Genomic DNA, 144179 nt, shown 5'->3' on the forward strand with positions numbered 1-144179 from the left:
GTCTCATTGGCAATCATACCACATCTTCTTTTTTATATGTTATACAAGACTAAAATACCTAGTATTATCAAATGAATTATAACAATTGTTAATAGTTGTCAGACTTTTGTTATCAAAAAGCAGCTACTGTACATGTGTATAATCAAGATGTACACATGATCACTGGTGTCAGATGTAAACAAGAGTGACTGTGCAAATGCTGAAATGTCATCTCTGCTTTGCCTACATGTATGAAGGTTTTACTACATGTACAAGTATCACATAAACTTTCAATTTTCATTAACCTTTGAAAATGAAGTTGCAGTCAAATTAACCATGCCAGACAGATGATGTACACCCTACAAACTGACATTCCATACCCATGATACCCAAAATTTAGTGATTTAAACTGTCTGTGAAATAGACTTAACATTCATAACATCCAAACCATGAAAACTAACTTATGAATATCCAATAATATGCCAAAAATAGTGATCCTATACATGTCATGCATGTACATGTAGTTTATACTGTAGCATCTGAGAAACATTTGGAAATAGATCAATCCACAAAAACTAAGCATTGTTCAATGAACCATGTAACTGAAGTGACCTTAATCACTGATCCATGAAATGAAGTCAGGATCAGGCCAACCCTGCCTGACAGACACTGAGACATGTACACCTTTCAAAATACCATAACAATTAATCCAGTAACTCAATTAATATACATACGTTATACATTTAAGACTTCAAGTGTATTTCACTGTGACTGTTCAAACAGTAATATTTTTTTGTAAACAGTTACATGTACATGTAGTGTACCATGAAAACTAGGTGAAGTGCAATGAACAAATCAATAACAGAAACTTCATAACATTTTAAAGGAAGTATCCAGGCATTTCAGCTTCTAAAATGTATCTGGTGAAGCTTAAAAATACAAAACGGTACGCTGTAGCCACTGCCAGATTGTAATACATATTTCTTGGCTTGCATGCATGTACAGTACGGGTAGGGACTTATTTTTATGGATGTCTTAATCCGTCTAGTCGGATATGAATAATCGGACATTTTTATGGTAGGTAGTATGGTCATTAATCAACAGATCCAGGTGTGATGGTAATATACTTTTCCTTTCATCTTAATCCGTGCTACTAGAATTACGGTTCACTGATTTCAGAATTAGGTTACCTGTAATTTTAACCACTCAGTCACTTTATTGATTATTTAAGTTCTACATCGTTTTTGACATAAAATATTTTTACAGGTGAAGTACTGGAGAACATTTTGTTTTAATAAAAATAGCGCATTTCTTTTATTTAACGGTTTTTATATTGCAACTGCTATATATTTTCTTTGTTTTTTTCTCAAAATTATTTTTATTTGTTGATTTGGGTTTTTTTTGTTTGTATCTTTTTTTTTATATGTTTGCATAAAAAATTTAAATATATTTTTATTCTAGAAGGTTATTTTTGTTTGACTGATTTATTTCCCATGTCATCCCATTGATTAGCAGAATTATTTGCGTACGTTTTAGTTTGACCCGGTAAATGCAAAATATTGCAAAGTAATGCAATTCCTCACATTTAAATAATTTAACGGTGCCGTATTGACTCTTAATTCATAATATTAATTTACGCACAATCCATGTATACTTGTATGTTAAATCTAAAAAAATATTTGCCTTGAAAAGACAATTCCATGATGCATATATTTTTAATTCACAGTGTGTCCACGTGGTTAAACTTTAACTTGACCTCACTCACAATATTGAATGCTAAAAATAGACATATTAATACAGATCGATTTTGTCCCCTGCACAAGATATTTATATGGCGGGAAATATCGTAACAGTAAACCCAGGTGACCTTACTGAACGACCGTGGGAAAATCATTCATGATTAAATTTGATGTGGAATGATTGACAGTATTGTGCGGTCTCTGAGGCTCTTGATCGAGCTCCATTAACAATTGATTTACGAGATTAGAAATTTAATCCATTTACATTCATGTAGCTGTAGTCTTCTTTAACTATTTTATGTTTATATTTATCAGTCATTTCCCGTATTTCCATTTAAATAATATATTTGGAGATCTGCTTTGAAGTTCGGAATAAACACGGCGTACGTTATATATATTGTATTAAAAAAAAAGATTGTTTCAAACAGATTAACGGGAAATATACATTGATACTTGTATAGTTTGACGTTTCTTTAATACTAGTAGTCAAGTTGTGAATTTTCCTTCTTTTTTTTGTGTGTCTGCCGGCGTAAGGTTGATGGTATAGTATTACTGAATAGAACGCAAATAATAACTCAAGAAGATTACGAATCAAGACCCAATATGACAATTTACAATGTATTTGAATATGGAATAGACGATCTGATTTTTTTTGTTTCTATGTCGTAATTTTCTGTTTTTTTGTCGTCGGTAGAAATGCAAATATTCTATTTAAATAATTGAAGAACAAGAATGGAACAAGTGAATATGAGATTTAATTCATTAATAAAACAAAATGTATGGCATGTAATGATGATGATATATTACACAGTTTAAACATTTTATGATTTAATAATGTCACACATTTTTACACGTTTTTAACACTTCCTGGTGGCTGGTTGGACTGGTCGACGAAGATACTGGTTCAACTTCTCAACGACTAAAGCATGATAGGCTGACTCTGTGTTGACTGATGGGAAGAGTGCAGTGACATACCTCTTAATCACATTCTTTCTGTTGTCTTCTAATGGCCTTTTGCTAAGTTTACCACCGCCCCTGTACGAATAGTGGATACGTAGTTGATCTGAGGTGAATAATTCCGGGAAAAAGTGCTTTAGCAATAAAACCCCAAACGATCCAGGGTTTGTTCCACAGTTGGAATACTTGCTGAAGTCATCTTCTGTTAGACGCATGTGCTCGGGAATGTCATTGAACAAATGCATAGGCATGACTATGCGTTGCATAATTGGCTGAGGTTGAGGCGAGTCTGGTAACGATGATGTAGGTGTAAGTGGCAAATCTGGCAGAGGTTGGGGAATTCTCGGCGTTGTGGGTGTAGCTGGAGTAGTTGGTAGTCTGATTGGAGCGAGGATTGGAGTTATTGGTAAAGGCGTAAGATGGGCAGTTCTCTGCTTTGTAGCTAGCTCTTTTATAATATTGCCTTGCTCTTTAATAATATTGCCTTGCTCTTTAATTATATTGCCTTGGTTTATCATTAGTCTTTCCATCTCGGCTATTCTGGTGTTGGAGAGTTGCATCTGTTTTTCAATAGCTTGAAGAGACTGCTGTATTGAAAAAGCAGGTGGGTCCTTGTTGGTTGGTGTTGTTTGAGTAGTAGCTGCTTTACACACTGGTGGCGGAGTTGCTGGAGTAGTTGGTGAAGGTGGTGTTGGAGCCAAGAGATGAGGTGGAAGTTCCGGCGAAACTGACGGCGACCTGTACTGATACGGGTCGCTGGTCCCCTCTCCTGTGCTCAGCATGACAGCAAGTTGTTTGACTCTTTTAACCTTAGGTGCACGACGAATCACCCTTTTTCTTTTGCGTATAGTATACTCTGTATCTGGTTGCGAGTCAGGTGAAGAAGCTGCTTTAGCTGGCGAATCTGGTGATGATAGTGGCGATGACGGAGCAACTGCATGCTCAGTTTCTTTCTGTTTCATAAGGATGTAATCACCCGTGTCTAATATCTCAGCTGTTTCTGGGTTGTCGGAGCTAGTGCCATAAATGACTGGGTACCGCTCGCCGATGCGGACACGGCCTTCTGTAACAATCTTTATTCTAGGACATGTATAGATAGTGTCATCATCATACTTTACAAGAAAGTGACTGAATTCTCGTGTAGCAGCTCTGATAGCCATACTGATTATAATGATTAATGAAAAAATATAGTTATATTTATATTAAATTATTATAAATCTTATTAATGAAAACAGCTCAAGTAAAATAAACAGTCTTTGAGGAAAAAATAAACAATCTTTGAAATAAAAACATTCTTTGAAGTCAGAATAATATTATGAGTTCATTTCAGGACATCAAACAATCGCACAGCTTGTGTGAATTTCCTTTGATATAATTATACTTTTATTCAATACTTAATTTCCAATTAAATTTCAAAAGTTGATTATTAATTAATAATTATTTAAGTATTTTTTATTTTAGGTCAATATTCGTAACACCTCATTTAATAACTCATATATGGAAATTGTTTCATTTTATTGTCGAAGTAGGTAAATTGCTAATAATTTTCAGCCTTTGATATACGCCAGTGACAAAACTTATGTAATGTATTTATGGGGGTCTAAATGGAGGTCCTTTGGTTTAATTTTTAATTCCATTAAATTTGTATTCATTTTCTCTATTCTTTAAATTTTTTGTCCATTATTCTTTATTCTTTATATTTAAGGACCTCATAATTCTCAGAATATCTTTATATTTATTTCTTTTTTTGTTTTTCCCCCGTTTTTATTTTAATATATATATATTTATAAATTAATTAGATAAGAAAGATACTTTCTATGTATATTTATAAATTATACATAGAAAGTATCTTTCTTATCTTTTAAGTTAAGATGATGGATAATGAATATCTTAATGATCTGAAATTAATATGATCAATTAAGAGTGAAAACAATATAGATTTATGAGTAAAATATCTACATCCACGCATTATAGTTTATTAATTTATTTAAAGTATATTTAGTTGTTTTGTTGTGTATCCGTTTTTTATGCATCTTTAATTGATATGAAATATTCTTTTACAAAAGTCGTATGGGGCTAGTGTCAGTAACACACGATTTGAAGTTCCAACTTTCTTTCTCACGATTAATTTGACATGTGTATTAATGTAACCAGATGATGGTCTACAGGTGTTCACCCAGACAAGTCGACTCCTGGTCATTTCCCGTGCAATACACATGCCATGTTAGGGGATGCATTTAAATAGCATTTGTAAATTTAACTTATCAGTATAGTTCGATATCTTCACATACCATGCCGAAGTTTAAGCTTACACATCAAGACAACCTAGAAATCATCGCTTTGTATAGACAGAGCTGGCCAGTTTATGCCATTGTAAATAAGCTAGCCGCCAGAAGCATAGATGTTACCTGGGGTACCGTTAAACATGTCATTAAAAGATACCAAAGTGGCAAGATAGGCTACGACAATTTGAGCAAGGAAGAAGAAAAATTACCAACTTTCCAATATATCACTGATCATGATGTCAACTTTGTAAAGAATGCTTTGGCTAAAAAACCTACTCAAACGTCTACCGACATTCAGCGTCTTTTAGCAGACAAGGGTACACACACCAGCAAATCAACTGTCAAAAAAGTCATTAAAGCAGCCGGTTATACAGCTTCCTCACCTAGATATGGACAGATGGTTCGAGAACCTAACAAGTTGAAACGGGTTCTGTTTTCTAAGGCGGCCATTGCCGACAACGATAACTTTGACAATATAATCTTCACTGACGAATGTTCCGTGCAACTGCACGATAACAAGGTTATCATCTACCGAGAAAAAGACTCCGTTGCTCCAGTTCTACCTAAACCTAAGCACCCACTGAAGGTACACGTTTGGGCTGGTATAAGTCGTCGGGGGACCACAAGTATTCTGATATTTGAAAACATCATGACATCAGACTTCTATATCAACTCGATACTGGTGACAGGCCTAATACCATTCATCAACCGATTATACCCTGACACTCACCGATTTCAGCAGGATAATGACCCTAAGCATACTGCAAATGCAACAAAAGACTTTATGAGGCAGCACAATATTAACTGGTGGGATGTTTGGCCAGCAGAGAGTCCCGATTTTAACCCAATAGAGATGGTGTGGAGCATGATGAAGTCTAGATTGTCCAAAAAAGAACCAAGAACAAAAGAAGATCTCATCAATGGCATCAAGTCTGTTTGGAGAGAAGATATGACCATAAACATCTGTAACAATTTTATCGACCATATCTTCAAAGTACTACCGATAGCAGTTCAAGTAGACGGGCGAGCTACGGGAGATCTACCCAAGAAGATATTCCCAGAGAGATCCAGTGGCAAGTCTCTCAAGTATTTTGATGACAAGCTGAAAACACCAGAGTACCAACTGAAAGTCGTGGGCATGAAGCTGAAATGAAGATGAATGCAAGATTACATCAATTCAAAACAGTCCTTTTAAGGGCTACTTATATTGTACGAAAAGAGTCTAACAATTGTTGTTTAATACATATCAAGTACCAATTTTATTTTATTAATTCTCATATCCACGATCATGTCTTTATTCGGACACCTCTTTTTAAGTTAATTAAGTTCGGAAATACCCATCAGCATGAAATTTAGTTTAAATGAATAATTCAAATACATTTTTTTTTAAATCCGCTAATCATGATTAATTTTAATTCCAACAAATAAACATCAAAATTAAAAACATTCGTGTATTGATTGGCACAATTCTTAAAAATTGATTTAAAAAAAGATTCACGTGTCAGCAAAATTGTTATTTCCATTACATGTAAATTTAGTAAAGTTTGTTTAATTTTTTTATAAATATTAATGTTCACGGCTAAAAAGATATTGTAATAAATAAAATAATTGTTTAAATAGCAAGCACGCCTGATCTGGCTGACCAAAATGTTTAACTTTCGAGTAATGATTGACAGGTATGAACTTTGATAAATAGATGTGGAGGCTCCGGCGGGGAACGTAATGTCGAATGGAAAATGATAGTTTAATTAATTTGTTTGTTTATAAACTTTAGAATACTACAATCAGCTTTTTAAACTTTTATATAAATACTAGAATCCGAAATATGTTCAGGGCTTTATAAATATTGTTATAAAAAGGTAATTGTTTTAAAGGTTGACGGAAAATAAGTTTAATAGTAAGTAAGCACGCGGGATCTGGTTTTAACATGCGGGTATGGTCATTGATAAATAGATGTGGAGGCTCCGGCGGGGAACGTATTAATGTCGAAAGGAAAATGATAGTTTAAGTAATTTGATACTGCAATAAACTTTTAAAACTATAATACGGGATCAAGTTTATTTTTGATTGATGGCTCAACATTTTTTATGAAAACTTCCATTGAAAATCGTCCTGGTTTTTATTATGTTGAATAATATGAAATATTTACGATTAGCAATACATTGTTAAAAATCGTATTTTTTCCATTTGTATAACAACTTCACATACATGTACATGTAAAAGTTATATATCTTATTCAATTTTCATAAGTTTATTGAAGTTTTATTCAATATTTAACATTTATTTATCCTCTATTAATAATAAAATATATGTACAGGTAAAATTCAATTCTTATCAAGGTGGGACATATTTACGACCCTCCACTGATATTGCACAGGTAATATCACAGCAGGTGTTTATTACACAGGGACTACTGTCCGACTAGTCTGACATCTAGACGGATTAAGGCTTCCATAAAAATAAGTCCCTACCTGTACTGTACTTCAACTTTTGTTGCAGGAGGGATAATAAAATTATACTTTAATGTACGTGCATGGTTTATTTGTTTCAAAAACCATGAACACTTGGCCACTCACATGACTAATCATGCTAATTAAGATTTTTATTTAATTCTAATTCAGACTTTAATAATTTAAGTACAGCAAGCAGTCATTTGACTCTAAACAATTGACACGGACTGCACGAGACCCTCATAGTTGGTTAAGATCTTTTTACACACCCTGGACATGCTGGCGGTAGTTAACAATTGCAATGCCAACATAAACTTCAGATGTGATATACATGTACTGTTTTGTTAATTTCACTGAAACTAGAAATTCACATTATCCATATTGTTATTATATTAAAATGACTGATTATCGACTAATTAAAAGTATTCATGAATTCAGATATGATGCACTATTATTAGTAGTATTCACTGAAACTATGCATTTTCATTATTCCAAATTGCTATTTCAAATGAATAGTTATCCTGGGTATTCTTGGAATTCAGAAATAATGTACATGTATGATTGCACTTTTAATATTCACTGCAACTACGAAATTTTGTTATTCCAAATTCACAATTGATCATGATAATCCAAGGTAATTAGTCCTCCAGTAACGTGGTCCTCCTTTAATACAATTTGTAATTTTCCTATTTGTACAAGGCACAATTTTCTTCTTGTCCAATTTAATCAGAACATCACATTATCATCATGGAATAATGCTGCACGCCATATTCATAATTTCCAAAAACAATAGATACCTAGCATTAAATAATGAATTAATCCATTGTTTCACAATTTGCAGCTATACAGCGACTCAGTGACATCTATATTTTCTATGCATCAAAGTGCACATGTACTAGCAGGTGTCATATTCTATTAAAGTGGGAATCATGGTCAAACCAATACATATTCAGTATGATTCTACAAAATAAAATATACATTTAGACTCAAGTACAGTAAATGTTTAACTAATAATAAATATATAATACTACATGTATATACATTGTGCAATAATAAGAAAGTTAATTACAATAACTGTATTTACCTAGATAAAACTAGCACTTCTCATTTGATTGACCAAAAAATTCTAGCACTAATACAATTCTATTTTCAAGTCACTATTAACAAGAAAAATAAATCTTTTAAGGGGGTCTAAATTCTATATAGTGTTGTCTTTTTTCCTGCATTAATGATTTGTTAAGTGTGATTGTGTACTTTCATTGAAGGGTTACTGTCTCATTGAGGCTCACACCATACTTTTTTTCATCAATTCTTTAAAGTCAGACATCATGGACATAGTTATTCCTCTCTAAAACACAACAGGTTATTTCTTTTGTTTATTTTAATTATGTTTATGATTTAATATGAAATATATTGATACTACAAACATGACAAAGAAAAGTTTAAGGAACGAAAAAATAAAATAAATAAATGCCCTGTTACTATATACATGTAGATGATATTGACTTTACCTTTGTCCAGTGCATATAATGAATAAACCTTTGTGATGTAAAAATATTGTTCCAAGACTTAACCATCCCAGTTAATGTTTTAAATCCTTGAGTTTAATAATTTTTACATCTTTTGTGTTACCCTGAATACTTTTTACTTATTCATTTGTTATAACAGCTTGCATTAAATAATGCTTTGCAGCTCACTTTTTTATTTAATTTAGTTATTTACCCAATTTTATTTTAATAAATCAATATTCAGATTACTTTTAAAATTTGCATTTTAATATCCAAAATAATATATATCCTGCTGTTTCATATTTTTCTTAAATTATAATTTGTTTTGAAAAAGTTATCAAAATTTTGAAGAGGACAATTTTAATCATGATAATTTGTGAACATTATTATAAAATTGTATCATTATACCAATGACAGATTAAATATCATCCCCCAGGGCAATAAACTATTGTGTCTTAATTTGTATATTAGCTAGATCATGTATATAAGAATTTCTGATTATTACCTATCGCATATCCAGTGTTAACATCCTGATTATTACCTATTTTAATGTCACATTTGCATGGTCATATTCAGTAAATACAAATATTTTAATTGTTAATTTTGAATTTGAATTAAAAAAAATTGTTTTAGACTAAATTAGTAGATACAACACATACAATGCAGTTAACACAGTAAATTTTATGAGAACTTACTGGATAATACATACTATATCTATAAAAAATATTTTGAGCTTCATAAAATACTTTAAAAAAGTTTATACCATGTTAACATAAAAAAATATGCATACAGATAGATTTTTTTGTTATGTTTTCCTGACATATTGAATGTTTACATAAAATAATTATCATGATTATGTAAAAAATGCAAAAAATCTGCAGTCGTATGTGAATGCACATGATCAAAGGAGATGTGGGATATATCAATGATGCATCAACCCAACAGTTTAATAGGCAACAATAAAGTAATCAAAACACAATTGAATGCGTGTCGAAAAATATATATGACTTATGATTAGAAGGTCCTTAATCATTGCGGAATAAATATAATGACCATTGAATGTTACTACTTGTAAGTTAGATAACATGTATGGCACAAATGAATTTTGAAAAACAATGCTAACAGGGCACAATTTATATAAAAATTTCACATGAAAATACATAGTTTGGGTTCAAAGTATTAACAAATTATAGTGATTTAATATAAATTCTATGTTAAATCTAAAAAGAATAAAATTATGATGCTAGCTTTGCTCTTTTAATATGTGTTTTTTAAACAATGTAGTACATGATAAAACAATTACTAATTGAATTAGCACAATTTGTTTAATCAACTGTGTTTAAATGGCAACTGTTTATGACTCTGTGCCTTGTTTCAGGAACATTAATTTAATAATATTGTTTTATTTTGATGATTAATGCTATTTTAAACCATTTTTAAAATGTTTATTCACTTTCAATGCCTGGCATATGCATGCTATTATCAAATATATTAATGTTTTGTTGTCCATGATTTGAGAATTATTTAAAATCTAAATGAAAATGGACACTTGCTAAATAAGTCACTATTTAATCTTAAAGGTAATAATTTTCTTAACATTTTATGATCATATCATATGTGTTTGTACTATGCATGTTTTTTTTTTTTTTTATCGAAATCGTGACGTCACAATGCATTCTAAATAGAACAAAAACTATCAGCTGATAAAGCAAAACTAGGGAAATACTAGTAATCCAGCATAAGCATGATAAGAAACACATTTATATGGATACGTACATGTAAAGATCGGTTGGTTGTTGGTTATAAAATGTCCAGTGACAAGTATTTCATGCAAATTTATGACCCGAGTTAGCAATACATTAACATACAATATGTACACTACATGATGTATAGGTTAGCATGGTCAGTGGCAGATCCAGAACTTTTCATAAGGGACAGGGCCCCTGACTGCCCTTAGGGCACGGATCCAGTCATGCTTGAGTGATTCCCTATATAATCGACCAAAGGGCGGTGTCCTTCATGACTTTCAATGATTTATTATGAAGCACAACTTTAACATTGAAGCTTAAAGGTGGCTCAAAGCTTATATTTTCCCTGGAACATACAACTATGCACGAGTGTGGTAATATAGAACGTCGATTCATAGCTATATATAGCCTATCGGAGTATCTCAATATAGATTCCGTAGGATCAGTGGCGGATCCAGCCATTCTAAAAAGGGGGGGTCCAACCCAGAACGAAACAGGGGAGGGGGGGGGGTCCAACTATATGTCCCCATTTAAATGCATTGAGCGGCCAAAACAAAGGAGGTTCGAACCCTTGGAACCCCCCCCCCCCCTTTGGATCCGCCAATGAGAACACATTGTAAGGTCTGTAAGCCGACAAATGTGCACATTTTCCCTTCAAAATTATGAATCCATGATTATTCGATAGACATGCTTTAAAATATTGATAATTTCTACTCACCAATTGTATTTTCCAGCTCAGATTATTGAACATGTGGTCTAACATCTGTAGTTACCTGTGTAAAAATATAGTTTGCCGACCTGAGGTCCCGGTTTTTTTGTTTTTTTACCGACAAAAAATTAAAGTGGATAAATCGTTTACGGTGAAGAATTGTTTTCCGTTTTTAATGAAACTTGACAGATTTTACTAATTATTTTTTTAGTCATCGGAAATGTCCCTCTTGGTGTAATTCGAATTAAAACGGGTTTATTATGCTGTACAGTATTGGTAACTTAGTCATAATCTTTAAATTTATTTCAAGTACACCCTTGTACATTTTTCTATTGCGCAGAATTTATCAAATATGAATTTGAATGAATCCATTATCATCTTCTCATTCTTCTGCAATAATATTAAAACTCTATTTTAAACGAAAGCTTCTGGTTTTTAAAACCAGTTATGAACGAAAATGTTATAAAACAGATATTATAAAATAAAAAGTAAGGATATCAAAAGGATTATTTAAAGTCAAACGCACATGACTGTCAAAAATGAACGGACAATGCTACGGCAATAAATGTAAAACGACAAAAGACAAACAACGATCGCAAAATAAGTGAATAAACAGCAAAACAAGTTTACAATCGCACGATAGACGATAATAGTATAAGTAATGGACTATTTCACAACAAAATCAAATCTTGAGAGCCGTGTGAGACGTGATTTTTTTTTTACACTGATGGACTACCGTTACGCTAAAATATTTGTATTAAAACATTTACCGACTGTATCAACCTATGAAGTGTTTGTTTTAAACATTTAACGACTGTGTCAACCTTTTATAAGTTGTAATAAACATTTAATGACTGTGCCAACCTTTACAAAGTTGTAACAAACATTTAACGACTGTCCCAACTCTAAAAACGTTGTGACAAACATTTTTTGACTGCATCAACGTCTGAAAAGTTGACAAAAACAAATTTTAACTGTCCCAACTATTAAAAGGTTGGGACGGACATTATGCAACTGCCACAACTATTAGAAAGACTGTAATAAATAGATTTTGACTGTGACAACACCGTAAACCACTGCAACAGTTCTGAAATGACTGATGGTAGAATTTTTTGACTTTCACAACCCGTAGAAAAGTTGGGACAGACATAAATGAACTGTTGCAACGAAATATGACATATTTGACAGTCATTACTTGTCTTTTACAGACTAAGACAGTCGTACAACGACTGTTACTGGTATGGACAGTTGTTTTTTCGTCCAGTAGTGTAAACAGTTAATGTATTAATATAACAATATCAATGATAATTCATGTCAGCACAAGCAGTGCTGACTGTTGGGCTTGTGATACCCTCGGGGAAGTAAATCTCCAATAGCATTGGCATCGACCCAGTATTTATAAATAAACTCATCATAGACACCAGGACTAAATTTTATATATATACACCAGACGCGCGTTTCGTCTACAAAAGTCTCGTCAGTGACGCTCGAATCCAAAAAAGTTAAAAAGGCCAATTAAAGTACGAAGTTAAAAAGCATTGAGGACCAAAATTCCTAAAAGTTTTGCCAAATACAGCTAAGGTAATCTATTCCATGTATTCCTGAGGTAGAAAAGCCTTAGTATTTCAAAAAATTCAAAATTTTGTAAACAGTTAATTTGTAAATATAACAGTATCAATGATAATTCATGTCAGCACAAACAGTGCTGAGTACTGGGCTTGTGATACCCTCGGGGAAATAAATCTTAACCAGCAGTGGCATCGACCCAGTGGTTGCAAATAAACTCATCATAGATACCAGGACAAAATTGTATATATACGCCAGACGCGCGTTTCGTCTATAAAAGACTCATCAGTGACGCTCGAATTCAAAAAAGTTAAAAAGCCAAATAAAGTACGAAGTTGAAGAGCATTGAGGACCAAAATTCTTAAAAGTTTTGCCAAATACAGCTAAGGTAATCTATGCCTGAGGTAGAAAAGCCTAAGTATTTCAAAAAATTCAAAATTTTGTAAACAGTTAATGTATTAATATAACAATATCAATGATAATTCATGTCAGCACAAGCAGTGCTGACTGCTGGGCTTGTGATACCCTCGGGGAAATAAATCTCCAATAGCATTGGCATCGAACCAGTATTTGTAAATAAACTCATCATAGATACCAGGACTAAATTTTATATATACGCCAGACGCGCGTTTCCTCTACAAAAGACTCATCAGTGACGCTCGAATCCAAAAAAGTTAATAAGGCCAAATAAAGTACGAAGTTGTAGAGCATTGAGGACCAAAATTCTTAAAAGTTTTGCCAAATTTATATATCTCAGAAACTAGTTATCTTTTATACTCTAAAAATAGCAACAGTTATTCATGTTTTATTGACGCAAACAAACTTCATATTGTTATAATGTGTTTGATAATTGCATGTCACACCAGACTTAATCAGCATTTTGTTGTTTATTATGATTTGTTCAGCGGATCTATACATAGTAATGATTTGTTATGTGTCATTATGTAAAACACGTAGCAGGTCATAAATCAATGATTTACTGGTATTGCAACAATACATTGTGTGAAGGCTTCAAAAGATCTTAGAAGGACAATTTGCATATACAAAATATCTCCTCAATTCATTTTAATGAAGATTTGGAAATGAGATTTTGTTGAGAAATGTAAAGGGCATATCTCCCATGAGTTGCACGACACTTGTGATTCAGCAGGAAATAAAGTATCACATATATCATCATTTATTTTGAATGAAGACATATGCTCTTATAAATTAAACATCCCAATGTATGATAGTCTAAGAGTCATTAAGCTATAACATTGCTGAAAATATAATCACTATTTGAATTATGCATTTCAGTGTTGGAATATCGTAAGTATCTCGTAAATTTTCAGTTTTTTAAAACCGGTTTAAAAGTATTTTTACAAGTTTGATACATGCAACGTGTAAATGATGTTTTTTTTATTTTTCTGTATTTCATTATACAGTATACGGACTTAATAAAACTGTGTTTCAGATTCATTACACTTATAAAAGAAATCTCTCTGTTGTCAGTGCAAATAACGATTGACGATATAATTTAATACATTATTTTTTTTATATATCACATATTCAATTGTATATCACTGTTAAATTCCGTGGTATTGTAGTGATGTTATTTTATTTCAGTTTGGGGAAAATAAATCCATCTTAAACTGGCCAATATCTTCAGAAATAATTGCAAGAGAAGACGGGGGGAAAATACAGTCAGTTAATTACAGTTATTAAAGAATAAACTTAATAACATGGATGTTATAACGACACTCACTTAAACTGGCCAATATCATCAGAATTTATTGTAAGAGAAGACAGGGAACAAATACCGTCAATTAATTACAGTTGTGGAAGTATATACTTGATTACTTGGATGTTATAACGACACTTACTTTCGAAAATATCAATAAAGGACTGCAAAATGATGTGATTTATTTAGTCGTGTTAACATATGTGATATATACGGATTGTTGCGTTTTATGTTAACTGCTTGATACTTTTATTTGTCATAGTTTTTATTACGGATTTTTATAAAGACAAAAAATGCGTAGGTAATAATGAGATATGACAACTTAAATCAATTGCAAACGTTATGTTCGAGACATAGTCTAAGAAGTTCATGTCAGTGATATATAGCAATGTTTTAAACATTGGTAAGTATTAACTTTATAGTCTTTGAAGGAAGCATGTTGCTCTTTTATCAATGATATGAAATATTATAATTTGTCATTATAATATTTTCATCGGACATCTTTAAAAGATTCATTCGTTTTTGTCGATTTTTGTTTTCTTTCCAAATATCAAACAAACTTTAATTGGTATAGTTATTGTACACATGCATGTCAACTCTGAAGTGACAGTGCACGCATAATTCAACATGACGTAGTAAATACAACTTTGTTTATTCAAAATGTGTCTATATTTCACAGTTTTTGCCTAAGTATTTCATGATCATATCGTTTTAATTTTTTTATAACCAAATAACTTCCGGATTCAACGATGGAAAGATCTGAGGAACTTGGCAAAGCTTTAAATCTATCTATGTACTAAACATATATGCCATCTTCATTGTTTACCTTATCGTCGCTGGGCTTCCAAAATGTTGTAAATTCAAGAAAAAAATATCTCACACACAGGTTTTGAAAATATTGACAAAATGCATGCTTCCAAAATCTCGTATATGAACTTGAACATTTCTGTAGATAGCAGTGAAATGAAAACGTTGACATTTCCGGATTATCCGAGAACTTAAATTATTTTCACAAAAATAAAACAATGTACAATTGTTTGATTCCCAAAGCCATTATACAAAGATTTTTAAGTTTTCATACACCATTTTGGAAGCAAACTTTAAAAATAACTGACATTGGCAATTTTGTAATATGTCTTATCTCAAATGTTTTGGTTGGTCTAACTGTATGCTTTTTTGTAATATCAGAGATTTCCTCCCGCCCAGACCATTGGTGTTAAAAAGTATTTTTAGCCAAAAAAGTCATATACGACATTTTGGAAGCCCAGCGACGTTATGTATTATTAACGTACTGCATTTGATTAACTCAACTATTGCATTTGTTTTGATTTTGTATTTTTCTCTGTAAACTTGTATTAAGTTTTTTTTTATAATAGCATATCTATCTAACTATCTATCTTCTTAACTTTTTTCACGATTTATCTATCCCAAATCACAAATATAAAAAAACTGATAGCTAGGTCAATATCTATTGTTTTTTTCAGAGGCGTATTATATCGATTTATTTTCTAAATGTGTAATTTACTTCTTAAAAAGGCTCATTTAAGTTGTGCCATAGAAAACAATTATTTCCAAGTGTATACTACCGATGATGTTCTTATCATTGTTTTCTCTTTGTACCTATATTTTCTTTTGACTTTTTGAATCTTGTACTTTTAACACACTGTGGGCAACAATTGTATACCGCTATTCAAAATTCATAAATCGATTGAGAAAAACACAAATCCGGGTCAAAACTAAAACTGAGGAAAACACATCAAATAAAGTGGAGACCTACGATCAAAAATACAACATTAAAATGTAGCACACATAGAAACGAACTGTTCTATAACAATGGCCATTTTCCTGACTTGGTACAAGACATTTTAAGACCAATGTTTTCTGATTTGATTGACATGTTATGTCCAAACAAATCTACTTGTCCATTCTCAACGTTTTTTTCGAAACAAATAACTAGATTTTAACTCATGATCTAGCAGCAACACTTACAATGTTTCAATAAGGAAGATGTGGTATGAGTGCCAATGAGACAAACCTCTATTCAAGTCACGATTTGTAAAGAAAAACATTATAGGTCAAAGTCAGGTCTTCAATACGGAGCCTTTTCTCACACCGAACAGCAATTTATAAAGGGCCCTAAAATTACAAGTGTAAAATTATTCAAACGGAAAATCGAACGGTCTAATTTATATAAAAAAAACGGGAAACAAAAAACATGCATGCATCACATCAACAACCAGTTCTTTGTTCCGTTTTGTGGAAATACTGTGGATCAGTGTTATTCCTGCATACATTTTTCATATCCCAGCATATGCACATGTTGTTGTCAGCAATGAAATCCTTAATTCATTTTGGTGTACTCATCCAAACAATCAAGTGGTTTAAACATGAGCTAAAATAGTGATAGCACAAACATGGACATACATTCTGGTGCATAAATTTAGAATTTCAATTTTGAAATCTTCAGGCGTTATTAATTTTTTGAGTTTCATTACGTTCAGGGTTTATTTAAAAAAAAAAATCACCAAAAACTAAAAGACTCCATTGAATGTCATTCTGAAAGAGGCTTTTTGTAATCAGCAATATTTTTTGTATACTTATAAATTTTCTTGATTATGTTTCGAATAACAAAAAAACAATAGTTTTGCTATCGGTGTTAAATTATAAGACGTTTCTCTTGTATTGCAAGGTAGAAGTGTACGTACAATTGTATTATTTTTCTCATCTTTCATGAGGTCACATTATTTTTTGGTTTTTCAATTCAACATATTGAAATATATTTTTCATCATCGACTACAATATGCCAACTCAAACCATGTAGAATAAGGATACGTAGTATGATTGACAACGATCAAAACTATCCAACACAGTTAAAATGAAGTTGAAGTTAAAGATAACAATTATAATCAACTTTCGGCCTTCGACAATGGTCAAACACTCAGAATTCAGAGTCAACTTGTTAAGGGCCCGCCAAGTAAAATATAACAAACACTAACAACCTAGTTTATGACAAAACAATTTACGAAAAGTAAAACTGTTGTATAGAATATTACGGTCTTATATTCAAATATTTTCTTCGTACTTTGTATCATTTTTTGTTGAAAAAAATCATGGGAAATATACCTGCTAAACGGTCTCCCACGTTGATTGTATATAGTTAGATTTTAATATGCAAGTTCAAATTATAGATCCAGATCAGATTTAGAAAGCAGTCAATATTAATCTTATGCATTATATATTATATACTGTATTTCATTGAATGTAGGACCTGTTTCAGTTTTAGCGTATACAAAGATAAGAGTGTATGTAGACAATCCCTCTACATTAAATATACATATCAAGATGACGTTAATGACAACAAATCCGACACTACAAATCTTATCTTACTTTTATATTGCATTAAAAGATGCCAGCAAAAATCTATATCCTACATGAAGATCCTTGATTTCAATATGACTTAGGGAATACGACACGAATCGTGATATGATACTTAACATTTTTTTACAAACTATGTGAAATAAACGCATATTGTCAAAACAAACATGTCTTGTCTTTTATTTATCTTAACTGTGTATCAATGTAATTGCTATCAAATAAGTAAAAATAATTATCATTATCATGATTATCATGTATGATTCTCATGAATAGACATTAGTTGAAAAGACCAAGTCAAATAGACACTAACAAAACCGAAATTAAAAGAATCCATTCCAACTTGTATTGATGCTGTAAAATACATATCTTTAAATGCAGTTTTGTGCAATACAATAATTTATATACTACATGTAAATATTCACACAGGTGTGATCATCACTGTCCTTTTCGATAGTATCATCACGAAAATAATGCTGGACCTACTAGTGAATTGACTATCCCTTGTCATCCAAAGTCTACTTAACTGTTATTAAGCTCCAATGATATTAGAAACACAGTGCGCTAGTGAACTTTAACGATAAATATGAAAATACCTGCGCGGATTCAGTACGTGATACTAACTAAGTAGAACTTTGACTATTAAAATCTTCTTAACTGCTACTGGAGAAAACTGTTAGTATCAGACAATAACCCAAGCCAAGTTATAGGTGCTTCCCACCAATATAATTTTCATCAATTTTCTTTGTGTTTTGTGTTGATAAATGAAAAAAAGCATGTCTCTGTAATACATATCCTCTCGTTCCCGAAAGCAATTATTTGATTAAATCGATTATCGTTTTTTTTTTTTTTTTCAAGAAATAAAAATGAACAAGATTCATCATCTAAACCAAAATTATTCGAATACTCCTTTATAGTATATTCATATAAATCAAATGAATTTAAAAATTAGAGTTTTTGATAATGCAGTTATCTCAAATTGTAATTGAAAAATGTTTACAAGTCCTATTTAATGATGTATTCTTTATCATTGTTTATGTAATTTCCTCTCTTTACATGAATTTGAGAATGTTAGTCATTATTTATACTTATATAGGTATCCGTTTTGTGACATTTGGTGATCACATAAAGCTGGTCAGTCAAGGAAGTACATACATCTGTTTGATTTCAGGGGGGGGGGGGGGGTGAGAGAGACAATAATGGTCATGAAATGCATATCTAACATTTGACGGACATGAATGGGATGACCAAATAAAACTAACGACCCTGAAAGCTGTGTCTTTCCAATTTTACCGACATTGGTGCAAAAATCTATGCTATTCTCTCCTTTAGTGAAACAGCTAAACGTTTAAAAAACAGTAAATTGTCGTCTGCTTCATATGGAATTAAAACTTTTATCATTTCTATGGAAATTATTGGATAAAATATTGCCCTAGCAAACGTACAAAAGGTACACATTTGTACATATGCCAACATTTCTAGCAATCAATGACAATATGATGGCTAAATGTTGTCTAAAAGTTAAGAGCAAAATTCCCTCTTAAAATCCAAATGATTACATGGCTTCAGCGTTAATTATGACGTCACAGAAGGCGTCAAATTAAGAAAATAAATAAAAATAGCCTTTCAAAGCGTCATCTTTATTTGGATTATTTTATTGCCGATTTGTCTTTTATCTTAATGTTTTGGTTTTTTTTTTTTTGTTATAAGATTCTGTCAAATATTTCATTTGCCAGCTGATAACATTCTCCATTCTCTGTGTTTGGAGTTCATTCCATGCATATGCATTTTGTTAATCTTATTACGCATTCTTTTAGAAGATCTACTAGTTTTGACAATCAGGCCACTTGTCATTCTAAATTAGTAAAATTGTTTTGTAGATTTGAAAGTTATGGAAACAATAAGTTCTTTAGTTATATACTTTAAGTATATATATTGTTAATTCATTGTTATGATAAAATACATATTGGACATCAAACCAATCGTTTAACATATCGTGGGCACAAACCTACGTTTTTATCACTTGAATCATTGTATTACCGGTATATCTCACTTTTCATAAAGAATATTCTTATCTGTATTCAGGCCGGTGTTTAATATAAAAAAATAACGTTGTATTATAGTTCCGAGCTTGACAGATTAAATCCAAATGTAATTGATAACCCTTTATGAATAATGCGATATGATATGTTTCAGATCTTGTTTCGGAAGAAACATTGAAATTTCTTTGTGAAACTTCATAACTGATACTGAAATTCTCACTTAAAGAAACAACGATTGAGATTTATGTTAAGAAAATATTCAATTTATTGGCGGCGGGGGTATACTTACGTTCTAAGTAAAGCTTATTATTGTATTTTACTGCGACTTTAACACACAAGAGTGTTATAAACAATAGATAACTAAGCTTTAATCTAAATAGAAAACTTAATAATTATTAATCGATGCATGCATACGATACACGGTGTATCTCTATACAACACACAAACATATATTGAGGTTCTTTATTTTGTTAGTGTTTTTGGATTGTCTGAAGATCTGTTTCAATTATTTTATCTCTTCGTACTTTATCTCGGCAGTAAAGAAGGAGAATGTCGTGACCGCCATAGGGTTTGGCGATATAAAAACGTTTTTTTTTTTGTTGTTAAATCTAAAGTACAAATATGTATTTTTTGTCAAATTAGGTTCCAGGTGCATATTTGATTGATATTTTATTACGTTTCAAGGTATCAATTTTAACTGCTTCTGATAACGATAATCTATACAAGCTGTTCTAATGCACAAATCACGAAATTCCAGATAGAGAAATAACTTATTACAATCAATGTTCGTGGCGGGGTTTTTTTTTTTTTGTTTGCTTGTTTGTTTGTTTATTCGTTTGTTTCTGGGTTTACTACTTTTATTGATAAGCATATGACCATATATGTATATATAATTCCAATAAGTTTACCAAATTAACTTTGCCTTAATCTATATTAGCAGGATATAAACTGGCATAACGGCGTTTGGCGTTCAATATATATTTTTGTAGCTTTTTAATCCATGGTAATGATGTTTCTTGCTAATGAGAGGATGTTCAGATCCGTGTATAAGTGCGTCGTCATTTCTTCTGGCCATAATAATGGGTAAATTCGTGTACAGGTGTCTAAAATCAAAGTGCAGTCTTCCGTTTTATATATACATAATTTATAAATAATGTTTAATTACTTCGATTTTTAATGTTAGCTTGTATTATTACTGGGGCACTTGGATAAATGTAGGTCGTCTGTAATGCAGGGTTCACACATTGCCGATTATTGCTCCCGTTGAGATCAGACAGCGATACGACACGAAAAATGAAAAAGTTGAATAACTATCCTCAATTATCTGGAATGTCCTACCATTGTCTGAACGCAGTCGTTTAAGTTCGTAACAGATTCCTACGGGTCAGCAAGGTTCCGAAAAGTTTCGCGAAGCACCCCGACAATTAGGTGCGTCCCGTAGCATTCGGAGAAACTTAGCCGATTTTGTCTAGTCGGAAAACAATCGTGTCTCTGTCGTGACAGATTCTGCTGTATCAGATCAAAATCCTAACAATGTTCTGTGTATTCTGGACGGTGTCCTGTGGAACAGGAATGATCAAATTATAGATCCAGATCAGATTTAGAAAGCAGTCAATATTAATCTTATGCATTATATATTATATACTGTATTTCATTGAATGTATGACCCTGTTTCAGTTTTAGCGTATACAAAGATAAGAGTGTATGTAGACAATCCCTCTACATTAAATATACATATCAAGATGACGTTAATGACAACAAATCCGACACTACAAACCTTATCTTACTTTTATATTGCATTAAAAGATGCCAGAAAAAATCTTTTATCCTACATTACGATCCTTGATGTCAGTATGACTTATGGAATACGACACTAATTGTGATATGATACCCTGTCTAGATGATACCCTATTTAATGATGTTTTCCTTATCATTGTTTATGTAATTTCCTTTTTTTACATGAATTTGAGAATGTTAGTCATTTATTATATATACTTATATGGGTATCCGTTTTGTGACATTTGGTGATCAAATAAAGCTGGTAAGTCAAGGAAGTACGTACATCTATTTGATTTTATTTGAAAGTCGTTTGAGAGGGGGTTGAGACTCAATAATGGCCATGAAATGCATATCAAAAATTTGACGGACCTGAATGTGATGACCAAATAAAACTAACGACCCTGACAACTGTGTCTTTCCAATTTTGCCGATGTTGTTGCATAAATCTATGTTATTCTGTCCTTAAGTGAAACAGCTAAACGTTTGAAAAACAGTAGATTGTCGTCTGCTTCATATGGAATTAAATATTTTATCATTTCTTTGGATATTATTGGATACAATATTGCCCTAGCAAACGTATAAAATGTACACATTTGTACATATGCACACATTTCTTGCAATCAATGACAATCTGATGGCTAAATGTTGTCTCAAAGTTAAGAGCAAAATTCCCTCTCAAAATCCAACTGATAACATGGCTTCAGCGTTATAACGTCACAGAAGGCGTCAAAGCAAGAAAATAAGTAAAAATAGCCTTTCAGGACGTCATCTTTATTTGGACTACTTTATTGCCGATTTGTCTTTGATCCTAATGTCTTGGTTTGTTTTTTTTTTTTTTTTTTTTTTTGTTATAAGATTCTGTCAAATATTTCATTTGCCAGCTGATAACATTCTCCATTATCTGTGTTTGGAACTCATTCCATGCATATGCATTTTGTTAATCTTAATGTGCATACTTTTAGAAGATCTACTAGTTTTGACAATCAGGCCACTTGTCATTCTAAATTTGTAAAATTATTTTGTAGATTGAAAGTTCTTTAGTAATATACTTTAAGTATATATATTGTTAATTCATTGTTATGATAAAATACATATGGGACATCAAACCAATCGTTTAACATATCGTGGGCACATACCTACGTTCGTATCACTTGAATCATTGTATTACCGGTATATCTCACTTCTCATAAAGAATATTCGTATCCGTATTCAGTCCGGTGTTTAATATAAGAAATAACGTTGTATTATAGTTCAGAGCTTGACAGATTAAATCCAAATGTAATTGATAACCCTTTATAAATAATGTGATATGATATGTTTCAGATCTTGTTTCGAAAGAAACATTGACATTTTTTTGTGAAACTTCATAACTGATACTGCAATTCTCACTTAAAGAAACAACGATTGAGATTTATGTTAAGTAAATATTAAATTTATTGGCAACGGGGGTATACTTACGTTTTAAGTAAAGCTTATTATTGTATTTTACTGCGACTTTAACACCCAAGAGTGTTATAAAGAACCAAAAGATAAAAAGGCTTAAATCTGAATAGAAAACTTAATAATTATTAATCGATGCATGGTTACATCTTCTGACATCAGACTCGGACTTCCTTGAACTGAATTTTAATGTGCGTATTGTTATGCGTTTACTTTTCAGCATTAGCTAGAGGTGTGGGGGGAGGGTTGAGATCTCACAAACATGTTTAACCCCGTCGCATTTTTGCGCCTTTCCCAAATCAGGAGCCTCTGGCCTTTGCTAGTCTTGTATTATTTTAACTTTTAGTTTCTTGTGTATAATTTGGAGTTTAGTATGGCGTTCATTATCACTGAACCAGTATACAATTGTTTAGGGGCCAGCTGAAGGACGCCTCCGGATGCGGGAATTTCTCGTTGCATTGAAGACCTGTTGGTGACCTTCTGCTGTTGTCTGCTCTATGGTCGGGTTGTTGTCTCTTTGGCACATTCCCCATTTCCATTCTCAATTTTATGGATACGATATACGGTGTATCTCTATACAACGCACAAACATTTATTGAGGTTCTTTATTTTGTTAGTGTTTTGGATAGTCTGTAGATCTGTTTCAATTATTTCATCTCTTCGTACTTTATCTCGGCAGTAAACACGAAGGAGAAAGTCGTGATCGCCCTAAGGTTTGGCGATATACAAACTACAGCTGTGTTATACGATTGAAAAAATCTAAAATTTTGTTGCAATAAAAAGGCGGATACTGTCATTTTCTAAATACAAAATGCATCTTACGTAATTGTATTTGAATTTGAGGAATATAGTACTTAATGAATTCAAAACATTTTGTTTTTTGTTGTAAAATCTAAAGTACAAATATGTGTTTTTGTCAAATTAGGTTCCAGGTGCATATTTGATTGATATTTCATTACGTTTCCAGGTATCAATTTTAACTGTTTTTGATAAAGATAACCCATACAAGCTGTTCAAATGCACAAATCACAACATTCCAGATAAATAAATAACTTATTACAATCAACGTTCGTTGCGGGTTTTGTTTGTTTGTTCGGTTTTTTTTTTGTTTGTTTGTTTATTCGTTTGTTTCTGGGTTTATTACTTTTATAGATAAGCATATGAACATATATGTATATGTTATTCCAATTAATTTACCAAATCAACTTTGCCTTAATCTATATTAGCAGGATATAACTGTCATAACGGTGTTTGGCGTTCAATATATATTTTTGTAGCTTTTTAATCCATGGTAATGATGTTTCTTGCTAATGAGAGGATGTTCACATCCGTGTATAAGTGCGTCGTCATTTCTTCTGGCTATAATAATGGGTAAACTCGTGTACAGGTGTCTAAAGCCAAAGTGCAATCTTCCGTTTTATATATACATGTTTTATAAATAATGTTTAATTACTTCGATTTTTAACGTTCGCTTGTATTATTACTGGAGCACTAGATAAATGTAGGTCGTCTGTAATGCGGGGTTTACACATTGCCGATTATTGCTCCCGTTTGAGATCAGACAGCGATACGACACGGAAAATGAAAAAAAAATTATCTGGAATGTCCTACCATTGTCTGAACGCAGTCGTTTAAGTTCATAACAGATTCCTACGGGTCGGGAAGGTTCCGAATAGTTCGGCGAAGCACCCCGACAGTTAGGTGCGTCCCGTAACATTCGGAGAAACTCAGCCGATTTTGTCTAGTCGGATAACAATCGTGCCTATGTCGTGACAGATTCTGCTTTATCGGATCAAAATCCTAACAATGTTCTGTGTATTCTGAGCGGTGTCCTGTGGAACAGGAATGATCTGGAGACATTTTTCATTGCTGTTTTTTCTGTCGATTGAATCCAGATTGCATCCAGATCTTGTCGATTGCGAACCGTTTTTGACGAAACCGTTCCGGAACAGTCCCGTTATAAATACGAAAATTGTCAATGATACCCACGTCAGAATCTCGAAAATTACAGAAAGTAATACGACTTAGACCAGACATAGGCGTTTGCAATGCGATATAGCGGACCGTGATAGGATTACATTCTGACAGTACCTGCTCATTCCGATTATGCCGACAGTTTTCGAACGGATAACATACGTCAGCGTCGGTTCCCTGTCTGGTCACTGTCTGATCTCTGTCTGATTACATTCGGTAGAATCGGGACGCAGTCGTAACAAACTCGGTCGAATTTTACCTGGCGAAAGATACAAATTGGTTTAGAAGTGGATTGAGAACGGGACTATCGGGATAATTTCGTTTGGAATCGGTTGAATGTCGACGCTTCCTGAACATTAACTGATTATTGTCATGATTAAATTATTCGTTTTACAAATTTTAATTAAAGTTTGAATTTCCATCCACGATTCACAGGATCTTGATCAGACTTTTGACAAATTTTAATCGGGAAAAGGTCCTGTCAGGTACGGCAGTAAAAATTGTGAATGTGTGATCCCAGCTTAAAACGGAATAAATCTTTAAAACAAATGTAGTGCGTTAGAGGCAATTTTTTGGAATAACCATTTCCAACCGCTATCTTTACCACTTTTCATGTAATGATGACATGTAAAATATTTTGCAAATAATAATATTTAATAGTTATCAAAAGGTACCAGGATTATAGTTTAGTACGCCAGACGCGCGTTTCGTCTACATAAGACTCATCAGTGACGCTCATATCAAAATAGTTATAAAGCCAAACAAATACAAAGTTGAAGAGCATTGAGGATCCAAAATTCCAAAAAGTTGTGCCAAATACGGCTAAGGTAATCTATGCCTGGGATAAGAAAATCCTTAGTTTTTCAAAAAGTTCAAAGTTTTGTATACAGGAAATTTATAAAAATGACCACATTATTGATTCGATGACCTGCATTTGTTACATCCATCCTTGTTCTTAGGTCTATTTGCCAGTTCTTGTACGATTGACAATTAAACAGAATTTCCTTATTTTCATTTTAGGATTGATATGTTGGTTACGACGATTAACTTAATGTTTTTATCACTAAAAGTGATGATTTATTAGCACATATATTAAATATTAATCTTTTCCAATACTAAAATTAGCACAAATTCCGTACTTCTTTATTTCTTGAGAAATCAGTTGTTATTTTATGTCTCAATATGTCGCTGATCAAAGCGCTGGCACTTTAATAATTATGTAACATGTATTTCTATTAGCTGCGAATGCTTATTTGAAACATTCAAGCCTCATAAAGTCAATGACACCAGTTGTGTTAATGCTTTCAATTACTGTCCCTTTTATGCAGTCAATTAATAACGCCATATCGTATTTATACTTTTGATTTGAATACAGCACAACTCTTTATTAAAGTGAAATTGAATTCAAACGAAAAATTAAATCTAAGTAGAAAATAAACATGTTGATACAATCCATCCCCTTTTACGTCAGTTAATTGAAAAATGAAACTATTACATATGCCAGTTGCATATTAGAAACTCAACTATATCATAGATTTAATTCTGAAAGGAATCACACATAAGAGAACATATCATAACTAGTGTGCACAAACAGGTTAGTTATTATGCTATCTTTTTAATTTTATCTTTTTATTGCAAATACTGATTTTGTGTGCTACTAAATTTGTTTTTACAACATTAAGGAAATAATTTGAAACTAATGAATTTTAATTGTATCTCCATTATTTAACGGTATGATTCCTTGACTTACTTTGGATTGAATGTGTTCTCGTTTTTTGACAAGCTTTTTGTGCTTTAAGTGTTATATTATCATAAGATTTTACCTCCCCTTATCAAAAAGGCATTGTTAATCGTTATACTAGTAACCAACCTGTGCTGGGAAATTGGTACCGTTTATGTTGTTTTATTAGCCTATACGTCTGTGAACAGTGTTTACTGAAACCAGAATTTCTTATGACATAAATTTGAGAATGGAAATGGAGAATGTGCCAAAGAGACAACAACCCGACCATAGAGCAGACAACAGCAGAAGGTCACCAACGGGTCTTCAATGCAAAGAGAAATTCTCGCACCCGGAGGCGTCCTTCGGCTGGCCCCTAAACAAATATATACTGGTTCTGTGATAATGAACATCATACTAAACTCCAAATTGTATTATTGTTTAGTATATTACTTTTTTATATGGTTCGCGATGTGTCAACCTTTGAATATAGTGGCTTCCATTCTGTTATAATATTATCATAACAGAGAAAACATGCCTTCACTAAATTATATTTAAATAACAACACGAACACTTTTCTTTCATTGACATTATTTGTAAATAAGTTCTACGTTAACTTATTCAACACTGCAAGTTACATCAACACTGAGTCGATACCTCTGCTGGTGGACTATCGGTTCCCGAGGGTATAATCAGCTCAGTAGTCAATACTACAGTACTGACATAATTTAACATTTTTTTCTAAAATTGTCTGTTTATAAATTATAAATTATTAAGAAACTAAGGTTTCAACTCCCTCAGGCAAAGTTAACTAAAAATGAATTTGGCTATCAATTATAGGTATTTTTGTCATATATCTCTTCAACGGTTTCGGTACTTTTACATCCTCGGATTTCAAATGTTTGGCTTTGAGTGTTCCTGATGAAGGTAAATCCAGAAACGCGCTTCGGACGCATTGAAAGTATGAAACGTGTCGTTTTCATTTTTTTTTTTTTTTTTATATATAAATAACACTCTTTTAGGGAAATATGTAAAATGATGATCGCCAAAACTGTATTAAGTCACATAACAAAATCCTGAACGCCATAGAAAATTCAATTCGAGAATGTTATTATTCAACGGTTTAATCAAAGGCTCAACGATGTCAAACGAATGGAAAACAAATGTGATATTCCTGAACTGTTACAGACATTTTCTTTATAGAACATAGTGGATATACTCTGGTTTGATTGCTAGCTTAACCTCTCACCTGAATGCCAGTTGCATTGAACTCTATTTTATGAACAATTCAAGTTTTGATCAATTTTAAAATTGTGTCAACCAATCTAAACTGAAGAAACAACGGTATATAACGTTGATGTTATTATAATTGGTGTCAAACAATGTCCGAGTAGTTCCATTATAAAATATCAAGTAATTATACAATGTTTATATTGAACGTTAAGTTTTTCACGTAGCTTAATCTGAATCTGTACTATCTTGGTCTTTCAATAGAATTCTAGAAACAATCTTTGTCAGCTTTTGGATTCAAATTATCAAATGAAACATTACTATTTAAGGAATGACTGTAATATTTTTTCTGTTTATGAAGAAATAACATAAAAAATTTGGTGCACACACGCGCTTAGCGGGTTTTTTAACAGTGTGCACCACATTTTTTAGGATATTTCGAATAGACAGAAAAAATATTACAGTCATTTCTTATAATTTAATTCTAAATTCCATTTTAAACCGTAGAAAACCATGAAAAAACGTTGATGACATCACGGTCACATAACTAAATTATGTCTATGGGCTCATAACAAAATAACGTCAGCCAATCAGACGACGCGTTATATCCAAAATTAAATCATTCTGATTTGTATCGTCTCTAGCACAATATAGTCGGTCAGTATTCGTTATATTTTTTGAATTGTACAGCCTTGATATAGATTAACTTTTGTGTGACTATATCGCAAATTAGTATTGAATTTACCATAGATCTTAATACTCATACTCTTAAGAAAACATAAGGGAACACATGTGTCGGTGGTATCTATCAAAATGCCACACATTTAATCAAATGCTTTTCATTTATAAATTGAACAGTATAGTTATTTATAACAAACATGATTCATGGTTAAGCAAACTAGACTTAAAGGCGAAATGTACGTAATTAAACTACTCAATGGATTTTTTTTTTTAAATTTCACATATGAATTCTGCTTGTAAAATTACACCAGAAAATAAAATTAAAAAAAGGGGTAACCTTTTTCGTTTTTGAGATACGAGCCGTTGAAATTAATAGCATGATACGCCAAAAATACAAAGGATATATAGGGGAAAATCATCAAAATTAGCAGATATTTTTACATTATCAAAATTTTCTATTTTGTTGATCAACAGATTTTTTTTTTTTAAATTGATATATGATTCAAAAATGACAGACGAATCCATCGGTGCAAAAAAAAAAGTCCTGAGCAACCGTGCTAGTTTTTACGCTACTCCTTGATGAAGTTTGATTTTTTTTTGCCGGAACATTGAAATTAATCGGCGACGTCATTGTCTACAGTAACGTCGCCCCAACTTCTTCGTCGTAACTCTATTATACCGTACAATGTCTTAGCAATGTTGTGCATGTGAATCATAAATCTTCCTTTGTATTACAAATGATCTAGCGTTGTAAATTGATAAGAAAATAAACTAACTAATTTTAAAGAATATTTCTGTCTCAAAAAAATTGCAAGTTTGTAATCAAATTTACCGCAAATGAAAGAAAGTTATCGTAGATTTTATTCTTTTCTATATAAGAGTGGTTTCCATACCTTTTTTAAATGCATGCATGGATCGTATTTTTTTTATGAATCAAATATCGAGTTTAAATTTGTCCCGGTTAACAAAGTGTTGTCAGAATGAATCAATCGGTTTCAATATTAGGATCAAATGTTCGGCCTTTCATGTTCTATATCAAGCTTAATCCAGAAAAGCGCTTCGGACGCTTAAAATTTGAAACGTGTTGATTTCATTTAATCTTCAGAATTTTTTAGGCCGTAATGCGGTTAAAAAGAAGGACTCCCTAATACCTTTTAACAAAATAGAAAAGAGTAGTTGGTATAACTTCCTGTCGCAAATATTTCATACATATTCAAGATGAAAACATACACCTAATCGACTTACTTGGTGCAATTACGACAGGACCATACCCAGTACTGTTATACAATAACATTGTGTATAGGGAAATGCTTAAGCAATGTATATAGTGTAATGATTTTAATTAACTGGTGTAAAATAAATGATATAGAAGAAAAAACCAAAGGCAACCTTATGGGAATGTATCATGTTCGGTGCTTTAAAAATTAACCTAATGAAATTTAATAAGAATTTACTCAGTGTAATGCACGGCGATTATTCATAATGTTTGCTACACGGGTTTACCTATAGCGTAGTGCCGTACGAATATTGTTTCTGAATAATGCAAATGCATAGCTTCCCTATTTATATAAAATGAAAAAAAATAAAGAGATGTGGTATGACTTCCAATGAGACAACTACCCGCCACTGATTAAATCAATTCGATGTAAGCAAACACTATAAACAACCATACTGTTTTCAACAATTGAAGGAAAAAAAATAATGTGTAGGCCACAAAAGACTCAGCTGACAAAATCCACCGCCTTATATAAAAATATTTACAGAAAACTAATACCATGTTGTGAAGTAACATAATTAAACCAAAGTGAATTACATTCAGCTCTATGATTTCGCCTTGTTCATGATCATACAATAATTGAGAAGACTGTGGTCTTATCGAATATTTCTATTTTATTTATTTATTTTTTTTTGGGGGGGGGGGGGGTTCAACATTGATAGTAAAAAAGAAATAGACGACAAAAACCGTTGAATATAAATGATATGAACTTTCCTGACCTCTTTTCTTCAACCGTAATAGAGGGAGGCGGAAAAGAGGGGTCCAGAACCCGAAATCCCGGGCTTATAAACCTGATATCCCGAGGTCCCGAATTTAAATAAATTTAAATCCCGACATCCCGAAATTCGGAAATAGAATTCCCGGATCCCAAAAGGGTCAATCCCGAAACCCTGAGTTTAAAACACCCGATCCCGGAGTCCCGATAAAGGTCCTATCCTCGTAATACTATACTCTATTCTCATTCATAATCTTGAATTGAGACTTTTTACTTCAAAATTGCATTCTCTAATTTTGAATGATGCACACAGGCACAATGAAAGAAAACAGATTTCGTTTAATATATCTCTTCGAAATTTGAATTTGATAAAGAAGAAATCACATGTTATATTTTATCTTATATGTGTACTTTCAATTTCAATTTGGTTCTAAATTTAGATTGAGTATTCCCATAAATTGCGGACGGAATAGAAGACACCTGTTTATTTTCTGCACATGTAGAAAAAGTTAATAACTAGGAGTTGAATGCCATAGTGTTTACTTATTCTAAGATAAATGTTAGAGTGAGACAACTTTTAAGTTGCTGAGTAATTTTTTGGGCCTTATTGTTTTCCGTCTTTGTTCTTCTGACTTGTAAGTGTTGCACTAGTGATGAAATTATTCTCTTGGTATTGTCTTATTCCTTATATGAATATAAATCATGTCCTAAAATTTTCAATTGCACAAAATACGAACGTCTATTTAATTCAACAAATAAATGCAGACGCTTTTTATCAATTATTTTTAACCTATTATAAAACTTTACGTTGAGTACTGTGTTTTTCGTTCAAAACTACGGCTTTTTAAAACGATATTGTTGGGTCAATTCAGGTTTCATTTTAATTTTAATTAATTTGATATCAATAGAAGTAAAATTGTAACATGTTTATTTGTTTATTTGTTGATAATTTTCTTGTGATGTGTTTTTTTTCTTTCTGTTGATATCATAAACACGAAATGCCTTCTCTTACGCGTCTAAAACAACAACAAAAAAACAGTATTTTAACAGCTGCACACAGAACAACGTACATAATGCTTTGATTTCTAATTGGAGTAATTCAGATAATTTCTATGAGGTTTTGAGACAGCACGGGTGTGCTTGTTGCATTCATGATGACCGCAAAAAGTAGTTTCTCTTTCGTGTGTCCTTTCTTGGAGTAAAGGAGATAACTTGCGTAACTAACGACAGACGTTTTTCATCCCGTATTCCGCTAGAGGCTTGCAATTACGTACACTTCGCCTTAGACAAAATGAGTTTCAAAAAGTGTAAGTAATTTTTTAAAGTAAATTCCTTACAAGAAACCAATAAACGTATTGTCTAGTAAACGTGAATGTTATCCCTTGCTTGTAAATTCCAAGTTTTCGAATATTTCCATTTCACATTTTGTAAGAATTATATTTTGTATACCATGATTTTTTGCATGTATTTATAATACCTGTTGTATCATGTGTATATGATATGAACATTGGGAAATAAAATCCATCGATAGCACCACAATTGCACAATGTATATACCGTATAGCGGGTTTTTTTCGCGGGGTGTGAATTTTCGCTTATTTTCTCGGATAAAACAAAATCGCCAAAATAAATTCCGCCCAATTAAAAGTGAAAATCCAAAGGTATTAATAAAATTTTTGAAATCGCCAACATGGTAAACCTCAAAATATTTCGTATACCTTATTCAATGGAAATCGCGAAATTTTACAACCGCGAAAATAACCCGCTATACGGTAAATATGTAAGCCAGATTGAAAGTGCATTAATTTTTCCCTTTACAAGAATTGTTCAAGGCAAATACTGTGTTTGTCTTTAATATTTGATAGATACAATTACTGTTACCTTTTGTCTTTCAAAATATGACATTTATAATCATAATAAGTATACACATACATTGGGTTTTTTAACAGTTTGCCAAAAAAAAATCCATTAAGGGTCAGCAGAATACCATTTAACTTACAATAATACTACAACTTATCATCAAGGTGAAAGTTTAAAGTTCATGTGTTTTCGTGAATAACAGTAGCGTATGTTTTTGCATTGTTGATATTAACTCAAGAAATGATAACGGGCGGTCTTTAAGTGGCATTTTGATTAACGCTATTCCTGTAATTCACGTTAACATGAGTCTTCTATGTATTGAATATTATTAATGTTTTTATATTTTATATTTACATCAAAACTGTCACTCGACATTGACTAAATCTAAGTGATCTGAAGTGGTTCATATATTTATTTGTGTTGCCGTTATACATATCATTAGAAAACCAAATGCTTTGAATTAAGCAAAAGATCAGATGTCTTTTCCGAAGGAAGAAACAATTTGATATACCACGCACTTTACTTCAAGACGTATGGTAACCCATACAATTACAATTGACGCAGGAATTTAATTTAACACACCATTGTTGTTGGGTTAACGATGGGACACAATCAATTTGAATTACTGTTTTCTTTGCCTTCAAAAGCGTAGTAAAAATCTTTACATGTTTAATGTACGTTTGTAGCGAAAAACCTTGTAACCTCGTACTTCTAAGGATAGACTTTCAGAAACATTCCAGGCCCCGTTTACAAAATAAAAACATACAACTGACAGTGAAAAATATTTCACTAACAATTTAGTTTTCTTTAAAGCATTGTAGTCGTTATGTTCACATTAAACCTAGACATTTTACACACAACTTAAAACTAAAGCAAAAGAACAACATTCAATGGACATATTTCATTTGTTAAACATTAATAACATATTTAAAGAATTCCATATCTATCAACACGTGACACACACTGGAAACGCTAATAAAGATTTTTTTTTAAATGCAAGACATGTACTTGTTCACGGCCGTAAAATAAAGTATCAATGAAAATGTAATGAACAGTTATTTTGGTAAATTTTACATAATTAAAGTTGTTGGTGTCAACAGGAAATTCACGAATTTGCTTCATCAAATACATTAGAATCATCCCAATTAAATGATTCCCCTGGAGGACATGGAGTCAAACGTACGCCTATGCCGTTACTATTTAATGTTCTATGTTGTGTCTTGTGTACTATTATTTGCGTGTTTATCATTTTTTTCTTCTTTTAAGCCATAACGTTGTCAGTTTATTTTCGATCTATGAGTGTGAATGTCACACCAGTATCTTTTGTCCCTTTTCTATGTTATCTTCTAGAATTAAATTTTTAAATTAATTTCTATTTCATCATTTGACACAGATGGTAACTTCCAGAAACAGGATACTGGTTGCAGATCATTTTTTATTTTAATGTTTAGAAATATTGTTTAAGCACATGCCCACGATTTGTCTTTGAACAAGTGATCTGTCAGTAATGCAATGATAAGGTTGCAAATATGATGCAGTAGTATTTGTAAAATCTAAAATCTGATAATTCATTTAACAGCATAGTGATCTGTGATTCAACAAAGTATCTTTTAACAAAAACACAACTGTTTTCCAATATCTTCAAATGTTGTAAAAATCTCATAGGATATTGTGTTTTTCAAAATTCTATTAACCAACAACTCAACTGTCCAAGAGATATACTGTAAATTAAGAAATTATTGCGATAATTTTTTTATTATTGCAAAAATGCGACAGGGTAACAAAAGCAATAATTTAAACTCGCATTTTGAATATTTTTTATGAGTTAAACAAAAAAAACAAATTCTTATCGCAAAATTTCAACTATCATTTTAGTCTTAAATGACGAAATCCTAATCATAAATGCACGTAATAATTCCTGAATTTCCATTATATTATATGACCTCAATGACTTAAAAGGAATCACACAATCGCTGTTTGATTAGAATGCATTCAGTGTCTACAATTTTTATTATTTTTTATTTCATTTGTTTGTTCTCATGTTCCAACATTCCTCAGTCAATCCACGATAATCATTGTCGTTCATTTCTAATAATAAGCTAGAGTGTGTTACCTAGTAAAATGCTCAAATAACTAACCGTTTGATTAACTCACTTTTTTTTTGCACGAGTAACAACAAACAGCTTGATCGTTAACTCCTTCCCTTTCATATATTTTTAAACTGTTTCATGAATGTAATTAATTCAATATTCATAATAAAAGTAAGATAACAAAAATAATACCAAACAATACCTAAAATTGAAGACAGAAAGTCCCTTATCAACCACTGGGTCGATGTTTTAATTCCCCGAGGATTCACCAGTCCAGTAGTCAGCACTTCTTTGCTGACATAAAATATCATTGATATGGTCATACTTATAAATTAACAGTTTACAAAACTTTTGATTTGTTTAAATTCTAAGGCTTTTCTACCTCAGGAATAGAATATTTTCAGTAAAACTGTAGTCCTTCTCTCAACAGTATGTGATTGTTTAGTATATATCTGTGTTAGTTGTTCAGAATGCGTCAAAATATTCGTCTTCCCTTTTGTTTGGGTTTGTTCGTAACAGAAGATTTCAGCTTTCTCCAATTCAGCCAAATACATGTTTTACGTTTACAATTGAAATCGACTTGGAAAAAATTCCGTGAACGTGTATGTACGCCCCCTCCCCCCCTTCTATAATAAAACGTGACACAATGATGTCATTGTTACATGAAAAAAAGCTTTTTTGAAGTTATATTCCTCTTCATCTCATGCATGATATTGTTATTGATCATAACGTCCATTTTTAAGTAAAGTCATATAATGTATTTGTTTTATTCAAAATTGTGGACATGAAATAATTTATTGTATCAATTTTGGGCTAACTGTCCTTTTACACATATAACGGATATGTTGCATTCTAATTTTGAGTTGTTTCCCTTGTTAATATGACAGTTGTTATCCATTCGTTTGGTGTGTTTAAGCTTTTGATTTTACCATTTGATTAGGGACTTTTCTTTTTGAATATTCATCGGAGTCCAGAATTTTTTGTGATTTTACTTTTGTTGATCGTTAGTTATCGAATATTTTCATTTCAGAATTATCAAGAAATCATATAACATTTTTATTAGTCAGTTCATTTTTTTTTTTTTTTTTTGTATGTATACTTTGTTATCAACACTGTTTTTTTTATATAATTTTCATTTAAAATGCTTCAGAAGCCAGAGTTAAGAGTACAGTAATGTTTCTCATTCTCATTAAGAAAAAATTCACACACCTAATTAAATGGGCATTCAAAAAATCAGAATGTGAATATATATGTTCAAACTCTTTTAGGTCATTTTTTAGTAGCAATAAACAAAAAAACTATGTTAATTGGACATGCTTTGATACTATATATGCCCTTGAATTTTTACTAGATAACATTTTTGTTCGCTTTGGAGATTCCGTATATCGTCAGATTATCGGAATTCCAATGGGGACTAACTGTGCACCACTTATTGCGGACCTGTTTTTGTATTGTTATGAGTTACAATTTATGACAAAAATAAGCAAAGACCCATCGAAACAACATCTGATAAACAAATTTAATAATACTTTTAGATATTTGGATGATATTTTGGCTCTCAATAATAACGACTTCAGTATGTATATTAATGAAATTTATCCTGTTGAACTTACTTTAAATAAAGCTAATACTAACAATGACCACTGCCCTTTTCTCGATCTTGATATCTATATCACTAATGGAAAGCTGAATACTAAAATTTATGATAAAAGGGATGATTTTTCATTTCCTATCGTTAATTATCCGTTTTTAGATGGTGACGTTCCCTTGTCACCATCTTACGGTGTTTATATATCTCAACTTGTACGATTCGCTCGTGTATGTAACAATGTTTTCGATTTTAACGAGAGAAATTTATGTATTACTGAAAAATTATTACACCAGGGTTTTCGATATCACAAACTAGTCAAAACATTTACTAAATTTTATCATCGGTATAAAGACATCATTCGTAAATATAGCTCAACATGCAGACTTCTAATACGTTCAGGTATTTCACATCCAATTTTTTATGGTAATATTCTTTATAAAGCACAAAGGTGTCAGTATTCACCTCAGAAACTTACAAAACCATTGAATAGACTTATTAAGAAGGGATATAATTACGATACTGTTGTCAAGTCATTAAAGATTGCATATTTTGGCGTTAATATTGAGTCACTGATAAGGTCTTTGCATCGGAACTAAACACATTTATTCTAAAAACAGTTGTTGGCATGACACGGGTTATGTTCTTCTCATATATGTTATGATGGTATGATACTAAACCCCTAAAGGGAAGGATTGTGCCTGATGTTCATATGATGAAATCATAATCTTTCAGTCAGTGTAATTGAAGTCTGGAGCTGGCATGTCAGTTAACTGCTAGTAGTCTGTTGTTATTTATGTATTATTGTCATTTTGTTTATTTTCTTTGGTTACATCTTCTGACATCAGACTCGGATTTCTCTTGAACTGAATTTTAATGTGCGTATTGTTATGCGTTTACTTTACTACATTGGTTAGAGGTATAGGGGGAGGGTTGAGATCTCACAAACATGTTTAACCCCGCCGCATTTTTGCGCCTGTCCCAAGTCAGGAGCCTCTGGCCTTTGTTAGTCTTGTATTATTTTAATTTTAGTTTCTTGTGTACAATTTGGAAATTAGTATGGCGTTCATTATCACTGGACTAGTATATATTTGTTTAGGGGCCAGCTGAAGGACGCCTCCGGGTGCGGGAATTTCTCGCTACATTGAAGACCTGTTGGTGACCTTCTGCTGTTGTTTTTTATTTGGTCGGGTTGTTGTCTCTTTGACACATTCCCCATTTCCATTCTCAATTTTATTTCACATTACAACAACTGCTCTAGGCAAACTAAAGTGGTTTTGTTTTCATTTAATTGATTTAATAACTGTTTCCTTTTTGTTTGTAATAGCATATATATCTGTTATCTGTATACGCATATACACATTAGTTTTTCAAATTAAATGATTGGCAGGTTTTTAAATTGCAAAAGACTGATCCATTAAAAATAGTTGTTTCCCTTCAATTTACCTGCATAATTTCAACACGTCTTTACTTGCAGTGACGCATGTGTAAAATGTATCGTATATAGTTGAGTGATTTGACTGTTAACTACTCCTTCTGGAGTCTTATGCAAATGTTAAAGTTGTAATTGGTTTAATACTGCCACTTTGAAAAGCTTGTGAATGTGTGGCTGTCAGTAGATTTCAAAGGGTATCATGACGTCACACATCTAATGTAAATTGGGACACCACGTTTTATTGGTTGTTTTAATACTTACGTTGGTTGGGAAAGTGCTGTGCAAAGAAGTCGTTATTCTTTTCTTTATTGACCCCATGTGGACCAATAGAGAGTTAGTAAAGTCTATTAAGGGCGAGAAGCAAGTAATATGGCTTACAGTAATAATACAACTAATCATACAGGAGAACTTTGAAGATCGTTTATTTTGAAGAACACTTGCTAGGTTTCAACAGATGGGTTTTATAATGAAATCGTTATACAATTTACTTTTTGAAGACTCTTTTAGTTGACTCTACGATATGTGGCTTTCTAATTGGCTGTACGGTTGCGTATAACTGTTACATCAGCTTCATTTGAAGCTAAGTGGGTTTTTTGTGTCACGGACAATCATACCAAAGCTCCTTATTTTCATAATTATGTTATTGACTTGTTGGTATCAAGTTTGGCACGGATACGGAGCAATATCTAATATCTCTAATTGACACGTTAGAATATAATTTTCCTGTCAATCTAATAAGCATCACCCTTCTATAAATGGTATACTATTAATGTCGTTATTTTTATGTCAATGTCAAAACTGTCATTTGATGTTAACTTAATCTCAATGGATCTAATATTCTTCATATATATTACTGTTGCCGGTATATATGTCATTGAAAACCGGATTGATTTGAATTCAACAAAAGTTCAAATGATCTTTTGAAAAAAAGAACAAATTAGACATAGCGCGCACGTTAGTTTCACGCGTATGTCAAACCATATAATGGCAACTGACATTGGAATTTAATCTAACATAATATGGTTTTTCGTGTAACTTTAACACTATTTGTTTGTCCATTTTATTCATGTTGACATACTGTTTTATAGTCTCTAACTATTAGTTACATTGGAATTGCAGTATTATTTTGTCTCTATATAGTCAAACCCGTATTCAGCAAAAACCTGTGTTAAAGACCACCATTATTAGATCCCTCTGTCGTGCATTTCATATAAATTGAACCTGTATTAAAAGACCACCTGTCTTAAGAGGGCACTTGTTTACTCTCCCGTAAGTGGTGTCTTAACACAACACAGGTTTGACTATAGTTGTACTAAACCCACTTCACATGCATGTTTAATATTTAACAAAGAAAGCTAGGAATCGTGAACTTTTAACAATTTATGATGGGGTTCATCTTAGATCTTGAATTAGTTGTGTTTTTTAGACTGAGTTTTGTGGGTTTTTTTTTCAAGTTTTGCGTTTTGACATGGCTTGTGAGTTGAACTATAGATTTGGTATTTAACACCTCCCATACACCAATGAACATGCAGGGCATGACAGCAGAAGCTTCAAGCCCAAGAAGGAACAGTTTAACAGTGTTCAACAGATTTCTTTTGCACTTGCTACCTATTCAATACCTTTTAATAAGTGTCACACATTTGAGAAACTATTAAAGTTTAAGAGATAAAAATCAGGGAAATTTCTTTTCACACAACCAAAAATTCATGTTTTTAAAAATGTGTATTAACGTGTGTTAATTTCTCTGGCCAATTATGCATATGTACTGATGTACTGTCAAACTACAACAACTATAGTTCGGTGGTATATCCTGTATTAATAAGATTTTTTTGTTTGTTTCCTGGAGCCCAATAAGCCTCTTTAATCGACTTTAACTTGACGCGGTTGGTAACTATTTTCACTTGAATGTACTGAAAGACTGTCTCAACACGCACTCATGAGTAATTACTCTTGAGACAAGGAATATGTCAGTATTAGAGAGTAGTACATGTTTTGTCTCGAGAGATGATGTATATCATTGATTATTTCGATCATCAATCATTTCAATTGTCAAAAGATGCGTTTTAATTCTAGGTAAATCAATCTGTTTAAATCTCTCGATTAATGGAGGATGAACATGCATCTTTATGCCCCATGGGCATTATGTTTTCTGGTCAGTGCGTTCGTTCGTCCGTTCGTTCGTCCGTTCGTCTGTTTGTCCAGCTTCAGGTTAAAGTTTTTGATCGAGGTAATTTTTGATGAAGTATAAGTCTAATCAACTAGAAACTTTGTAAACATGTTCTCTATGATATGATCTTTCTAATTTAAATGCCAAATAAGAGATTTTATCTCATTTTCACGGTCCACTGAACGTAGAAAAATATAATGCGGATGGGGAATCCGTGTGCTTAGGACACATTCTTGTTTTTTATTGAAAATAATAATTTTTTGAATATATTTTTTTCAAAATTTTTTAAATCTTAATAATAACCAATTTGCAAACTTTAAGGGATTCTTTAGTTTAATATGAATTTATACTTATATAAAATATTAAATGTGTTGTCAAGTCCATAAGTTGATTATTATACACAAGTAGATATTAAGTTGATTTCTGAATAATTCTGACGCGAGTTTTTTTCGGTAGTCTTTGCTCTTCAAATTCTTACTGTATTACTTTTTATTCAAACCGTCATCTATGAGTCTCTAGAAGACGAGACACGTATCTGGCGTACAAAATTTTAAATTTGGTGGGTTTTTTTTTTTTTTTTTCTTTCTTCGCCTATGTAGTTAATAGGAATTCTCTGTAACCACCAACCAAGTTGCGGCACGCATAGTCTCAGATTTTCTTGAAACTTGGTCTGTTGGTAGCTATCGATAAACTAACAACAAAAATGTTGACAAAAAATTTGTTTATGCCCTTGTTGCCATGGTTACGGGTCCCTTTGGATTTTGGCTCAAAAATGCATATTTTGAGGATTAAAAATGACTCGTTTTAAGCAGTTATCATGCATACATTTCAAGTTTTTTGAATATTTTGACTATAATTCATTAAAATATGACACTTTATGAGTAAGATGAAAGTTATAATTTATTTCTGACAAAAGGGAAAGAAGGGGGCAGCACTGGTTCAAATAGTGGAATTTTCAATGTATTCAAAAATGCAAATTATAGGCATTTTGCATAACATAATTTTACCCTTTTGCATCCACAACCAATTATACTAAAGTGATAAATATAAATTATGACTGTTGCTTAGGATTAATTTACCATTAAAGGTTTGGGGAAATAGGTTGCTAGGGTGGTTGCTATGGGAACATAAAAGTGTCATTTTTTGGTATTTTGAAGAAAAATTTTGACATTCTTATTTGAATAGTTTAAAAACAGTGACAAATACAAAATAAAAATCACATGGGACATATTGTGCATTCAATGACCTGAAAGTTGACCTCAAGGTCAAAGGTTATTTATGACCTTGACTTTGACCTTTGGTCTTTTGGTATTTAATTTTGTTAGAAATTTTATCAAATAAACCCCAAAAGTATTTAGAAAAAGTGTTTAGACAAAATTTTGCCTACATTTCGCTAGAAAGCAAAATGCCAGAAGTCAAGGTCATGTTAAAAGTTCTTAGCAACGACCCTTACTTGATATAAAAGTACCTAGCAACCATACATAGTTGGGTTCAGATTGATATTAACTATGATATACATCCTAACTAAAAGTTGAGGGGTCAATATTTTCAATATAAACTTTACCAGCCATTCTCATATAATCAGAAAATGCATAGCAACCAGCCTCGTATTGGTGCTTTACTAAAGTTAAAATTCATTCTTCCATTTAGACTCTCAAATTTCTTTAAAAAACAGGTATTGTGTTTCTTAAATAATTCACCTACATCAGTTTACTCTGTTCTTAATTATAAATCTTCAACGCATGTAAAAAAGTAATGTAACAAAATATTATTTTTATTAAATCTTATATGGATAAATGAACAATTTAATAGTAAAAATTACCAACAAGACTCAATCATTTAATCAAAATATTCGAAAATATCATTTTACTCCATATAGGCGTTTTGCCTTTTAACGAATACTAGTACTAAAGGAGAAAAATTCAAATTAGAGCATTTTGTCCTGTTTCCTAATCCCAGTTATGTACTCTTTTTTTAGTTACTCTTGTAGCTATACTTAGCTTATTCTATATTAATATATATTTATGTTGATACTAAATGACGATAGTTATCCCAAATTGACTTTGAAGGGTATTTACTCTTATTAGGGGTTGTCAAATGATTTTAAGGTAGATTAATGGTATACCGCCATCTAAGATTGCACAGTCACAGTACAAATTGGTCTAGTTATTTGCCTAAATCGCAGAGGAGAAGGTACCTATGATAAGGGGCCTTTTTGGCCCTCTCTCAAAAGAAGTCTTAATTCATACCATTGTTAGCCTCAAAAAAATGATTTTTTTTTGTTCCGGTAAAAAGAATATTGCCTAGCAACCATTTTTACTACATAATATAATTAGCACATACGAATGGATGTATCTGTACAAATAACAATATTTTCCAGATAAGATGGTTGATTAGAAAACAACTTGAAGTTACAAATGAATAGTCACTTCAATTTGAGTTCACAAATTGCTTAGCAACTACTTAGCAACAGAAAGATTCCTGAGCAACGGTTAATAAAAGGTGATTTGTGACCGCTGAAGTATGAATCTAGTAACATAAATTTATTTAAAAAACAATTGTCCTTATTTATTTTACTACAATTATTCTTTTCAAGTGAGTCATTTAAGGGGAGATAATTCTTTCAATAAAAAAAATATACTGGACTAACAGTGGTTTTTTTTAATTATTATTTGTAGCTAGAAAACGAGTTCAGTAATACCATTGTTTCTTTTTAATTTCTTAAAACATATGATGAACATGTCTTCACACAATTATTCAAAATTCTATTTCAAAGAATTTTATATGCACACAAGTGTGTTTTTTCAAGAACAATCTAACCAAATATAGGCAATTTTCAATGACTCGTAGCTTGAAAAATAGCATGGTGACCCAACCTTTTTATCATATGTTAAAAAAAGCATAGTAAAATCTTTATTTTAGCAAATAATAAGAAAAATTCTGTCTCAAAAAGTCTATTTAAATGATCTACCTTAACCATGTTACATTATTTGTAATCGTGTCTTGTTGATAATTTGTGAATTTCTAGATTCCTTCTGCTATAATATGGTATTTTTGATATTAGGCAAAAACGCACACACAGTCTTTATAGGACAATAACTGCAATAAAAATCAGCTGACGATTTCGACGAAGAAGATCTAGTGCTGCTGATAATCTATTTAAAATCTGTAGATCGATTATACAAATATTTTGAAGACAGATTAATTTCAGATGGATATTGATTAGTATTTTCGATTAAAACAGCTTGTTTTGTTATATGAAAGATGTAGAAAATAAATGCATAGTCTAACAAAGCAGTCAATGTATTAATTATGTAATTATTCGCTTGAAAGTGACAACGTCATATTTAACAAAAGGCAATTCGGAGGTTGGATTGATACATTCTGTCTCATTTGTTATAATTCAGCTTTGAAATTGACTACAAAGCTAGTTGTTGGAAGAGATCTTTTCACACTGATTTAATTCTGTATTAATTAAAACATTTGTTTATATAACAAAGAAGATGTGGTATGATTGCCAATGAGACAACTGTCCACAAGAGACCAAAATGACACAGACATGAACAACTATAGGTCACCGTACGGACTCAACAATGAGCAAAGCCCATACCGCATAGTCAGCTACAAAAGGCGCCGATATGACAATATAAAACAATTCAAACGAAAAAACTAACGGCCTTATTTATATAAAAAAAAAAGATAACGAAAAAGAAATATGTAACACATAAACAAAGGACAACCACTGAATTACAGACTCCTGACTTTGGACAGGCACATACATAAATAATGTGGCGGGGTTAAACATGTTAGTGGGATCCCAACCCTCCCCTAACCTGGGATAGTGGTATAACAGTACAACATAAGAACGAACTATAACAATATGTTGGAAATGGTTTATTTTATTTCTAACCTAGTGTTACCTTTTGTATTGTACAAACACATATTTATATTATGATTAATTATGTAAGACAATATGTTGCTTATTTGTTGTTGTTTATAATAAATTATTACACTCATGAAAAACGACATGTCTTGTTAGGTGAATAAAAATGAAAACAATGTTAATGTTTATTTTAGCAGAAGGAAGTTACACAGGTTATAAAAGTTTTTGTTCATCTAGAAGCAAATGCATTTAGGTAAGTTAAAATCATAAACTATTAACTATAATTATGATAATTGCTTTATTTGATAGTTTAAAAAGTCGGAAAGTGAAATTGCTTCCGTTTCGCATTAAATTGTATTATATTCGCTATTCCGGTTATATGTCGTTTTGCCATCATTCATCAACATATTTCGAAAATATAATTTGCTATCATTGCTATGATGCGTATTAATTTAACACATTGATATGATGTAACTGACAATCGATGTATTAGTCTATTGATCGGTAACAATTAAAATTATTTCAGATGGGTACTTTTCACGTCATCTGTCATGTCTGATTTGATGACGTGTATGTCTTTACAACATTATTATACTGAGACATCAAATTCAAAATCTCCGATCTTTTAAGTGGCACATTAAAGATCAACCATGTCAATTGTTAACAAATTGATTGTTAACTTCTACACGTATGTTCATATATCCTATCTTGTTTAGTCGCAAATGCAAAGCTTGCAGAAAGTTGGTAAATACCGCAGGAGTATAATTGGTCAATAAATGGACAATTGATCAGGAACAATGTAAATGGTAACTGTTGTGTACCCTTTTTCCTTCACATGGTCTGACGAATATATCTTCATAATAATATCTCTATTGAAATGAGACGTTAAATTCACAATCGGCAATTTGTGAATGGTACATGAAAGATCAACTATGCCTATTGGCAACAAATAGATTGATTGATTGTTGGTTGCTTAACGTCCAGTGGCAAATATTTCATGCATATTCAGGACGATGATTGTTTTCTACTCGTACTTATTATAAAGGAGGAGGATTTTAGAAAACACCTAATTATATTTCGTTTTACTTTGCTAAACATGCTAATCTCATAGTAAAAACGGTATAGAGGCTAAAGAGTACGGGAAATATCAAAACAAGAACATAGTGACCAAACATTTATCTTGATACTGAAAGTTGATAATTCATATTCAGAAATGGAATTTGAAGTAATTTGTATGCATAATTCATGCGCTACAGTCAGTTAAAATTGATATGTTTTTTTTTACTTTTGTATCAAATAATATAGAAGTCCTATTATGATAAAATATACATTGACAATAGCAGCAAATATAGAAAGAATTTTAACTGTTCTCTAGTTAGTGGTTAGTTACATAATGTATCATTCTCCTGTCATTATAAGTGTTACATATGACGTATAGTTCACCTTGATCTAAAAATTATGATATGTGTAATATGATTTAACCATGTGGAAAAGGTGAAACAAAAGATGTACTGACAATGTCTCTATTGTCAGTTATTGTTCTCAGTATTTAAACAACACTATACATGCTATATGTAGTGTGTCTTATATTTGTTGTTGTAAATATTTGTAAATGTTAACATTGGCATTGTTAACTATTCGTTATTGAAACTTAAATAATTGAAATTAAAAAAACTTTTAAAATAAAATATTCGTAGATATGATTACAAATTACCGGAAAATATTATGAAACTGCGTATAACTGTACGGCACAAAATAAATGAGCCAGTCAATGCGAAAAGGTACAAAAAGTCCTTTTGATAAACTTTACAGGACACGTTATCAAAGTTTGTTATGATATTTTCGAAAAATGATTTTATCCGAAAAAAATTACATAAATGTAAACATTCATAAGATTGTCAATTCTATCCCGATTTTGTCAATTAAAACAGCAAAAGACGTAGAAATATCTGATTTTTTGGTATTTTAGCATGTGTGCAATCATTTGTTCCACGGACAAATGCTATACCGACTAGAAACTTTAAATTTTACGACACTAGAGAGACAAAAGTCAATAATTTTCTTCAATTTTACCGGTTTAAGGAAAGTAAGACAACATTAAAACATGAGGGAACATACAAAAACTATGACCTCTTGTGTTTTAGAAATAGAAATTTAAGTTAAGTTAAGTTATTTAATATTATATAAATCAACCGTCGATGCACGGGATTCGAACCGTTGCCCAGTCTGATTGCATTGATATCAGCATCGTAAGCGAGAACCTTATCCAAACTGCTACCGGGGTTAACATTATCAATTGGCAAATCAAGCATAATTCATCAAAAATCTTGATAAAACTAAAAGTGTGTGTGTGTGGGGGGGGGGGGTTCTCAACACTTGCAGTTGCGTGTAGCTCACAGCTTAAGGCACTACAAACCATTAAAAGTCTAAAATGGCCTATATCTGTACTCGACTGTACTGATTTTTTACTCGACCAGTCTGAATTCGTCTGAGATTTACTTGATAATACTCGACTGTAGTCTGAACCATACTTAACAGTCTGAATGTGTACTTGACCAGTACTTAACCATTTTATTCGAGTCTGAACCGTACTCGACCTAGTCTGAACCGTACTCGACCTAGTCTGAACCATACTCGACCTAGTCTGAACCATACTCGACCAAGTCTTAACCAACCTAGACCTATTCTTTGTATCTATCAACTGAATTTTATAACTTTAGGATTTTTTTTAATTCAAATGAAATTTGAACAACAACTTGAAATTAAAAATGTATTCAATACAGTATTGAAATTAAAATTTCACAATAATCAATCATAATATAATATTAATCAACACTTACATAATAATATATATCAACTTTTAAAATATGAATAAAACAAGCTGCAAATAATCTAAAAAAATGAATTGTGACTAATATTTTCAATACTTTTCAAAATTTTATGAATATTTCGGAAGTAATTTATGGTAACTGGACTATTTTCACCATTGACTTAAGCCTAGTATAGATTTATGGTGTCAGTTGAATTCAGGTAATTATGCAGTGAATTTTTTTTTTTATTAAGATATATATAAAATAGTATATAAAACAACTTAATGAATTTAAAAAAAAAAATGAGAGCTTAAATGTTTTATTTTATTAAACCAAGAATTTAATATAATCATGATAATAGAATTTCCATAGCAATCCTTGATAACCTTTTTAAAAAAGGAAATGTATTCCAAAGTAACAGTATAATTTTTTTTCAATTAATTTAAGTATTTTTTTGTCAAATTAACATGGCATACATAAAGTACTTTAATATGTTCTAATTACCTCAGTGCATGTGTGTTTTACAGGTAAAAAGAAAGCCCTATTATCTTAAATTCGTGTATTACTTATCTAGTACATACATGTATATTCGAAAGGCCTTGTTATTTAATTTAAACAGGATGTTGCAATTTTGAATCAATATTATTTAGAACTAAATACCTCTGACCAGGTGTGATCTTATTTATGAGTTTGCCCCCAAGCAGAGGTTATAATTCATATTTCACCACTAATCAGATAAACAATTTTATTTTATTTATTTAATTTTATCCCTTTTTGATACAAGTTATATACAATATATTTTTTTTTTATCCTAAATATAATCAGAGATATATTTCTTTTATAAGGTTAAATTTTTTTATAAATTTTGTTGGCTGTTAAAAAGAAATTTATTTTAACAGTTAAAAAAGTACAGTTTTTTTGGTCTAGTATGGTTCAGACTGGTCGAGTATTGTTCAGACCTTTGGTTAAGTATGGTTTAGACTGGAAAAATAGGTCGAGTACATGTCGAGAATGGGTTAAGACTGTTTCAGACTGGTCGAGTAATAGTTCAGACTATTTTCAACGGCAAAAATAAGGGTCAAGTACGATTCAGTACAGTCAAGTATGGTTCAGACTGGGGTCGAGTAATGTCAAGTAAAAGTCAGACCAATTCAGACTGGTCGAGTAAAAATCAGTACAGTCGAGTACAGATATAGGCCATTTCAGACTTTAATGGTTTGTAGTGAGGATATGAGGAAAAGTAAATGTGTGTTTATAAATAACAAGTCTACTACCAATAATTATGCACACTTTTTAGAATTTCGTATAATTTTCGTTTTTGTACCTTTTCGCATGGACTTGCTCAAATAATAAAATCCGAGAAAATTGATAAAAATCCTTAGCTTTTTCAAAATGTCGAATATGGATAACAAAAAAAAACGAATGGCTTGATAATACTGAAACAAAACAAGAGGAACAATCTAGACAGACAGCTTTCAACACCAACTACTTGAAAATACGTTGGTGATTTAGGACATACTCCCATTAACAGTGACAGTGTTGATCAGGGTTTTTGGGACAAGCAATGTCTATTCAACCGAGACAGTGATATGATAACTCCATGTAATAACGTGAAGTAACTAACTAACAAAAACATCAACTACAAACAAACCAACTGAAAATTATATATGTTTGCGTTTGTTTTTATTGCAGTTTAGTGTTTAGGTTGTTCCTTTGTTTTACTTTTATAGTCGGTGCGTTTACCTCAATTATGGTTTGTTTTCACTTAATCCATTCATGACTATTAAACAGCGGGATACTTCTGCCTTAATGAAATTAATGGGTCATCAATAACAATACCATTACAGCTTGTGTAATTCACGGGGAAATACAATGCATGTTTAACAAGAATACAAAAATAAAAGTAAACAGGATGCTATGTAAAAACTTTGACATTAATAGGTACACAGCTTGTAAATAAAGCGTTGCGTAATATAACAACATAGCTTGTTAATCATGTGCCGATCTAAATACATCATTTTGATAACAGTTTATGACACCAATCTTTGCTATAGCTCGCTGTTAGCGGTAAATTAGACATGTTTCAACGACTATTTTTTTTCAAATTTTTATGTATGATGAATGCTGAATTCTGATTTATACATTTGGCAAATTAAACATAACATAACCTAAATGAGACAATGCGTATATATTATTAAGAATTACGTATGAAATAAAAGTAGATGCCAAAATGCGTGTGTCTTGTTTCCTGTTAAATAATTCTGGTAAAAAAACATCTGGATTGAAATCAGTACATTCTATTAAATGAAAATTAAGCAAAACATAAAAAAAAATTACTAAAATCATAGAATATATATGCAGGACTCGGAGGTGCGATGGGGACGCTGAAGTGCGATGGTCACGCTGAAGTGCGATGGTCCACGCCGAAGTACGATGGTCCTTTCGCTGAAGTGCGATGGTTTGGTCTGACGTTAGCATATTGTGACGTTTCGCCTTAGTAGAATACAACATAGATTCGCAGGCAGGACGATAGGGTTGTGTAGATGAAGGTTTCATGTTAACAAAGGAAACGAAAGGGAAAGGAAAGTACCGAACTATTTAAGTTCCGAAGAGTTTTGAGCATTATAAGTTGAGGTTAAAAACAAGTCGTGCAACAAATCATTGCGAGCAAAGCAGCTGATGGATGAACTTGGTCTGCACATCGGAAAACCAGTGTTAGGAATTATGTCACAAATCTTTTGCATGATAAATAAAGCATATTGATCTAAATATTAATTTGGATTTACCTTTAAGTAAAAGTCTCGTGATTCTATGTCGACAATTTCATAGAAAAATATTTGCTATTGTACTAGTAATGTTTTTGCTATATCATGTTGCTATAATCTTGTTTTTAACCCTAGATGAATCCGGATTTTTAAGAACACCGTCATTCTAGTCTTTTTTTATAGTGGTTGCAGTGTTGATGTTTTACAACATGTTTGGCCATAATTGACCTAAAATGTAACTGATCCCTAACATGTACTTCCTAATTTGTCATCACCTAATTTTTTCGTGGAATAATTGACAAGGATCGCTATTTGTCATATATAAATGAACAAAGTGGTTTTTTACTCCGTTGGCAATCGGGTATATATAAATGAATGAATAATTGTTGTGAGCAATTTCTAAGTTTTGTCGTAATATTTAATAAAATGAAATGGACCCTTCTAGGTACTATTATATAGACCTTCACGCTGTATCTTTTTTTTTTGTTGGACGGCATATTATTTTACTCTTAACTACTGCGTGCTAATCGGAGAATTAGCATATTTTAAAATTAGATTAAAAAAATCAAAATTTAAAGCCTTAAGTTTTGTTTGACATAAACAGAAAATTAAAATCTTCATAATTCGAGGCTAAGGGCTATACTTTTACTCAAATCGTTATGATAATATTACATTTAACCAGCTCGTATACACATTTTGCTTTTTTTCCAATGTCACAGAAGACCATCGTACTTCAGCGTAACCATCATCGCACTTCGTCGTATAGTTATAAACAAGTTAACGTCACAATGTCACCATCGCACTTCAGGGTATTAACCAACGCACTTCAGTGTGGACCATCGCACTTCAGCGTGACCATCGCGGTTCGGAATACCATCGCGGTCCCGAGTCCTACATATATATTTGGGGAAAAACAAAAACAAAGAATAATCTTATTTTTTCTGTAATAGAAACATGATACTAGTTGTCGTCTGTATATGAAGTTCATACGTGTACTCGTTTCTCTTTTTTTATATAGATGATACCGTTTGTTTTCCCGATTGAATGGTTTACACTAAATTTTTTAGGGCCCTTTATAGCTTGCTGCTCTATGTGAGCCAAGGCTCTGTGTTAAAAGCCGTACCTTGACCTATAACGTTTTACTTTTATGTATTGTTACTTGGATGGAGAGTTGTATCATTGACACTCATAGGTCCGTGTATATCTGCGTCCATTCGTTTTTCGTTTTGAAATATCAAAAACAAAAAACGAAAGTGTTTTCATTTTTCGTTTTTGATTTCATAAAAACCAAAATGAAAAACGGAAGTGTTTTCATTTTTCGTTTTTGATTTCTTAAAAACCAAAATGAAAAACAAAAGTGTTTTCGTTTTTCGTTTTTGATTTCACAAACAAAAAACGAAAAACAAAAGTATTTTCATTTTTCAATTTTGATTTCTCAAAAACTAAAATCGAAAAATGAAAGAGTTTTCATTTTTCATTTTTGATCTCACAAAAACAAAAAACGAAAGTGTATTTATGTTATCTTTCCAACACAGTTTAATTGTCATTCAAAAAATGACAATGTTGTCATTTGTCATTCATTTTAAGGTCGTTAAAGTATACATGTACAGCGATTGTCAAATCAATACTACTTTAATCGAAGATAATGTCGACAGATGCAACAGTCTTTATCAATCTAAACAATAAGGGTGCGTGATCTTTACTTTTAAGTTTGGAGAGGTTAATCTGAGATGATAATATTGTAGCGTAACTAGCCTCTTTTACAAATAAAGCAAACTATATATTGTTGGCGAGGGAAGGTCTCAAGGACTCCAGAAGAACTGGAAAAAATGATACAAAATCTTTCACACCCTTTCTTAATCTAAAGCGCAAGTTTTAATTTATCTATTTTATTATGTTCTGGTCTCGGAGCAAAATATATAGATACAGTGTAAAACTTTTAGTATTTACATGACTTTGTATGAACAATATCAAAAGACATATTTAGGATAATGAAAAAAAATAATGTAATCCACAAAGTCAAGTGTGTGGCTATTGTTAGTTTAAACATATTTATTAATAGTGGATTTGAAATTTTCTCACCGGAACGGGGATCGAACCAGGAACTTATGTTTTTTTATAGTCCGATGCACTAACCTATGTTACTTTTGTATAATGAGGATCAATGGTCTAGTTCCTCGTTGAAGACCCTCCAGCTCCTTTCAAGATGAAGAACAGGCACAAAAGGCCTGTTCATTAATAATTTGTATTTTTTCTATATATTGTGTGCGATTTTGTCCCGTGTACATTTACTCCACATCTCTTTATTTTCTATTTCGGACCTGGACACGGCTCAATGCTAGTTTAGACCTCCAATGTTAAAGGTCATATGGTTTTTTTTAAATTATTTGATGCCGTGGGATTGGGATTTTTAGCTTTAATGTAATCCATGTCAGGTTTTTAACTTGTATTTACAGCAAAGATAGCCAGTTTTGTGTTCTGTAATATACTGTAACAGTTTAATTTTACTTGTCCGGTCGCATCGGAACTTCTCAAAACATCTTCCGAACAATATCTGGACGTCGGTTTCGTGGGCATGTACAATTGCTAAACCACACATGAACGTTCTTTAGTCTTCGTAGATCTATTCCAACTTGAAGTCTTTTTGAATCTACGACAAGCAGAATATGATATTTTAAACCATTAAATATTGAAGCCATAGTCATGAAGATCGATTACTTGATTGATGTTCCGTTAACGTAGCCGCAGAACAAAAACGCAAGAGCTACTTTTGAATATTTCTACAATTTTAAGTAGTTTTCCACTCACAAACACAATAATATTTTCAACATTTATTAAGATATTTTTTTTTTACACTTTTTAACTTTTATGTTGTTTTAAAATATCAATTTGACTTGAACTTGGGATCCCACTAACATGTTTAACCCCGCCACATTCAAAATGTATGTGCCTGTCCCAAGTCAGAAGCCTGTAATTTAGTGGTTGTCGTTTGTTTATGTGTTACATTTTTGTTTTTCGTTCAATTTTTGTGCATAAATAAGTTAGTTTTCTTGTTTGAATTGTTGTCATTTCGGGGCCTTTTATATCTGACTATGCGGTATGGGCTTTGCTCATTGTTGAAGGCCGTACGATGACCTATAGTTGATAATTTCTGTGTTATGTTGGTCTCTTGTGGAGAGTTGTCTCATTGACAATCATACCACATCTTCTTTTTTATATTTATATGAGTATATTAAATAAACATGTATATACCAAGCTAAGTCAGTTTATATCTTGTTTTTCGTCTGACTATACAAAAGGCGAGAAGAGCTACTTGATAGATCAGGTTGACTGATAAGCTGTCTATATAAAGTAATGGGACAATGCATGGCATGAAGACATCACCAAATCACCGTATGCAATACTCAAAAAGACATCCAGGGCTTACCATATAGTCACAACTACCCACCAACAGGCCGTGAGCTTTGGTTGGCTCTTAACTCAAATCAAAGAGCACAGCAAAATGTCAAAATATTCTATTCAAACCGGGTGACCTGGGAGAAAAACATTGAAATTTTCCAAAGAAACACACACACACCTCAACTTTTAATAAGGAGATTTGGTATTAATGCAAATGAGTCAACTATCCAACAAAGTTCAAATGTAGTGGATGTAAGCAATTATATATAGGCGACCATATAATCTTCGACAATGAGAAAACACATACGGTATTATTCGTTTTGTGTAGTTTCTTTTGTTTACTATTTTGTCATCGGACTCGGATTTCTTTTAAACTGAGTTTCTCTGTGCATATTGTTGTGTGTTTGTTTATTCTACATCAGCTAGATATAATTGTATCTGTAGCGGGAGGGTTGAGATCTAACAAAGCATGTTTAGCCCCGCCGTATTTTTGCGCCTGTCCCAAGACAGTAGACTCTGATCTTTGTTAGTTTTTTATGTTTTTTTTTTTCTAAGTTAAGTGTGATGTCCATTTTCACATTACTAGTATATTTTTTTATTTAGAGACCAGCTGAAGCCCGGATTTTCTCGTTGTGTTGAAGACTCATTGTTGGCCTTCGGCTGTGCTCTTTGGTTAGGCTGACTGTTGTTTCTTTGACACATTTTTTATTTCCATTCTCAATTGTATTGATTGATCAATTGAATGATTCATTGATTGATTGATTGATTGATCATTTTACTACAAGCAAAAGTCATGATCATTTGAGAATCCTTTATGTGTATTGTAGTGTTAATTTCACCAATGAAACTCGACATTAATGTTTGTCTTAATATTAAATTTCTTTGTAAACTCTAAAATTACCGTCTGATTATAATAAGACACGCAAGAATAAAAAAAATATTTGGCCTTCAATGTCTCAACCTTTTTTAATGTGAGTAACTTCATTGTTCACTTAGATTTCGATTTTGATATTGTTTTTGCAAGTTTCCATAATAGATTTCCGGTAATTGTTCTGCATAAAACCCTATGGGAAAGCACATTAACTAAATTTTCCAAACGTTTATTGGAACCTAATGATTTGGCAAGGTGTTGCAACCTGTAATGTAAAAAAGTTACAGCCGATTGCACTGAGTGTGTAGGCAAAGGTAGCCTATCCTTGGTTAGCTTGCTTGTATTATTAGGTTAGGTAAACTACCCTCCTTTAAGAGTATACTAGTTCGACAAATAACCAATCAATCTGTCTGTAGGACTAGGCTCCTTCTACAGGAGGGTGGTATACCTTACCTAGTTACTTCATAGTTCAGCTAACAAACATGTCAAGCGATCCAAAGATATTACCTTTGTCAACACACTCAATATAATCGGCTGTAATGAAAATGCGGAGTTTGTGAGAGCAGGCTCAAGCAACCAGTCGGTAGCAGTCAGTTTTCAAATATATAAAAACAAATATTGCATAAGACTCAAACGTACTTAAAATGTTTTTATTAATATATAACCACTATATCATCAGTTTTTAAAATATAATTAAGTAGTCAAAGACACTTTTCAATGAATTTTAAAATTTCATTTCTGGTTTATTTAAGAATTGAATGCTTTTTTTTGTTACTTCATTGAGGTGTAAAGCGATGACCGAAATACATTTTGTATGAAAAGCGGAAGAGCTTCATTCTGAAAATGTACGCACGGTCAACGCTTTTACATCCCTATGAAGTTACAAAAAGAAGCATTCAATATTTATAATTACATGTTTTAGCTAGGATCATGAAAACACGATTTTTATCAAGTTTTTATTAAATTCACCTTTGCACTTTATTGTGGGACCTCGTGTCATCATGAATAATGATTTTCGTTGTGTAATGTAACATGAGATATGCAGTTAGCCAATCAGAATAACGAATTATAATGAAACATACCTCTTATGTTATTATTAGTTATATAAAGCCAAAATCAATCGCTTTCGATATATTACACAGCGTACTGCCCGCTTTACATTTTAAATAGTCAACACTTGGAATGTTTATAGAATCGTAAATAATTATGATTTTTTTTAATGATGGCAAAATTGCACTATTAGTTCATGAAAAGTAATAATAATTCTGCATTACAGTGAGTTGACTGTTAGTGTTGCTCTCCACCAATAGCAATTCATTCAAAATTTTGACCCAATTGCAATTTGTTTTATAAAATCAAATTGTTCAACTGGTCAGAATTTTGAACCAACTGCTGTCGAAAACAACAGACCAGTCATGAAAGTGCAAGGTGATAAAATAAAACATACTTACAATCCTATAAGACTTTAATCCACTTTAATGATGTTGTGACAAAATTAGTTTATCAGTTTGTATAGTTATATTATATTCATTTCCATGCTGAAGGGGAACTGTTTATTTTGAATTGCTATTAAATTGTCCAAACTAAGCTTTCATATAGTTTTTCTTTCTAAAAGTATTCTATATTTATAAGAATCAGATATCATTTTAAATAAAACATCATATATTCAGTAAAATATGTGTGAAATAACAATATGCTATTGATAAGTTTTCAGGGGAGATAACCTAAAATATTATTCTTTTGAATAAAGACTTTTTGAAAGAAAAGTTATTATCACCCCCATGGAAACTTCCTACAAACATATATTGCAATTTTACACATATTTTACTGAATATGAAATGTTTTAATTCACATAATGTCTGATTCTTATAAATATAAAATTGAGAATGGAAATGGGGAATGTGTCAAAGAGACAACAACCCGACCATAGAAAAAACAACAGTAGAAGGTCACTAACAGGTCTTCAATGTAGCGAGACATTCCCGCACCCGGAGGCGTCCTTCAGCTGGCCCCTAAACAAATATATACTAGTTCAGTGATAATGAACGCCATACTAATTTCCGAATTGTACACAAGAAACTAAAATAAAAAAAATACAAGACTAACAAAGGCCAGAGGCTCCTGACTTGGGACAGGCGCAAAAATGTGGCGGGTTAAACATGTTTATGAGATCTCAACCCTCCCCCTATACCTCTAGCCAATGTAGAAAAGTAAATGCATAACAATACGCACATTTAAAATTCAATTCAAGAGAGAAGTCCGAGTCTGATGTCAGAAGATGTAACCAAAGAAAATAAACAAAATGACAATAATACATAAATAACAACAGACTACTAGCAGTTAACTGACATGCCAGCTCCAGACTTCAATTAAACTGATTGAAAGATTATGATTTCATCATATGAATATCAGGCACAATCCTTCACTATTTTAGATTATCTCCCCTGAAAACTTATCAATAGCATATTGTTATTTCACACATATTTTACTGAATATATGATGTTTTATTTAAAATGATATCTGATTCTTATAAATATAGAATACTTTTAGAAAAAAAAACTATATGAAAGCTTAGTTTGGACAATTTAATAGCAATTCAAAATAAACAGTTCCCCTTCAGCATGGAAATGACTATAATATATCTATACAAACTGATAAACTAATTTTGTCACAACATCATTAAAGTGGAGTTAAAGTCTTATAGGATTGTAAGTATGTTTTATTTTATCACCTTGCACTTTCACATTTTGACTGAACAATTTGTTCAATATTCTGACCAGTTGAACAATTTGGTTTAATAAAACAAATTGCAATTGGGTCAAAATTTTGAATGAGTTGCAATTGGTGGAGAGCAACACTAACAGTCAACTCACTGTAAAAGAAAAGAAAGTTGCACTCGTGCTTTAACTTTTTTTTTGCCACACAAAACTGTTTTTACAAAACATTCTATCTCTGAACTAGTGGATTTCGCTTAAATATGACTGGACAAAAGGTTTATTTTTTGTATTCAAAGTATGGTGGGCAAGTAAATTATTTATTAGCTTAAAAAGGATTGATCCGTGCTATAAATTAACTTGTAATTTTGATCAAATAGGCCCTAGATCTCTAGCTTACGTTCTCACCAAGAGCAGATAAAAGTATTGCCGCAGAATTTTTTTATTAACTGTCTGGTAAGGATTTTTGTAGGGTATACGACCTGAACTTTAGACCTACTTTAGAAAAAAAACTAAGCAGAACAACACCCTGGATTTTTCTACTGTAGACCCCAGCTGCCAAGCTTCCCTTTGCACCTAGTGAGGACAATTTTTATTAAATTTTCGGTAAGGATGGGGTTCGGTGTTCGACCCCAACTTTGGACCTATGTTTGAAAAAAAATAAGCTAAAGAGCAACCTTAATTTTTTTTCTCCAGCAGCCATCAGCTACCAAGCTCCCCTTCACACATTGTTCGGACAGAAGTATTTCCGTAGACATTTGTTTATTAACTTTTATGTAATGATGGGGTAGGGTGGGTAACTGCGGTCCACTTGAAAAAAAATTACAGGGACTCCAATGTGGTGTGGTCTATGCAGAACAATTACCGGAAATCTATGGTAGTTTGCAAAATAATAATCTTTTTTTATAATGTGATATGTAAAATGTTGGTAAATAATGAAAGCATGCTTCTGAATTAATAGACATAGAAATAAAGAGAAACCATATGATAACCAATAGCAATCTCCCAGAGACAAACTAACGTTCGTTAAGGCAACTAGTATGATGGTCTGGATTCGGGGTTCTTAATTTCTGTATTCTGTGATTTTTTATGCCATATTTCTCTATTTTTTATACTTTTTGACAATTATTCTCTTATTATTACATTTTAATACCATTATTCTAGCTATTTTATTTATTTCTTGGTCCATTGTCTCTATTATTTATATTTTTTGTCTACTATTCCCAATTCCATAATCCCCCATCAACGACCTCTAGTTAATGTCACCTTATAGTCTTCACAAATAAGCAAAATTAATACCTTATAGGCTCCTAATGACAAACCAATTTAATATCCCAGTTTGAATTGTGAAATTGCAGAAATTTTGAAAATTAAATCAAGCAAAATACATTATCGTCCTCGTAGTTCGTAAAATACTGGCAGATGGATCTTGGTCATCAATTCTAATAATCTTGGATCGACCTTTCTAAACTTAAAAGTAATAAAGTTCACGCATCCATATTGTTCCGATTGCTAAAGACTTTTGCATCCGTCGACATTATCTTCGATTAAAGTAGTATTGATCTGACAACCGCTGTGCATGTATACTTTAACGACCTTTAAATGAATGACAAATGACAAACATTGAATGACAATTAAACTGTGTTGGAAAGATAACATGAATACACTTTCGTTTTTCGTTTTTTGTTTTTGTGAAATCAAAATTGAAAAATGAAAATACTTTTGTTTTTCGTTTTTTGTTTGTGAAATCAAAAACGAAAAACGAAAACACTTTTGTTTTTCATTTTAATTTTTAAGAAATCAAAAACGAAAAATGAAAACACTTTTGTTTTTCGTTTTGGTTTTTAAGAAATCAAAAACGAAAAATGAAAACACTTTCTTTTTTCATTTTTGTTTTTATGAAATCAAAAACGAAAAATGAAAACACTTTCGTTTTTTGTTTTTTGTTTTTGATATTTCAAAACGAAAAACGAATGGACGCAGATATACACGGACCCTCATACCACATCCTCCTATATCTATGATTTCAACATGTTCAATGCAAACATGTTTGCATTCCTTATATGTGATTGAACTGCTGCTAAATTGGATATAGATTATTTGCAAATGATTTTGTCAAAACATTCGAAAGAACTAATAACAAATTACTGCATATCGGTAATTTTGATATTTAACGGTAAATTGCTTTTTGTAGATTGAGTGAGCGATAAAGTTAAGTTAAGATATCCGTTACTTGCGTATCCGCTTGCTCTGTTAAGATATAGAATGTTTATTTTAACTTCAATTGTTAAAGCATTGATAGGATTCTAAATTCTTTACTTGTAGATGCTACAGTTGAAAACAGCTGCAATGTCATCAATGAATATATCGGATAATAACTCATTCTGTGGAACCCGTGGTGTTATGATAAATTTTCCAGTAAGTTTATTTGTGACCTTTGCTTTCTGCATTAAGTACCATGTCCTCATATTAAAAGACTGTAATCAAATCTTAATGTTGGGAATCCTGTTTTTGTCTATCACTTTCGATATTTACCGCCAAAACACGCGAGGGGTAATAAAAGTACAACTTGAACATATAGTTTGTATTGATACTTAGTTTTCTAGTTTATTCACATCAAATATTATCGATAGCTCGATGAAGTTTATTTGCAACATACTGATAACTAGTGTATGTCTAGTGTATTTGAAGTTAAAGGCTTTGGAACACTGTGAAAGAAGGATGTAATATACAAAACTCATAAGCTGACAACACCATGGCAAAAAGTGGAAAACGATCATAGATCCTAGATTACAAGTACTCTTCACTTTGCACTTAATATATACGCTACCAAATAAAAGTCTACATCGTTTTACACTTATGCGTGGGACGTGTTTTTTTAAATACCAGTTTCCAGTATCTTCTTTTTGACCGGCTCTACATTGTTGAATAAAATATTGCAAAGTCTATCTAAATTATTTTTCAAATACTTTATCTTATTTGACAAACACTTTCGCACAATCGAGTGTAAAGGTCCACTTCAAATTTGCAATGGGTTGAGAGTATTTTCGCTCCGATTTGCAGCCCTCACTGTTACTTTGAAATGTAACTTTCATTTGTGTTTTTTATGCATGTTCTAGTTTAGCGCCATGGATTGATTAACTCATATCCTTTACTTTTTTATCAGCCTACAAAACACATATTTGACCTTGATATTGAGCAATACCATTTTCTGTTGTCATTTTCTATGTTATTCATTTATATGAAGTGTTTGATAAAACATTTTAACTATTAAAAATCGGACAAAATAAAGATCACTTAAACCATAAGGCTATTAGTTCTTTCTTTTATTATACTGTTACACCACTGTTCTAGGTTAGGGGAGGGTTGGATGCCTTCTTACATGTTTAACCCCACCACATTATGTATGTATGTGCCTGTCCCAAGTCAGGAGCCTGTAATTCAATGGTAGTCGCCTGTTTATATGTTACATTTTTGTTTTTCGTTCATTTTTTGTACATAAATTAGGTCGTTAGTTTTCTTGGTTGAACTGTTTACATTGTCATTTTGGGGCCTTTTATAGCTATCTATGCGGTATGGGATTTGCTCATTGTCGAAAGTCGTATAGTTGTTAAATTCTGTATCATTTGGTCTAGTGTTGAGCGTTATCTCATCGGCAATCATTCCACATCTTCTTTTTCATATTAAAAATTGTAATATCTATCTGTATAAGCTAAATTCGTTATATATCTTGTCATTGAAATGTACAGTCAGGAATTCTCTGCAACAAACAGTGTCAAAGTAAAACAAAATATACAGAAAAACAACTCTTAACAAAAATCTACATTTTAATGATCAGAATGTTCAGATATGATAAGTTCAACATGATCGATTGAGACTAACTATGTATGTGCATAGCATCTCTACAACTATGCTAAGCCAACAATGGTAAACTACACACCCCCAACCAACGCATATTTTTATCAATCAACGAACAAAAATGACGTTTTTAATGATAACAATTGTTTGCATCCGATAAAAAACACCAATGTAATATTTAAATTAATCTAACGACAGCTTTGATGTTTGTTGACTGTGCATGTCGATTTCTAAATTGTTTCTCTAGGCTATGCATATGCAGCTTTGATAGTCTATGTCAACTTTGAATATACTAGTACGTGTATGGAGACCGTGATGTATCATGGTAAATATGGTAAAATTGTTTTGGAGATGTGGTTTAATATGCGCTAATTCACTGTGTGCTATTACAACTATTCACATTAACGATGTTTGTAATTTAACATTGGATGAAAGGGTAAAATATTGCATTTCACTTTTTTTACTCATATCTATTATTATTTTTGAAATTTTCTGTTATACAGATTGAATGGGAAATAGCCAAATGGATTCGTTGTACAGAATTTGTTGTGACAGTGGTATTGAATGTGTCATTGTGTATTCTACTACAAAAGAAAGGAAAGAAGTCAAATCTCGTGTTATTTGTTTTCCATCTTGTTCTATCAGGTATTTTATAATATGTTTTATATAGATTGAAAAAAGAAGGAGAAAGATTCCAGATAGACAATCAAACTCATCAAACTCATAGATCAAACATAAACTGACAACGCCATGGCTAATATTAAATACAAACCGAAAAACAATAGTACAAAAGACACAGCATAGAAAAACTAAATAACAGGCAACACGAACCCAATGAAAAACTCAATCGTATATATACGTAGTTACGACATCAGGAACATATCTGATATCATCTGTGAAAAGAATATCCTGTATCGGTCAACCTACTTGTGGTGGTGTCCGTAAAATAACTAAGTGATTATTTCGACTTCACCATTTGTAACTCTTGATTAAAAAGCTTCTTTGTAAGCAGAATCCTCAATTAAGAAAAGCATGAAGTTCGGGAATATCGTATCAATTGGAATGTTGCAACATAGAAATGGAACGGTCACAATTGGAAAGCTGTAAATCATTTCTGTTGTCGAAAAGGTTTTTTAACCGTTTCTTATTGGCAATTGCTAGATGTAAGTCAAGATATGGGCCTTTCTTGTGACTGTTTTATCCTTTATCTCTAGTTCGATGGGATAAAAGAGTTCACATAGTCACCATATTATAATTTCTGTAGTGAGAGAACATCATCGAGACAACTCTCAAGCCAAGTCACAATTAGAAAAGTAAAGTATTATAGGTCAAGGTACGGTCCTCAAAACGGAGCCTAGACTCACAACGAAATCTATTCTTTTATACATGTGAGAGGTTTGGCTAGCTTTAAAACTATGTTTAATCCACCATTTTCTACATCAGAAATGATTGTACCAAGTCAGGAGTATGACAGTTGTTATCCATACGTTTAAGATTTCAAATTTTTATTTTGCCATTTTATAAAAGATGTATATGGAACTTTTCGTTTTGTATTTTTCCTCAGCGTTCAGTATCTTTACGATTTTACATTTTACAGGACATAATCGACCTAATTTTAAAATATACTTTTCTTTGTAGATATCGCCGTAGCAGTTTTTCATATATTTCCTCTGATTATCAATCATTTCTTTTCAAACTGGATGTTAGGACTTACCATGTGTAAGTTGAAGTTTTACCTCAGTAATGTTTCGTTGTTCGCCTCAACATACCTTATAGTGACAATAGCTGTGGACAGATTATTATGTGTGTTACATCCACTTGCAATTCTCCGTCAGCGACGAAGATACAAAACATGGATGATTACAATACCCTGGGGCCTGTCGTTTTTAGTAAACATTCCAATTCTTGTTTGGACCAAAATATTTACTATTTGTGAATGTAATATATGTACACCTGATCTCAGAGGCATTCGAGAGGTAAGTATGAAGATTAGTTTCATTTTCATTTATTTTTTCTCATCTCTTAAACTTTGTACTTGTTTGACTTTATAACTATTTTGATTTGATCGTCACTGGTGAGTTTTATATTCCCGAAACGCGCGTCTGGCGTAGTAAATTATAATCCTGATACCTTTGATAACAACTTATTCAAACGCAATCATTTCTTTTGTCAAATAAAATGAAATGTGATTGAAATATTATTTGTATCGTTAATTTATTCAGTTCGTTCAAAATTAAACAAACGTCATATACATTTTAAATAGTTGTGTTGTTGTTATCTTATGTTAAAGTATTATATATATATGCATCATGTAACAAAATAAAAACATATAGAGTATTTTATTTATACAATTAAACTGTTGCCGTAGTAAAGACTGTTATATCGATGAGTTAAAGCATAGGCATACTCCATATTTGAACAACGTATTTACTTTACCGAGGTAGAAGAGTTATATCGGTAAACAAAAAAGAAAGCCAATGTGATATACAAGTATAAGTCGAAGAACGACCGCAATCATATTATTAAAAAAATAAAAGAAAAAAAAACTTGATTTAATTGTACAAAATAAAAGATTCATTCGGCATCAACTTGGATGAAGTGTATGTTCTAGAAGGGTATAGCCTATTGTATTTTACCTAAGTCCGTCCAAAAACGACAATTTAGGGAATACATAAATTTTATGTCTCCTTTTAATTTTATAACCAAACAACAACGAATGGTCAAAGTAAAAATGACTGTGTGTTCCATATGCTATTGACACCTTTCGAAACCAATATTAAGTTGCTTGAACTTTTAACTGATATAGTGCTGGTCTTTTGAAGTATTTTTGATTATTTTAAGTAGTGTCAAATAAGACAAATTCTACAAAAAATATCATGTTTTTTTTCAGATAGCGCTCTTGCTCAACGCTGCCTTCCTGTTATTTATTCCATCACTAGTTCTTATATTATGTTATAGTACGATAATGTTCTTCATTTGTCAGAAACTTCAAATAAAACATGGTCAAAGATTGTCAGAAATAGGTAAGAGCTATTGTTCCTATACTGTAATCGTGATTCGTGATAAAAATTAAATCATCACGTTTTATGAACTGTTTTTAAATGACAGCCTGGAGACAGCAAATAAATATTTATACTAATGATTCGAAAACAAACCGACATTGACATCAAAAGAAAACAAAAACGACCAAAAGATAAACAGCAGCATTTAGAACACAACATAAAAACTTAGTAGACACCATCAATAGTTAACACCAATTATTTTCTGTATATCAGAATTAATTTCAATCCAGTTGACACCGGTTACAATATGGTGTTGGTTACGGAAAATATTTAAACTTATTATAAATAGTAGATTTTGGAAGCATATAATGACTATAGTGTACCGTTAATTTGTCTTCAAAAACTAAAAGGAAAATTGAGGATCCTTTCCATTTCTTATTATTAGATTGATAAAACTATAAAGAGACAATATCAGATCAAAGTATTCTCTTGTCCGCGATCTGATCCAAACCTAAATATATTTTCTTGAATATTTAATATTAGCATGTCGTCGTTCGCATTTAAGTTCATATATCATTATTATGTCTAGTTTGATAATCTGATTAAACGACACCTATTGTTAATGTTTTTATAACTTTGATTTTGATCTAAACCTAAATAGATTTTTTTGAATATTTGATATAAGCATGCCGTCGTCCGCATTAAAGTTCATATAACATTACTATATCTAGCTTGATTATCTGTTTTTATGACAGCTATAATAATTAATAATGTGTTTTATAGGTTTAATAAGGCAAGCTACAAACAACTGTCGATGCCGTGTTTTTTCCAAAGCAAATAGGAGAAGTACTATCATGACATTTGTAGTTAGCATCAGTAAGTAGCAGATTACATTGATAATAAAATTGAAAATGGAAACGTGAAAGAGACAACAACTCGACTAAACAGTACAAAAGAACTCAAAACCACTTATGGGTCTTCGAGAACATCCCGCACTTGAGGCTGGTTTTAGCCGTCGCCTTACTATAAATGTATACAAGTTCAAAGAAAGTGACGACATTGAACTAGAAATCATCTAAATGAACTTAATTATAAAATACAAACAAGACTAACAAGGGCCTAATGTTCTTGACTTGGGACACGTTCAAACATTGAACATGTGTATACTGCTGATTATAAGCTTAATCAAAAGTAGTATGCATTAAATGAATTTAACTAACGCTATTCATTTTCCTTGATTTTCGACCTAAGAATAGCATAACATTGAGAATTAAAGAATAATTGAAAGGGGGTTGAACGGAATATTTTCATGTCACTGTCTAATGTCAAAAATATTATCAGTTTTCGTACTTCCTATTTGTTTTTGTTATTATTTTTTGTGAGGTCTGATGTTGATTGTAGATGTTTTAAATTAAATTTGCTAAATTGATTGAAGTTGATTTTATAGCATCTTTTATAGTGTCACGTGTTAAGGACGTTGTATTGTGATCCACACAAACCATATTTTACTTGTTTGGATTTATAACTATTTTCATATGAGCGTCACTGGTGAGTCTTATATTCACGAAACGCGCGTTTTTGCGTACTAAATTATAATCCTGGTACCTTTGATAACAACTTATTCAAACGCAATCCATTCTTTTGTCAAATAAAATGAAATGTGGTTGAAATATTATTTGTATCGTTAATGTATTCAGTTCGTTCATTAATTTGTAAAAAAAATAATTGTACATAACAAAGTGTTATCATAAAATGATTATAAGTTGTTCTACTTCTAACGTATTTAACTTGCTATTTAGGTTTTAAAGACAGGTTCATGGTTGGCGCTCAAATTGGTCCCTTCAATTGTAGTGTTTAATGTATTGCATTAGATGATTTGTGTTATAGCAGTCATATCAATTTAGCAATAATTTTTAGTTCATATACAGTTCGAGAAATGTATGTTAATTATCATTCGAAATATGAAATTCAGGTTTTCCTAAATAAAAACATATTTATCTTTGAACAATGCCATTTTGGAAACAAACATGACAGAAAACATGTTCTGACAAATTGAAGTCGACAAAAAACTTCAAACACCATACATATATTTTGGATATCATAATTCCACCTATATATCAAATGTCTCTATGCACAACTTCTATAGATGCATTAAAGCAGTCTTCATAAAAATATGCATAGCCTTTATACCAACGTAGGTATGGTTAAAGGCAAAATATTATGAATGGTTATATCTTTTATTGACTTCTTAAAAGTAATATCAAAAAGATAGGTCTAAAGAAAACAAATATAGCAGAGTTACGGAAGTATATTGTATAATATAGAGAGTAAAAGTTACCATAACTTGACTTAGCTGTATTTTGCAAAACAATGCTCTGCAACTTCGTACTTTATTTGGTCTTTTTAACTTTTATGGATTCGAGCGTCACTTATGAGTCTTTTGTAGGCGAAACGCGCGTCTGGCGTATATATCAAATTTAGTCCTGGTATCTAATGAGTTTATTGACAACATCAATTCAAAAACAACCAACGAAACCTGGGGAAAAACAACTATGTTATTTCTGACGTCGTTCACACATTATTTAGAATTTCATCAATGCCATTTGATTAGCAAATCAGTTTGATATAACTTTAGTGTGCATATCAAATTCAAAAGAAGTTATTCATTATATAAAACGTAATATCCATGCAATCAAATTTTCCCGTGATTCAAGAATGAAAAGGGTCTTTCAAATACTTGTTTATTAACCTTCCCTACCGAAATGTAATTTCATTATTTTATAGATTGTATTGTCGTATTGTCCTTTTGTCGTATTTTACAATGCTAGAAGATTGCCATTAACGATAACAGCGTTTCTCTTTTTATTTTTCGTCAACAATATTTTTCTTTTAAAATAAAATGGGTCATCCATCATCATAGAGTGTCAAAATTAAAGGAAATTGAAAGTTCCTTATAAAATTTACTATAATCAAATTCATTCAATAAAAGGACATACAAACTCGCAGGATTGATTTTCAGATAGTATTTTCTTTTATTTATCGCATTTTATTGACAAACATTCAAACTTGGCTGTAAATTGAATTAGAAAATGGTATTTTAACACTACATTTTCATCGCACTGTGTATTACTGCGCAAATGTTTGAACATCGGATATGAATCTATAATGTCATTGACTTCAATGCATCGCCGGTTTTATTTTATTTCGGATTTATTTAATACACCATTTTGTAAATCCATAGATTTATATTTCGCATTGAACTGCTGGTATCGTTAACATTATTAACATTAAAAATTTTTATCAAATGTTTTTTTTGGGGGGGGTTTATTAAGGTTTTTCATTATTTTTTTCAAATTTACAATAACAAAAAATGTCAGGAAAAAGAATAGATTAATAAGTCTGTGTACATAATTTGCACTGAACAACTGAGCTACCAAAAGGATAATCTGTAACCAGATAACTCCTGCAATCTCCTTATGTATTGAAAATGTATTTAAATAATTGAAAATTTCTACGGCGTGTGATAATTAAATATTCGTAAATATGCATTATTCTGTCAATCATAATTCAAGCGGGATAAATACACTCACGGTACCCTTATCTGATATTTCATCTAGTTTCCTTGAAAAAATGTTTACATCACCGTCATTTGAGTTTGGTAATGATCTAAAACATGTAAGTCATAATATATGAACCATTAGGAGATAACTGTAATGTCTTTTAAGCTTGGTTTTATAAACTAAGATTTTATTTTGAATTAAAAACAATCTTAAAACAAAATACTGTTATAATTATTAAAATGCAAAAAATTAAGATACATTCGATTTAGGTAAATATTTTTACATTTAAATGTCATAAATAAAAATACCTCTAATCTGTTACTTCATCTTTGTCATCTAAACAATGTGACGGAATAGGTATACCCCGGATGTCAACGATAAATACAAAGCGTATCTTTATTTTTCGTACGCTTCTGAATGTTAGAAATATTGACACAAAAAACATTTCTGAGGCATAACATGTGACCTTTTTCTTTAACTTTGTTCAGCAATTTTAATCAAAAGAATCGAAAACCACAATAATGGTGACTATCCTTTGTTAAGGACTGGTAGGGTTAGAAATCTAGCAATCCATCGTCCAATAAAAAGTGTCGTTCTAAACGATTCGCATTAAAATGATAATTTTATATTGGACGTTAGTCCGTATTTATTAGGTTTTACTGAACAAATACATTTTCGTCACAAACAGAGACGCATTATTCCAAATTTTAGAAGGCATAATTCTATCGTGCTTTCAATATTTTTCAGTCTAAGGCATTTCAAATCAGTATTAACTTTAAAAGGTTCTTCTTCTTATAAGATCAAGTGCAAACATGGCCTTAATCTGTCTTACCTTCATTGCCGTTATTATGCTTCCTTTATAATTGATATCCCATTCACGTCTACTAGTATACAAGAGCGACAAAGGGGAAGAAACTACAATTTTACATACCCTCTCAAATGGTACAATTTGTTTGTTGATGTTGATGTTGAATGAAAACTATATACTGTATTGTATTGATGCATTTAACTTGATGACTTCAATTTTTGAGGATTTTGATGTCCTATCCTGTTTAATATACATTGTGATATTTTTGATACTTAAATACCTGCATTTATAGTTTGTACCTACTGGTAAAAAAACCGAAAATGTGTGTAAGAATGTATTCGAAGGTTCCATTTAAATCGGTCAATTTGATTTGCTATTATGTATACATTGTAGTTTGTTCCTTGTCGGTATTTTTTTAAAAACTTTTTTATGAAGTATGATTGTACCTAAATATTACATTAAATCAGCGCATTACCATGTTTTCTCTTTCATTTCAGCTTTTATCGTTTGTTGGATGCCTTTTATCCTTGCCGGGCTTTTGAATCTGTATGGAGATCTAGGTTACGGCGGATGGTTTGATATTCTTATAGCACTCGCACCACTCAACAGTATGGTAAATCCGATCATATTTCTAACTTTTAATAACAGGACGTTTATCTCAAGACGGAAAAGTACGTTTAGACGTGCAGATCAGTTGGAACTGATGAATATATCTTAAAATCTCTGAGGGAATGAACATCAACATAAAAAATACTATTTTTTTGGAACGAATTCATGACGAATGTTATCCTCAGTCGTATTACACGAAGATGAGAGAGAGAAAGTATAAAAATATTGCTCAACTTTCTGGACTGTCAATCCGGGAAACAACCTGTTATTTATAAATTTACCACGGATATACATAAATTGTGAATATAATTGTACGGTAATATGTTATCCTGAATGCGGGTATGAATTCCACTTCTGTTTACCGGAATTTAAAAAAGAAATTTTCGGAATTATCAAAAATATAATGGACATAAATCAAAGAATGAAATAAGTTGAAATGTGAACAAAGTATTCGCTGAAACAATCGAAGAATCTTTGTTTATAGCAAAGAATGCATATGTATAATTGACAGCTAAAAAATAGACATAACCAACAGTTAAGAAACGCCTGTCTTTAAGGAGATAACTCACAGCCTTTGATTGGTGAACAAATATATGTTACATCAAGTATGACTGTTTGATTCGTTTATTATAAAACATTCTTTGCTAGACATTTTATTATGCGTAAAGTGAAATCATAACGTGTCGATTGCAGCAATATAGTTGTTAAATAAACCATGTAGTGTGTAGTATTTGAATATATATTTGCGAGAAAGAAATGTGTTGCATGCCCCTCAAGGCAATATCATTCCGTTCTTTACAGAAGTATTGTTACTGTTTCGATATTTCCCTGTTTTGATTTTTCAAAGTACAAAGTCTTCTAGTTTAAGAGAAAAAACATTGACCTTATTCTAAATTAAGATGATTTTAAAAGAGAACATTAAAATTCAACTGGATTATTTCCAAAACTATGAAACATTATGTGTAAAGAAATTGTTTCAAAATAACAAGGTTATCTAAAACAGTCTTATGGAAAGAGTATTGAAAAGGATGTTTATCTTGTTTGGTCGTTCTTACCGTTTTGATTAGTACCAGTTGTGTCACATTACTGATTGCGATATATTGACTGAATATAAATGTGCATGGCAAGTGACGAATACACAGCAGGAGGCGACTAACCTTTCAAAGTTCCCAGTCTCACTTCTTTTCGAATTTTTGTTGGTGCCTTGTGTTGTGTCTTCAGGTCAATTCGATTGAAAAGACTTAACAATCAGTTAACTACTGACGTCTGTTTATGGCCCCGCAATGTATGTAAGTTAACTATGATGAGTTACAGATCAAGTTTAAGTTTCGTTGCGCTCGATTAATTTTTGCCGAAATTACGGGCTTTGGGCTTTGATACATTGTTGAAAGTCCCAGTTATATGGAATCATTTTACTAAGCACCTTTAGATATTGGGCTGATTTTTTGGATGTGACTTAACCACGATGAGTCAAAGATCAAGTTTAAGTTTAGTTCTGCTCCGCTGATTTTTGCCAAAAATAAGCGTTTACAACTTTGAAAATTGTTAAAAATGACAGTTATACGGACTTTTGTTCTAGAATCCTTCAGATTTTGAGCTGATTTTTTATATGTGAGACTACCATCATGTTTGTATTCACATGTATTATTGAAATTGCAGATTTTTCAACTTTTTGAGACGGGGCCATCCAAACAAATGTATATATTATATAAATTCGATATCAAACAAGTGATCTCAATTTGCCATCCGACTACCGGTTTGTATTTCCTATATTGCATAGAGGTCTAAATGGATTTTTTTTTTTTTTTTGGTGTGTTGAATATCAGTGCAAAAACAACTGTGTACGGATATCAAGCGATATTGAACGGCTTGCGTTTCCTATAAACAAAATCTAGAAGTAGGGTCCTAACCTACACAGAAAAAGTAGGATCACAAAAATACTGTTCTCCGCAGCGAATTGAAAAAGGTAAGATCTAATGGCAAAAATCAAAATCTCAAACATCAATTGAATGAACAAATGTCATATTCCTGGCTTGGTACAGACATTCCGTATGTACAAAATGATGAATTAAACCTGATTTAAAAGCTAGCTAAACCTCTCACTTGTTTAACAGACGCATCAAATGCAATTATATTGACAACGATGTGTTCACAAAACAAACAGACCTTATATATACAAATGTCATAAAAAAGGGGTACGGCAGTCAACATTGTTTATATTACCAATCACTATAGAACAAACAAATATTTAATAAACAAGCACACTGGCATATAGACCAAGCACATTAGCAAACATTAAAGACAAGAATACAAAATTTACAATTGCAAAATTAATGTTAATACATTCCTTCGTTACCAAAAAGAAACCTCTCACTTGTTTAACAGTGGCATCAAATGCAATTATATTGACAACGATGTGTTCACAAAACAAACAGACCTTATATATACAAATGTCATAAAAAAGGGGTACGGCAGTCAACATTGTTTATATTATCAATCACTATAGTACAAACAAATTTTTAATAAACAAGCACACTGGCATATAGACCAAGCAAAATAGCAAACATTTAAGACAAGAATACAAAATTTACAATTGCAAATGTTAATACATTCCTTCGTTACCAAAAGAAGATAGCAAATTATTTACTGAGTGTCATGCAACCAGACCCATTAGTTGAAACAATTGGTTAAAATAATTGCGTAAGAATTAACTTTGACATCAAGATGGAACTTAGTGATGATCGAGGTTAGAGACTTGCCTGTTGTTTTTTTTTCGTATCCTTATTTGTGTAGAAAAAATATTAAATATTAAACTCGTTCAAATGGTATCTATTCGTCTCAATCTTCAAAACCGCTTATCTAAAAATACTACCATCGCTAACAATTTTAACAATAAAAATCGTGGTTACCCTTCAATCGATAAGTGTAATGCCAAAAAACGACTTACATGTCCCCGCCTTTCCACCAATAATACGGTAAGGTCGACTTTTAATGGTCGCACATTTTCTTTAAATTTTGAAACTGACATAACTTTAAACAAACAGTACTATTTATTTACTCATATGAAACACGGAGGGATGCAGTATGCAATACGTAGGTGAAACTGGACGATATTTACCTAAACGCACGTAAGAACACCTGTGTCGTTTTAAAAAACACAATAAATTCAAAAGTATAATTCATCAACACCTTAAGAAGCACAATCATCCTATTAAATATTTAACAGTTAAACCTTTAGAAGTAGTAAATAGGCAGCCTGGTGAATCTCATTCAAAGTGTGTACGATCACGGAAAATAATGTAATTAAATTGGATTAAAAAATTACAGACAGTCTACCCTCTCGGTCTTAATGATAATATCATGTGAAGTATTAGTATATCAAGAACCGATTCTGTTAACATTTTGGATATAGTTTCTAAAACTGTTCGTAAAAACCGTTCACATGGTCGTAGAAAAAATTGCAATCAACGAAAACTTCGGACCAATCATATTAATATTTCGACTCATCAGTGACGCTTATATCAAAATATTTATAAAGCCAAACAAGTACATTACAAAGTTGAAGAGCATTGCATATCCAAAATTCAAAATAAGTTGTGCCAAATACGGCTAAGGTAATCTATGCCTGGGATAAGAAAATCCTTAGTTTTTCAAAAAATTCAAAGTTTTGTAAACAGGAAATTTATAAAAATGACCACATTATTGATATTCATTTCGGTGTTGACTACTGGGCTGGTGATACCCTCGGGGACGAACGTCCACCAGCAGTGGCATCGACCCAGTGGTGTAAATAGTTATCAAAGGTACCAGGATTATAATTTAGTACGTCAGACGCGCGTTTCGTCGACATAAGACTCATCAGTGACGCTCATATCAAAATATTTATCAAGCAAAACAAGTACAAAGTTGAAGAGCATTGAATATCCAAAATTTCAAATCAGTTGTGCCAAATACGGCTATGGTAATCTATGCCTGGGATAAGAAGATCTTTAGTTTTTCGAAAAATTCAGTTTTGTAAACAGGAAATTTATAAAAATGACCACATTATTGATATTCATGTCAACACCGAAGTGTTGACTACAAGGCTGGTGATACCCTCAGGGACGAAACGTCCACCAGCCGTGGCATCGACCCAGTGGTGTAAATAGTTATCAAAGGTACCAGGATTATAATTTTTGATAACAGAGATGATTTTTCATTTCCTATCGTTAATTATCCATTTTTAGATGGTGACGTTCCCTTGTCACCATCTTACGGTGTTTATATATCTCAACTTGTTCGATTCGCTCGTGTATGTAACAACGTTTTAGATTTTAACGAGAGAAATTTATGTATTACTGAAAAGTATTTACACCAGGGCTTTCGATATCACAAACTAGTCAAAACATTTACTAAATTTTATCATCGGTACAAGGACATCATACGTTTCACATCCAATCTTTTATGGTAATATTCTTTATAAAGCAAAAAAGTGTAAGTATTCACCTCAGAAGGTAACACAACTTTTAAATAGACTTATTAAGAAGGAATATAGTTACGATACTGTTGTCAGGTCATTAAAGATTGCATATGTTGGCTTTAATATTGATTCATTTATAGGGTCTTTGCATCGGAACTAAACACATTTATTTAAAAACCAGTTGTTGACATGACACGCGTTATGCTCTTTTCATGTATTTTATGATGGTATGATACTGAACCCCTAACGGGAAGTATTGTACCTGATATTCATATGATGACGACATAATCTTTCAATCAGTTTAATTGTGGTCTGGAGCTGGCATGTCAGTTAACTGCTAGAAGTCCGTTGCTATTTATATTTTATTGTCATTTTTTTTGTTTTCTTTTATAACATCTTCTGACATCGGACTCGGACTTCTTTTGAACTGACTTTTAATGTGCGTATTGTTATGCGTTTACTTTTCTACACTGGCTAGAGGTATAGGGGAGGGTTGAGATCTCATAAACATGTTTAACCCCACCGCATTTTTTGCGCCTGTCCAAAGTCTAGAGTTTCTGTCATTTTTCAGTCTTGTATTATTTTTACTTTAAGTGTTTAAATGTGTGTATAATTTGTAGTTTAGTATGATGTCCATTATCACTGAACTAGTATACATATATTTGTTAAGGGGCCAGCTGAAGGACGCCTTCAGGTGCGATAATTTCACGCTGCATTGAAGACCTATTTGTGGCCTTCTGCTGCTTTCTGTTCTGTGGTCGAGTTGTTGTCTCTTTGACACATTCCCCATTTCCATTCTCATTTTTATCTTGAAACGAAATCAAACCTCTCAAGAGATCAAGAAATATACATGCTTTCTTTTGTTTTATTATTTTGATATATATTTAGTTCGGGGTTGGAAGGGGGTAGCTTACCGTCTCTCCTGTACTCTTAAATATAGAGATGGATGTATTCTAGGATAAATTGATCTTTTTTTCATCAAATGTCAATCTTCTACAAATATGCTTTATTTTTGAAATTTTTGTAAGTGACTTTGACTGCCAAATATCTCCCTGCTCTTACATCACCATATTTCATATAAGCACAGAACATCTGAGCAGTTGTGACTTAGTTCAATAAATATAAACAAATATTCACACGCGTACATAATGTATAAATGAACCCTGTTGTGTCTAAAAGCAAAGGAAAAAACAAGAAAAGGATCATCAATCTGAAAATTTTAAACATATTTTGCCTTCTTTAAAGTCAAAATAATTGTATATAAACTAGTGAAAGACCATACCATAACGAAGGATGACAGTGATGAAAAAGCAGCTATACTTAAATGCATCTACAATATGTAAGAAAACCTTTTTTCGAAGAAAAGTTCCAAACATATTTTATTTTCGAAATAATAGGATTATATACATAAAATATGATTAATTTTCTTTTATTTTCTTTTCCATTTTCGGAATTGACGCAATTTATTTTTTGTCGTTTTTCCCAAGATACTGCTCACTATTTACTCATCTGATTTAAAAAAAGATTTAAATACTAAGAAATAAACCAGGTAAAATTCATCATTAGGTCGCATTTATAGCAGAATCTATATAAATATCATCAGAATTCAACGCCATGTTCGAGTTGGCGTTTGGGTTACACAGTCTTTTAGTGTGCTTATTTGTTTTGTTTTTTGTCCTTTTGTCAATTGTTTTAGCATGGTGATGTTGTCTGATTTTATAGCTCCATTTCTCTTAACCCACTGTCAGTTATTTCTTTTTCATAACTGCTGATATATTCAAATACAATACACATGTCGAGAAGATCCATGACAAAAATAAAAGTCTAAATATTATTCATATATCTTTCTATCACTACTCTAAATATCAACTAAACAATGTAAAATCGAAAATCTCTAAACTACAAGATTATTTAAAACTCCAATGAAATGCATATAAACGAAACAGAACAAAGTATTGATATGGAATGAGAGCTTTAAAAAAGGAGATATGTTCCTAAATTTTTTAATGTCTTTTATTTTATTTTTTTGAATTTGGTAACAGTTACCTAAATAAACATTACATATTGCAAATGCTTTACAAATCAGGTCTACACTCTGATACATAGTCTGAACAACAAGTAGTACTGTTGGTCGAAATGCAATTATCATGACACTCACAATTACATTGTGTACAGCCACATCCATTCGTCTCACAAATATCGACGCAGGATGGCGTACATATAGCTATTGGTTCTGTAAAAAAGAAAAATATTCCGTAACATTTTTTTAAATATATAAAAGGTAGGTGACATTTTACAAGACATGCGGGACATAACATGTTTTCGAAATAATCTGAAATAAACATAGTTGATTTTCTTCGCGTCCCTGTTGAGTTTTTTTATCTGCTAAATTGTAACATTCTTGTATAATAAAATATGGGCTAACAACCATGTGGAGTTCAGAAAAACGTTTAATACTCACACAATCCCAAAACTGTTTATTTTTTATAATTTTAAACCATGTAAACCTTATAACATCAAAAACAACAGTTATTCAAACAAAACATCTTCAAGCAATTAATATTCCAACACAATTTTGTTTTAAATAAAAGAACATTTCCTTTTGTTTTTACAAATAATTAAGTCGCCAAAACGGAGTTTTGGGGACTTTATGTTTTTGTCCCGTTTCTTATTATGGCACCCTCAACGGAGTTGGGGTGACATATTGTTATTGTTCGTTTCTTTTTTTCTTATTATGGCACCCTCAACGGAGTTGGGGTGACATATTGTTATTGTTCGTTTCTTTTTTTCTTATTATTATTATTATTATTATGTCACCCGATCGACAATGTCGGGTGACATATTGCTTTTCCTCTGTTTCTTTTTCTGTATTATTATTATTATACTTCCACCTATTTTGTCCGGCAGTTTTCTCGGAGCCAATGGAACCAATCTTAATGATAGTTAACTATATTGAGGAACACCAAATTTCGGGTTGCAGTAGGGTCTAAGACCATGAAAAATGGGTGCCGTTACCATGGAAACGGAACAATTGTGAAAAATTCCAGATTTTGGTTTTAAGGAATTATTTGGAGTTGCTTTAACTTAGAATCATAATATTTTGATACAATGTAGGTGGCGGGCATATACTGGTTTTGGATGATTTTGGCAATCATTGGAACTATCATGTTGCCATGGAAACTACACCAAAAATTTCCAAAATATCAAAATGCTCCAAATTTAATAAAACTCCACAGTAACGATGAGCAACATTGGTAGATGTGGAATTTGGCGTTGGAATTTCGAAAATGTCTGCCGTTACCATGGAAACAAGTCAAAAATGGTCAAAATGCTTCAAAAACCTTAAAGTGGCATTTACTTTCATAAAATGGTAGGTCAAATCCATTGAAACTTTAATGGTATGTTCCTTCTCATATACCAATGTGGTATCTGCCATTAGAAATTTGGAATGGTATCTGTTACCATAGTAACCAGCCAAAATGTCAAAAATTTCAAAATGCTCCAAAATTGATGAAACTTAATATATTTGTTAACTGTCAAGTCTGCATCAGACTTTTGAAGTTGGAATTTCCAAAATGGCCACTGTTGCTATGGAAACTGCAGAAATGTCAAATATTTCCAAAATGCTCCAAACTTCATGAAACTTAATGTTATTGTTAACTGGCATGTAAAGATGAGACTTTTGCATTTCGGAATTTTCAAAATGGCTGCCGTTGCCATGGAAACAGCAAAAATATGAAATCTTCTAAAATGCTCTGAATGTCCTGAAAATTTACAGAAAGATATATCGCAATGCGTTGATCTGCATTCACTGTTAAAGTGTTTTCAAATGGATGCCGCTTAGTGGCAATAGGGGAAGGGTGACATCCGCTATTGCTTGCAATGGCAATTCTAGTTATGTCACCCGATCGACAATGTCGGGTGACATATTGCTTTTCCTCCGTTTCTTTGTTATTATTATTCTTATTCTTCCAATGATTTTTGTCCGGCAGATTTTTTGAAGGCAATGGAACCAATCTTAGTGATAGTCAACTATAATGAGGAACACAAAATTTCGGGTTGCAGTAGGTCATACGACCATTAAAAATGGCTGCCGTTACCATGGAAACGGAAAAATTGTGAAAAATTCCACTTTTTGGTTTTAGGGAATTATTTGGAGATGCTTAGACTTAGAATCATTATATTTTGATACAATGTAGGTGCCCACTATATACTTGTTTTGGATGATTTTTTGGCATTCATTGGAACTACTATGTTGCCATGGATACTACACCAAAAATTTCCAAAATATCAAAATGCTCCAAATTTAATGAAACTTCACAGGAACGATGAGCAACATTGGTAGATGTGCAATTTGGCGTTGGAATTTTGAAAATGTCTTGTGTTACCATGGAAACAAGGCAAAAATGGTCAAAACGCTTTAAAAAACCTTAAAAGTGGCATTTACTTCCTTAAAATGGTAGGTCAAATTCATTGAAACTCTGATGGTATGTTCCCTTCCATGTACCAATGGAGTATCTGCCATTAAAAATTTGGAATGGTCTGTGTTACCATAGAAACCAGACAAAATGTCAAAAATTTCAAAAACTTCAAAATGCTTCAAACTTGATGAAACTTAATATATTTGTTGACTGTCAAGTCTGCATGAGACTTTTGAAGTTGGAATTTCCAAAATGGCTACCGTTGCCATGAAAACTGCAGAAATGTCAAATATTTTCAAAATGCTCCAAACTTAATGAAACTTAATATTATTGTTTACTGGCATGTATAGATGAGACTTTTGACTTCGGAATTTTCAAAATGGCTGCCGTTGCCATGGAAACAGCAGAAATGTCAAACTTTTGACAATGCTGTTATTGTATTGAAAATTTACAGAAAGATATATCGCAATTCATAGATCTGCATTCACTGTCAAGTTGTTTTAAAATGGGTGCCGCTTAGTGGCAATGAGGGGAAGGGTGACATCCGCTATTGCTTGCAATGGCAATTCTAGTTATGGCACCCTCAACGGAGTTGGGGTGACGTATTGTTATTGTACGTTTCTTTTTTTTTTCTTATTTTTATTATTTTTCTTCCACCTAATTTTGTCCAGGAGATTTCTGGAAATCCAATGGACCAAAGTTGATGGAACTCTATTATATAGAGGACCCTTAGGTTAAGAGTTGCAGGCACCATGGAATGGTTCAAGATGGCTGCCGTTACCATGGAAACGGAACAAATGTGAAAAAATCTAGTTTTTTGTTTTGGTGAACTGTTTGGATATGCTTTAACTCAGAATCATTATATTTTATTACAATGTAGGTGCCCACTATATACAGGTGTTGGATGATTTTGGCATTCATTGGAACTACTATGTTGCCATGGAAACTACACCAAAAATTTCAAAAATCTCAAAATGCTCCAAACTTAAGGAAACTTCACAGTAATAATGAGCAACATCGGAAGATGTGCCATTTGGAGTTGGAATTTCCAAAATGTCTGTAGTTACCATGGAAACAATGCGAAAAGGTCAAAAAATTAAAAAATAAATAAAAATCCTGCAAACTGGATGAAACTTAACAGAAATGTTCACTGGCATAAGCAGAGTTGACTTTTGAAGTTGGAATTTTCAAAATGGCCGCCGTAACCATGGAAACAGCAAAAATGTCAAAAATTTCAAAATGCTCCAAACGAGATGACATTTTACAACAACTTTAATAAACATGTGTAAAAGCGCTCTTTGACTTTGAATTTTTCAAAATGGCTGCCACTCGCCTGGCAATGTGGGAAGGGTGCCATCCGCTATTGCTTGCAATGGCAAATCTAGTTATTCTTCTTATTCTTCCAATGATTTTTGTCCGGCAGATTTTTTGAAGGCAATGGAACCAATCTTAGTGATAGTCAACTATAATGAGGAACACAAAATTTCGGGTTGCAGTAGGTCATAGGACCATTAAAAATGGCTGCCGTTACCATGGAAACGGAACAAATGTGAAAAATTCCACTTTTTGGTTTTAGGGAATTATTTGGAGATGCTTAGACTTAGAATCATTATATTTTGATACAATGTAGGTGCCCACTATATACTTGTTTTGGATGATTTTTGGCATTCATTGGAACTACTATGTTGCCATGGATACTACACCAAAAATTTCCAAAATATCAAAATGCTCCAAATTTAATGAAACTTCACAGGAACGATGAGCAACATTGGTAGATGTGCAATTTGGCGTTGGAATTTCGAAAATGTCTTGTGTTACCATGGAAACAAGGCAAAAATGGTCAAAACGCTTTAAAAAACCTTAAAAGTGGCATTTACTTCCTTAAAATGGTAGGTCAAATTCATTGAAACTCTGCTGGTATGTTCCCTCCCATGTACCAATGGAGTATCTGCCATTAAAAATTTGGAATGGTCTGTGTTACCATAGAAACCAGCCAAAATGTCAAAAATTTCAAAAACTTCAAAATGCTTCAAACTTAATGAAACTTAATATATTTGTTGACTGTCAAGTCTGCATGAGACTTTTGAAGTTGGAATTTCCAAAATGGCTACCGTTGCCATGGAAACTGCAGAAATGTCAAATATTTTCAAAATGCTCCAAACTTAATGAAACTTAATATTATTGTTTACTGGCATGTATAGATGAGACTTTTGACTTCGGAATTTTCAAAATGGCTGCCGTTGCCATGGAAACAGCAGAAATGTGAAACTTTTGACAATGCTCTTATTGTACTGAAAATTTACAGAAAGATATATCGCAATCAATAGATCTGCATTCACTGTTAAATTGTTTTGAAATGGCTGCCGCTTAGTGGCAATGGGGGGAAGGGTGACATCCGCTATTGCTTGCAATGGCAATTCTAGTTATTTTTATTCTTCCACACTTTTTTGTCCATTCTATTTCTCGGAATTGGCTTGAACAAGATTGATGGAACTATACCATAATGTAGATCACCACATTCTATAGTGCAGTGGGGTATGGCACCATCAAGATGGCTGCCGTTGCCATGGAAACGAAACAAATGTGAAAAAATCCTGTTTTTTGTTTTGGTGAACTGTTTTGATATGCTTAAACTCAGAACCATTATATTTTGATACAATGTAGGTGCCGGCCATATACAGGTGTTGGATGAATTTGGCACTCATTGGAACTACTATGTTGCCATGGAAACTATACCAAAAATTTCAAAAATATCAAAAAGCTCCAAACTTCATGAAACTTCACAGTAACGATGAGCAACATTGGAAGATGTGGAATTTGGCGTTGGAATTTCCAAAATATCTGTTGTTACCATGGAAACAATGCAAAAAGGTCAAAAATTTCAAAATAAATAAAAATGCTGTAAACTGGATGAAACTTTACAGTAATGGTCACTGGCATAAGCAAAGTTGACCTTTGAAGTTGGAATTTTCAAAATGGCCGCCGTAACCATGGAAACAGCAAAAATGTCAAAAACTTCAAAATGCTCCAAACTTAATGAAACTTAACAAATATGATAATTTGAATGTGTAGATGCACACTTTGACTTTGGAATTTTCTAGATTGCTGCCGCTCGCCTGGCAATGTGGGAAGGGTGCCATCCGCTATTGCTTGCAATGGCAAATCTAGTTATTATTATTATTATTTTTATTCTTCCACACTTTTTTGTCCATTCTATTTCTCGGAATTGGCTTGAACAATATTGATGGAACTATACCATAATGTAGACCACCACATTCTATAGTGCAGTGGGGTATGGCACCATCAAGATGGCTGCCGTTGCCATGGAAACGAAACAAATGTGAAAAAATCCTGTTTTTTGTTTTGGTGAACTGTTTTGATATGCTTAAACTCAGAAACATTATATTTTGATACAATGTAGGTGCCGGCCATATACAGGTGTTGGATGATTTTGGCACTCATTGGAACTACTATGTTGCCATGGAAACTATACCAAAAATTTCAAAAATATCAAAATGCTCCAAACTTCATGAAACTTCACAGTAAGGATGAGCAACATTGGAAGATGTGGAATTTGGCGTTGGAATTTCCAAAATATCTGTATATACCATGGAAACAATGCAAAAAGGTCAAAACTTTGAATTTTCACAGAACATTCCAGAACATCAATGTTAAATGTATTCTAGAGACATCAAATGGTATATGATGGTATATATGATTATGGAGGAAAAAAATTGCAGCGGGGGTTTGACTTTGGAATATTCAAAATGGCCGCCGTTACCATGGGAACAGCAAAAATTTCAAAAATTTCAAAGTTCTCCAAACTTAATGAAACTTTACAAAATTGACAATTGGCATGAGTAGATGCACTCTATGATTTTGGAACTTTCAAAATGGCTGCCGCTCGCCTGGCAATGGGGGAAGGGTGCCATCCGCTATTGCTTGCAATGGCAAATCTAGTTCTTATTATTCTTATTCTTCTCTTTCTGACCCTTTAAACTGTCGTACCATTTTCTTTTAAGCCGCAGAGGATGGAAACTTTATATTTATTCTGGGTAAAGGTCTGCATCATGGGAGTTGCAGAACCCAATGTCCATGATACCAGGGTGTCATCTTGGCATAATTATGGGGGCTCAAAGATGGGTGGGGTCATTTTTTTTTAACATTTTCTAAATTTTCTGCTGTATGTAGAGTAGATGGAATTATAATTTCTTTTATGAATATTTAGAGACACATGTCTGCTTTGACTTGGAACTAATTTTATTTCAGTAGGGGGTCTCCTTGGCATAATTTTAGTGGGGTGAATTTTCATGGAACATTCCAGAACATCAATGTTAAATGTATTCTAGAGACATTTCATGGTATACGATGGAATATAATTATGGAGAGAACAATTTGCAGCAGAAGTTAGACTTTGGAATTTTCAAAATGGCCACTGTTGCCATGAAAACAGCAAAAATATGAAAAACTCCAAAATGCTTCAAATTTAATGAAACTTTAAACAAATGTTGCCCAGCTTATGTAGACTTGACTTTTGAGTTAGGAATTTTCAAAATGGACGCCGTTGCCATGGAAAACTGCTAAATTGTGAAATATTTCAAAATGCTTCAAAATTGATGAAACTTAAAACAAATGTTGCCTAGCAGATAAAAACATGACATGTGACTTTAAAATTTCCAAAATGGCCGCCGTAACCATAGAAACAGCAAAAATGTGAAAACAAAATCAAAATCCTTTAAATATAATGACACTTTTGAAAAATGTTCACTAGCACTATGGATACCGCGGAACAATGAATTGGGGTCCGTTTTGGTGACTTTTGTGTTAGCATCCTAACACAGGATTACTAGTTTATATTTTATTTATATAAAATAATAATTACCGTAACAACATTTCTTATGATGACAGCAACCACGTCCAGTCAGACCTATTTCTGTTGATAAACATCTTGTTTTACACTTTCCATTCATTGCAGAACATCGTGTGCCATATCCTTCTAAACAATAATATCAAAATATATGATTTAAATTGAATTGTTGTTGTTTGTTTTTGAAAAAGTAAAATCACAGAAATCCTGAACTCAGAGGAAAATTCAATCGGAAAGTCCATAATCACATGACAAATTCAAAGGACAAAACACATCAAAAACGAATGGACAAGAACTGACATATTCCTGACTTGATACAGGCATTTTCAAATGTAGAAAATGGTGGATTAAACCAGGTTTTAACGCGCTAAACCTCTCACTTTGATGACAGTCTCGTAAAATTCAGTTATATTTCAAATGATGCGTGAACTAAACAGACATAATAAATAAAATAGTCAAAATATGGGTACAGCAGTCATCATCGTGTAACATTTTTAAAGGGTAAAATTTAACAGAACACAAAAACATCGATCTACAAACACATTCATTGATTCACTGAAACCTATTGAACGTTATTACCTTCAAGTTAGTTGTTGTGTTTTCACAGGAGCTATTTTCAATCATACGAAGAGACTGAACTGTGGAATGCGTGAAACAAAAGTATTTTGAGTAGTTGTGGTCCTCTTTATATCAAGTTAAGCGATTTTACAACCTCAAAAAATGCATCATATTTTCTTTTAAAAGTAAGAGGAGGATTTTTGTCAAGGATTCTTTTAAAACATTAATTTTATTTTGTATCGATAGTAATACGTCTATTCAAAAGGGTGGGGAGTTATTATTTTGAAAACCCTGAATTGCTACCAAGCTTATTGTGATCTTATTTACTTGATATATTTTTTACAGATGTCTAAATGTATGATATTTTTTATTTGTCAGTATGTTAAAAAATCAGGAATGACATACCATCATAGTATACTTAAAACATTTGACTGTTGGATAGAGTTACATATCACACCTATTGAACTGTTTGATAAATGACTAGTTTGAAAATAGGATCTCTTAACTGTAGGGGTCTGTCAGAGGAGGTGAAGAGAAGAGATTTTTTTTCAAGATATAGGAAAAGATATGATATAATTATATTAACAGATACACATTGTACAAAAGAAAAAGAAAAGTAGTGGGCACATGAGTGGGGGTATAAGGCATTCTTTAGCTCTGGTTCCAGCCGCTCAAGAGGGGTAGCAATTCTAATAAAAAATAGTTTTACATTTACTATTCACCAAGAAAAAAAGGATCAGGAAGGCAATTTTATCATTCTAGATATGACCATTCAAGATTATCGACTTTCTCTTGTTGCAATATATGGTCCCAATGGGGACTCTCCAGCTTTTTTTGAAAATATAAAAGGTCTAGTATCTGGTATAAAAAATAGCTCCATAATTATGGCTGGAGACTGGAATGTGGTGCAAGACTTTGATAAGGACACCTCACATTATAGTGCTAAAAACAATATAAGAGCACATGATAAAATTTTAGATATGATAGAGTCCCTGGACCTTGTTGATATATGGCGAGCATTAAATCCAGATACAAAAAGATTTACATGGCGTGGTCCTGGGCTTAAGCAAAGCCGTTTGGATTACTTTTTGATTTCATCTGATCTTGAACCATTTGTAAAAAATGTAGACATGGATATAAGTTACAGGTCTGATCATTCTCCAGTGTACCTTACCTTACAGTTTTACAATCAAATTAAAGGTAAAGGCACATGGAAGTTTAATAATAGCTTACTACATGATATGGTATATGTAACTGAAATAAAAAATTGCATTAGGGAAACTATAAATCAATACTCTCTGCCTGGGTATGACCTAGAAACAGAATTATCAGTAAACCCACACATGTTTTGGGAACTCTTAAAATGTATGATAAGAGGGAAAACAATATCATATGCCAGTTATATAAAAAAGAAAAACACAAAAACTGAAAATGATTTAGAACTCAAGCTAGCTAAATTACTTGAAAATTATGAAATAGACCCCTCAGAATTATTAAATTCAGAAATTAAAATTTTAGAAAATGAACTTGTTCAACACAGAGAGAAAATAGTAACAGGTATTATGGCAAGAGCAAAGGCAAGATGGGTAGCAGAAGGTGAAAAATGTACTAACTATTTTTGTAATCTTGAAAAAAGAAATTATAATGAAAAGATAATTCCAAAACTAATTAATGATAATGGGGAGGAAATTTTCAACCAAAGTGAAATTTTAGGAGAACAAAAATCCTTTTATGAAAAACTGTACTCCTCAACAAATCCTATTCTTCATCAAGAACATAAAAATCTATTTTTTGATGAAAATAATCCTTTTATCCGCAAACTTTCTGATGAACAGAGGTTACAGGCAGAGGGTAATTTGAATACTAATGAATGCTTAAAAACATTGAAAAATATGAAAAATGGTAAATCTCCAGGGATGGATGGATTTACAACAGAATTTTATAAATTTTTTTGGATAGACCATGAGTTTATTATAAAATCTTTTAATTATAGCTTCGAAACTGGATCTTTTTCGGTTAGTCAGAAACAAGGAGTAATAACATGCATTCCAAAAGAGGGTAAATCAAAATTTCAATTAAAAAACTGGAGACCTATCACTTTATTAAATGTTGATACAAAAATTACATCAGCTGCAAATAGAATAAAACCTTTTCTTGGGGATATAATTAGTGAAACCCAGCAAGGTTTCATAAAGGGGAGGTATATTGGAGAATGTACCAGGCTTATTTTTGACATTATGGAAAAGGCAGAAGATGATAATCTACCAGGTCTTTTACTTTTATTAGACTTTGAGAAAGCTTTTGATACTCTTGAGTGGTCATTTATAGACTTGGCTTTGTCTTTTCTAGGATTTGGTCCTATTTTCTGTAGATGGGTCAAGACCTTATATTCAGAATCTCAGAGCTGTATTATAAATAATGGACATTGCTCTCAATTTTTTAATATTGGTCGGGGTGTTAGACAAGGTGATCCTCTATCTCCTTATCTCTTTATATTATCTTTAGAGCTTATGAGTGCTGCACTTAAAAATAACCCAGATATAAATAGTATGAAAATAAATGATTCTGAGTATCTACTAAGCCAGTATGCAGATGACTCATGTCTCTTATTAGACGAGGATGAGAAATCTTTAGATAAATGTTTATATACTTTAGAAAAATTTTCTGAGTGTGCGGGACTTAGGGCTAATTTTGATAAAACAGAAGCCATATGGATTGGGTCAAAGATTCACTCAAGGGATAAACTAACAACTACAAGAAATTTGAACTGGAATCATTCAGGAAAATTTAAACTTTTAGGAATAAAATTTGATCTGTTCAGTGAAAATAAAACGCTTGTAAATTTTGAAGAAAAAATTAAAAAAAATACAGAGCCTGCTAAATTCCTGGGTTTATAGAGATTTAACATATATGGGAAAGATCACTGTCATTAAATCACTAGCTCTTCCTATTCTAATTCAATCATTGACAGTTTTGCCAAATCCTCCGGATGATAAAATAAAAGAAATTCAAAATATTTTTTTTAGTTTCTTGTGGTCAGGAAAACCAGACAAGATTAAAAGAAAAGTTATGATAGGGTTATTTGAAAATGGGGGGTTGAAAATGCCAGATATAAGATCCTTTTGTTATTCATTAAAGATGACATGGATAAATAAACTTTAAGACCCCTTGAATATATCCCCATGGAAAACATTGTTAATAGATCAATACAACAGATTAGGAGCAGACAAAATATGGTTGATGACCCCTGATGGTATCCAAAAGATTTCTTCAAATTTTAATAATTTCTGGAAAGATATTTTACTAAACTGGAATATCCTAAACACAGTCACTAATGGCATTGCTGAAGGGATCATGAAACAATCCATATGGCTAAACAAGAGTTTGAAAATTAATAATAAAACTGTCTTTTACCAGAGGTGGGTTGAATCAGGAGTTTTTTTTATAGGTGATTTACTTGACGAAAACAGTATTTTTTTTACTTTAAAAGAATTCTGCGAAAAATATAATCTTAATATTAATTTCTTGGAATACCATTCTTTGCTGCATATGATACCAAAAGACTGGAAAAATTTAATCACTACTTCAGAGAAAATTACTCACATATCTAACGATAAATTTGAATTTATAAAAAACAATAAAAAGTCATGTCAGTTCTTTTATAAAAAATTCTTGTCAATGTATATAGAACGTCCTACAAAACAAGAAGACAAAATGTGTAAGGAACTAGGCACTCATATAGAAAATTGGGATTTCTTTTATAGTTTACCTTTTTGTTGCACTAAAAACAACAAATTTAGTATGTTCCAGTTTAAGATTTTACATAGAACTCTCGCTACAAATGCATTATTGCAGAAATACGGATTAAAAGAAACTAACTTATGTAGTTTCTGTAATGAAACTAAAGAAACTATAAGTCACCTTTTCTGGGAATGTATGCTAGTTAGAAATTTGTGGTTAGAAATTGCAGCACTTTTTCTAGTTGAAAATAATTTAACTTTAATTCTTAATGTGGAAAATATTGTTCATGGGTCAGAGTCTTGGGATATTTCCCTAAACTTATTCACTATTCTGGTTAAATATTATATTTATACATGTCGCTTTAATACTTCATTACCGACTCTTAAAGGTGTCATAGCTATGATTAAAAATTCCTACCAAATAGAAAAAATATCTACCTCCTTTTACAGATCCCCTAGAGCAAGAGAGAAATTTGATAGTAAATGGGAATTAATTAAAAACTTAGTTCACATGTGAGGAGAGATCTTTCTATTTATGTACTTACTTAAGGCTTTATAATTGTTCATGTAGAATTAATAATATGTTGATGCACATCACAACTGGACAGTGATTTGTGTGCATCTTAAAAGTACTATCTATGTTTATTGCTATTGTTATATATATATATTGATATACTAGTTTTTGTTTGATTGTATCTGAATTATCTCCCCTTGAATTAGGTTGACATTTATTATGTGACTCTGTCCAACATGTTGTCCAATATGTTATCTGTTAATGATCTCTGGTGGCCTCTCCTGGTACCTCTCATGTTTTACATCACTGTATAGGCAGTGATGCATGTGGCTATAGGAGAGGGCTGATGCAATCATTAACCTTATCAGCATATTCAGGTATTCTAATCCAGAGTGATAAAGGATGTGTATGATCCAGTAGAAAATTTAGAACAATTAGCATAACTAACTTTTTAATTTTAGACTGTTATTGAAAAATTTAATATCATTATATGTATTATGAATTAATTATATAATTATGTATCACAATATATACTTGGTGTATTTTCAGATGAAATAAAAATAAATTACAAAAAAGTAATACGTCTATTTACCGTAATCACACCAAGTGTCTGGTGAAAGAGCTATTAACTCAACAGCTGCAGTGAATATATTCAAATATACCAAAGGAATCTTTAAAAGTATATTAGCAACAAAAAAAATGATAATGTCGAGGAAATAAGGCGACGAGGAGTTGTGTCAATGATTTTTTTTTTAAACATTTTTTTTTTATCAATAATCATATTTCTATTTACAGTAACCATGTAGGTGTTATCGTTGTAAACCTATTGACTTCATGACAGCTGCAGAGAATCGTTAAAAGGAAAAATTAAGGATGTACTTAGGTGAGGATTTGAAATTTGTGTCAGATGTTTGGACTCCTTTGTGTTTTCTATACGAAACAAGGTAAACTATTTCGCTCCATCACCTGTTTATCTTTTAATATAAGACTTAAGGTGGTACCCAACACCTTTACTAAAATTAATTGGCTCGTTTAATTTTCCTAAAATTTTGACAAAGTATTTACTTTGACTCTTTGACAACGTAACTAAACGTTTAACTGATTTAACAGAGTTATCTCCCTGTACTGTTAGGTACCACTTTCAAATAGCTCATTATAGGTCATTTGTCAAAATTTAAGCAGATTCTTGATTTTCTTTCTTTTAATTTAAGACCACAAAAAAACCAATGCAAATATAAGGTAACAGTCTGAGTTAGCCTTTTCCCGCCATATCTAATATCTCAAATCTCTCGAAAAGGAACTGCATGACCTATCAATAAGTTTAGCTAATTTTGATCCTTAGCTAATACTCTTTCAGCTTTTAGTTTCACTTATAAATTCTTGATTTTTTTTTATTTTACCTAAGCTCACCTAAGTTAATCCTTAAATGTATTAGTAAAAATAAAAATAAACATTGCTTGTCATTTATTTCGGGCCCTTTATAGCCTGTTGTTAATTGTACCTACAATAGGGTTTTTTTACACATTGTGATTTGGATGGAGAGTTGTCACATCTTCTTCTGTCGATATAGGCATATTTTGCTGATATTAATATGTTCAACGAGATTTTGAACAAATGAATGATGCAACAATGATGATTCATCTATAAAAGTATTTAAAAAAAAAAAAAAACGTCCTACCTTGTGCAACCATGATAACAATCAGGAACGTTAAAATTGTGAACTTCATGTTGAAATGCCGTGTACCATGTAATGCATCATGTGTGTAGGAGAAAAGTGCTTCTATACTAACATGTGGTGTGTTGCTTATACAAATAATTAAATTCGTTGAAATCTGAAAGAATGCGATGGAAATGACAAAATGATTTTAAGAGGCTATTTCATATCTATTTTACTGTTATTTTACTAGGATATAACACTTATTATTACTACTTGAACGCACATGTATATATTGGGATAATAATTAAATACATTGAAGGCTAGATGTTTCTACCTTTAACCGATATATAATTCAAATGAAAATGCTTTACGATTAAACGAATACTTATTGTATCCATTTATACATATAGATGATTATTTTAAAGCTTTGATTACAGCTCTATTGTATTGGAATGAAAACAAATGATGTGATTGCTATTTGGTTAAATGGGTCAAGATTCTTTTTCCATAGCCGATTATGTTAACATTTTCCTCTCTTGCTCAATCCATATCGTTAACTTAAATACAGTGAAACCTATGTAAACCGAACCCTGATAAACCCGAATTTCAGTTTAAATCAAACAATTTTCAAAGTCCCACAAAATTTCTCTATCAATTAATGTTAATATAACCTGAAAAAAACGAACCCTGTCAACACCGAATTCCGAACGTTTTTTGAAGGCTCGTTAATAAATATGTATTGAAATATCACTGTCAAAATCGATCGATAGCAATCAAAACAAAAAAGTATTTTTAATTGTTTGCATGATTGAATTAAACAAAAACAGGATGACAGAGTATCCCCGAGGGTATTTAAGGTTTAATGAGCTGGTGAGTTGTTATTACAAACTAATTAGCATGTTTGTGTCTAAGCATTCAGTGATCAAATGATTTTTAACGGTCACAAATTTGTAAATGCCATTCAGAAGCTAAACTGTTTAATTAATTATTATGTTTAAAGCATTTCACTGGATTAAGAAGTCGTGCAACACAAGGTCAATGACTTTCAAACTAAATTTACGGGATGCCGGATTCCCTTCGAGGCCCTATTTATAATTCAGATGCTAACGCAGACTTCCGTTCGCTATTTATCAACGATCAAGTCCGAGAATAAACTTGAACCCTGCTGTTGTTTCGTTCTTGTCTTGTGGCAAAGTATCAATCAGCGGGTGGCCAGTTCAGTTCTAAAACTCGTGTGTTCAAATAATTAAAAATGACGATCTCGATTCAAAAAGCAAAATCGCTCCACGTCGGACATCGTTGAACGATTAATATATTTACACAACGAGGAGCGTGATGGACGGAGTGGCGTTTGATTTATATGAAAAAAGATACAATACGTCTATCTTCATCTACCATGATTTTTACATTTCCATCTAATTCATCATAAAAATAAATTGTCGTCTGTTGTGTCACCTATGGTTCCTTGTCAGTAAGCGCCAAAATTATTTTGATGTCGACTTCAATCCGAACACCTGTGAAAACCGAACAAAACGCAAAGTCCCGTGGATGTTTGGTTTGGACATGTTTCAATGTATATATAATAGCTCATATCGAAGTTCCAACATCTATGTCTGGTTAAATTTATAAAACGCACGTGAATTATTTTTTTTACAACTTGTCGGACCTCGGAAAATGGTTAAAATTGTCACCCTTCTCATGAAATAATCCAAAAATTCTGATCATAATATTCAATTAAAAATTTGTACTTTCTAATCATTTATTTCAGGTCAAATCTACATATTTCTTTTCTCATCACTCTATAAAACAGGTCATATTGTAAATTTTTGTTCGGAAAATGACGGACTTTTTTTTTTAAACGTCATCCCAGTTCCTCATCTCAAGGTCCATTAAGGTTATTGACCAAATTATTCACTACTGTTAAACCCAAGTTTTAGCTGTTATTGGGCAATGTAGAGCCTTCAAAAATGACCCAAACCAATATTTTCAGAATTTTGTAGGTCTTGTGACAATGAATTTTACCAGAAACATTCTACAGAATCTGTAAGATATTCTATTGTAATATTATTTTATAAACAATTTAAATCAAAAGCAAAGGAATAAACTCAAAAACAGTCAAAACATTCTACTGCAATGACATATCATTCTATGTACATAATAGTAAGTATAATGTAAAATCAATGTTTCCAAAGATGATGTTTAGAGAATCTACTTTCACGATATACGTGTAAATAAAACGCACATATATTGCAGTTGTTGTGTGTGTGTGTGTGTGTGTGTGTGTGTGTGTGTGTGTGTGTGTGTGTGTGTGTGTGTGTGTGTGTGTGTGTGTGTGTGTGTGTGTGTGTGTGTGTGTGTTTGGGGGTTAATGACAGTTACATGTAAATAGTTTTTCATTTTTCTGCAAAATCCAAAGGAGTAGGTTCAGTAAGACCCCTTATTGGCCTCAAAATATAGCAGTTTTAGAAAATTGTGAAAATGTAGTCGTTAAGGTATTTATTGAATATTAGAATGCTTCTGCTACATAAAAATGGGCTGTTTTTGACAATACAATGCACATATACATGTATCGGGTACTAGCATCATTAAGTCATGCTAAATTACTGAAATCTTCACAAGTTTAGCGTTTTAGTTAAATTTTAGATGGTTTCCGTCTTAAATGAAAGTGGCCGCATTCGTGTTCATTCATAATATTGACATGTAAGTTGTATTTGAGTATAATACATTATATATATAAAGGTTGAGGATAAACACGGATGCGGCAACTTTCATTTTTGACAAAAAACCATCTGAAAAGTGACGATTTTTGGCATATTTGATAGATTTTTCATGTTTAAACTTGAAAAGGAGCGTTTTCAATGACTTATTCAGGTAAAATCTTTCACATAAACTAATTGAATCAATTGAAATAGACACTTAAGTGTTTAAAAAGTAAAAAGTGTCTAAAAATCTTTCGTTAGATGAACTTAAAAATTGAGGCCGAAATTGGCCCTTACCGGACCTACTCCTTTTTTAACCGTTTTTCTTGGGGTTTTTTTTACTTCTAGTTTCAACAATAAACGTGTCAAGTGAGGTTAGAAACACATATATTTGTAACTAGAAAACGTTATTCAAATGTCGGCAAGGTTCGGCTGCATATATGTGTTTATCTTTGGCAGTCATAAAATTACAGTAAAATACAAATTACTTGCTGATTAAAATTCACAAGTTAATCTTAAGGATTGTTAACATATAACACAGTAGGCATTATATTTTGTACGAGCTGAATAAATATTTATATATTTTTCATTTTTCCTATGATTAACGATGTTCGCTCATCTGGTTTATAGGTTTTTGCCAGACATTGAGAATCCGCTGGTTTTACCCATGTATTGCCATAAAAATAAATCCACACTCACCCCTCCTTTTCTTATCATAATTTTATTACACAGTTAGTCGGCTCTCGTTATCTTGACGTCTGTCGGACCACCGAAATATTCCGAGATATCTATACGCTCTTTAATGTTCTTCAACTTTATACTTGTTTGGCTTTCTAACTTATTTGATCTGAGCATTACTGATGAGCCTCATGAAGACGAAACGCGCAAGATAATGAGAGACTAACTTTATAATTGATAAAAGTTATTCCCTATTTAAATTCTCATTTGATTAGTGATTTGCCATTTTAATAGTTTAATTCAAAAAGACTATTTTTTTGGCATTGTATAATGCCAAATTATGTTTAAAATGTGTATTGCTACAGAAGGTAGAAAAAATGTATAGACGTTTGTAAAATCAAACTGACCGGAATTCGGAGTGTGCAATAAAAACATGCACAGATATGATAGAATAAGTTAAGTGTGATAAAGCAATGAGTAAAATAGTTCAGTTCACCCTTGCACGCAAGTAATTACTATAAAGATACTTTCTCAACAAAACTTTACGACAAAAGAGATGATTTCAGCTTTCCAATTGTGAACTTTCCATTTCTAAGTAGCAACATTCCAGCAGCACCTGCATACGGGGTATATATCTCCCAATTGATACGATATTCTCGTGCCTGCATTTCCTATCATGATTTTCTTGATAGAGGGTTACTGCTCACAAGGAAGCTATTAAACCAACAGTTCCAAATGGTGAAGTTGAAATCACCCCTTCGTAAATTTTACGGACGCCATCACGAGTTGGTTGACCGTTATAGAATAACCGTTTCACAAATGATATCGGATATGTTCCTTACTTCGTAACTACAATCCCCTTCCCTTTCATGAATGTGACCTACCGAATTAGACTATTTACCGGATTTGTAATCACATAAGCAACACGACGGGTGCCACATGTGGAGCAGGATCTGCTTACCCTTCCGGAGCACCTGAGATCACCCCTAGTTTTTGTTGGGGTTTGTGTTGTTTATTCTTTAGTTTTCTATGTTGTGTCATGTGTACTATTGTTTTTCTGTTTGTCTTTTTCTTTTTTAGCCATGTCATTGTCAGTTTGTTTTAGATTTATGAGTTTGACTGTCCCTTTGGTATCTTTCGTCCCTCTTCTATATCTATGTTGTTTTCTATCTAATCTCAGTGTATAAAACGTTGTGTCAGAATGATTTCCATCCTTTACAAAGCATATGGTCGTTATCTTACGGTTATATTTTATATATCTTTAATAGGGTGAGTGTTGCATTATGATTTCAAAATATATTTAACTTTAGCAGGTTGAGCGTTACCTAAGACAATTCCATTACAGATTTGAATAAGCAATGTTAGCAGAGGGGTTCAATTCTGGATATAAAAAAACAATGAAGGGAGTTATTTTTAAACCTTTCAAAACAAATGCTTCACGTTCATCTGATCATATTTTTTTCATAGCTGAGACACAACAGTGATGTTAAAACAGTTATAAAGAAAAATAATCACAATCTATGGTTCTCAAAGATATATCTTAAAGCAGTTTTTAAACACAGTCGTGCTGGTCAATCTGTTAATACATCTTATGTAATGCTAGGGAAAATACTATTGTATTATAAACATAGCGTGTTGGTATGACTGAGGTGTATGCCGTTTGCCCAGTCCGTATATGCTGTATGCGATGTTTATATATTCGTTATGCACTGTTCATTCTATGGTGTATTAGTGTCCATGTATGATGTATGTAAATAGTATTGTGTATTTACTTTCCATGAATGTGCTATGCATTGTTCATGTATACGTTGTGCACTGTCGTCTATGTATGCTGTATTCACTGTCCATGCACGTTACATATTACGCACTGTTCGTGTATGCATCATGCACTATCCTTAGATACGTCATTAGCTCTCCTAGTATGATTTATTCACAATAATGTTACATTGTGTTGTAATGCAGAGTTTATATATGTGTTTCAGTGAATAGATTGTCAGGCACTAAAGCATATATAAAAACACACTTTCCTGCTGGGTAACTTAATACTCAGTCAATCAATTTAATTTTGAAATACTTTCCCTCTACGAATAAAGCGTATTGACAAATTTGTGCTAAATATTACAAAAGGAAGACTGCTGGCACGTAGTACCTTTTTAAAACTAGATTTAAAACAAAATAATACAACTATTATCCGTCGTATAACTGATAGATAAACGAACAATCAACTGAAGATACATCAGTTTTCGACATGCACATTTAGTTTGGAAGTGTTATTGAAATGATTAAACTTACTTATTTTTTTAAACGTTTGTGTTATGCAATACATATAATTGTTGAGGTGAAAAAACACAATAATGCATGTGCGTCCGAAGCACTATTGTGAATTTAACTGCATTAAAAAGTAAAATCCCACCAAAAACTGAAATCAAATGGCAAAATCACGAGCTCAAACACATCAATCGGATGACCAACAACTGTCACATTTTTGACTTGTTAAAGACATTTTCTTAAGTAGAAAACTGCGAATGAAACCTGATTTCAAAGCTAGCTAAATCTCTCACCTAAATGACAGTCGCAAAAATCCATTATATTGACCATCATATGTGAACAAAACAAATAGACATAATATGTAAAAATGTCAAAAAAAAGGGGTACAGCAGTGAACATTGTCTTAATATCTTAATCACTATAAAAGCAAATAAACATGTAACGAAGGCTCAGTGTTGAAGACCGTACATTGACCTATAATGGTTTACTTTTATAAATTGTTATTTTGGATGGAGAAATGTCTCATTGGCACTCACACGACATCTTCCTATATCTATGTAATTAAACATTTACCATGGTACAATAAAATCATGACTGGATGTATAAACAGAAGCAAGTTTTATATTATATTAACAAAGAAACACATAAAGGCATATAGACAATTGACACTAAGGCCGATTATGTAAAGACCAAAGATATACATGACCTTAATTTGTGAAGACATATGTGACCAGCCATGAGATTTTCAGGCTAATGGAGGTATCGGGACCAACATGATTTTTTTGCATTTTTATGAAGTATACATAGATACAAAACACCCAGAAAGTGTTTTTGGTCGAATTATTAAAATTAATAGAGTTATGGTCATTTTTGTGAGATGGGATGTTTTTTTTTAATAGTACCACTTTGCAATATTTCTAAGGTTTATCTAATTTAGTTCTCCTTGCAAGTTGACATATTGTTGTGTGTTTCTTTCTAGTCTTTCAAACTGTCACTTAAGTGAACTAAATTGATTGATAAGTGAATTTGAGTTTAATTAAGCAACCATTCGGTTTCCATAGCAACCATGGATCTACTTTTCAAATAAAATCACTCAAAACTTTTTTGGGGGGCTTTTTAAGTAGAACTTAAAATGTGTATGTCACTCAAAATAAGTGTGTTCATACATGTACATGTTTTGAATCAGTAATTAGTATTAATTTAAAAATAAAACATGATAACTGTACTTTAATGTGTCTATATTAACGTAAAATTTTATTTAGATTTCAGTGGACACAACAATTTTCCATTTCTACTTGTCTTGTGTCCAGTTTTTTTTACAGTAACTACATTTCCTTGTTTTATCTCTGTCCACAATTACTGTAATTTTTAGCTTTGGTATAGTGGGTTTGGGGCATGTAATGTCTTTGCTGCCATAACAGAGTGGTATAATCTGTTGGTACAAGTACCACTGACGCATTGCGTCTAACCCCTTTTTAAGCAATTCAGTTGGTTCAGATAATGGGTTAATTACAACTCTAGTTTTTAACAACCGAAACTGTTTTTCATCATTGTCACAATACTCCCTAACAAAAACTACTCCTGGTGATTCCTTTATCATCCGAAAGTTATGATATGTTGTTAGTGCTGGCAACTGTTAAAATAATTGCTATAAATATAACTTCCAGTCGCAAAATTTAACAGGGCAATCTTCATCATCAACAAGTTGTGCTATGTTATGGTGTTTTCTTGATGAAGCTGTAATAGATTTGGCTGAATAATGTCTCCATTTCACCTTAAAAAGAACAAAATGTAAATTAAATATCAAGTTTTGTTTGCCATAATTGTACCAGAGATTACTAAGATGGTAACTTGCAAAACATGTTCTTACAAGTTTGACCAAGTTTGACCATTCCCTTTTCTCAATCTTCTTTGTTTCAGACAAGTGTTCTATGTGATGCAAAGGGCTTAATGTTTGATATGACATGTTAAATTAAAAGTCAATGTAAGTTCTTAAAACAAGTATGAATATTCAAGTCACTTGAATCAAGTGTGATAAATATAAAACCATGATACATTTAGTTCTTATCAATGAAGTATAAAGTGATGAAATTAATGTATTACTCCAATACTTTCTTTAAAATGTTTTTTTTTATAGTTCTTGACACATATGCTAATTTTGAATACCATCCATAATCCAAAATACCAGTCTGGATGGAATTTGGTATGCCCAGCTTCCGTACAACTAATTTCCACACTGTTGTGTCTGCCTGTCAATACTATCCACATACCATACCTTGAAAAATAATATATTCTTAATCAAAGTAATGTTAATAATAAAATGATGTCTCAACTTACATAACAATACAAACATCTAGATTTTTGTATATTAAAATTAACAAAATATCAAATTTTCTTTTTTTTTAAATCAATCACGGACATTGATTTGAATAATTTTAATGTGTATTCATCCTGTCTGGTATCCTGGTTGAATATGTACAGTTAAATAGTTTACGTTTCAGTGGTGAATAGAAAGGAAAATGAAATACACTAATATTTTATAGAAGCCTATTTTAATTTATATACGGTACTTGCATGTAAAATTACATTTTTATACCAACACGTAGGTATTTTGCAACTTTTCACTTAATATTTATGACAGAAATAAAACATACCGAATTACAAAGTATTTCTTGGTCTGCACTGTACAGTTGTCCATATGAAGTTTGACTGTTGTTTTCTCATATGACTAATATTCAAAATGGTGGTGTAGCATGTTAATATCACTATTGACACCCTTTCCAGTTTTTTTCACTTTCATCAACGAGGTAAAATATCTGTGATCTTAAAAGGTCAATGAATAAATGTCATAATTATGTTTACATAATGTTAATTTCTGTGTCATTTGGTCTCTTGTGAAGAGTTGTCTCACATTTAAATTATATACACAAAAAAGATCAAACTATAAACATAACTGTACACAAATTACTGTTTAACCAAATGAATGTTAAAAAACATAAGATGCATGTCTTTAAAAGTGCAAACAACACATACAGTACGTGTATGTCTATATTTTTAACACCTGCTGACTGCATTGTACTAATATTTATTCACTAAAGAATACAAAATCAAAAATGTAGCATAATATTTACCTGGACCTTCTGCACAGACACCAAAACACTGACATTTCCTTGGAGTTTTGCAAAACAATGGACTCACTTGGTGTGCATAGTGTGGATAGTGTATGTGCTGTGCATAGTCAAAGCTGTAACGCATGCTTCCTTCAAATGAAAGTGGCGGTTGACCTGAAACATAATGTGTAACAATCAAAATAATGTACAATAAACCATAAATAATATATACAGCTTTAATTATTAAAAAATGTATATGTTTTTTGTGTGTTTTTGTTTATGAATGCAATTCAACAGGGAATGCAAATTTGGTAGTCGCCATAGTTTATAATGCATCAACTGGCTGATACATGTATACATCACCAAATCAGTCTCAAATTATCAATACTTTGAAAAATGTTCACACTCAAAACTTGAATGTGTCTTAAATAATAATATGCATGTATGCGAATGAAATTGAACATTTTACACAAAATTATATTATACGAACAACGGGAAACTAGAATAAAAACAAGTTTTAGTTCAATTTTGCCTGCGAAAGTTTGAACCGTAGTAAGAAATAGTACATACTTTGAAACTACTTTTATCGTATGGTGTTCGTGTTTTTGGTCCATATCTTTTCCTCGCGAAAAAGATACTGCATAAGCTACTCCGTTCCCGGTTGTTATTGTTCTTATTTCGTTCATATCTTTCACCCAGTAGTTAATATCAGCTGCAAAAACAAAACAAACAAAAACAAAGGCAAACACATATAAATTATTGCACAAGAAAACAAAATCAAAGTCAACTTATTTTCCTGAAATCATTTCCCTAGAAAATATCTTTAAGAAATGCAAATCAATACAAATAGAAAAAGTCATTTATCTTTTTAAAATCATATCTTTCTAAAAAAGAAAATCTATCAAAACATATATGCATTGAATTCTTTTTTAGTCCTTTTGTGGGTTTACATGAGTTCAGTAACGTTTGAATAAGGTCATTAAGTTTCAAATACTTTCCTTTAAAAATGTACCGTTACAGTTATTTTTCTTTACATTCTATTTTTGTTTTCTAATCTGAAAGGATTTCTTTTATAGTTTTTCATAATATTCTTCACTGAATGAACATACACTAAAATCCATACATTAAGATAATAAAGTAATGTAATTTAATCGTCTTCATAACGTTTGTTACGCATGTTTTTTCTTGTTAGTTTTGTGTAGATAAAATGGTAACCGCTTTTATAATGTCTAATTCACTGGAATTCCCTGTAAATATACTAAAACTCATTATGAAACAAAATATAACACATAAAAAATACAAATATATTCGAAACTCTTTTCAACTTGTTATTAAAATTTATTAGAAACATGTCCTTATAAACGTTTAAAATATATTCATATTAAGATTTAGACAGTTTCATGTTTTTTTTATGTTTCATTAATTTGACGTATAACACAATTTTAAAATCATTATATAAAAACATACAATCTAAACGTACAAAAAATCTATCGCCACATTAACATGAATTTCATAACATGTGAGACACAAGAAATTCATGGAAGCAACAGTTAAAAGTAGATTAACAGGATTAATTATCATGTTATATTTATAATCGGATAACCAATTAATACACATTAAAAGAAAAGAGTATATGCAATTACCAGTATATTTCAGAGATCTGTATACCATTAAACACAAATATATAATAGCAAATCATAAAACACAAAGCAACCATTAAATATTGTGTTTGTACTAATATTTTGCCAGTGCGTCTATAATGATTATAAAGCAAAACAATAATAAATATAAGAATATGTAACATGTGCAATGTTGATATACAAATAACAGCATTTATAGTAAAAAGTATAAGAAAAACATAATCATCCTAGAAAAGGTATTTTTTAAAGCTTTAAATGAGAAGCTGATTGAAAAAGGTCACCATTAACACTAAGTTAAACGTTAAATGTTAACATGAATTTCCACAGACATGCCTTATTGGTACTATAACCTTATTTTAATTTTATGTAATTATATGACAAAATTCATTGTTATATCAAACTTATTTATATCGCTTACCTTCTTGCTTAAACAACAAAAGTCCATGAACCCGTTCTGTATCTGTGTGCAAAACAATAGGAACTTCTCCTCCATTTGTGTTTATCTTTAAAATTTGTGTACTGCTTGTGTAGAAAATGAACTCCTCCTTGACATCTATTTCCCCGTTTAGCTTAAAGGTATTAGTGCTAACTATCGTTTGAATATCGGTCCCATCAAACAACGCCGATTTCAAATCTCCCATGAAATTGTCCATCCAGTAAAGTCGGGTATCATCTTAAATCAACAGAAAAACCTATGTTACAAGTTATTTATGTTTTATAAATCGACTTACATACATCACACTGAATTAGATATATTTCTTTTTTGTTGTCAGTTTGAAGGTTCTTGTTAGGTAAATTAATCGTTATTATTCTTGAAATTGGTATGATATTGATTTGATGATGAATTTGAAACATTATGCATTACTCAGTTGGATATCAGCTGTAAAAATATGACAAAACAACAGAGTTTAAGAATTAATAAATTTGAATAGATATATCAGGTTGTTATGAACTTTAACCATGTTCATATTGTCAAACACGTGAACTAAGATGTAACATCACAGCTTACCTAGAACACTAATAAAATATATAAAGTCTTTGAACTAAATAAAAGTATGTGCTTCTAGGACACATTTTTTGAATGACCTCTTTTAGTTAGATTGAAACTTGAAATTCACAAAAGATATTTATAAACGCTTAAAGGAAATAACAAAGAACAATGAACATAATCATTTGCGCCCAACTAAGCCAGAGAAAGTTGAAAGCTTATTTTCTTAAAATTTTCACTGAAGAATCCATGAATTATACAACTTCCGGGGCAAGCAATCCAAAGCAAAGGCGTCAAGCCGGGATAAGAACAATGAAAGTTACACCATATACTAGTAATTCATGATACCATAGCACTTCTTGGATTTACAATCATCAACCCGTGTCAACAATTTAATTCGATACATTGGACACTGGCTACAAATTGGTGTTCACAGGTTTGTTTCATTTGAAAACATGAACTAAAAAATGTATGAAGCTGAGAGTTTGAAAATAAAACTAACTAACAGGGTAAAAAAGATAAACATATAATGCGTTCAATATTTTAGCTTACTTAGTCATTTAATCACTTAATGTATCATTTTTTCAAATTGTAATTATCATATAATTGTTACTTTAGTTCAAACATTCATGGATACTGCACGACCTCTACAATCATTTGTTTTCATTGTATGCAAAGGTCATACCTGCATATATACCGAACACCCACGATGCCAGGTCATTTATAATATGGTGTCCCTCTCCGTCCAGTGACAATTTGTGTATTGTTCCGTTGGGAATGCCTTGACCAAAGTACATCCATCTGAAATTATATGTAGAAAAAGAAATAAACGCGAATGTTAATTTCAGGCAAGATGCTACATTTAGGTATTATTTGTTCAAAACTTACTAGCAGCCTGAACTTTATTACAAAAAAATATACAAAAATTAAATAGTACACATGTATACAACAACAGAGGACTACTTCTGAATTACAGGCTCTGACTTGAAATTGAAAGATATAGAAAGCGGGGTTAAACATAACACGAACATGATTAACAAAAAAATCGAAAACTATATGAATATCCATGTACATGTAGAATGAGTCCATGTCGAATCATGACAGTGTTAACGTTGTACATTTTGTACCAGCACGACATAAAAAAATAAACTATGATATAAGGGCAAAACTCACTAGCTCAATACCAAGTACAAACACAAATTACAAAAAAACAAACGACATTAAGTACATTTTGAGAATAATTGCCGTGATTAAAACTTAGTTCATAGTCAATAACAAATAATAAATCCGGAATCATGTATCTCAGACTTAAATATCAATATACAACATCATCAGTCAGAAAAAAACATGACCCAATGCAAAGGTACAGGTATCGACAGATTGTAAGACCGTACATGCACATTTGTGAACAGGAATAATATTTAGTTTTGGATTTTAATTTATAGATAACAATGAATGTTTATACCGAAACTAAAAAAAAACAAAGATCCATCTACTGTTTTTATAATGAGTTTATTCAAAGGTTTTATAAGTTTACACGGATCGTAGCTAAATATAATTATGTGAACTCTCCTGTTTATAAGACGTTTTCTTCAAATCTTTTTGACTTTTACATAATGAACTAGTTGTCAGTATTATTATTATTATCATTATTTACAGTGCTTATATAAATAAACATTTACTCTACGCGCTTTACAATGCATAAAAAACAATAAAACAAGTACATATAAACAAATTTAAAAATAAAATCAAAATAGAAACCGTTAAAATAAAAACGACTCAATATATGAAAATTGAAAATTATTCATCAAAATAAATTAAAAAATATAAAGAAATTTTGAAAAAAACAATATTAAAAGAAAATCAACAGAAGTGCTTCAATTTAAAAATTGGACTAATAGCTTTATGTCTAAAAATAAGAAGAGTAAATGAAATAAAAATGCGATGAAAAAAAGTAAGTATGAGAAATGCCTTTAAAAAAAACTGAAAGGTAATAAAAATACAATTAAAAGTTAGTATGATACATTAGATAGCAACTTTACCTGACCATATAGGAAAATAGGTATTTAGTCGGATCTTAACACGTACTTGTGATTTGGTTAAAACCGGTTTTGTTCAAAATATACGAAGAAATGTCGAAATGTTCAGGACTTAATTAAATCCGTATTTCGGTAGGATGGTGCAAGCATACGATTTTTATTGCGTCTTACACTTTGAGAAGCGAATAATCTTCAACTACTTTATTCAAATATTGTGTAAAAACGTTAATTTTGAGCTATGAAAGTCAAGTGGCTCGAATATTTTTCTGAGGAAGTTTTAAAAAATTGCAAAGAAATATTTTTACATTGGGTTAGCTTTCATTAGTCTTAACTATCTATAGATTAACAACTTTTGGTTATATTTATAATTTAGAATCATCATTGAAGGTGGGGGACGATTTCGCAGATAATTAATTATATTGATGTGCCATTTGTATGCAAGAGTGACATTTCGTTGTATTATGTGACAATTCGAAAAAGTTATGCGAGTATTCTCTCCCCTTAACAGGTTCATTATTTTATAATTAAGTTTAGGTTTCTGATATAATTTTGAATAATTACAAAATGTATCAATTGAATATATTTCAGTTTTTGTTATTGGTGTATCAAAAACATTGATGTACGAATATAATTTCATAAATTTGAAACGTTTAAAATGATTACATACCAATATAAAGAACCGTTCATCATTTTTGAAAAAGACTATGAACGAAAATCGAATTATTTATTTTCCCTTAGTGACAGATTGATTGGGAAATGAACCAGCGTAATATAATGGTAATCACAGAGAGGGACCAGCAAGCAATTTTTAATTGTAGCCTATTCAACGTTAAAACAATTTTCCACTATAAACGAATGTTACTTTATACAAATATAAGGACTTTGTTAGCTAAATCTACAAATTTTATTAGATATTATGATTTTTTATTGCAATAGATTAATATGCTACATTAGAATATATACTGAGATCGAATAAAAGTCTAATTCTGTCCGATTATTAATTATGTGTTTTTCTTGAAAGCATTCACAGATTCAGTGTTTCACAGTTCTTTGGGCAAGTCTTTCCATAAAACGGCGGCCGCTCTATCAAACCGTCTCTATCCGTATGTTTTTGTTCTTACTATCGGTTTGACTAGAAGCATGTTGTTTTCTGACCGAAGAGTTTTTGTTGGCTTGTAAATGTTTATTAGTTCTTGAAGGTACACGGGTGCTTCCTGTTTCAGAGCTTTAAACACATACATCAACAATGAAGAGATTTTAAAATTAGACTAACGTGTTCGTTTTTCTTCTTTCTTTGTCGTTTGAATTAGTAAGTAAATCATTTAATTAATCTTTCATTGTTTCTCTTACAAAAAAACATACCGTTGGTTTTCTCGTTTGAATTGTTTTCATTTCCAGGTCTTTAACAGGTGATTATGCGGTATGAGTTTTGCCAATTATTGAAGGTCGTACGATAACTTATAGTTTTTTACTCCTATGTCATTTTGTCTCTAGTGATGAGTTATCTTATATTACAACATCTTCTTACTTTTATACTAAAGGTTTAAAGTAAAGGTATGGTAGCAAAATCATTGACTTAATCATTACCAGTTATTGATAGACTGCGTTCATTGCAATTAAAACAAATTCACCACAGACAGATGAATATATTTGGATAATATAGACACTGTCCACAAAAAAAAGAAAAATAACAGTAGGAAGCGGAAAACGGTTCTTTTGTCTTAAAGTTTTGTGTTGTGTCTCTTTTGTAAAGGTAACACATCGAAATCTAGGAAAGGACAGTTAGTTATTATAGTTTATACATGTATTTGATTTATTTAATATCATTACCTTTTGGTAAATTTTGGTAGTCTTTTAGAGAATTCTTGAAAATATCATTAATATAACGGTAAGTGTTGTAAAATTTAACAATTAACTGGAATTCAGATGGTTCTTTTTTGACTGTCAGCCGGTACAAACACACAAGTCTTTGAGAGTACTTCAGATTGGTTGCTTTTTCTATAATTCCTGCAATAGGATAGGTGTATATCACTACCTGACAACACTGTTTCCAATCTGTCTTAGGCTGGGGATGATATTTGATCCTTTTTGACAAAACACTGTTGACCTCTCGGTCTTAAGCGCTGTTGGGGGTCATCGCACTTTCATGACAATACGGATCATATATACAGTTTGATCATTTGCAGATTTTCATTCTTACGCCTGTAGTACCTGACGTATTATTCAAAATACTAGAGTAACACTCATACTGGTTTTTTTCAGAATACGAAATAATAGTTGGTTCTCGGTTATCAAAACATGATTTCATGATAGAGTCGTTAAAGCATGTAAACAAACGTACAAGATAAATTAATAATAATTAAATTTTAATTTATATTCATACGTGGGGATATCCTTTGGTAACGAAATGCTTTAGTTTACTAAAAGTGCAATGCAGTTATGTATTACAATATGATCATTTTATTGTATCAGAGAATGCATATTCTTATAATAAGAAAGGTTACCAACCTATGCCCTTTGTCAATGGTAAGTGCAGCAGGTTCGACTGTGTCATTGAAAATTCTGGTTATATTTGATCCATCTGTATTACATCTCATTATCTTTCCTTCCATAGGTTCAGTCCAGTAAAGATATCTATGTTCGGAGTCAAAGGCGATCCCGCCTGGAATAATTTTCGAGACAACAATTTCAAACTCAGTGGTCTGATTACTTGGATAAGGGAATCTGAATCAAGTAAAAAAAACTTTGCTATTTAGCAAATACCAACAAATATAAAACACATTTTCCATTGTGAGAAGAAAGTGACTTATATAAAATACAACTATGGCCCGCTGAGGATGTGGATATCAAAAACGGTCATTCCGAGAATAGATTATTTCACGGGGCATAATTGTTTTATTAAACCGAACGAACATATTTTTATCATACAGATTGTCAAAACACTTACGTCAGAAAATTATTTTCTGTGTATTGACTTTTGGCGCATGAACAAGTACAACAAAGGTAGATTATTTCTATAAAATATAGATGGACCTGAAGATAGCCGTTTACAAGAGATATCGTCGACACTATAGATGAATTTCCAAGATTTGTATGGTCTTGTTTCTTCATCACTTGATGGACTTCTCACCTGGCCGTTTCCATATTTGTTTTTGTTTTTCTGACGGTAGGTGATGTCATAATTTAAAGGGATTCAACTCTTGATCATTGAGTACGACAAGGGTTTTTCCTCTGTTCGATGGAGGCTTTATTCTTTAAGGAAAAAACATCGAAATTAAACTATGACATATGATTTCTGTATTAGCTAATCAAGTATTTACTATTTAATGTAAGATATGATAATCTTTCTCTTTTATGAAAATAGTATCTGCATTTCCGATCTCATAATTTAAACTTACTTCATAATGTGTGTGGATGAAAGGAACATGCAGATGTGTCTGCCTGAATGTGTTCCAAACAAAAAAACATCTAACCACCTCGTTATACAATCTATTGACAAGAACTTGCTTATATTTGATTAATTATAAATTTATAGATTTAATGACATACCTTATTATTTCCCCCTGGGTTTGTCTTGGAACATATACATATTTTTCTTCATTATCGTATGCAAGTACAAATACCTCACTTTCTGCATTACCAAGTACTCTCACTTCCCCATTTATTATATTCAATTCTTTTATTTTTCCAGAATGAGTCGAATACAACAGCTTTTCTTCAAAACTTGCAGCGAACATTTCAAATATCACTTCAGACTGATATGTCAAAGCAAATACAAAATAATGTAGTAAATACATGAAAATAGACCTTTATCTTTTTGAAAGGGGACTTGAAAGAAGCTATCTTGCAATGTAAATATTGAAAGTATACCAATTTCAACGGACACAGCCGCAAATGTTTTGCTCAAACCCTAAAGATGCATTTCACTACTGTAAACCTGGAAATTTTGGCGACGATTTTTTTCGCAAATTACAAAAACATCTATATTTGTGCCGGTTTAAATAAGCAATGATCCGGACGGTCCTCGATATATATTTTTTCATAAATTATTTTAAAAATATACAGTGTAAATAAATCTATTTTTAAAAATCCAGTCATAAAACCTTTTTCATTGGTTCATATTCTAAACTTTTAGTCATTTTTGACTGCGAATACATTTTTAGAATAAACACAGAAGAATGACCTAATTAAAAGTGAATTAATGCTGATATAATAACTGACAACACGATTGAAAATTGTCTATCAGTGCACAGCCAATATATAAGGTGAAGCCACGACTAAGTAAATGTAACCATGGACAGTGCCATGAATTTGTGTATCTTGTTATTCATGTCAAAGAGGCAAGACAAATCAAACAGAATATGTCCAGAAAGCTTCTTAACGAATTGTGAAAATAACGAGATTGACAGGCACATCACACTCTTATGATATAAGCCTATACAACACTGATTATTGATTTACAAAGAATCTTCGTGGTAAAGAAAGAAGTTCTATACCTTGACGGTTCTGGACAGACATATGTACTAGTATTTAATATTGTTTGATAAACAGCATTTTAGTAAGTGAGGTGGTTTTTTTTTTAAGTTGTCAGCTATGAATCTAGAAAAAGTAAATCAGATAAATGTCTAGTATGGCTTTGTTTTCACAGAAATTTCAACTTTGGTACACATGCTAGTGTCTGTCAAATGAAAGACAGGGTAACACTTTAACTCTTAATCAATATTTACAAAAACTAAAACATAAGACCTTATTGATTGTCCTTATATTCAAAGAATTAAAATTCAACTGAATATTTGCAAATTCTTCATTCATGATCACGGTTTAAGGTTTTTGAACATCTTAATAGAATAGCAACATTAAATATGACAATCCATCAGTACGACGACGGTGACGGTGGTGATAAGGATGACAAATAAGAGGGGAAGATCCTGGAATATAGCATATACATTATTTTATACTGCAAATAGTTGTGTTTATTTTCTTAATACAGTGACATAGCTATATTTTGCGAAATATCAATTTCATCATGAATCACTTTTCTACAATCAGAGGCTCATTTAGCATTGTTTAGGGTTGATTATTAGTTTTAAATTAAATTTACAATGTATATAGCTATAGATGTATTAATTCTAGTTGCAGTATAAAAACATTATATGGTCATTTACAAAAGAATATAAACTTTTCGGTGTTCGGTACAAAACTAGGAAAAGGGCTCCGTATCGCCCTTCACCAGCTTCTCAGCATCATACAAAAAAATAAAAAAACAAATGTATGACATTGCCCTAATATTGTATTTGGTTAATACTTACAATAAATACCATTAATTATGTAAAGCAGCGACGTCATGCCCAACCAAATCTGTGAAAGCTTCATGTTTTTACTAAGGGGTCCACGGCACAATTCAGAAGACGTCAGTCCTACAATTTATATAATATGAATACACAATTGTGGCATTTTAAAAGTTATTTTTTAAGAATACATTACAAAAGGATCATGTAATATACACCTAATGGTATTTTGTACATACAGGTATATCAGACAGATTAAAATCTCGAAAAAAGAACCAAATTTTTAAATCAAAATTAATTCCTTTGAATTTTTTAGGATTTCCCTTTTTTGCTCTATATAAATATATCTGTGTCGACACACCGTATAATATTGAAGCGTTAAAAAAATCACCAAAGCTTTTAAATACCATTGTTGAAAGGAAATCAGATATTAAAACTTGTATGAAATACAACGATTATCAGAATGTTGTTATTTATCTTAACCCGGAGGAGACAGACAAACAGCAGTCTGCAAAACACAACATAGTAACAACACGAAAACCTAGAAAACCTAGAATGATCTCAGGTGTTCCAAATGGGATATAAATCGCGCATTTTGGCCCCAGAGGATTTTTCAAATATGAAAGTAATTGCCCATAAAAAATCATTATTAGACAGTTGATGACTAATTAAGCCTTCAAAGTAATTAGTTTTTAAGAACAGAAATATTATATTTTACCTGTCTAATATGCTATTTTTGTTTGACTGTCCGTAATTTCCGTATGTTTAGATTTTTTTGTAGTATAAAAATAAGAAGATGTGGCATAATTGCCAATGAGACAACTCTCCACAGTAGACCTTATGACAAACGGAAGTTAACAACTATATATCATCGTACGGTCGAATGATTACAAACACTTTTTTCGTACGGGTTTTGACGCAATTTTATAAAAGAAAAAAATGCAGCCGAAAGACAAATGATTTATAGTTGAATTCGTCACACAGTGATGGATATATGTAAACAGTTTCAGAAAAGGTCTCCTCTAGAGGATTGAAATTCTAATTTGGCCAAATTTTCGGAAAACATGTGACATCTTTACCACCTTTTTCGCAATATTATTAGTAAAAACAAGCAGGTTCTTGCCATGGATACACAAAAAAATATATATGGAACCATTCAACTACTAGATATCAGATCTATGGAAAATACTGAATACATATATATGCACATATATGACACAAAAAGTAGGCTTAATTAGTAAGGAAACAAAAAATGGGACGGTAAAATTTAGGTATATTGCTATCTAACATCAGTACTTATCTAGTGACAAATTAGATTTCGTTGTGCCTCTTTCAAGAAAAAGGATTAAAGCTCCCATAACAAATCAGCGTCCTACTTAACGTTCAGGATGTTTTTATACGCATTAGGGTCCTCTTTGTCGAGCTCCTGCAAATCTCTCATACTTTTGATTTTTGACATTTCATTTGGGACTTTCCGTTTTAAATTTTCCTCGGAGTTCAGTATTTTTATGATTACTATTTATATTGGCCACACAGTGGTCGCCGTGTCAGTCACTGCATCATCTAGATTCTCGGTACCCTTTGCTGTCTATCCCTTTTCCTCGTCTTCTACACTCTCTTCAAGCTCCGTCACAGCTATTAACCTGTCTATCTGAGCACTACCCACCTTGCTAAATATTCTCAGACATTCTGTGAACTACTGATTCTAACCAAATAAACACGAGAATATGTCAATATATGGGACACAGATAATGCCCCAGCAATATACGCTATAAAGAGGCATCACCCAAGGACGATAACAGTGACGCCACCCTAATCACACTTGATCTATGTTTTATGGTATTAAGCATTGTGTATACGTTTCATAAAATTTGATTGAGGCAAAATAAAATTAGAGAACGGAAACTTAGCGTTGGGACGTACGTAACCGTACAAGTTTAAGGACATACAAGGGTAACACCTAATGCCCCCTACGCTGCAACGGGTGATATCAAAAAATTATATGTTTTTATACTGAAATTGTACATACCCGACCAATGTCCGACTATCCCTTCGACCCCTATACGATCAAGTCGATCTGGTCTGGCCGAGATCAGGCTTGGATCGAGGATATTTGATATGGTTTAGCTATTCGGGTAAAAATCGTGTAGAGATCGTGAAATGGTTGGAAACATCGAGTATGTACTAAATTAGTGGTCGGGTTACAGTCGTGATGGAGTCATCAAGAAGTCGTGAATGGTCGAGTTAAGTTCGTGTACAGTCGAAAAGTATTCGGATAGAAGTCGTCAAGAATTTGGTTACGCTTGGTCGTGGAAATTTGGACAATCGGAATCATCGAGTTGATCTAATCGGCAGTGAGATCCTAGCTTTATTGAACTACTCATTGAACACATATATTATTGTGTAGGCACACAGGATATGATTGTCCAAGTAAAAACCAATAATGCCCATTAAATTTCTACAGATTAATTATTTTCAAGATAATGTTTGCAATTGGCAACACTTAATTTAACATGAATTTTATTTGTTAAATTCTGTCTCTTGTTGATAGTTTTCACATTCGCAATCATACCACATCTTCTTGTTTATATCAAACTAATTTCATGGCTGTGCTTAATCTTCTATCGTCGAACGAAACTTAAAAATCTAGTCTAGACTTTGTTAAGCATTATTCTAATCGTACATGATTTCTGTCTATTCAAAAAATACGTATTGGTTGTATTTTTTTTAAGTCGGTTAGACAGTTTATGTTGAAATAACCTGAAAAGAAGAGAAACTATTTTTATTTGTAAAACTATATAGTAAACAAAAGAATTTAAGTTATGAATCCGTTTGTTACTGGTTTCACGCTTTCAAACACACATTCAAAGACGTAAGCAAGTTTTTTTAATAAACAATGGTTCAGTATAACATTGCGTTCAATTTCAACAGGACATGACATTTATGTTTTTGTAAAGCCTATTATTAGACATTTAAAATCAATTTAAATTTGTTAATCTGTAATACATATTAATTCTTTCAAACTTTAAAGGAGAACACAATTACTGAATGCATAACTTTATATTAGGGTATCCACCTAACGTTTTCTTATATATAGATACCTGCATTATCCTTGTTCATAGTGTATAAAAGTCACACATGAAAAGCTTTGCTTAATCAAAAGGATTTCGGCTTATAGTTGCTATTTAGGGGAAATATTCTCAGAATACCCCATAATAGCTGAAAAAAAAATATCCAATTCGTAGATCTTTTAACAAAGATATGATTAGTGTATTGAGTGTTATGATGAAGGTATTTTTTGTTCATTTAACCAAACTTATGTTAATACAACAAAGATTAGTATTAAAAAACACTCTTTTTTTCAACGGGACATGAAAATATTCATTTGGGAAATTTTGTAGCAATTCGGTGTTGACATGAATATCAATAATATTGTAATTTTCATAAATTTACTGTTTGCAAAAGTATTATTTATTCAAAATATTGAGGATGTTCTTATCCAGGAATATATCCTTAACCGTATTTGGCACAACTTTTTGGGAAGTTTGGGTCCTCAATGCTCCTAAACTTTATACTTGTTTAGCTTTCTGACTAAGTTGATCTGAGCGTCGCTGATGAGTCTTACGTAAACGAAAAGTGCGTATGACGTCTTAAATTATAAGCCTGGTACCTTTGATAACTATTGCATACTTAAAACATTGTAAAATTATGTAAGCTGTCAAAAATGATACGTCATGCAATTTTTTAAGGATACTACAATCATTGAATATTTATTTTTTGCTCATTTACCTAAGTTTGCAATATTTGAAGACGTTTTCTCTTAACGGGTAATCAAGTGTTTTTCGTTTCACATTTTGTTTACACGTATAAATACCACGTGTTATTTTTATTTTCAAAACGGATGTAAGTAATGTATTGATTGTGTTAAAAATTAATAAACTATTTCCAAAGTTTTTCACTGATATAAACTGTCGTGTCTGTTCAAATGCAGACTTAATGAACCTAGCTTTGTTTAATATTGTTAAACTGTAAATTTCCTTATAGGAATAGGTGAGTACCTATCTAACATGTCTAAAGATAAAAATTAATTAATTCGCAGTCTTTCAGAAAGAAAACAAATTATTATCTATACAAACGCTCCAACTTTGCCGATAAGGGTAGAGATATTGGGGTATTGCTTGTATCAAAATGAAAGCTTAAGGACTTGGGTTGTTTTTAAAATCATAATCAAACATTTTTGTTATTATAAAAAATGTATTCAATTAAAATAGAAAGTCAGATCAGACATGTCTGATCTAATACTACCAAACTTACGCGAACCAGTGATCAATTATTGCAATTAAAGGAATGTCGAGTTTTTCAGCATAAATACCTCCTTGATATTTGAATTTAGAAAACGTAATTAAATTCAGATATATTTTGATCAATGTGATATAGAATATAACATCAATCATGTCAATTCAACACAATTTTCAGCGAGACTGTTTGGCCTGTTGTTTTCGAGAAATACAGAAATTTTAAATATACATACCTATCCAGTTGTAAGTAGAAATGTCCCACCAAATGAACGTATTCGTTTGCCTATATCAGTGTTGGTTCACAAGTGTTTTATTTACATGTATAAATCACTATGGTAACCGTACTTAACAATGATATTTCTTTTCATATATAATGAATAGTAGGATATTACTCAACGGCCACCTATAATTAACACATGCTAAAAATTATGTTTGACTTCAAGTTTTCACAAGTAAATGTCCTGTTTGATATTTAAAGAGATGCGTCTCATCTTACACGTATGTTTATATTTTAACGTATGCATTATCTAACACAATGTACTGTTATAATTTCCATAACAATAGTTTGAACAACAATGTCTTCTTTTTGTCATTTAACAGGATATAAATGACAATGTAAGCAACATATGATATTTCCAATGAAATAATTAAACCAATAGCTGACTACAATTTGAATATGAATTTCATAGATCAGTTTTAATTCAATTTCAAAATCTACCATTACTCATTTGGTTTCTATATAAGAAGTTCATGACGTGGTTTTGTTCAGTTTGTTTTATTGAAACAACAAATGACACAATACTCTATTAAATTTTGAATAAAATTCCAACATTTCATCCGAACCACCATCTACTAAATAAATTAGCTCTCAAAGTTGTAAATAGAATTAGCCAAAATAAGACCCAAGGATCAATAGTTTACCAATTTTGATCAGAACCGGTAATTTCATCTGAACAGCTTTTTTAAAACAACAAATACCAATAAGTAAACAATCAAGTTATTTATATTTATGTTAATTCTCAGACTCATTCACTGAAATATATTTTGTTTTATCCACCTAATCCGCATGCAGTCACTTCAGATTTGTTTACTCTATTCAGTATATGTTATTGACCGGTACATATCCACATTATATTGAATTGTCTGCAAAACTGCTAAAAAGTAATGAATTTGCTGCAACAGTATTCTAACGACTAACGTTAATAATCTGAATATCAAGTGAATTTATTTACTAAACTTGATTATATTTTGTATTGATTTTTGCTTGTTAAACAGTATTTCAGTTGATAATCTTTGCACAGTTTTCTTAACGTGAACATACTGGTTCGAATGCTATAGAAATAGATAATGGTGTCAAATCAAATCCATATTTTTTGGTTGGTACTTGATATTAAAGTCGAATTTGAAATTACGATAGGTTTTTAATTGCTTTAAATAAGTTAAAAAAAAAGTAAAATGAAAAATTCCGAGTAAATTTCAAAATGAAAAGTCCCTAAGAAAATGGCAAAATCAAATGCTCAAACACATCAAACGAATGGCTAACAACTATCATATTCATGACTTCGTACATGCATTTTCTTATGAAGAGAATGATGGAGTTAACCTTGTTTTATAGCTAGCTAAATATCTCACTTGTATGGCAGTCACATAGAATTCCATTATATTGACAACGGTGTGTGAATAAAACAAACAGACACAATAGGTAAAACTGTCGATAATTGGGGTACAGCAGTCAACATTGTGTTATCACCCTAATCACGCGAGAAACAAATTAGTGGATTAGAGTGATATAGAAAATTATTTCTAAAAACTGATGGTGCACTTGCCCGTTATCTGATCAATGAAATTAACAACCTCGTTATAGGTAAAATAATGCTAATCAGACATTGGTCATTTCAGCTATATTTCTTTGCTTTTGCTTTGAAGCGATAAACGATCATCTATAATTCCGACTCAATTACAAAATCCACAACACTGCAACTATTTAGTTTAAAACATTCGTAGGTCCTATTTCTATCTCCTCAGCATATGTCGTTCAATATTCTTAATCAATTGCATATACATAGAACCCCACTTGAACATATTTTTCAAACAAGTTATATGGATGGATGGAACAAACCTAACTATACGAAAAATTTAAGCGGACAAATGGCGAAAATTCAGATTTCCTGACATAAATGAAGCATGACAGCTAAAGGTCTAACTTTAACACACTAGTATCTTATCTTTCGTCCCTCTTTTATGACCCTGCCATCTAACCAATATAGACGCATTGGCTTAACATAAAACAAGAGGGTTTACTATAGAAGCAAATATGTGAATTGCAAAAGCATATCAATTTCAAACGGTCAATATAATTGGGATACATTTGTCAATCAAGATACCCTTTTGAAAATTTAAAGTTTAATTCATTTGGCTAAGTAGATTAACGGAGACGATATTTGTAAAAGATAGAAAATTTGCTAGAAATTGACTATAAAGGGTAATTACTCCTCATGTAGACCTATTTGTAGATCTTACTTCACAGCACAGTTTTCCTATAAAAAATGTTCTCTTTCTATACACATGGAAAAAAGTATTGCAACACCTTGATTTTTTAAAACTTGAAAAATCAGCCTCTTTTTTTGGATGAAATATAATAAAATATATGTATAATATTATTGAAACATAGTTTATGATAACATTGGCATTGAAACGAACAAAAAATGTTTGAAAAAAACATGATTTATATAACCACAATTTTAATAACAAAATGAAGTGTTTTTTGTACAAAAAAATGCATTTTACAACTTTTACTGTAGTCGAACTTTACAATGTCAGACATTTCAAAATTATTGTTCAGATGACTGTTCACATCATGGTTGTTCGTTATACGCCAAAGAATTAGTACTTTGTGCGCAGCCTCCATTCAAACAGATAACCGCATCTTAACGTCTTCTGATTCCTGCCATAAATCGACTAATTTGTTGCTAAGGTAGCAGCAACCATTTCTGATGAAGGGCATTGTTTATTTCATGATGTGTTTGAACTGGGGTGTCCTTTCGCGCACTTTCCGCCCGATAGTGTCCAAAATATGCTCGATATGGTTCAAATCCGGGCTACGATCGGGCCAAGGAAGATGAACCGAATTCCATTTGAACATTGGATCTTCCTCCACGATGCTGATTTCCAATTTTGGCGAGCTCTGCACTACGTTTGATACGGAAAACTGTGTGTCTGTTCGTTAGCAAAGGTCTCCGAAATGGTCTTGTCGCACGATAACCAGTAGCGATGAGTCGATCTCGAACAGTTCTTGTTAAAAGGCTCCTGTATGGCCACCACTCTCTTTTTAGGATTATCTTGTATGCAATGGGTTTCCTTCTGACCAACCTTCATTATGCTTGATTTTCCCTAGCAAATGGTATAGGGGGTCTTCATTATCTTGGAAGGTCTTTAACAGCGTTTATTGCCTGATTTTTATTCTCAAAACGACTTATAGTGGAATGGTGATGACCAACAATACGTGCAGTTGTTACAGCGACATCCCTGCTTTTCTTATGCTGATAATCTGCCATATTGCTGCAGTTAAGAGTTGTCAAGGACCCATTACAAGGTGTCAATCACATAACTTTAAAAACTTGGTTATTTAAAGTGTTGAAAACAATGAGAATGAAAACATCTGTTTTGCTGTTTACGGGTACAGTAGCTGCATGCGCAGATAAAAACTTATCGAGTCGATATCTATTGATTAAACTCATGTGATACTTAAATAATATTAAACTAGTTCTATTTTACCAAATTATATCACAAAAAAATAAAGAGTGTTTTTTTAATTTCAATTTCAATTTGGTGTTGCAATACTTTTTTCCATGTGTATATAATTATATTTAAGATAATAACCAAAAAAAGGCAAAATTTCCTTCAAATTACTCAGGGGAAGCTACCCAACAATGAGTTTCGGATTTGTCTGAACATTTCTAAACAGATAGATAACTGATGAAGATTTTAACACCAGTAGTATTTGGTCTAGATGTTTTAGTTTCAGAGATGTCAGCCAATAACTGCATTTTATCCATATATTCTATTTTAAAACTTTGTCGGCCATGCTGATTGGCAGAGGGGATCAACGGATACATTTCTTTAAAATGTTACCCTATTAATGATTGTGACCAAGTTTGGTTGAATTTGTCTACATATGTATGTCTAAGGAGAAGATTTTTATAAAGCATCACAAAACGACGGCGTAGACGACGGACGACTGATGCTAAGTGATGAGAAAACTCACTTAGCCCATAAGGTCAGGTCAGTTTAAAAAAAGACGTTGTATGATTGCTAATGTGACAACTATCAAAAAAGTTCAAAAGAAGTTGTTGTAAGCAATTATAAGACAACCGTTCGCCCAGTAAAACTGTTAAAAATCTGAATGATCAGCCTTGAATGGCCCTAACAAGAAGACTACTTTAAAACAATGATCACTGTTAACACTTCTTTTTGTAAGATGACATCAAGATTTATGATTTAAGGTTTTAAACATTTTAAATTCAAATAATACGCGCGTGAGGAATGTGATACAGGAAACGTTTACGCAGATAGGCGTCAATCAGTACGCGATTTCTTACACTTTCAAATTCTGATTTCTTGTTAGTATTAGACTAAATCAAACCTGTCATTGTAGGTCAAAACAAAGTGAAAAAAAAGAAAAACTGAAGGTGTTGTTGTTTTGTCCTACAAACCAGCTATTTTTCAAGGGGTAAAAGTCGGTCATTAACGAGTTACATACATACGAAGTTAAAATTAAAATATAATAAAAATATATACAATCTGTATTATCAAATTATTTATATTCACTGAATAAACTTCACTGGTATCAACAATAATTTCCTTTGTTTATCTTTCAAATGTACTGTAAATAATGTATAAGGGTAACTAATCTTACTTAACATGTTGACTGAAGTTTCTTTATAATAACAGTGTAAAAATCTTAGGTTTTAGATTTATTAAAATTTGTTAAAAATTCCAATAAAAAAGTGTTTATCACACCTTCAAGTGTTGAATTTTTTTTAATACATTGTATTCCCTTTGACCTAGAATTACAGAAGACATGTATATTCATGTCAACAAAAACACTATGTCCACCAAGCAACAACTTCAATATGTACGGTACATACACCAGCATTTATTTTTTTAGATTTGACAATGTTACATTGAGGCGACAGTAATTTACTGACGTTCAAATTACATTATTTGAGTTAAAACAACACAACAAACAAAGACACGAGGGAATTAAAACAGGAATCGCACAAAGTCTAATAATCTGAATCGTATATGGATTGGTATACATACATTCTAAATTGAAACACTGAGAGCATTCATAATTTCCATGATGTTAAAACTTTAAACAATTCGTTTCATTTATAGAATTTCTTTAGTCAGTCGTGGTTGTTATCTTCCTTATAGAAGTATTCGTAAAAATGGCTGTATGGTATTGACACTTAGTGTGAATATGGTAATTTTTTGGGGAATAATATTAACATGTTATGTTATGAAATAATGATAGAAATTGACATATGGTTTTTTTCTCATTGTTGAAGTCGTACGGTTGCCTTATGAAATATCTTTTTTGACTGCCCTTTTTTCGTATACGTATTTTGTGAATTAGTGCTCAAGAAAACATATACATAACTTTCCTACAGTTTAATCATTTCTAAAAGATTGATAGAAAGTGATCATACTGCCAAATTGATTTAGTAAACCACATATTTGACATACGTAGCTTAAGTTATAAAACGAATATAACATGTATGAACTAGAGATACAGTTTGATACATTTTAATAAGTGTTCTTAGTAATTCATGACAAAGCTGTTGAAATCATATTAAGTTATCAACCTGATATCAGGCGTTAACATAAACATATAATTGTTATAGTCTAATTCTATAATGGCTTCATACAATATCAGATGTTGTCATACATATCATCTGAAATATAAATGTTAAATTTTAAGTTAGAAAATCAAATATAAAGAACAAAAAAAGGGCCAGTTTCGTTGACATATCCATATGTACATCGTAGATTTTATTGAGAAAATACTATTTCACTATTTATTATCAGAACATTCAAATAATGATAAAGATCACATTCTGTAGAGCTCTGATGGAAAAATGTATAAAATATTTTTTTTTCAATTCATATCATTCACTGTACAGATCTATTTCATGGTAACAGTATTTTGAATAAATCTTAGTATATTAGCATATTCGTCGGTGAATATAAAAATGTACATGCCAAAAGAAATTTTAAATCACATTAATAAAACTGAAGAGAGTGCAAACACATAATCTTAAAATGTATCTACAGGGGTAAATCCATGCTCTCTTGCGTATTGTTACATTTTTTATTCTAAATCAAGTACTGTCATTAACGACGAAAGGGGGACTTTGCTGTTACTCTTAATTTCAATAACTGTATCCGTGTTATTTTAACAGACAGGTATTTGGTCGATTGATGTCTCTCATTGATGTTCGATGACTATGTGGAATTTGTTGAAATATTCTTTTTGTTTTCTTTTCATATATTTTTTTTAATATCTAAGAAATATTGTCGATAGAAGTAAACAATCTCTTTTTCTTGGCATAAATACAATTTTGAAAAAAAATCACTCTTTCGCTAACCTATTTCAAAGGAAAGAGTCTAAAAATTGGAAAGTAATTTTGCGTGGCCTAATCATGTGTTAATTCGCTTTGGGTTTTTTTTCTTTAATTCTTTTAATGAAATTTCACTTTTTTTTTAATTTAATCGCAAAAAAATTAAAAGGAGATGTTTTTGTTGTATACTTAATAATTAATAAGACTTGGAAACATATCTTAATGCACTGCTGGTGGACATTTCCTCCCCGAGGGTATTACCAGCCCAGTAGTCAATACTTTGGTGTTGACAGGAATATCATTAATGTGGTCATTTTTATAAATTTCCTGTTTACAAAACTTTTTTCGAAAAACTAAAGACTTTCTTATCCCAGGCATAGATTACCTTAGCCGTGTTTGGTACAACTTTTTGGAATTTTGGATCCTCAATGCTCTTCAACGTTGTACTTGTTTGACTTTATAACTATTTTCACCGCTGGGTCGATGCCACTGCTGGTGGACGTTTCGTCCGCGAGGGTATTAACAGCCCAGTAGTCAACACTTCGATGTTGACATGAACATCATTAATATTGTAATTTTGATAAATTTCCTCTTTACAAAACTTTGAATTGATCGAAAAACTAAGGATTTTCTTATCCCAGGCATAGATTACCTTAGCCGTATTTTGCACAACTTTTTGGAATTTTGGATCCTCAATGCTCTTCAACGCGCGTCTGGCGTACTAAATTATAATCCTGGTACCTTTGATAACTATTAATGTTTAACGGATTAACCAATATTTATAGAAATGATTCTCGGAAAAGATACTTTACTCAGAGGAAGTTGTCAAAACGGAGAGTCCTTAATCAAATCGCTAAATCTTAAGCTCACACATATCAAATCAATGGATAACAATTGCCATTTTCCTGACTTGGTACTGGCATAAGATTATGCTGGAAATGGTGGATGAGACCTGGGTTTTTAGATAGTTAAACCTCTCACTATATATATTGACAACGATGTGTAAAGGACAAACATACATTATAGGTAAAAATGTCCAAAATAGGGTTAAAGCAGTCAACATTGTGTTATTATCTTCACATAAACGATCACCTTTCATCGCAATATTTACCTAGTGATAACATAAATAACTACCAGCCAATGGTTCATCATTTAAGACGTGGTCTACTTTTTATTTAAGTTTGTGATTTAGAAGGTGTTCTCATTTTACTTTGCTTACTTGTATTGTTTCGATCTCCACAGTATGTCCCTTAAGTGCTACGTAAATAGATATTGAATGTTGCATAATTATTTTATCCAAAGGATTTTGTCTTTTAAATGTTTTTAAAAAAATAATAAGATTTGAAGCAAACTTCTTTAAAAGAATTCACATTTTCACTATTTCTTTGCACCATTGACGCAGAACAATGCTAAGGTGTCACTGTATAACATAGAGATTTTAAAATGTCGCTGTAAATACCCTTTATGTTATAATATCTACTTGATATTTGTCCAGATTCAAGGTTTATCAAAATTCAATTTATCAAACATATTAAAATTGAAGAAAATAAAACAACAATTTCACCTTATTTTTGCATACACTTGTTTGATACAGAGAAAATAAACAATCTAATGAGACCCACAAAAGCAGAATATACATTAGCTTTAAACATGTCAAAACAGATGTCTCCGTTTTGTTTTTCAAATAATCTCAAACATTTATTTTATCAATATTAAAAACGACAACATGAGATTCCTAAATTTGTCGATTTTCACAATTCTACTACTTGATTCATGGTATCAAACTGATACATTTTACACATGATGATCAAACGATTTCACTAGCAAAGACGACAGATTTTAAGATATTTAAAATCGATTAATGTTTACCGATTGATATATAGCGTTTTAATCAATATACATGTTTCTAATTCTTACCAAATATATGTTTATTGAATATACGTAGGAGTGGTTTCTTAGCAATGACAAGTCCGTTTGTTGTCGACCTATGCGTTTGAAAATTCATTTGGTTTGTTTTACCCTTTTCAATCTTATGTATGCACTATATTAACACATTTTTGTTAATAAAGTAGTGCATTTTATTTTGCAGACGGTAGTCTTAAGATGAACTTACAATATGTGTTTTAATTTTTTGTCATTGTAGTAAACAATATGAATAAACACAAGAAGTCAACACATTATCAACACTAATGTGTTGACATGAATTATCATTGATATGATCATATGGATAAATAAACAACTGTTTACCCAACTTTGAATTTTTTACTACGGCTTTTCTACCTCAGGAATACATTTCCTTGGCTGTATTTTGCAAAGATGTTTGTACCTATGCTCTTCAACTTCGTTCTTTTCTTTGCCTTTTTAACTTTTTTATTCGTACGTTACTGATGGGTCTTTTGTAGACGACATGCGGGTCTGGCGAAGATACAAATTTCAATCTTGTTAACGTTTTTAGAGTTCAATCAAATTCAATGTTCCTACATTAAAAAGAATGAAAAATTGTTTTAGATGACAATGTTATTTGTCACAAAAAATAATTTTGATTGGATCATTGATCCTTTCCTTTTTTTTTCTTAATTTTGTTGTGTGTTTAAATGATATGCCTATGGAATTTTCGTTGCAAACAATACAAGTCAGTAATATTCACTTTTTAGATTTATGTTCACCTTTCATTTTTCTGGGATTTGTTCTGGGTATTTTCATGTCTAGATTATCTGTAAATGTACATAACATAAGTTTTCAATCCAATTAGAGCTCATTAAAAAATGCATTTTCCCCATTAGAAAACAATTTAATATATAGCGTCTCAAGGTGTAAATGGATACCTCAGGGTGTTTAAATATCAACATCTAGACAAACGACAAAAACAGAGACGGATACCATTAAGTTTTTTTCAAACTTGTTTCCGAATCCCAGTTTGAATTTCATGTAATATTGTGATACCTAATTGTAATAAGTTAATAAATAAACATGTTTAACTAAATAAAAACACACATACGTATAACTTTATATCTCGAACACATTTCAAAAAACGAACTATTCACTTATTTCCCTTCAATTCAATATCATATTTATATTTATTTCGTTATAATAATTCCAGTAATTTTCTATCAAAATAGATGATACGTGTCAGCAAATATTTTAACAGATTGAGGTCATTCGTTTTATTTTCTTTAAAATTCTATGTCAGATGTAATTCTCTAACGTCTAAAAGTAGAACATTGACTGATCTTGTTTTTTTTTCAACCGAGATCATGGGACAATAAAAAGAAATATTCAGCGTGTTGCAACCATGTCAAGGTAGTATCATATGACACGTTTTTTTTTACAAAACACAGCTTGACATTCTTAATATAACAAAATGTTGCTTTAAAAATTAATTATAAAATATACACAGTTTATTACGAAAAATCTAATTAAAACTTTGTCTCAGCTTCAAAGTAATCGCTGCCGATATATCTAGCGTCTACCATGACTCTCATTGTTACTTGTCGTAGTATCCCATACAGTCTTTGGCTATGCACGTAAGTGATTAACACATTTCTTTTTTTAATTATTACCGTTGCGAAATATCACGTCAATGAATAAAAGATGTGAGCGATTCATGATAACTTGTATTTGTAAATGTACATCATTTTGAATTGCTCATATACTCATTATGCTCTGGGGGAATTCTTAGCAGTCATAGATCCATGTAAGTTATAATTCCTCATTATTCATTTATGGTTGACTTTTTCTACTGAAAATTCCTCATTGCAAAAACAAAATGCAGGATTGTATTAGATAGATAAATGTTAAAACACAAACCTATTTGTAGAAATCCATATGTATTGTATGATTACCTAACTATATTTGTATTAAGCAACTCAAAAATAGTCAAACTTTTTTTTCCAACATATTCGATAAGATTAGATTAGATTATATTTACAATCTGATCAAACAAGGCATTAATCAATAGCATAGACAAAAAAAACACACTATCGTTCAATGTAAAGTTGTAAAGAGCTATGCGTATTTAGTGTTCGTTTCAATCTCATTAACCTAATATTAAATCCATTTTGTAGAACAAAATGATACATGTATAGAATAAATTATTGAAATTGAAGTTATTCCTTAATGGTTGTATCTTTTTTATTTGAATATTACACAACCGTTGTATTTTCCATAATAAGTTTAATTTTTTTGTTCAGCATCGCGAAACAAAGTCAAGATAAATATGCAAAATAAGGTATAAATATATGTATGAAATTATAAATGCTATTGGATGTTCATATCGTTGAAATTAAAGAACTGTATGTACTGCATGATATATTATTTGAAAATGCCAGTACCAAGTCAGGAATATGACAGTTGTTGTCAATGAATTGTCATTTGATTTTGCCATTTAATAAGGGACTTTCCGACTGAATTTTCTTCGGAGTTCAGTATTTTTGTGATTTTACGTTTTACTTAGAAGATAAGGGAATATTAACAATGTTTACGCTAATGCTATGTATTTCAACGTGTGTGGAATATTGCAAATCTCAATCAGGTCAGTTGAATTACGGAAATTGGAAAAACAATGGACACGTTGAGACTCCATAAAAAAATATAAATGAATTGATGCTTTATCATTGTAATGCTTTGAAATATACAATTATACAAATGACCAAACATTTGGATCTATTATTAAATTATTGTATGAATTTTAAGATTATATATACGTCACAAAAACGTCATTGTTTGTTGGGTCTGTCTTGTCATGAATCGAAGATGTCCTTTGTTATTATGTAGTTTACATGTTCTAATGTACTATTATTTTCTTAATTATTTATGCGTTTTTCCGTGCTAGTTGTGTTTGTATTCCTGTCACGTAGTATTGTCATGTTAGCGATATTTTGAAACATGATTGCTATATAAGCGGGATGTTTGGCTAGCCATAAAACCAAAGTCGACCCACATTTTTTTCTGTACATGACCTGTACCAATTCAGGAAAATATCAGTTGTTACCAGTAGTCCGTTTATATATGTTTTTGGTGTGTTTTTTTGTTGCAATTTAGTGTTCTTTTTTATCTGTAAACATTGAAATCCGAATTTGTTTTCTTTCAATCGATTTGTGAATTTTGAACCACGGTATACTGATGTTGTCTTGAATAGCAATTGAAGGGTGTTTTTTTTTTTTTAAATATTCAAATTAAGCCTCAGAAAGCCGGTGACAATTCCAATCGCGAAAAAGGGATGATTGTGGGGCCTACTTGTGGATAAAAATCTGCTTATTCTGGGAGTATCAAAAAAAATAATGATTTTAGTGGGTATGTGTTGCCTGGACTTTGGTTTCCAATGAAGTAGTGTCCCGATGACTTTCTACTGTTGACTTTATATACTCATTAACCTTTGTGTGTCTTTTCGAATGTTTTCGTTTTTTTGTCATGGTGTTTATTTTTTTCTTTGACTAATGACTTACTATTGACCAACTACAGAAAAAAAATGACATTTTGAGTCATTTGATATACAGATTTCAACTATTTACAGATTAACCCGTACGTTATGGAATAAGATTCTGTTGATTGAACAACAATTATATTTAGGAATAAAGTTTTAAAAGTATATCACATAAGTATTTTTGTCACTAATGAAATATGCATTTTATGTTTACAAAAAAATATTTATATATTCAATCAGATATTACAAGCTTAAAAATCTCATTATATTGTTTTATATTGCCTTTGCAGGACGTGCATTTGGAAAATGCAATAGTTATTGCAATCGTAAGTAAATATGTTTAGAAATTAGTTGATATTTTTTTATACGCAGAGAATATGCCTTTAGATTAACATTTTTATTTTAAAGTGTGGGACCAAAAAATCAGATTGTCACAACTTTAAAACAAGGACAATTATAAAGACCATGAAAGGAAAAAATTAATACACAAGACGGCTTCAGGTAACATGTGTATTTACTAATCCAATCAGTTTCTACCAAAGTCAATAATAACTTTAATGATTTTCATGTATCTGGTTAGTGACAAGTACGGTTGTCTCTATTTCAGAGACAATTTGGGATTATCTTATCCCAAGCACAGATAACCTTAGCCGTATTTTTGCATAACTTTTTGGAATTTTGGGTCATCATTGCTCTTCAACTTTGTACTCACGTGGTTTTCTTACTATTTTGATCTGAGCATCACTGTTGAGTCTTATGTAGACGTCTGGCGTATTCAATTATCAGCCTAGTACCTTTGATAAATATTTGATCTATGCATTACTTTTTGACATTATAATTGTGCATAGTTACATAAATTAAGTCATAGTTACTTGATTCACTAGCCTTAGTCATTGCACTTTTATATTAAAGGTTACACAAGACAGATTTGTATGACATGGTGTAAAAATAAGGATTATACAGGTAAATACGTAGTTTTTTGGAGTATTCAAAAGTAAAATCACAAAAATACTGAACTTAGAGGAAAATCAATTTGGACAGTCCGTAATGACGTATCAAAAACGAATGGACAAGAACTGTCATATTCCTGACTTGGTACAGGCATTTTCAAATGTAGAAAATGGTGGATTAAACCTGGTTCTATAGCGCTAACCCTCTCACTTTAATGACAATCTCATCAAATTTTGATATATTTACATTGATGCCTTAAACAAACAGACACAATAAATAAAATAGTCAAAATATGGGTACATCAGTCATCATCGTAAAACAATTTTAAAAGGAACAATTAAACAGAACACAAACACATCTACTATCTACGAACACATTCATTAATTTGAGTGTCTAACGTCAGAAAATTTTATACGTCACATAAATTTGTCGTTCAATGTGCATACAAACGATTTTAAAATTTTACATAGGCAATGTTAGTATACAGGGTTAAAAAAACAAAAGTATGTAAGAATAAATTTCAGAAATACACCGAGATTTAAACTAGTCCAAAAGTTATATTGTAGAATTTTAAAGAATCCACAAATAGTTAATTCCAATTTTCATAAATAAATATAATATATATTAAATAAAGTTGACATTCAACCATTTATACCAGTAATCCTCTTTAAACTTTTATGTTGTATAGTTCAATTGTGATTTCATCCTAACTTAATCAGCTGTAAAAACAAAAATTTTATTTCAAGGTCATCAATGATGTTAATCTTAACTTTGAACATGAAAAGATGACCTTCGATGAATTTGGCTATTTTTTTAGGTATTTTTGTCATATAGCTCTTCAACTGTTTCGGTATTAATAAATCACTTGGATATCAAATGTTTGGCTTTGAGCGTTCCTGATGAAGGTAAATCCAGAAAAGCGTCGGACGCCTGAAATTATTAAACGTGTTGTTTTCCTTTCTTTTTTTTTTTTTACTGTATTCGGGTTTTTCTAATATTGTAGGACAGGAACTACAGGACTGCGAAAAAGACTGCGTCCGTAAGGTTTTTTTTTTTTTTGTCATTGTTGTGTTCATATAACAACAACAATAACAACAACAACAACAAAAACAGCAGTTACATTAATGGTACCAATTGCACTGCTCCAGATACAAATTTCGAAAATCAATATGTGTCTTTTTAGAAACTTGAGCCTCAAATAGTAAAAAGATCCAAAACTAATTCATGAATTGAAGAGACAAAAATATCTGCTTGAGATTTTGTTTATGTGTGTGTTATTGTTTAGGTGTTGTTTTTGTTATTTTACTTTTATTTCTATTTATTATTTTTTTACTTATTTTTTTTTCATTTCTTGCAGACTATTTGATTCGAGTGTCACTGATGAGTCTTTTGTAGACGAATCGTGCATCTGGCGTAAATAAAAAACTTTAATCCTGGTATCTATGATGAGTTTATTTACTGTTTTCATGTCATTGATAAATAAACGAGGATAGCGATGTATCGATTTTAAGTAAATGTAAATATGCTATTTGCGATGAATAAAAAACTGAATAAAACATGTATACGCGTTATATTAAACATAACTATTGTATATATATATTTCAAAATTTCACATTGCTTTTATCACATATTCTGTTTCTTTTCACAGTGTTTGGATCTTGTCGTGGTTATTGTGGAGGTCCAACCCCAAAATGTTGGTGTGATACTCTCTGTGAATCCTTTGGTGATTGTTGTCCAGACTATTCCCATGAGTGTAAATACAATCTGATGAATCATTAACTTGTTTTGTTGTCAATTGATTATTGTCATAGACATAGTAAATAACTGATAATTTTTAGTGTATGATAATAGCATGACATTTACATGAGTTCTGTATTTGCTGAAATAGTGTTAGGCAAGCTGGTATTAAAAATTCATCACACATGTCACAAGCTATAATCACATGTCTTTTCATAACGTTATCGCATGGCATTCAAGATTTTCTTGGAAAATTCTCGAAATAAGTCATCATAGATACCAGAATTGAAATTTGATATTTGCACCAAACGCGCGTTTTGTCTACACATTAGTGACGCTCGTATCAAAAAGTGTTAAAAAGGCCAAACAAAGTATGAATTTGAAGAGCATTGAGGACTAGTAAATCCGAAAAGTTTTGCCAATTACTGCTAAGGTAATCTTTTCCTGAGATAAAAAAAAGCCTTACTATTTCAACCATTCAAAGTTTTGTAAGAAGTAAATTTATAATTATGACCATATCAATTATAATTCATGTCAAAACAGATGTGAAATATACACATCAGTGGTACAATTTTGTGAGATAAAAAACACAACAAAGTAGGATACAGAACAGTTATTAGGAAACAGAAAAATATTTAAAATGCAAAACAATTTTATGTTTGCACCAGACGCGTGTTTCATTTATACAGGCCTCATTAATGACGCTCGATTCAAAAAGTGTTAAAAAGGACAAATAAAGAACGAATTTGAAGATCAGTGAGAACCATAAATTTCAAAATGTTTTGCCAAATACTGCTAGGGTAATCTTTTCCTGAAGAAAAAAAGCCTTAGCATTTCAAAGTTTTGTAAGCAGTTAATTTATTATTATGACCATATCAATGATAAGTCATGACAACACAGAAGTGAAAAATTCACCACAGTGATATGTTTTTGAAAAAAGCACAACAAAGTAGGGTACTAAACATTTATTAGGAAACAGAAAAATATGTAATGTTAAATGCAAACCACTTACCATCGCATTTGCCATTAATGTAGAAATGTGGAAGTTAATACCAGATCTTATAAACAGACATTGTCTTATGTTAATGCCTGTACCAAATAAGAAACATGACAATCCGTAGGTTGCTATAATCGAGTGCTTGTTCATAAGATATGTTGTTTGCTTTTTGGTTTATACTCTGAACTTGAGCTTAAGTGGGTACCCAACACTATACCCCAAAAAATTCCTGTCGTTTAATTTTTCTTAATTTTTTTTCATTGATAAACTAGGCCAACCTAAACATCTTATAAAAATTTTAAAAGATTTGAACCATAGGTTTAAAAGATTTGGCAACTCAAATATAGCATCTTTTACATACTCGTATCGGCCAAAATATGGAAGTTTCTGAAATATGGGTATGGGGTTAAATATGTTAAAAATTTTAAAACTTAATCCTAAATTGACAATAGCATAGCTAATAATGGTAGCTGAGGTGAATATTAGTTCACTGATACCCTTTTCTTGTAATTTTTTTATTCTAGATTTAAAATTTTGCCCGAAATTTAATAGGGGGTGTCAGAATCAACCCCGAAAAGTGAATGCTGTGCCTCTAGTATTTGAAGAAGAATTTTTTAAATGTGTCGTTTAATTTTTTTTTAAAACTAATCATTTTGAGTGCTATACTAGTCGGTTGTTCTTACAAAATTTTTTGAAAATTTAACCGTTAGATTTTTTGGTTTTTAAGTTTAAAGTACCCCCCACCCTCAAATTGGTTCATTAAATAAGGACACAATCTATTCAAAAAGTACGTTAATGGCAATTTTTTTCCTTTTCTTTTGAACTAGGCCTTAGATATTTGGCATGTGGATGTATCATCACGGGGTTAAGTGTCTTGCATCATGATGACCTTATTGTGACCTTCAAATGTGACCTCAAGGTCAACTTTATATTGGTTTTTTTTCATGAAAAACACAACCATGTAGGCCATAACTTCTTCGCCCTTGACCTAGGTCTTACATCTTTGGCATGTGGATGTATCATCATGAGGTAGTGTGTCTTCTTAAAATTTTGACCTTCATGTGACCTTGAAGGTTGACCGCGATGATGATAATTGTGTTTTTTTGTAAGAAACACTTGTACGGGCCATGACTTTTATGTAGTTAAGAATTCATATTTATTTTAAAAAATCATATTACACAAGCTTTAATCGACCATACAACAATATAGACACATTTTATGACATGTCAATCCATTCCATGAACACAGAATACATAATGGACATGTAGTCACATAAAATTGTTTGAAAAGTGAATAGTTTCTATTGAAGCGCGCACTGTACATACTTAACTACTCAACAGACAGCAAGGTGAAAACTTCCTAGGAATCAAACAGTAGGAGGAGTTATGCCAAATATATACCAATAATGGGACGGACGGAAGGACAGACGTACAGGGGTAAAACAATACCCCCCCCCCCCCACCGACAATCAGTTGCAGAGGCAAAAAATTGGGTGTAACTGATTTTTGATTTGACACGTCAAAAAACCTATGATACATAGGGAAAAGCTTTAAAGTTGGCAGATGCTTTACTTGATCAAGATTTTCAATTTATTGGTCTACAGATTCAAAAATATACAATTCAAACTTAAGATCAAAACTATTCGTGCAAAGAATGACGGCTCATGAGAGATGAAATAGAGCTGACTGTGCAAAATCCTTATACTGTGAAATCAAGTTCGTTAAACATAGAACTTTTTTAGTATTTCTGCAGAGGTTATGAAAATAAGATACAACTGGTTTTTAGTTAAAAGCACGGCAGTTACAAGTTTCACATTATTTTTTGGGCCCTTTGTTATTATAGAGAAAGATTACTCTATTCAGTAATAACCTTGAATTGAGACGAAAAAATTTCACTTGTCACTTGCAATATAACACCATACTTTCTTTTTTATATTTATTTCAAAATTGCATTTGATAAAAAAAAATCGGAAAGATACACAAACATGACAAAAGCACAATAAAAGAAAAATAAGAAATTTTGCTATCCCTTCGAAATTCAAATTGATAATGCAAAAATAACATGTTCTATTTATATCATACATGTGTAGTTTCAGTTTCAACCACGATTCTAAATATAGACTTTTCTTTCCCTAAAATTGCGGACGGAATAGAAGACACCCGTTTATTTTCTACACCTGTCAGGATAAAGGTTGAAAAAAGATACTAGAAAGATGTAGTATTTTTTTATTCAGATGAATATAACAGTGCATACATGTGTGTATTGTCTTGTGGACTGATTGAGTTAAGTCTTTTTTGATTGAGTTAAGTCTGCCAATTGATATTTTATCGTATGTTTTTCTTTGTTGTGATGTTATGCTATTGTTTCAGAAAAAGGGAGAAGGTTTGGATCCATTAAAAGTTTAATCCCGTTGCAAATGTTTGCACCTGTCCTAAGTCAGGAATCTGATGTACAGTAGTTGTCGTTTGTTTATGTAATATATACGTGTTTCTCGTTTCTCGTTTTGTTTATATAGATTAGACCGTTGGTTTTCCCGTTTGAATGGTTTTACACTAGTAATTTTGGGGCCCTTTATAGCTTGTTGTTCGGTGTGAGCCAAGGTTCCGTGTTGAAGGCCGTACTTTAACCTATAATGGTTTACTTTTTAAATTGTTATTTGTATGGAGAGTTGTCTCATTGGCACTCACACCACATCTTCCTATATCTATGAATCGGATGTTTTGTTCTTCTTCTTGTCTTTGTTCCATGACATGTTAATGATGCATTGGTGGTTGATTATCCCCCTCGGTATCGTCTTACTTTTTACATGACTGATATAAATCATGTAATAAAATATTCAATTGCACTTCAAAAATATATGCCAGAAATTTTAAAATTATAAATTATTCATATCCTATTTAACATTACTACGTATATTAATTACTAAGCCCATATTTTATTAAAAACTACATGTATGGTTTTAAAAAAAGTATTGTGGAGTCCATTCAGTTTTGATTTTAATCAATTTTGTACGAAGATATACGAACAGATGCATTGTATAATTGTCCATGGTTTATTTTTTTAATTTAGTTAACATTTTATTGTCAGAGGCTTGGACAGCAACAGTAATTTGGCATAACAAGCATATTACAATCTATGTAAACAATTTTAGGATAAACTAATGAAAATTGCAGGTTCCTACAGAATGAAAAATTACAATTCAGGACAATGATGTCAGATGAGGGAGAGTAGAAGGGGGTCCTGATCCCGAAATCCCGGGCTTAAAAACACGAAATCCCGAGTTTAAATAAATTTAAATCCAGCTATTCCGAAGTTCGAAAAAAGAATTCCCTTATTCCGAAATCCCGAGCTTAAAAAAAAGATCCTGGTGCAATTCCCCCCTTTTCCAATGATTAGAAAAATGCAGGACAACATTTTAAATTCTAGCCCTTCCCCTCAAATGGTATCATCCTTAGACTTTTGACTTTTTGTACTTAATTTTATTTTATGTAAGACCTAGGTATTGCCATTGGCAAGTAAAAAACGAAAAAAGTTATGGTCCTTTCTGTTTCCCTACTTTTCTAACGTCCTGGTTTTCTTTAAGTAATTTTTTTTCACTCTGAAATTTGCCTTTTATGTCTCTTTGAAGATTCATTTATTGAAAATGAGTAACTTTAAATGAATAACAATAGGTGTACAGCTGCTCTTAGCAATAATGTAAACATTCTGATCATGATCTATTAAAAGCTTGCATATTGCACATGATTTTAAAACGTAGCAATGAATCAGATTATGAGTAAGAGTTATCTTATCTTAGGTGTTATGTACCCCCTTAACGTATACAATCATTCATTCATTGACACATTATAAGGGCTTTACTCTTTATACTGATCCTTTTTCTGCGAAGTCAACAAGTATGTCAATAATTGTCGTGAATATTATTTTCCTTTAGAATGAAAGATGTTGAATATGCTGAAAATAGAAGATAAGGAACTTAACGTATCGTATAAATACACAGGTGCACTACTACACAAATAAGGCCATACGTTGACCTATAAATATCTATTTTTAGAAATTATAAACATGTTTAACCCCGGCGCATTTTTGTGCCTGTCCCAAGTCAGGAGCCTCTGGCCTTTGTTAGTCTTATATTATTTTCAATTTTAGTTTCTTGTGTACAATTTGTTCATTATCACTGAACTAGTATATATACTTCATGTATCTTCAATTGCGTGAGTGTAGTATTAGGATTTCCAAATATCTTCAACTTGAGCATGTTGAGCGTTACCTAAGACAATTTGATTATAGAAATTGACATCTTGTGCGGTTAATAAATAAAAAGATATTTTGAGAAATCTATAACAATTCCTTTGATCAACAAGTCTACAATCGAAAATTATCACAAGAACAATCAAATAAGGTTTAATCATGTAAAAAAAAATGAGCTTTATAAAAACTGTTTCTAATTTGTTTGCAGGGTGCAATATTAAAATTTTTTATTAACATAGTTGTTCAGTTCTGGACATGCAAACAATGAAAGGAGTTATTTGTAAACAATTCAAAACAAATGCATCACGTACTTTTGAACAGTTTGTTGTTTATAGCTGAGACACATAACAACCATGATAGTAAAACAGTTATAAAGAAAAATAATCATAATATATAGTTCTTGACGATATATCTTTAAGCAGTTTTTTTAACACATTCGTGCTGATCAATGTGTTGATACATCTTGTTCATTGCTAGAAAAAATATCATTGTATTATAAACATAGCGTGTATCTATACATGAGGTATGAACTGTGCATGAAACGTTATGCACTATCCATGTATCCACATGCACAGTACACTAATAAGGCATGTACTGCGCATGTAAGCCGTATGCACTTTTCATGTATACTGTATGCACTAAAAATGTATGACGTATGCTCAGTCTGTGTATGACGTCTGCTCAGTCCGTGTCGAATGCAAAATCCGTATATGCGGTATACGAATTTTATACATTCTCTATGCACTGATCATTCTATGGTTTATGTACTGTCCATGTATGATGTATGAGTTATGCACAGTAATGTTATATTGTGTTGGTATGCAGAATTCATCTACATAAGTCGGTGAATAAACTTATCATATAGATACCAGGATTATATTTTTAATATACGCAAGACGCGCGTTTCGTCTACAAAAGAATCCAAAAAAATAAAAAGGCCAAATAAAGCACAAAGTTGAAGAGCATTGAGGACCAAAATTCCTAAAAGTTTTGCCAAATCCAGCTAAGGTAATATATTCCTGAGGTATAAACGCCTTAGTATATCAAAAATTCAAAATGTTGTTAACAGTTAATTTATAAATATAATAACCACTTCAATGATAGTTCACGTCAGCACAGAATAGCACTGACTACTGGGCTGTTGGTACCCTCGGGGAATTAAAACTCCACTAGCAGCAGAATAGATTGTAAGGCAACAAAACATCTTATCACATACACTTTCCTGCTGGGTACCTTAATACACAATTCAACAACTGTAACAAAAGAAATGTGTATTGACAAGTTTGTTCTATGTTTTGCAAAAGAAAGATTGCAGTCACGTGGTACTTTTTTACATTGGATTTAAAACAAAATAATATAACTATTCTCCTACCTATAATTGACCGACACAAAAAAAACAAGCAACTGCAGATACACCAGTTGTTGAAGTGCGCATTCAGTTTGGTTGTTTTATTGAAATGATAAGACGTACTCAATTGTCTTAAATAATATTTTAAAGAATCGTGTAAAGAATACATAAAATTGTTTTTTATAATGTAAAAAAAAATTAGTCATGTACGTCAAAAGTGCTATTATGAATCTAACTGCATCAAGCCCAGTTATGTAAAGAACTAAGATATATAAGACCTTAAGATGTGATGAACTATACGAACAAAGAGAAACTAAAACTGAAAAACTTATCTAATCTCAACTTTACCTAAGAAAGTTTAAATCGTACATACTTTAAAACTACTTTCTTTGTATGGTGTTTGTGCTTTTGTTCCATTTGTGGTCTTCGATAAAGAGATATCCCTTGACCACAACGTTTAAATCAACTAATGCATGTAGTGCTCAATATACTATTGTTTAACAATGCAATGATAAAAAAGAAAAGAAATAAAGGTTAATGCTTGGTAAGGTCATGTTAAATAAATTCCCAGATCTATATATATATATTTCCTCGCGTCTAACTTATTGTGATTACACTTTAGTGTGACAAAACAATTATTTGATTATAGATCATTTTCATGCCAAACGAAACTTGATCACAAGCTAAACTTTTTATTGAATGACTGAATCGCTTTAAATTAAATGACAAACATTGTAAATACATTATTAGGACAGCACTCTCGTGTTGTGTTGTAATAAGCTAGTATATGTAAAATTCCTTTGTAGCTGGTTTCATTTTGGAGGTTTCAATACAGCACAAACCAATCAGAATCCCATAAAACAAATAATGTAAACGAACACAAAATAATAAAAATATATTTTTCTTAATAGAAGAAAATCTTCAAAGATAAATAAAAACATACATCTTATCATTATATGAATTCTACATTTATCAATGTATGACGAATATATGTTGTTGATTTATTAGGTTTAAATATATTGCTATCATATGCTCGTCGATGCTTTATAATAGTCGAGTTAGCAAATTTCCGACCTCAAAAGATAACGATGAATGTTGGATAATAATTGGCATTTCATTATTATCAATGAACAAAAATCAGTCGCTGAAGTAAAACCTATTACAGGATTCAACGCAAACAATAACTGCTTAACTAACTATTTATATTATATGAATAAAATTACTCAACCCTTTTTCCTTTAGAACGATTTGATAGGATTTTAACTAATCACGTATTTCAGTTTTCGTTATTCCAAGCGATTCATCATTCAGGAATTATATAAGGTTGCAGTTGTAACGGTATTCCAATGATATTTAAAAAACAATATCATTAAATAGCAGTATCTTACTGTATTGATGGAACATGATGATCAAATGTGAATACTTAAAATAAGAAAATTGTAAATATCCTATCGACAAAACATTGACCAAAGAACATTGATCAAAAACAGAGACACGAATAACAGTGCGTTTGTACTCGTTAACAGTAAGATGTTGTACAGCACTGTGCGTACCCATTTCACTATCATGTGTATAACAGATGATACGCATATAAAACTACAGATTGACTTATTATACCTACTTTTTATTTATACTCTGTTAAGTCTATCTGTATTCATTCCGTATCTGTAGACAATCCAAGTTATAATAAGTCTACATAGTTAACACATTGCGAGTGATGCTATGTTAACTCAAAGTGTTCTGGTATGTTTAAATCTTTAAATTAGAAATTAAGATCTCAAAAATAATTAAATAAAGACACCTGTTCTAGTTAATTTGTTTTTTCTACGACAAGGTTTTGTAAGATTCTAAGTGTGCACAAATCTTTGTGATCTGATGTGAAGTGTGGCAGTCTGTGGAAATGAGGTCTAATTTATATTGAAACAGAAAAAGAAAATAAGTTTATGTAGCATATTTGGTTCATAAATAACAGTTTCTTTTTTCAAGACATTTTAAGTAAAACGTTAGATGATAATATTATCCAAGCTACTAATTCATGTAATATTCTTAATTCGGATATAATAACTCATTGACTACCTATTTCTGATAATCAAATACTTTTGATTTCAAACAATTTAAGTGTAACTTTTTGTATCGTCAGAAACTGTTTTACATGATATTAAAAGAAGTAATGAACCATATTTAAATTGTTGTTTATCAATTGTTTTATTCACGATAACTTCATTATTCTTTTTTTAAATGTCTTGCTATATAAGTATTTGACATTTCTTCGATTCCTTCTTAGTTATTCCCTGGAATATACAATAAAAATGGTAAAAAAACAGAGTAAATTATACAGTGTTTGTTAAATCTGTTGTTCGACGTAATTTATTCGATAATTTTGACGATAGTGTTTTGCATAAAAAAAAAAAAGGATTTGATTTTTGACAAAGTACAATATTCATGCTATTATTTCATATTGACAATAATAATGTTAACGAGTATTTTAAAACTTTTATAATTATGCTTTAAAGAAAAACATTTTTGCAGGGAAAAACATTGTCACATTTTAATGAAAACCAACAGCACCACTCAACAGTGCAACTTATATTGCTAATTACCTACAATAAGGAAAGCATTTGTTTTAAAACAATAAAAGCTTGAAAGCGTTAGTAGTTAAATACGTATATGCTTAATTTGTTTCAATAAATATAGAATACAATATTTCATAAAAACTTCAAACTATTTTATTGACATTTTTTCTCTCATGTATATATTCTCACCTTCCTGTTTATACAGCAAAATACCATAAATCAGTTCTGGATCTCTGTAAACAACAGTCGTATTTTGCCATAAACTTTTTCTCATCTTAAAAAGTGAATTCTGGTTTGAGTAGAACAAACTCTCATTATTGGAAGCAAGGCCCCAGTAACTACCCGAATAAGGGCTAACTACGGTTTTGACATCAGACCCATTGTACCAAGCAGATTTTAAGTCACCACTCACATGGTCTATCCAATAAAGTCTCTTACCGAAAACGTCTAAAATATAAACGATACAGTCTTATTAGTTATTGATATGTCTTTGCTGATTTGTGATTTGGTGATTTGTTTGTACAATACTTTTTGAAAGATGCTTATGCATTTGTTCTCGTACATTCTATTTGTTGACTGTATGTAGACTTACAAAACACAATTATATGTAAAATGTAAATTAGAAAACTTACCGAATTTCAAGAAAAAAATCAAAATCTCTAATCAACTGGTAAATCAAAACACATCTAAGGAAAACAACTATCATATAACTAACTTGGTATAGGCATTCCATTATGAACAAAATGTCGGATTAAACTTATTTTTATAGTTAACCAAAAATCCATTTAAATAGATTCGTCTTAAATACTAGCCTTAAAGGAGATGTGACATGATTTTTTTTTTTGATTTTTTTGAAATAAATATTTATTTATACATAATTACCCCCAAAAAACATCGGATAACAATATAATTATCGTTTAAATGGATAAAAAATAAATTTAAATGTATCGATCTGTCGACATACTTATTATGCATATTTCAATCCCGGAAGTCACTCAGAACGAGGCTGTGACGTCAGTGGTTACATCAATCATATTTGACTGACGGGTGTAAAGGCATAATAAGCGCAATTTCATATTCGAATATCTTCCAACAAAACCCATGACAGTGATTAAAAATGGTTCTGTGTTCTGCCAGTAGATGCAACAATAGGCATAAGGACAATTTGATAAAAAAAAATCCGTTTTCTGAGTAACCCGCAGACTAGTCCCAGGAAGAGATAGGACTTCCTACCAAGCACTAGTCATAGACTTTGTTCCGCCCACTTTACAAATGCATGTTACGATCGTGACCCAGAAGTTATGAAGAATCTCGAGGGATATCCTACCATGAAGCCAAAAATTCGTCCAAATGCGGTACCTGACATTCCATTGACACAACCAACAACAGCTGAGCCCCACCTAAGCGGGGAGCTTGTGAGAAGTGGAGAATGGCTGAGGGAGAAAAAAATCTTTTTCTTCTCAAATATTTTTTGCGTCCCTTATTAATAATTTGTTTAATAGTTTAGTCATATTTGTGTATAATTTTATAGCCAAATATATCTCAATGTTTAAAATTTGGTATTGTGTACTTCCTGCGTGTACCTCACTACCTGTTCACGTGTGCAGGTGTGTACACTGAAATTGGACATAACAAATTAAAATTCATCAACATCGATCAGAAGTTACAGGTATGCGGCACACTTTCTCTGCAGTGCTGGGTTACCTTTGAAGTTGAAAGCTACAGGTGTCATGCCCCGGGTGGTGATATATATATATGACATCGGCAATACGCACTATTGCGTAACATGCGTCGAATCTGTGTACATCCATGATCACCTGCTGGGTGCACAGGTGAGGTTGGAAAATATACTAGAGCAATGGTTACAGATATAATTTACGTAATGCATATCTGTTTGAATAAACAATAGTCAATACCTTACTGTCGGATATGGGGGTTTACAGAATAGAGAAAAGAGGACTGACAGCGCAGCTTAAAAAAGGGGGCGGATACAAAATAATGTGTTTGTGAATTTACTTAGTAAAGAATGGAGTATAATAATATTAGATAAGCAAAATAAATAGAGAAAAATAAATAGACTGAGAATTAAGAAGAAATGCTTCTAAAGTAAATAATTAATAAAAAAAAAAAGCTTGTCGGTCCCCATAACTAATACATAACCTGTAGTGGGTACATAAATTTCCCTCTGAGTTTTCTAATAAAAATTAGGCAGGTATGAAGGGTGTATTGCAATAAGTTATTAGTACTTACCTTTTCAATTTTTTTTATTAAAAATCATTTTATTTCTTAATAAAAAATAAATTGTGAGGAGATATCAAGTGATGCTTTTAAAATGACAGACCATTGATGCAAGGTTATCGTGGTGAAAAATTATATGCAAAAGGTGACTTGAATGAGAAACAAATATTTTGGCTAGTGAATGTATGCAAGTCTTTATATTGCATAAGACATGGAGATGAATAACATAGTTTTAACTTAAATAATGCAGATAAATCAATTGATACAGACCTGCGAGTAATAGATAATTTATAAGTATAGACTGAGTTAGTTAAAACATATTTTACTTGCTAAATTAAAGCAAAAAGGATTAGACACAAGTAAATCATACTTATGAAGTCTTCTCCATAATACAATATAAAATTACAATAATAGTATGATATAATGGACATGCATATAAGGAAAACAGTTTATAGAATAATACTAGCTTTCATACGTAAAAAAGAGAAAAAGAAAGTTTGAAAAGTCATATGATTCTGTGACGGTGACGTGTGTACTGATTATGACAATGATGTTCCGTGCCAGTAACAATAACCTCTATCAAGGCATAAAAAATCTGTTTGACCATTTTATGAAATTTTGAACATGTTTGAACATTTGAATATTTTGTTCATTCGAAAGCTCCATGTGTCCACAAATTAATAGTTTTGTATTTACAACAATGTTTTCGGATAGCCAGTTGAGATTATTGAATAAGGTTTTTCTACATAATGTGTATTTTGGACAAACAAAGAAGTAATGGTAGACATCATCAATATCTGACCCACAATGGCAAGAAGGATCATTTATAAATTTATAATATTAGCTCTAAATAGATCATTGTTTAAGAATGAAGGGGAACATCTCAATTGCGTTAGATGATATTCAATTTCCGTGGGCCGTACAAATGAAACGTTTCAATTTTACATAATGGCCTATCGTTTTTTTAATTCTTTCTGTTATGCATTACTACTCTCTGTTTTCTGTCGTGTAGATAATCCTGAAACCAATTCAGTAAGTTTCCGTCAATACCATAAGCTTTCATTTTACATATAAGGCCCCTATGCCAAACTTTGTCGAAGTTGAAGAGAAGTCACAAAATACAAAACAATTTATAGACTGAGGATATACCACACGGAAAAAATATCACAAAAAATAAGCCAGTACTCATAGAACATTTTCAATGGGATTATTATGGAGGAGAAAAAGACATATGAATATATATTACTGTTTTAATACTTCTTTAAATCTTTCTTATAATACCCCCCCCCCCCCCCCGGTTATGTCATACTTATTACACATTTATTTGGGACAGCTTTAGTAATTCAAATTTTACACCCAACACTCTTGGTAAGGTGATAGGTAATTTATGACGATTGTTGAGAATTGTTTTTAAATTATAAGAGAGTGATCTTGAAATATTTTATTTTATTACATTTATTCATTTTCGAGTTTAGGAAATTTTTCATGAAGCTTGATTAATGAAAAAAATTTAAATTTAAATCATGCAAAGGATATAATTCATGCCACAATGAAGCCATTTATAGATACCAAGCCACTTTGACATGTTGTTTTTATAACAATTATTTGATCATTATTGATATCTATTTTGAATAAATTTTAGTAACAAAGTTACTTAATATATAATAGATCAAGAATTTTGTATTTTTTAAAATTATTTTTTCTTGTTATATGAAAAATAATTTCGAAAATAAATTGTGCCTTTTTGTCCTGTGAATTTTTGTCCGTGACTTTTTGGCTGTGACTTTTTGTCCTGTGACTTTCTGTTCTACATTATTTATGACCTGTCTTTTTGTATTATTAAATGTAATTCAATTACCTGTTAAACGTAAACATTTTTAAGAAATATCTCTTTATTTTTGGTGAAATTAATTATTGATATATTATATCGACATTGCTTGAAACTGAGACTACTATAACATAGTAGTCTCAGCTTGAAAGATCGTCAATGTCGGATGACGAATTTATATCTTCTACTTGATTGTTTTCAACAAGTAACGGCTCAAACTGATACAGTTGAATATCTAAAGTTTGAGAATTGCCTTGAAAACTGCTGTCAACACCGTCCATTGTTTAATTTTACAGGAATATGATCGACTTCGTCCTTTTTGAGACATTTTCTCAGATTGTATCCACTGACGTCATCACGATCACGTGACCGGTATCTCATTAAAAATCAAAGATTACGACAAGCGCTGGATTCTTTGACCATTAAAAGGCCGTTAAATGAGGTTTTGACAAGAAAAAATTATTACAATATGTTATTTGACCAATATTTATTAATTAATTAAAAAAAAAAAAAAAAAAAAAAATTGTGTCACGTCTCCTTTAATATAATGAACAGCAGATGCTTGTTTATCCACCCAGGACTCATTAGTGACACTCGAAATAAATATCTGTATTGCAGAATAAAAAACACTGTTGAAGATCGATGAGGACCCAAAATTCAAATGTGAAGCAAGTCGCACACATGTTCAGTTTGTCTACACTATCATACAAATACATAAGGATCAACGCATGGTTTCTTTAAAAAGTCCGGTGTAGCTTTATGATTGCTATTTTAAACAAACAATTATATTTAAAATATTAGGTCCTACTTTTTTCATATTTCTCCTTCGTTTCAAAGATACAACTGTCTAAAAATAAACAAAAACATTTCGTGCTTTTTCATTACTTCAATTTATATTGATGACATACCTACTTGTATTCCGAACACATATGAAGACTGGTTATATATAAGTCGTCTTTCCGTTCCGTCAAATGTAAGCCTGTATACATTTCCATTACTAAGATCCTGACCATAATACATCCACCTAACAGTCGTAAACACAATTCAATTACATAGAAAAATTGATAGATTAACGTGTATATTGCTTCATATTGAAACAGTTTTTTTTCTCGGAAAACACCTCCTAATCGGTTCTTTGAAACCTTTTTAATGTCATTTACAATAACAATAAAAAAATAAATGTTCGGCTTAAATCATTTTTAAAGTAAAAAAGTAACAAACCATTTGAATAAAAGTAAATATTTTATATATTTCTTATTTTTGTTCATGCAGTGTACAGAGAATGAACATTCGTCCGATTGCTAAATTGAAGTAAATTATATGGCCTTCTTTATGACAGTTTCGATCCCTAACATCACTGAAGAAACATTGATTGTCGAAATCCGGATATGGTGTACACATTTTTGCACCTCATGTTTGTAGTATAACATCTTTGCCGCATGTTTATTGTTTTAAGTTTGGTATTAAATTAATATTAAGATCCTTTTTGTTATCTGGTGATCAATTTGTTTGGCAATCGTCAATGGCAGCCAGCACGATTTATGACCATCAGTTGTTCACCCTGTTAGTAAAATGTGTTTTGTTCAATTACATGTATATACTTTTTGTCGGGGGGGGGGGGGTCTTTTTGAGAATGGTGTTTACCCTGTATTTAGACAACTCTACAACGAAATTTGTTTTACTTGTACACGTATCTAAATTTCGGTCTTTATACAACGCAATCATACTTTTAAACATTGTTTTCAATTTAAACTTGCACAGTTTCAATGCTAAATCTTAATGATTTCAACGAAATCGGTCCCTTACAATAGAAAGCAAAATCACAAAAATACTGAACTCCGAGGAAAATTCAAAACGGAAAGTCCCTAATAAATGGCAAAATCAAAGATAAAACACATCCAACGAATAGACACCAACTGTCATATTCATGACTTGGTACAGGTAATTTTAAATGTAGAAAATTGTGGATTGAATAAAATTGAGAATAGAAATGGGGAATGTGTCAAAGAGACAACAACCCGATTTTATAGCGCCTGAAACTGGTTTCATAGCCCTAAATTTCTCACTTGTACGACAGTCGAATCAAATTGTTGTTAACATTAATGTGAGATAAACTAAAAAATTGCAAAACTTGATATTAAGTTAACACGATACTTGAAGCATTCTTACACAACACCAAAATGACTTTGTATTACTACATTCAAACAAATATAGTTCATTTTCACAACAAACCTATTTTCTATATCAATGGAAAGTCCTCCGGGTTGTACTTCATTAAAAATAGTTATTTTATTAGTTCCTTTTGCATTACATCTCATTATCTTTCCGGTTTCATCTTCTGTCCAATAAAGATGATGGTTCACTGAGTCGAATGCTGTACCTACTGGGTTGTTTGCAAGAACAACAGTTTCAAAATGACCAGATGGATTGTTTGGATAAGGAATTCTGAAGAAGAAGAGTACACATGTGCAAATGGAAAATACATGCACAACAATCACGAAAGTTTCATATAAAGTAGAAGATAATGACAAAAGATGAGATGAGTGCGAATATAGAACAATAAGGAAAAAAACAATATACATTTTTTTGTAATATGTAATTTAATTTATTTTAAAAATTCATGTATGTCTATGTGTACATGTACAACTAATTTGAATTAAACAGTCATTTTGAACTGAGTGTAAATGGCATAATTATTTAATCTCTATTTTAACCTCCCAATTAGCTAAAAGATATATTCCGAATTGTAAATTTGCGACTAAAAAAAATTGAACAATTTTCTCTGGACTATTTTAATCTATATATTCCCTCTTGTGACAACTGATTAACATCAAACATTAAACACGATTTGTAGTACTGATTATTATTTATTCAGCGAGAGTTCGTTACAAATAGTGAGCAGATTTTACATAAAAAGTATTCAATAAAATTAAGAATGGAAATGGGGAATGTGCCTAAGAGACAACAACCCGACTATAGAGCAGACAACAACAGAAGGTCACCAACAGGTCTTCAATGCAACGAGAAATTCTCGCACCCGGGAGGCGTCCTTTAGCTGGCCCCTAAACAAATATATACTGGTTCAGTGATAATGAACACCATACTAAACTCCAAATTGTACACAAGAAACTAAAAGTGAAAATTAATACAAGACTAACAAAGGCCAGAGGCTCCTGCCTTGGGACAGGCGCAAAAATGCGGCGGAGTTAAACATGTTTGTGAGATCTCAACCCTCCCCCTATACCTCTTACTTGTTTACTTATATGTATGTGAAGTTAGCAGCCGGTTTGTTGTTCGATATTCGATATTCAATATCAAATTGGCTGCTTTCAGTCGGTTCGATAATAAAATTTAGTTTAAGAAAAACTATTTGAATGCATTAAAAAGATATAGGAAGATGTGGTGTGAGTGCCATTGAGACAACTCTCCATACAAATAACAATTTATAAAAGTGAACTATTAAAGGGCAATGTACGGCCTTTAACACGGCGCCTTGGCTAACACTGAACAAAAAGCTATAAAGGGCCCCTAAATTACTAGTGTAAAACCATTCAAACGGGAAAACCAATGGTCTAATCTATATAAAAAACTAGAAATAAGAAACACGTATAAATGACATAAACAAACGACAACTACTGTACATCAGATTCTTAGAACTTAGAACAGGTGCAAACATTTGCAGCGGGATTAAACATTTTAATGGTACCAAACCTTCTCCTTTTTTCTGAAACAATAGCATAACATCACAACATAGAAAACCACACGATAAAATATCAATTGGAAGGCTTAACTCAAACAAAAAACTAAAATTAACATACTATGAACGTATACATTTGATCTGCGATACCTGAATGCAAATGCACAGTTAATAATATATTAGGGACACATTCAAGGCCAAAAAGCAAACACACAAGTCCAAACAAAGCCATGGAAGACACCATCGCGAAATATTTAACAACCCTTTGCCCCGTGTCCTTTGTCCTGAAATTTTGACAGTTTTTAGTTTAAAAGTGACAATCTAAGACATCCATTATTCTTGGAAATCATTTTGATACGACCTTTATATATACAGACTCTATCATATCATCGATCTTTATAGACATTGAAAGACCAGTGGGTCTCACCGTCATTTACAATGTATATTGAATATCCAACTGGCACATTGGGCCCTCCGTAAACATAAAAAACAGGAAGTTTACGCAAACTACGTTTTGTCACGTTTGTTTCTACACATTACTAGTTTCTAACTGTCTGTATAATATTAGGAAGATTGCGAGATAAGAGGTGTCTGATCATTGCATACTTTGTGCCCTTTGTCCTGACCGGAGTTTTAAGTTTTAACTTAAAAGTGACATCTAAGACATCCGTAGATATCGAAGATTGCATTATTCTGAAAAATCATTTTGATACAACTTTTATATATATAGGCTTGATGATTTCGTCGAATTTGCTGGACATTGAAAGACTAGAGAGTCTCATCGTTATTTAAGCGATCTCCGGTAGGTTTTCTCTATACATTTTTTTCGTGCTTTTCAATTTGAATTTTTTAAAATACTAAGGCTTTTCTACCTCAGGCATAGATAACTTAGCTGTATTCGACAACACTGTAAGAAATTTGGATCTCAATGCTCTTCAACTTCGTACTTTATTTGGCTTTTTTTCTGCTTTTTTTTGGATTCGAG

General features: G+C 31.6%; 4 protein-coding genes and 2 long non-coding RNA genes across 6 annotated transcripts; 1 reads left to right on the top strand and 5 right to left on the bottom strand.

Moving 5' to 3' along the window:
• Positions 1-2456: 2456 nt before the first annotated feature.
• On the bottom strand, positions 2457-3879 carry LOC143059177 (uncharacterized). The gene has a single exon (XM_076232667.1). It carries the CDS (start codon positions 3833-3835, stop codon positions 2576-2578), a length of 1260 nt encoding a protein of 419 aa, XP_076088782.1. The 5' UTR covers positions 3836-3879; the 3' UTR covers positions 2457-2575.
• Positions 3880-7549: 3670 nt separating this feature from the next.
• Positions 7550-11550, bottom strand: LOC143058685 (uncharacterized). Its single transcript, XR_012973185.1, has 2 exons — positions 11385-11550; positions 7550-8370 (listed from the first exon to the last, which is right to left on the bottom strand). It is a non-coding gene; the product is annotated as an uncharacterized LOC143058685 (long non-coding RNA).
• Positions 11551-14611: 3061 nt separating this feature from the next.
• On the top strand, positions 14612-69035 carry LOC143058276 (mesotocin receptor-like). Its single transcript, XM_076231750.1, has 8 exons — positions 14612-15064; positions 44107-44165; positions 58797-58889; positions 60833-60974; positions 61968-62305; positions 63220-63352; positions 64115-64207; positions 68197-69035. The coding sequence occupies exons 3-8, from the start codon at positions 58797-58799 to the stop codon at positions 68415-68417; spliced, it is 1020 nt and encodes a 339-aa protein (XP_076087865.1). The 5' UTR covers positions 14612-15064; positions 44107-44165; the 3' UTR covers positions 68418-69035.
• A 5812-nt stretch (positions 69036-74847) lies between these two features.
• LOC143059842 (uncharacterized) lies at positions 74848-88760 on the bottom strand. Its single transcript, XR_012973629.1, has 3 exons — positions 88546-88760; positions 82071-82184; positions 74848-75000 (listed from the first exon to the last, which is right to left on the bottom strand). It is a non-coding gene; the product is annotated as an uncharacterized LOC143059842 (long non-coding RNA).
• Positions 88761-94782: 6022 nt separating this feature from the next.
• On the bottom strand, positions 94783-97440 carry LOC143058761 (uncharacterized). The gene is made up of 4 exons (XM_076232207.1): positions 97301-97440; positions 96824-96992; positions 96336-96444; positions 94783-95943 (listed from the first exon to the last, which is right to left on the bottom strand). Exons 2-4 carry the CDS (start codon positions 96865-96867, stop codon positions 95818-95820), a joined length of 279 nt encoding a protein of 92 aa, XP_076088322.1. The 5' UTR covers positions 96868-96992; positions 97301-97440; the 3' UTR covers positions 94783-95817.
• A 1517-nt stretch (positions 97441-98957) lies between these two features.
• Positions 98958-105664, bottom strand: LOC143058760 (vitellogenin receptor-like). The gene is made up of 4 exons (XM_076232206.1): positions 105496-105664; positions 104455-104670; positions 100593-100708; positions 98958-99592 (listed from the first exon to the last, which is right to left on the bottom strand). The coding sequence occupies exons 2-4, from the start codon at positions 104556-104558 to the stop codon at positions 99321-99323; spliced, it is 492 nt and encodes a 163-aa protein (XP_076088321.1). The 5' UTR covers positions 104559-104670; positions 105496-105664; the 3' UTR covers positions 98958-99320.
• Between the last annotated feature and the right edge of the window lie 38515 nt (positions 105665-144179).

This window comes from Mytilus galloprovincialis, chromosome 14 (genome assembly GCF_965363235.1).
Source record: "Mytilus galloprovincialis chromosome 14, xbMytGall1.hap1.1, whole genome shotgun sequence".
NCBI lineage: Eukaryota > Metazoa > Mollusca > Bivalvia > Mytilida > Mytilidae > Mytilus > Mytilus galloprovincialis.

Excerpts from the sequence above, each read along its gene's own strand:
- LOC143059177 (XM_076232667.1), bottom strand. The coding sequence starts at position 3,835 with ATGGCTATCAGAGCTGCTACACGAGAATTCAGTCACTTTCTTGTAAAG.
- LOC143058276 (XM_076231750.1), top strand. The coding sequence starts at position 58,797 with ATGCTACAGTTGAAAACAGCTGCAATGTCATCAATGAATATATCGGAT. Across the intron at positions 63,353-64,114 it reads TCAAAGATTGTCAGAAATAG|GTTTAATAAGGCAAGCTACA; the intron begins GTAAGAGCTATT and ends TGTGTTTTATAG. Across the intron at positions 64,208-68,196 it reads GACATTTGTAGTTAGCATCA|CTTTTATCGTTTGTTGGATG; the intron begins GTAAGTAGCAGA and ends CTTTCATTTCAG.
- LOC143058761 (XM_076232207.1), bottom strand. The coding sequence starts at position 96,867 with ATGGACAACTGTACAGTGCAGACCAAGAAATACTTTGTAATTCG. Across the intron at positions 96,445-96,823 it reads AAGAAATACTTTGTAATTCG|GTATGGTATGTGGATAGTAT; the intron begins GTATGTTTTATT and ends TTATTTTTCAAG. Across the intron at positions 95,944-96,335 it reads GGTATTTTGGATTATGGATG|GTGAAATGGAGACATTATTC; the intron begins GTATTCAAAATT and ends GTTCTTTTTAAG.
- LOC143058760 (XM_076232206.1), bottom strand. The coding sequence starts at position 104,558 with ATGGAAGGAAAGATAATGAGATGTAATACAGATGGATCAAATATAACC. Across the intron at positions 100,709-104,454 it reads ACCATTGACAAAGGGCATAG|ATGGATGTACTTTGGTCAAG; the intron begins GTTGGTAACCTT and ends ATATAATTTCAG. Across the intron at positions 99,593-100,592 it reads GGTGTTCGGTATATATGCAG|ATGATACCCGACTTTACTGG; the intron begins GTATGACCTTTG and ends TGTTGATTTAAG.